The 113,046-nt window shown below is 48.5% G+C and overlaps 5 protein-coding genes and 1 long non-coding RNA gene across 11 annotated transcripts; 4 read left to right on the forward strand and 2 right to left on the reverse strand.

Annotated features, from left to right (window-relative positions):
* The first annotated feature begins 533 nt into the window (after positions 1-533).
* Positions 534-30,611, forward strand: PI4K2A (phosphatidylinositol 4-kinase type 2 alpha). Of its 2 annotated transcripts, none has more exons than XM_046027590.1 (9): positions 534-1,054; positions 8,194-8,394; positions 13,026-13,157; positions 13,515-13,668; positions 19,698-19,759; positions 21,228-21,327; positions 22,028-22,161; positions 22,668-22,727; positions 24,862-25,361. In XM_046027590.1, exons 1-9 carry the CDS (start codon positions 620-622, stop codon positions 24,874-24,876), a joined length of 1,293 nt encoding a protein of 430 aa, XP_045883546.1. In that variant the 5' UTR covers positions 534-619; the 3' UTR covers positions 24,877-25,361. The 2 variants fall into 2 exon arrangements, with proteins under 2 accessions (XP_045883546.1, XP_045883544.1); XM_046027588.1 differs by lacking the exon at positions 24,862-25,361 and adding an exon at positions 28,191-30,611 and having other exon boundaries at positions 536-1,054.
* A 1,039-nt stretch (positions 30,612-31,650) lies between these two features.
* Positions 31,651-39,581, reverse strand: AVPI1 (arginine vasopressin induced 1). Of its 2 annotated transcripts, none has more exons than XM_046028041.1 (3): positions 39,397-39,581; positions 33,185-33,481; positions 31,651-32,240 (listed from the first exon to the last, which is right to left on the reverse strand). In XM_046028041.1, exons 2-3 carry the CDS (start codon positions 33,469-33,471, stop codon positions 32,081-32,083), a joined length of 447 nt encoding a protein of 148 aa, XP_045883997.1. In that variant the 5' UTR covers positions 33,472-33,481; positions 39,397-39,581; the 3' UTR covers positions 31,651-32,080. The 2 variants fall into 2 exon arrangements, with proteins under 2 accessions (XP_045883997.1, XP_045883996.1); XM_046028040.1 differs by having other exon boundaries at positions 39,036-39,559.
* Positions 39,582-39,822: 241 nt separating this feature from the next.
* On the forward strand, positions 39,823-53,302 carry LOC123955469. Of its 2 annotated transcripts, none has more exons than XR_006821281.1 (4): positions 39,823-40,004; positions 41,901-42,082; positions 52,234-52,358; positions 52,694-53,302. It is a non-coding gene; the product is annotated as an uncharacterized LOC123955469 (long non-coding RNA). The 2 variants fall into 2 exon arrangements; XR_006821282.1 differs by having other exon boundaries at positions 41,901-42,077.
* A 2,214-nt stretch (positions 53,303-55,516) lies between these two features.
* On the forward strand, positions 55,517-59,870 carry MARVELD1 (MARVEL domain containing 1). The gene is made up of 2 exons (XM_046028028.1): positions 55,517-57,984; positions 58,970-59,870. The coding sequence occupies exon 1, from the start codon at positions 55,847-55,849 to the stop codon at positions 56,366-56,368; it is 522 nt and encodes a 173-aa protein (XP_045883984.1). The 5' UTR covers positions 55,517-55,846; the 3' UTR covers positions 56,369-57,984; positions 58,970-59,870.
* Positions 59,871-72,163: 12,293 nt separating this feature from the next.
* ZFYVE27 (zinc finger FYVE-type containing 27) lies at positions 72,164-94,008 on the forward strand. 3 transcript variants are annotated; one of them, XM_046026938.1, is made up of 13 exons: positions 72,164-72,356; positions 73,556-73,753; positions 77,579-77,649; positions 79,142-79,328; positions 82,120-82,215; positions 82,555-82,667; positions 83,411-83,550; positions 84,135-84,206; positions 85,592-85,612; positions 85,776-85,920; positions 90,978-91,024; positions 91,329-91,410; positions 92,396-94,008. In XM_046026938.1, exons 2-13 carry the CDS (start codon positions 73,557-73,559, stop codon positions 92,458-92,460), a joined length of 1,236 nt encoding a protein of 411 aa, XP_045882894.1. In that variant the 5' UTR covers positions 72,164-72,356; position 73,556; the 3' UTR covers positions 92,461-94,008. The 3 variants fall into 3 exon arrangements, with proteins under 3 accessions (XP_045882894.1, XP_045882895.1, XP_045882896.1); XM_046026939.1 differs by lacking the exon at positions 85,592-85,612; XM_046026940.1 differs by lacking the exons at positions 90,978-91,024; positions 91,329-91,410; positions 92,396-94,008 and adding an exon at positions 86,481-87,353.
* A 6,063-nt stretch (positions 94,009-100,071) lies between these two features.
* SFRP5 (secreted frizzled related protein 5) lies at positions 100,072-106,818 on the reverse strand. Its single transcript, XM_046026941.1, has 3 exons — positions 105,877-106,818; positions 103,702-103,779; positions 100,072-102,213 (listed from the first exon to the last, which is right to left on the reverse strand). Exons 1-3 carry the CDS (start codon positions 106,397-106,399, stop codon positions 101,867-101,869), a joined length of 948 nt encoding a protein of 315 aa, XP_045882897.1. The 5' UTR covers positions 106,400-106,818; the 3' UTR covers positions 100,072-101,866.
* Between the last annotated feature and the right edge of the window lie 6,228 nt (positions 106,819-113,046).

Here is a 113,046-nt window from a genome sequence, read left to right on the forward strand (position 1 = left end):
CCTATGCTGGGCTCGATACCTCCTGACTTGAGCCGAAGGCAGAGCCTTTAACCCACTGAGCCACCCAAGCACCCCAGATTAGGGATTTTTGTTTCTTTGCTTCAGTTTTGTCTCTCTAGAATTTAGGACATAGTAAGTGCTTGATAAGTATTTTATGAATGCACGATTGAATGAATGCAGATACAAAGATTAGATTTCTCTACTTTCATAGCAGGTTGGTTCATAGTACGCACTCAACAAATGACTGATAAAGTAGTCTACTTTACTGAAAACTCCAAAAGACAGGTCAGCAATTGAAGCTAGGGGAGGGGCTGGGCTGTAAGAGCAGGGGGCGTGTCTGACCCGGGTTTGGCTCCTGGAGCATGCGCAATCTCCACAGACGGTGACGGGCGAAAAATGCGGAGGGCGCGATTACGTAGACGCTGGTTCTGATTGGCTACCATTCGCGCGCGAGGGGTCGTGCCTACTCGTCGCCAAGTAAACAGGCTAGGTAAGGGCGGGGCCAACGAGGCGCCGCGACCTGGTTGGCCAGGCATGGGTTGGGGGTTTCGCGGATTGGTCCCGGCCGGGAGCTCAGCTGTGTGGAGCGCACCGGGACTCGGAGCCGGCGGCCTGAGGGATGGACGAAACGAGCCCACTGGTGTCCCCCGAGCGGGCCCAACCCCCGGAATACACCTTCCCATCCGGCTCGGGAGCTCACTTTCCGCAGGTGCCGGGGGGCGCGGTCCGAGTGGCAGCGGCTGCAGTCCCGGTCCCCTCTCCGCCGGGCTCGCCAGGCCACGACCGCGAGCGGCAGCCGCTGCTGGACCGGGCTCGGGGCGCGGCGGCCCAAGGCCAGACCCAAACCGTGGCGGCGCAGGCCCAAGCCCTGGCCGCCCAGGCGGCGGCGGCGGCCCACGCCGCGCAGGCCCACCGCGAGCGGAACGAGTTCCCGGAGGACCCCGAGTTCGAGGCGGTAGTGCGGCAGGCCGAGCTGGCCATCGAACGCTGCATCTTCCCCGAGCGCATCTACCAGGGCTCCAGCGGAAGCTACTTCGTCAAGGACCCTCAGGGGGTGAGAGCGGGGTGGGGGCCGCCGCCGCCGCCGCCTTCGGGGAGGGTGGGCCTGTCCCGGGGAGTTAGCAGCTTCGCACCGCGAGAGGGAGAAGGGGGGTTGAAAGGCTGCGAAAGGGAGAAACTTCACAGTGCAGAGCCCCTTGGCAAGATTTTGGAATGCCCCTGAGGACTGGAGATGGAGAAGCTCTGCGGACTGAAGAAATAAATCAGAACCTATTTGGTGGGGGAGGAGTGAGCGGAGAATGAAAAGAGGAAATTGACCAGATACAGGCGAGGGGCCTGGCGGTGTGGTGGGGCAATCGGCCTGTCGACAGAGACGCGCGGGGAGATGCTGCCTTCTAGTAGGTTCCTTAGCTTTAAACTACGGAGACTGCTATTCGGCCATTGTCCTACAGATTTGAGCTTTGGGCCCATTTTCTCTTTTTGGACCGAACCAGCGTTGTCGCTGTTCACTGGAGGACGGGTGATCCATCAAGGGATCTGAGGGTTCAGTTCCAGCCTTCTGTGTTGTGGGGATCTACCACCGTCCCAGGGCTCTTACTGGCAGACGTCAGTGATGGAGTGGGTGGACTTAAACCAGTTTCATCTGTCCTCGTTATTGCTCACTTCTGGGAAATTGTTCAAATTCTTTTTTATCGTTCTTCAGTAAAGAATGCGGAATTTTAGAAACACAGGACTGCCTGCTACATTTTACTTTTATTTCTCTCCCGGGACTATCAGCGGTTTGCTTTTTAGCTAAGGCAAAGTGTTTGCTGACCTTTATTTTGTCCCTTGCATGTGTATAAAGGGGGATGGGGATGAGATGGGTTGGGAAGGGACATGGGGTGACCAGGGCAGCTGAGAGGTGACTTTATTCTTTTGATAGCTGCAGAAGAATTTAAGGCATTTATATCAAACCAGAGGTATCATTGGAATATCAGTGGGTAAAAACATGTTTTTCCTGTCAGAGTTCTCAGATGGGCCGGAATGGTTTATTGGAAAAATATGCTATTGTTATACTTATTAAAATAATGGTTGTCAAATCCGCAAATTTTCACTGCGTCTCTCCCGTGTGAACTCTTTAGATGGGTGGTGTGCTGTTCTTGTAGGAGTGCTGAGTGGCCAGGATGGACTCTGACTTGTAGCCCTTGGTTGGGTTCATTGAATGGTCCGGTCATTTTCCCAGATGTTTTCCCTGAATTATCAAGAACCAGAAAGCAATTCTGCCATCAATGCAGTTAACATAAACTGAATTGGGGAAGTTGGGGAAAACTTTGAGAATAAGAGGTCTTTCCAAGTCCGTCAAGTAAGGGAGCAGTGCGTTAAATTGAAAGCTCAAAGGGGAACCATTACTGCTAAAAGAAAAGGAGAGTGGGTATCCTGAGGCCTAAATGTTAGCAATATACTTTTGTTTTTTATGTAAGTGTTTTTTATTTTTTATTTTATTTTCCTTTTTTTTAATCTTGTTGGCTGATGTAAGAAGGGGCTAATTATCTTTGATAGGTATAGGAACAGGAGGAAGGTTTTTATTTTTTCTTTCATGACACTATTACAGCTTTGTTGGAAGTGTGTCAGGTCAGCTGAGAAGTGATCTGGTGCTCTGGCAGGTGGGAGTAATAAGATCTGTCACTTCCACCTGGCAGGTAAAGCACTACCACCTCTGTGCATAGGCTACAGAGAATGACAGACTAGGGGTATGTTTCTTGGTGATTTGTAGGACCCCAGGGTCTAAAATTTCCTGGCCACTGCCCTTTCTTAGAGAGGAAATCAAAACACATATGCCCTGACAAAACTTACTGATACAACCATCTTGCTCACATTGAAGAAAATGTGGTTCAGAGCAGAGGACCACTTCCTAAATGCTGTGGTGAGTTTCAGTGAACCACAGACCCCCTATGGTTGGTTGTGTCATCTTTGGCCCTGCTCCAAATGTGTTTGTCTATTTTTTTAATTTAATAAAAATTTATTTATTTATTTAATAAAATAATTTATTATTTAATAAATACATAGATAGCACTTGCTATATGCTATGTAATGTTTTAAGTGCTTTACAAATAATAACTAACTTAGCACTTAGAGCAATACCCTTGGAGGTAGGTACTGTTATTATCCCCACAGATGATTACAATGATGACATCAGGGCACACAGTGTAACTAATATGCTTAGGGTCTTAACAGCTAGTAAGTGGGAGGCAGGATTCAGACCCAGGCCAACTGGATCCAGAATTCATGCTCCTAAGCACTATGCAGTGCCACCTTAAAGTTAGTCATCTGAATTTCTGCTTCCTCTTTTCATCTCCCATATTGGTTAAGATTATATTTGGCAGAAAATTTAATAATGACTCGAATAACGGTACATTTAACTCTCATAGATGAACTCTCTAGGCTGCCTAGGGCTGGCATGACAATATGAACAATGTGCATCCTTCCATCCAGCTGATGAGCCATCCCTAGCATGTGGGTTCCACTTCATGATCCAAGATGGCTGCTCAGACTGCAGACATCTTGTCTGTTTTTCAGCCAGTTGGATGAAGGAAAGGAGAGGGAGAGTATGCCCTCTTCCTTGAAGATATTTCCTAGAAGTTTCACCAGACTGTTTTTATATTCTGTTGTCCAGAACTTAACGGCAGTAGTGGTTGGCAACTGTAGTCTTTATTTTGCCTCACTAAAAATGTGGAGTCCCATGTCCAAGGAAGAAGAGGGAACAGAGATTGGGGGAACCAGCAGATTCTGCCAGAGCTGCTTTTGGAGCTAAAGAGGATGGAAGTTTCTTGAAGATAATAGCCCTGATTTCATTTTCCAATTTAGGATGGTTTCTCCCTCAGGGCAAGCAAGTGGGGACCTAGAGACAAGTAAGATAGAAAATGCTAGATCAGAAGGCATGGTAGAGAGTGCTCATATTACCCTCCTCACTTGCATTCTTGTGCTTTCTGGTCTTATGCTCAGTCACCTATGAAAATTATTTTTTGAGCATTTTCTGTTTTGTGAGGCTAGTAATACTATACGTTCATATTGCCAAGAATCATAGAATAGCATGTGATTCATTAATTGATTAAGAAGATTAAATGCGCTATCACACATGAAAGCCCCTTGGCATAGTTCCTGGTGCTTAGCAGGAGCTCAGGGTGTTTTGGTTTTTGTTAGGTTAATGCCCACTGACCTCTGGATTAGGCTTTCTTGGATACATGGCATTGAATAAAACAAAAGTAGTATAATTTCGAGATGATGATTTTATGAATGCTGAGAAGAGTAATTTAATAGATAATGCTAATTGGTATTTGCTTCATAATTTTACAGATACTGCTCATATGTTTTAGGAACTAGGACTTTGTATCAGTAATTTGCAGTCTTTTAAAAATACTTATCCATCAAGAGCTTGTCATGAAAATTGTACAGGTTTTTTTTTTCATTTTTCCAATATAAAATTATGTTAGTATGTAATACTGAGTGTACCTCTTTCAACTACCTGTGCCCTCCAAAGAAATTCTGATGTCCTTAAACATGGTTGGGAGCAACACTGATAGCCCAATAAAGAATGAAGGTCACAAAGAGAATAATTCTCTTAATTCTTATTAATTTATTTGAGAGAGAGAGAGTGAGAGAACGTGTGCAAGCACAGAGGGAAAGGGAAATGCATACTCCCCACGGAGCAGAGAGTTGGACTTGGGGCTCAATTACCGGGACCCTGAGATCATGACCTGAGCTGAAGGTAGATTCTTAACTGACTGAGTCACCCAGGCACCCCAAGAATAACTTTTTTTTTTTTTTTTTTTTTTACTAAAATGTTAAGAGGTAGTCAAGTTTGTATGTCATATTTAGATGTAGTTCCTGAGGTTTTTAAACATCATTACCGCCTATTTTAGGGACCTGTCCTAGGCCACCAGTTGTAATGGGTGAGACAGGTTGGGTTATTGACAGTGGATAGGAAAATAAATACAGGCTAAATCTCTCCTGTTGCATTTTATTTGGATCCCATCTTCTTTCAGGGTCTAATATATTTGGAGTAAACCATCCCTCTCTTTTCTAAGAGTTAACATGTAAGTAAGGCTTCTTTGCCTAAATAGGAGTCCTATTTCTATCCAACTGCTAATACAGAATATAGGAGTTCTCAGAGTGAGGCCGAAGGACCTGTAGGAATCCTTTTAGGGGTGCACAGTCAAAATTATTTTTCTAGCCGTTTTAAGACTGCCTGCCATTTTCATTCTCACTTCCTTATGAGTGTGTAGTAGAGATTTCCAGAGGCTACTTGATTTTTGATATTGAAACAGATTGAATATTAAAGAAGATGTGAAAATACAGTTGCCTTTTATTAAGCCAGACACTAGAGAGATTTGCAAAATTAGAAAACAGTGCCTGCCTTTTCATTAAAAATTGTTTTTGAAAATGGTTATTTTTCTTTTTTAATAATTTTTAATATATTTTTTATTTTTTAATAAACATATAATGTATTATTATACATTGTATATGTGTATACATATATACATACCAGGGTACAGGTCTGTGAATCGTCAGGTTTACACACTTCACAGCACATACCCTCCCCGAAAATGGTTATTTTTCATAAAAACATAACATCTATATTAACATATATTAGGTTTATTTTTATTAAGTGAATTAACAGTCTTAACATTTCAGTTTTAATTTGTAATACAGCAGATGTAGGTTTTACCCACATAAACAAAAGTTTTGTAGATCTTTAATAATTAAGAGTTTAAAGGAATCTTAAGACCAAAATGTTAGAGAATCATCAGCTTCATGTTTACCAAATTAAAAAAAAAAAACTTTTATTAGAAGTTATTTCTGGGTATTTCACTGTACAATATGACTGATGTGCTTGAACTATCTTAAATTTTAGCCTTGCATAATGCCCTCCTCCTTGGGGCTGCTAGATAGAGAAACCCTTTGTCTTTCTGGTCCCAGGATTTGGTTGTGGGTTCTGACCCCTGCCAGTGAGTAAGTGGCCTCTTGATTCCTGTGCAGTTCTCTTTGGATCCCCAGCTCCATTGCTGCTGCTGCTTAAGCTCCCTGTACCTCAGCCCCTTCGTTAAAGGAGGGTTAGTCAGTGGGTGGTAAGGAAAGGTGTTCAAAAAACATCGGCATCAAACAGAAGCTTACTCCAAACTAAATGTAAGAAAGGAATTGAAAGATAGTAGAGAGGAGAGTGAGAAAAATCAGGCAGTAGACATTTTCTTTCTCAACCAAATAATGGTGGGTGCTTTTCTGATTCGACTGGTTCTAGAATATTCTTAAGTATTCAGGAACACAGCTGAAAATGTGAAGTTCATATTAGCTTTGGAAATTAGGCCTGAGGCTGTGTCTTGTATCATCTAGCAAACCTGCGGTGCTCACGTACTGTCTTAACACAAATGATGTACTGAGCATGTTAGCAGAACTGAATTGAACTGAAGGCCATGCTTAGTCCCGAAGGGCACTTGTCTCGCTGTCTGCCTAATATCTTTCTGTTCCTCCAGCCTTCTCACTCTACTGTCCCTCCATTTGTCCAGTCCAGGCATTATTATTTAATGAACCCTGTGTGATATTGAGGTAGTGATGATCACTAATGCTTTCACAGTCCTCAGGATGCTTTCCAATTCTGTCAGAAGGAAATGGCAAAGTTTGAGAGGTGAGTCTGTAAATGAGGCTTTGGCTGTGATCTTGGCCTTCAGGTTCTGCTTTCTTTAATGGAGGTATTTAAGCCTCAGTTCTAGTATCTTTCAGCCTCGATAATAGAGTTGTCTTGGTCTTCCTCCCGCTGGGAACCGGCCTGCCGAACTCCACATTGTACCGCAGTTGAACCGACTCGAGTTGTGGCATGGGCCTCAAGCTGTCCGTGGTTTTATTGTCTAGTTCTAGAGCATTATCATGGACTCATCGGTCATTCTCTGAGTGACAGGAACCCTTGTTACTGCTGTTGTGTGATTTGGAGCGCAGGGTTCCTGGGGCAGAGACAGAAAGATTGCTAACTTGGGCCTTTTGCTAGACATTTTGGATAAAAAGGTAATTCTGAAGACCTAGGTTTTGAATTTATGCACTTGACTTTTCCCAGTGAATCAGTAAGGTTGTTTGTGTTTAAGAATAAATTAATTCCTTTGGAGGGAGGAGAGTTCTGTATTTTTCTTGTCTGCTCATGTTCTTGTAAGACTTCTTGAACTAGCCTCAAGAAGGACCAATTATTTTTTGGAGACATGCATCTAGCCAATTCCTAATATGAGCACATACTTAATGCAGGCAGATGGGCGTATGTTTTCTGCTGTGACCTGCCTGTCAGGAAGTGACACCCACAGGAAAATGTCTTATGACCCAGACTAGCTTGAGTTGGCTGTGGGGTGAGAGAGAGGGAGAGTCATATGATACAAAGATGAATCACTTGGATAGCATATTTGCTTTTCTTCCTTTGACAGTACCAGTTTGGGGACTAGAGGGAATGAGGCAAATGTGAAATAACCATGGAGGGCTGCCTGGCCTGGGGAGGATGACTCCAGAAGGGAGGCCCATTGTTTCAGGATTGCAGCAGCATCCGAATTTCTAAGGACCTCTGAGGGTTAAGGTCTCACCTGCAAGAGAAGATGGATTTTAGTCTTTGTGGCCTCTCATGTCCTAATTTCTTGCCTATCAGAGTTACTTAAAAGAACCCGATTCTAATCAGGTGACAGATTCTTTTTCCTGCTGTGAGTTTTCCCTTCCGTTGCTTTCTTAGTTTGTCATTCCTAAACTTTATATTTTTAAGATTTTGTTAACACCCAGGGAGTGGGATAGTAAGGCTGATAGAGGAAATCAAGCACTGAGGGAGTTAACCTCATTCCATAATACCTTACTAATTTCCTTTCAGTTGATACTTTTTTGAGCCTTTACCTAATTGTTGTAGAACAAGTTTGTATGATTTCACCTTGGAAGTTGGGGTTTGATGGTGTTAAAGTCTGTTTTACCATGTATACTAGGCATGGCATCTTCTTTGGCGACAGCCCTTTCTGGCAGTGGGACTGTTAGCTGCACACATGAGCCGTGTCTTCCCCTTACAAGCTGGGGAGAAGCCAGTGTCTGTCTTTAAGGATTGTCTTCCTATGCCTTCTCGTTTCTTTCTAGAGTCCTGCTGACCTGGTCTGTGACCCACTTTAATTAATTTGCCTTTAACATCCTATTTTTCTTTTCTCTCTGTAGAAGATCATTGCTGTCTTCAAACCCAAGAATGAAGAGCCATATGGGCACCTTAATCCTAAGTGGACCAAGTGGCTGCAGAAGCTATGCTGTCCCTGCTGCTTTGGCCGTGACTGCCTTGTCCTCAACCAGGGCTATCTCTCAGAGGCAGGGGCCAGTCTGGTGGACCAAAAACTGGAACTTAACATTGTACCCCGTACAAAGGTCAGTGACCTGTCTCCAGGGAGCCTTGGTCCCTATCCAGAGTTTTCCTGGGCCTAAGTCCTGCTACATGTTAACCGAGCTATTAGGTCCAAGGAGGACTATGTATGCCCTGAATCTAGGGCTCTCAGCCTTTTTGGAGGGAAGGTGGTAGGTTTAGGCTCATGATTTGATCATCTGATGGAAGCTATCCTGAGAAGGATACACATAAAAGTTTTGCATACAATTTCAGGAAATTCACTGACCCTCTGGTGCACATTTATGGGTTTTCCAGGTCTTTCAGTCCCAGGTAAACTGCAAGCTGGTTAGAAATCTGGCTACTTTTGTAGCTCATTGTCTTAGATTTCCAAGCTATTCCTTGATTTAGATATGTTCTAAAACGGACTAACTGATGTTAGCTTAGTCACTAAAGTAAAGTCTGGCAGGAAGGAGTCTAGGGTGGACTGAGGGTTAAAGTAAAGGTCTGGCTTGGATATGTATAGAGAACTGACCTGGAATTCTCATCAGTCTTTATGCTATGGGAGACTGGTACTTACCTGAACATAACAAAATTGGGGTCCCAGATCCAGGTAAATCCACACTTCGAATGAATTTACACACACCTTATATGTATGATAGACTCTGGCCAAAGAGATGGGTCAGCAGACAGGAGCTTCCCTTCAAACCTCTTTTTTCTGTTTTCCCAGGGTATTTTAGAAGAAATCGTGATTGTTTTGGTTGTTTAATTGTCTGCTCTTTTACTGCCAAACTCCAAACAATAAGCCAGCTGGTTTTTTGTGGATTTTTTTTTAGAGATTTTATTTATTTATTTGACAGGCAGAGATCACAAGTAGGCAGAGAGGCAGGCAGATAGAGAGAGGTGGAAGCAGGCTCCCTGCTGAGCAGAGAGCCCATGCGGGGCTCGATCCCAGGACCCTGGGATCATGACCCGAGCCGAAAGCAGAGGCTTTAACCCACTGAGCCACCCAGGTGCCCCAAAGCCAGCTGGTTTGTAAGTTCGTAGAAGTCAGGGACCATTTCTTGAAATTTCCTTTTATTCTCAACACCTAGCAAAGTACTGTGGTTTTTTGTTTGTTTCTTTGTTTTGAGAGAAAGAGTATGCACATGAGACAGAGGGTGGGGTGGGTTTGGGAAGCAGAGAGAGAGAGAGAGAGAGAGAATCTCAGGCAGGTTCCATGCTCAGTGCAATCCCACAATCCTGAGATCATGACTTGAGCCAAAATCAAGAGTGGGACATTAAACCGACTGAACTACCCAGGCGCCCCAAGCAGAGTACTGTTTTTATAGTAATTATTCCGGAAGTGCCAGCTGAATGACTGAGTGAATATCAAACCATGAGGGACAATCCTAGAGATCCCCCAACTCAGATCTATTGGGAGAGTGTTTGCTTATAGCTCCCACTGACATCTGGCCTTATGCAGCTCATTCTTCCCCTTATGCTTTTGTTCTGTCTGTACACAGAGTTAAATAGCTCACTTGAACGTCTTGCATGATAATTAATGCTCCAAAGATCTCCTGCCTAACCTGAATTCCTCCTACTTGGCCCTTCCAAGGCTCTAAACATTCTTTTAAATACTAGTGCTCATCGCTGTAATTGCCTTTCTATACTAGGTAAGTAGCAGTCCACATAGGACCCTGTGCCTGTCCTGCCTATGCTTCTGGAGTGTAGTGCCTAGGAATGAAGGCTGGAGTCCAAATTATGGCTCTGCCGCTTTTTATTGGGTGACCCTTGGCAAATCACTTAAGACAGTCTCACACACTTTGCCTGCTCAGTTCCTCACTATAAAAATAGGGTTATAAATAGTTCCTACTTTATGGGGCGGCTATTAAGATTACACAGGATAATCCATGTAAAACACGTTGCCTGGTGCCTTTGCACAATGTAAATGCTCCATATGTCTTAGCCTGTGGTACTTTTATGACCATTCTTATCATAACAGAATGTCACCTGCCAGGATCCTGTTCTTTCCCATCTCTGGTCTTCCTCTTTCCCTGTTAGAGAATCTTAATGTGGCTTGAGGATCTTTTGCATTAAAGCAACAACAAAATAGTCATCTTCCATGAGACTGAGATGAGACAGAACCTTGCAAATTTAACCTATAGCGGCTGGAGAATGGTGAGAGGAAGTCTCTCCCCTCCCAACCTCCCCACCTTTGTGACAGGAGTCTATACAGTTGATGAGAGCCAGCTGTCACTGCGGGAACAGGGCTCATGTTATGATGAAGCTTCAAATAGTAAGGCTCCAGGTCTCACTCCATAGCTTGTTTCTGCTCTCTGTTCCTATGAGGTTTCGGGGTATGATAGTTCATCAGTCATAGAGAAAAAAGTGGGTAGTTACAGAGAGTGATTGAAAATAAATCTGGGTAGGGGGGAATGGGTGGTTTATTGCTTGAGAGACTGAAGGTTTTCACTGTGGAAACTGGCAAGATAGTCTTAGGAAAGCCTTTTTTCTCCTTAATTCCTATGCATGTGTTTCCTGGGCACAGAGTGCCAACCTACTATACCTAGCACATCCATTGTAGACACTTGTGTTAACTTTGGTTGGACAGATGAACAGAGAGGAGGGAGGGAATGATTCTCTCCCCCTTTCTGAGTCATAGGCACAATAATAATTCATTCTTTGTAATGAACTTTGCAAGGCTTAAAAAAGAATTTTCTTTTAAATCTGATTTTAGTTATTTATATGCTGAGACTCACTTGTTGCTGTCTCTGAAAGAAGCTTGTAACTATTCATGCATTCACTTAATAAATATTTAATGAGCATGTGCCAGGCACTATGTTAGATACTGAGGATGCCAATATGCATAAAGTAAGATGTTCTCTTTTTCCCCAGATCTCTTTAGTCTTAAGAGAGAGGTTAGAGGGGTGCCTGGGTGGCTCAGTGGGTTGAAGCCTCTGCCTTCGGCTCAGGTCATGATCCCAGGGTCCTGGGATCGAGCCCCATGTCGGGCTCTCTGCTCCGGAGGGAGCCTGCTTCCTCCTCTCTCTCTGCCTGCCTCTCTGCCTAGTTGTGATTTCTCTCTGTCAAATATATAAAAACATATTAAAAAAAAGATTTTATTTATTTATTTGACAGAGAGAGACACCGCGCGAGAGAGAAAACACCAGCAGGGGGAGTGGGAGAGGGAGAAGCAGGCTTCCCTCCAAGCAGGGAGCCCGAATCAGGACTTGATTCCAGGACCCTGGGATCATGACTTGAGCCAAAGGCTAATGCTTAACAACTGAGCCACCCAAAAGCTATCTGCCTTTGGCTCAGGTCGTGATCCTGGGGTCCTGGGCGGGGAGCTGGGGGCCTGTTTCCACTTCTGCTTCTCCCTCTCCTTCTGCCCCTCTAACCTGCTCATGCTCACTCTCTCTCTCAAAAAAATTAATCTTTAAAAAAAATGTTCTTTTGAGTAGGCAATGCATGCATCTGGTGTGGAGATCAGAAGGCACAATAGGGTAAACGGAGAAGAGCAGTTCAGCCTCTCTCCCACCTCTGCCTTCCAGCCACTCCATTTCCTTCCTCAGAGGCAGCTTCCAGTACTAGTTTCTTGTGTAATATTCCAGATAGAGTCTGCATAGATTATTTATATATATAAAATCTGTATGTATGTTGCTATATACCTATATATAATCTATACAGACTATATATATATTATATATGATATATATTGCTATATGCATATCTATAATCTATGCAGACAATATATATTTTATATATATAGCTATATATATAGCAATTCAGTATATATATATATAGCATATTCAGTGAATATATATAGCAATTTAGTAAAGATTAAACCCATTTTAAAAAAAAACCCATTTTAATGTTTATCTTTTAATGTTTAATGTTTATTTTTAAAATGTGAATAAATTGGGGCATCTGGGTGGCTTGGTCATTAAGTGTCTGTCTTTGGCTCGGGTCATGATTCCAGGGTCTTGGGATCAAGACCCGAGTCAGGCTGCCTGCTCAGCGGGAAGCCTGCTTCACCATCTTACACTCCCCCTGCTTGTGTTCCTGCTCTCTCTGTCTTCTCTCTCTCTGTCAAATAAATAAATGAAATATTTTTTAAAATGTGAACAAATTGCACATAGTGCAGAATTCAAAAGAAATAAAAGGGTATAGAGTAAATTGCAGTTTGTTTTTATCTGGAGAGAAAATAGGCATTGGGTCCTCTTCTCCCAACCTAGGAGATGGCTTTATTAGTCACGGGAACTCATGCTAGCTGCTGTTAACAACTCCTGAATCTCGGTGGTTTAATTGATCTTGCTCACATCCTAGATTCGTGCCAGTCAGGCAGCTCTCCCTGATCTCTTGTCACTCCCTCTATGTAGTGACAAAAAATGTAAGATCTTTCCATGAGGTGGTTTTGCCATCTCAGAGCCCTTCATTTCCAGCTACACAGATTGGGGAGTGTGAACTAAGGATGATGGGAGATTTTAGGGACCAGCCCTGGAACTGATAGACATACATCGCTTTGTCGACATTGCATTGGCCTGAACTATTCATATTAGGAAGGCCGAGGAGTGCATTCTTTATGCATCCACTGGAAGAGGTACAGTGTTGGTGAGTATCCAGCTAGTCCGTGCGGTAGTGGTATGGTTCCTCATACTCAACTGTAACCTTGGTATCCGTTCTCTTTCCACTCTAGGTAGTGTACCTGGCCAGCGATACCTTCAACTATAGTGCCATTGACCGAGTGAAATCCAGGGGCAAGCGGCTTGCGCTGGAGAAAGTGCCAAAAGTTGGGCAGCGGTTTAATCGCATCGGGCTACCGCCGAAGGTATACCCAGCACCTATGTGGCTTAGGCAAGGTGATGATGTGTGTGGTGTGACTATCCCAGTGGTGAAACAAGGCACCTAGAGACTTGCCTATAGACATGAATATGTCTGAGGCTCCTGTCTCCCTCACTTCTGAGGGCCTAAGGTTTGGAGAATAATTCTCCAGAGAACAGAGCCCCTCACTTTCTCACTTTACTCCTCCAGCCCATTTAGATGGGCTTCTTGAATTTGTATGGGGACTCCCATGACCTTTTTCTGATCTAAACGCCACAGGGCATTATGTGCCACCTGGCTTACTCGTGGGCTCTCTGGACTTGAACAGTGGGGAGATACCTTTATTCCTCCTCTTTGGCTGCAGGTTGGTTCATTCCAGCTCTTTGTTGAAGGCTACAAAGATGCAGACTACTGGCTCCGGCGTTTCGAAGCAGAACCTCTCCCGGAGAACACTAACCGGCAGCTACTGCTGCAGTTCGAGCGGCTGGTGGTGCTGGACTATATCATCCGCAACACTGGTGAGCAGCGCTGGGCAGCCTGGGGCCCGTGCTGGACCACTGGGAGGTGCGCGGAGCCCTGGGGACTTGCCGAGCTCCACACCAGAGTGCCTTCTCGGATGATGCTTTCCTAAGTCAGAAGGGCCTTGAAAATACTTTCCCAAGACAAGCTTTGTTCAGGCACATCATGTGTGGTTACCAGAGGTGGTGAGCCCTGGAGCCAGCAGTTACTAATGTTTTATCTTAGCCTCTTTCCCTGTCCCAGATGGAAGACACATTGGCTTTCCCCAAGCAACATCAGGAGTACTTTTGTTCTTGATCCCTAGTCACTCATAGTAGCAAGACCTATCCCAGGACAGTTTTATCTTTAAGTACCTCATATCCATGCACTCATATGGTATTTGTCATTTTGTGACTGGCTTATTTTACTTAGCATATGCCCCTAAGCTTCATTCATATTGCAGCATATATCAGAATTCTTTCCTTTTTAAGGCTGGGTATACATTGTATGTATATACTGTATTTTGCTAATCCATCCATCAGTGGACAGTTGGGTTGCTTCCATGTTTTAGCTTTTGTGACCAATGCTGCTTGACATGGGTGTACAAATATCTTTGAACCACTACTTTCATTTCTTTTAAGTATATACCCAGAAGTGGAATTGCTGGAGAAAATGGTTGTTCTGTTTAATTTTTTAAAGTGAAATATGGTTGGGGCGCCTGGGTGGCTCAGTGGATCAAGCTGCTGCCTTCGGCTCAGGTCATGGTCTCAGGGTCCTGGGATTGAGCCCCACATCGAGCTCTCTGCTCCGCAGGGAGCCTGCTTCCTCCTCTCTCTCTGCCTGCCTCTCTGCCTACTTGTGATCTCTCTCCTGTCAAATAAATAAAATCTTTTAAAAAAAAATAAATAAAGTGAAATATGGTTGACCTATGTTTAATTTTTTGAGGAACTGCCATCCTGCTTTCCACAACGGCTGCACCGTTTTACATTCCCACCAGTGGCGCACAGGGGTTCCAGTTTCTCTACCTTTTCATTACCACTTGCTGTTTTCTGGGTTTTGTTTTGTTTTTCATTTGTAGCCAACCTGATAGGTATACTGTGGTCTCTCATTGTAATTTTGCATTTCCCTAATAATGATGATGTTGTGAACATCCCTTCATGTACTTTTTGTCCATTTGCATATCTTTGGAGAAATGTCTGTTCAACTTCTTTCCCATCTTTGAATCAGGTTGTTTTATTGTTGAGTTGTAGGAGTTCTTTATATACTCTGGATATTAATTCCTTATCAAATACATGATCTGCAAATATTTCCTCCTGTATTGTTGGGTGCCTTTTTATTTTGTTTATAGTATCTTTTGATGTAATTTTAAAATTTCATGAAGTCCAGTTTGTCTATTTTTTTAATTTATCTCTGTGACTTTGGTGTCATATGTAAAAAATTATTGCCAAATCTAATGCCATGAAGCTTTTGCCCTATGTTTTTATCTTTTTTTTTTTAAGATTTTATTTATTTATTTGACAGACAGAGATCACAAGTAGGCAGAGAGGCAGGCAGAGAGAGGAGGAAGCAGGCTCCATGCTGAGCAGAGAGCCTGATGCAGGGCTCGATCCCGGGACCCTGGAATCATGACCTGAGCTAAAGGCAGAGGCTTTAACTCACTGAGCCACCCAGTGCCCCCCTATGTTTTTATCTTAAGAGTTTTATAATTTTTGGTGTTAGAATTAGGTCATGGATCCATTTTGAGTCAATTTTTGTATATGGTGTGAGGTAAGGGCCCAGCCTCATTTTCTGTATGTGGATATCCAGTTTTCCCAGCACCATCTGTTGAAAGACTATCTTTTAATCATTGAAGGTTCTTGTCACCCTTGTCGAAAACCATTGGATCATATATGCAAAGGTTTATGTCTGTATGGTATTTCATTTGTCTGTGTCTGTCTTTATGCCAGTACCACACTATTTTGTTTGTTTGTTTTAAAGATTTTATTTATTTATTTGACAGAGAGAGATCACAAGTAGGCAGAGAGGCAGAGAGGCAGGGAAGCAGGCTCCCCGCTGAGAGGAGAGCCTGATGTGAGGCTTGATCCCAGGACCCTGGGATCATGACCTAGCGGAAGGCAGATGCTTTAACCCACTGAGCCACCCAGGCGCCCCGCTTATAATCCTTTTTTTAAAATTTTGATATAATTGGTAGTAATGACCTACTTTCATTTCTGATTTTAGCAATTTCAGTCTTCTTTTTTTATTGAACTAAATAGCTAAATGGTTATCAGTTCTATTCATCCAGTGAGACAACTGTTGTAGTTTAGTTTTAGGGCATTTAGTTTATTTATCTATAATGTACATACAGATATATTTGGATTTTCATCCACGATCTTATTATTTCCTTTCTATTTTGTGTTCTTGACTTTTTTCCCCTCCCCTTCTTCCTATGATCTCTTTTCTTTCTTGTTTTCTTTTAAATTATTTCATAATTAGGAGCACCTGGGTGGCTCATCTGGTTAAGCATCTAGCTCTCGATTTCATCTCAGGTCATGATCTCAAGGTCTTGAGAATGAGCCCCACATCAGACTCCATCCTCAGCAGAGTCAGCTTGAGATTCTTTCTTCCTCTCCCTCTCCCCCTCCCCCTGCTCACACATGCTCTCTAAATAAATAAATACCTTAATTTTTATTTATTTATTTATTATGTCTTAAATTATTTTGTAAATATTTCATTTCTCCCCTCTTTTAGCTCAGGAGTTTAGATGCTTTGTCTTTTCTCTTGATAGTTAGTCTAAAGATTACCATGTGAATCTTTGATTTCCCAAAATCTAATTGGTAGAAACCCTTAGCTTCATCTCAAGGCTTTTTTGTACTATTAGCATCATACATTTTAATTATATATGCATGTATGTATGTATATGTGTCTGTATGTTTGTACATATGTTAAACCACTTTTTTGTAAAACCATAAGGTGATATTATCATTATTACTGTTATTAATAATAATTATGGAGACGTTTGAGCATATATGAAACCTGTAGGCACTGGTCATTCCAGCCTTAACAACTATCAGTCCATGACTAATCCTATCCCATTCACACTTCTGTTTACTTATCTTATTATTATTTATCTTTTTAAATATTTTTATTTATTTGACAGACAGCAAGAGAGGGAACACAAGCAGAGGAATGAGAGAGGGAGAAACAGGCCTCCCCCTGAGCAGGCAGCCCGAGGTGGGACTTGATCCCAGGGTCCTAGGGTCATGACCTGAGCCGAAAGCAGATGCTTAGCAACTGCGCCACCCAGGCACCCTCTTCTTTTATTATTTTAAAGCAAATTACAGATCTAATTTTATTCATAATTATTTCAGTGTGTGTCTCTACAAGATAACTTAAAAAAAAACAACAACACTATCATACCACAACAAAGCTATTATTTATCTAGATATACTAATATATTTACTCATTTTATTGCTCTTTAAATTTTCCTATATGTCCAAGCTTCTGTTGGGGATAATTTTCCTTTGACTTAAAGAACATATATACATATTTTATTAAGATTTTATTTATTTATTTAAGAGAAAGAGAGCACAAGCAGGGGAAGAGGTAGAAGGAGAGTTTAGCAGACTTCTTACTGAGTGGGGAGTCTGAGGCAGGGCCAGATCCAAGGATCCTGGGATCATGACCTGAGTCAAAGTCAGGTATTCAATCAACTGAGCCACCCAAGTGTCCTGACTTAAAGTTTTTTTTTTTAAGATTTTATTTACTTATTTGACAGCACAAGCAGGCAGAGAGACAGGCAGAGAGAGAGAGGGAAGCAGGCTCCCCACTGAGCAGAAAGCCTGATGCGGGGCTCGATCCCAGGACCCTGGGACCATGACCTGAGCCGAAGGCAGAGGCTTTAATCCACCGAGCCACCCAGGTGCTCCAACCCTGACTTAAAAGTTTAATACTAGTCTGCTGATGATGAATTTTAGTTTTGTTTGTCTGAAAATGTCTTTATTTCACCTTCATTTTTGAAGGCTATGTATGCTGGGTGTAGAATTCGGAACTGGCAATTTAGTTAAATAAATCCATTCCATTGTCTTCTTGTTCCCATGATTTCTGTGAAGTTAGTTGTTCCTGTATTATTGTGGTTTCTTTGAAGGTAATCTCTTTTTCTGCAGCTACTTTGAGATTTTCCCTGTAGTTGGTTTTCAGAATTTTTACTGTAATATGCTTGGTGTAGTTTGCTTTGTATTTATCCTGTTAGGGATTCACAGTTTCCCTTGAATCAGTAGTTCGATACCCTTTGTCACTTTTGGAAGATTCTCAGCTATTCTCTCTTTATTTTATTTATTTATTTTTAAGTTTAAAAACACTTAACATGCACCTCTATACCCAGCATGGGGCTTGAGCTCATGGCCCCAAGATCCAGAGTCGCCTGCCCTTCTGACTGAGCCAGCCATGCGCCCCTGTTCTCTCTTTATTTTATTTTATTTTTATATATTTTATTTATTTGACAGAGAGAAATCACAACTAGGCAGAGAGGCAGGCAGAGAGAGAGGAGGAAGCAGGCTCCCTACGGAGCAGAGAGCCCGATGTGGGGCTTGATCCCAGGACCCTGAGATCATGACCTGAGCTGAAGGCAGAGAGGCTTAACCTAACACTGAGCCACCCAGGTGCCCCTGTTCTCTCTTTAAATGATTACTTCTGCCCATCTTTTACTCCATTCTCAGAAAAGAATCCAATCACATGTTGTTAGAAACACTTTTATTCCTGGGTGCTTTGTTCTGCTCTTTTTTTGTGACCTTTCAGATTATTACTTCTGTCTTTGGCAAAATCTACTGTTAAGTTCATCTGTCAGATTTCTCAACTTGGTAACTAAATTTTTCAGTTGTTGAATTTCTGCTTGATTCTTTTTTATGGATTCTTGTTTTCTGCTACTATTCTTAATCTTGCTTTTTATTTTCTTAAACATATCAAGGATTTTATCTTGAATATTTTAGAGTCTAGGTCTTCATTGTATGGAATCCCTATAGGTTTTTTAAAATTTTCTGTGTTCTTGTTTCTAGTTGTGTCACTATATCTCTTTATATGCCTGGTTATTTTTGATTGTCAGATGTTATATATCAAAAATGGTAGAATTATTTGGAAGCCTAGGATGCTGATATAAGTCCTGTGTAGAAGTTGTTTGCATGTGGCAAGCAGCTAGGGGTACCAGCAATCCAGAGTCACTTTAATTCCAGGTATTGAAGGGAAACTCTGCTTAGTTCCAAGGTGTAGTGGGTCAGGTTTCAACCCAAAGCATAGGTTATTTACCATGGTCTCCTCCTCTTATCAGTCACTGAACTAGGATTTTGTCTTCCCAGCTCCACAAGGCTGTTAGAACACTGCTGCACCTCTCATCCTCTTTCTCAGCAGGTGCTTTAAGAGAAAAGAAGCCACAAATAATGGACTTCCTGTCTGAATTGCCTTTCTCTCCCAGGTCTCAACACTTTAACTCTTAATGGTCTTGTTAAAGTCTCCAGTACCTTCAAGAGATTTAAAAATATTTTAGAGCACCTGGGTGGCTCAGTTGTTAAGCGTCTGCCTTCGGCTCAGGTCATGATCCCGGGGTCCTGGGATCTGAGCCCCGCATTGGGCTCTCTGTTCGCGGGAAGCCTGCTTCTCTCTCTTCCACTCCCTCTGCTTGTGTTCCTTCTCTTACTGTGTCTCTCTCTCTGTCAAATAAATAAATAAAATCTTAAAAAAAACTTTATCAGTTTTTGTTTTTAAAATATTTTATTTATTTATTTGACAGAGAGAGAGGTCACAAGTAGGCAGAGAGGCAGGCAGAGAGAGAGAGGGAAGCAGGCTCCCGGCTAAGCAGAGACCCCAATGCGGGGCTCGATCCCAGGACCCTGAGATCATGACCTCAGCTGAAGGCAGAGGCTTAACCCACTGAGCCACCCAGGTGCCCCAAAACTTTATCAGTTTTTTATAGTTTTCTCAGTAGAATAATTGGACTAAGTGCCCAAAATATGTAGTCCATCATGACTGAATGTGAAAGTCACCCCAGTTTTTTCTAACTTCATATTTCTGTTCACAGATCGAGGCAATGACAACTGGCTGATTAAATATGACTGTCCAATGGATAGTTCTAGCTCTCGGGTAAGAGGTTGATCTATGGTAGTGTGTATGCATAGTACAGAAATACATAACAATCAGAGATTAAGTCACATAGATTCAGAAGAATCAAGATAGCACATGTATTTAAAATTGATGGGTTAATATTTTATAAAGTTTTCCCTCCATCTGTTTTTTAAGTGGTATCTTATTGAATGATGTTCATAGATACAGAATGAAGAAGGGTTCAAATATATTTGGAACATGTTAAATAGTTTATGCCTTTCTTGGAGATTCACATTGCATAGGAGCATAGTAATGGTCTGAGAAGTAGTCCATTAAATGAACCTATTTAATTTTGTTTGGCCAGTAATTTCTAAACCTTTTTAGAATACTTTTCTCATAATAGACAATTCCACAGAACATCAGTTTAGAAAAAACTGCTTCCTGCAACTTTCCTTACTTTCTCATTGCTTTCATCCTCTACCATGCTTTTCTATTCCTGCTCAGTCTGCACAGTTTAAAGAATTAGTAGGAATGCTACCTAGAATAGGAGAGTAAGGTTGACTTTTATTCCTTATAATAATTGTTTTTTTGTCCAGCTTTATTTAAATAGAATTGATATATAACATTGTGCAGATTTAGGATGTGCAACATGGTGATTTAATGCATGTATATTTTGCAAAATGTTTACCACAATAAGGTTGGTTAACACATTCTCATAGTGTTTTTACTTCCTTCTCTAATAGTGGTTCTCATATTTAGTACATCAGAATCACCTGAAGAGTGGACTATAAATAGTACAAACTCTTTGGGCCTTTCCCCACTAGGTCTTGGGTAAAACCCAGGATTCCATACTTTTAATAAGATATCCTAGAGGATTCTGATGCAGGTATCCTCAACCCACATATCCTGTTTCTGTGATGGCACCTGTGAACCTGAAGTAGGGAGCCAAACAGACAGTCACGAGAGTGTCTGATGGGCTCTCATGGGTAGACTGCCCTTCTGCAATCAGCCTTGTCCTTTTCCCTTATCACTGAAATGGCAAGAGACTCTTGTGCAAGAGCGGCCAGCTGTTATCTTCCATGGTTCTGTTGTGTCACAGGAAAATGTGGTCACCAGTGAAGTAGCATCTGGTCAGGGTCTACACAAAAGGACCCTGGCTGGCTGATAATTTGCTTTTTCCTTTTTCTTTTCATAGTCTCGGGACTCTCACTGCCTTTCACTAGGAGGAAAGGCACAGAGTTATCTTTGTTATTGTCAGTTTCCTTCTTACCAAGGGCTGTGGCAGCTCCTGGGGAAATGCACCTTTCCTAAGATAAGGGACTCTGAGACCCTTGAATAGACCAAATCAGAGGTGCCATAAATGTCCTAAGACCACGAATTGTGGAAACTAGTCAGAAGTTGACCAAGGATTGGTGCCTGTGAGGGTTGAGGTGGGGTGCTCTGCTACTACTATAAAGGGCTTGAGGTAGCTGGGACCCTAAGTATTTGGTCTTTCCTTGCTTTTTAGGACACAGACTGGGTGGTGGTAAAGGAGCCTGTTATCAAGGTGGCTGCCATAGACAATGGGCTGGCTTTCCCCCTGAAGCATCCTGATTCCTGGAGGGCATGTAAGTCTAAGACCACTGTGGTCTGTCTCTTTTCCTGCTCAGTCTTAGTTTCTCATCTATGCAGTGAAGATAATAACACTTCTATGACAGGATTGTTTTAAGAATTGATGGAATAATGCAGCACATGCATTTAGCACAGTAGCTGACACATGGCAAGTACTGCAAAATACAAAGTATTATTGTCATTTTTACCTTACATTATTCCTATTAAAAGCGCACAGTTGAGTTTTCTCATCTGTGTTTTTTTTCTCGTTCTTTCTGAGGACTATCTTATTTATCCCATTTGTGTTTCTAAATATAAGCTATTGTCAGTGTTCTGTCTCCCTTGTTGACATCCTGGAAGTCAGCCTCTGTACTGTTAATAACGGAGAAACTCTTGGAAAGAGAGAGAGATACAAGTAGGAAGTCATTAGCCCCTTTGCAGTACAGTCTGTCTTCTCAGAAGGAGAATCTGAATGTCTTCAGTGGCAAGTCATGGGAAGGTCATGTAAGGTCTGGGAAAGAGCCCACCTCTGGGATTCTGCAGTCCTGGCTTTGAATCCTAATTCCTCTACTTACTCTACAGCCTTTAAGATTAACATCCCTTGTAATTCTCTTTCCTGTGGTATATCATGTAAGAGAGGCATTCTGCCTTCTGCAGTGCTCTGATAGGTGGAGGACATAGATGGACAGCTTTGCTTTGTGTTTTTCTTTTTTTCAGATCCCTTTTACTGGGCCTGGTTGCCCCAGGCAAAAGTCCCGTTCTCTCAGGAGATCAAAGATCTGATTCTTCCAAAGATATCGGACCCTAACTTCGTCAAGGACTTGGAGGAGGACCTGTATGAACTCTTCAAGGTTAGCCCTGGGAGCCTCAACCTTATAATTATATGGAAGAAGGAATTTCTAATGGCTTTTCTAATGGCTCCTGATACAAGCCAAGAGAGAATGGCTAACACTCTTCTGACCTCTGGTAGCCAGTGAAGAGCAAGCAAGATTCTAGCATGTGGAGAGTAAGACCTGGTTTGGGGCGATTTGGAAAAAAAAAAAATTGTGACAGCTGTGGTGAGTCACCGTGGGTTTATCCTGCGTGTCATGGGCTGCACCGTGTCTGCAGAGCTCTGCTTGGCAAATGGAGCACTAGAGCCTGGAGTTCTGTAGAGTCAGATAATAATGAGACTCAGGACAAGATATTTACTTGTTCTCTTTCCCCGTCTGTGAAACAGAATTCTTGGGGTGGTAGTTAATTTCACTAAGCCTCATAAGCTCCATGTAAGTTTTCTTTATTAGAAAGTTTCTGTTTAGGGGAAGAAAATGGGTTCTTCTGAGGGATTCATGCAGACTCTATCTCTGCCCTTTTGCAGAAAGATCCTGGTTTCGACAGGGGCCAGTTCCATAAGCAGATTGCTGTCATGCGGGGACAGGTAAGCCTAGGACTTCCTCCTGGTGTCATCCCTGGGATCTCTCTGGGAGGGTCATGTGCTCATGTTGAGTAAATGTGTAAAGCTTGTGTTTTACACCCTTGGAATCTATGCCTTACTTACTTATGACTCTGTCTTAGCACGTGGGAGAGGAAAGGGAGCTCTTGCAAATCTCCCACCTTTTCCATGGTATCCAGTGCTTGGTGAGGCACTATGTGCTCAGCTCTGTGCCAGTTGCTAGGTGGTTCATTGGTAAATTTACCCAGTGGCCTCTGTCCTCAAGTTGCTCAAGGCAGGCCATATGCCTTGGTGGTTAAGAGCTAGCCTCTGAAGTCAGACTTGTTCACTACTTACAAGCTCTGTGTCCTTGGTTAAGAGCCTCTGCTGCCTTGTTTATAAAATGTGACAGTAATAACACCTTGCAGAATTGGGCAGCGGATTACATAAGGTAATGCATATCAAGTGTTTAGTAAAGACAATTACCTAGCACATGGTTAGTACTCATATATTGGCTGTGGTTATAATTTTTGTTATCATGGTTACAAGTCATATTCTTTTTTTGGAGATTTTATTTACTTGACAGAGAGACACAGCAAGAGAGGAAACACAAGCAGGGGTAGTGGGACAGGGAGAAGCCAGCTTCCCACTGAACCCGGAGCCTGTTGCAGGGCTCAGTCCCAGGACCCTGGGATCATGATCTGAGCTGAAGGCAGATGCTTAATGACTGAGCCACCCAGGCACCACTACAAGTCATATTATTTCTTTTCTCTCCACTTCCCCTTCCAGGAGAGCTAAGGAAACTCCTTGGGCACTGTTGATCTTCCAAAATATAGTAAAGACTATGCCTGAAAAATTGTTTTAAAACTCGTAGGGCACTGACATTCTTACCACTTTAAAGAGATCTAGGATGGCCTAGTGGTTAAGGGGCATGCACTGATTTTGGTGCCTGTGTTTGGATTCTGGTTCTGTCATTTATTGGCTGTGAGGTCTTGGAGAAGTTTCTTAATCTCTCCTTCCTTTAACTTCTCCATTTGTGACCTGGGGTTAATAATAGCACCTACATCATAGGGTTATTATGAAATAAATTATTTGGAGTAGTGCGTGATGAATTGAAGTTCTCAATGTGCATTAGCTGTTTTATGATTTGGTGTATAGAAAAAGCAGCTTTCACATCCTTAAAGGATAGGAAGGTCTTTCTAGTTGTAATTAGGCATTTACCTCTTCCTTCCGTTTTGGTAAAGGGTTCTGGTGAGAGAAACTCTTGGGCTTACTGAGTCCGTGTTTCCTTGGAAATGGGACGTACAAAGGTTTTAAGAGCTGCGGTTGGGGGCGCCTGGGTGGCTCAGTGGGTTAAAGCCTCTGCCTTCAGCTCAGGTCATGATCCCAGGGTCCTGGGATCGAGCCCCGCATCGGGCTCTCTGCTCAGCGGGGAGCCTGCTTCCTCCTCTCTCTCTCTGCCTGCCTCTCTGCCTACTTGTAATCTCTGTCTGTCAAATAAATAAATAAAATCTTAAATAAATAAATAAATAAATAAATAAATAAATAAGAGCTGCGGTTGTTACAGCTGACTGCATACCAGTAACGTGGCCTTCCTACATTTCTCAAGTCATATAAGGGCCCGGTTAAGCTGGCAGGATTTTTGGAAACCTTAAAAACCACATGATGGGGCGCCTGGGTGGCTCAGTCGGTTGAGCGACCGCCTTTGGCTCAGGTCATGATCCCGGACTTCCAGGATCGAGTCCCGCATCAGGCTCCCAGCTCCTTGGGGAGCCTGCTTCTCCCTCTGACCTTCTCCTCATGCTCTCTCTCACTCATTCTCTCTCAAATAAATAAATAAATAAAATCTTAAAAAAAAAAAACAAAACCACATGATGTACTGTGATATTGTGGAACTCAGCATAAAGGAATGAACTTCTTCTCAAGTTTATGCAGGCTGTGCTTCTGTCCCTGTTGTACTATCTTCCCTAATCCCTTTGCATCTTATTCCCTTGCCAAAACCATAGTACCCCTCCTCTCTTATATCCAGTTAAGGATGTTATCTAGAGTGACAAAAGCGGGGTGGGAGAGTGTAATTTTATCTTTCTCTCCGTTTTATGCCCTTAATGTCCTCTGAGGGCCTTTTGGTCTCTTAACCTAGAGTGCCTGCCTCTGAAACACCAGAAGCTTCATGAGCATCCAGCTCCTTTTCAGCTTACCAGTCACACGCCGAGGCAGAACAAGCCTTTGCCTTCCAGACGCCTGACCTGCCACAGGGAAAGGAGGTCACAACCCTTTACCTATCCGAGCCTAACCACGGAGTGCCTGTATGAGGGCCCTGAGCCAGAGGGGAAGAGTCTGAACTCCCAGAGAGACAGAGTTGGGTGACAGAAGTTGTTACTCACGATAAAGATGTTAGGTTTTAGAAAGAGTGCCGAGTCTGAGGTAAAGCCTCTTTAAATGGCATATTCATAGACCATGTTTATCCTTTAGCATTCTATGCCTGCTATCAGTCTTTCATCAGCTTTTTAATTTGAAAGATTTCAAAGCTTCAGTAAAGAGTAGACTCTTTCCCTGGATTCACCAGTTGTTACACTTAGTCAACCACGCTTGCTTTACCTCTGTATCTACTTGCTCGTTTATCTGCCGATTATCTATCGGAGTAATATCCATCTCTATATATCCCTGTAATTTCTCTCTTTAATATACCTGTGTAACTTGTCTCTTCCTAGGTAGATTGAGATATATCTATATCTATATATCTATATATATCTATATCTATATATATTTTTTTAAGATTTTATTTATTTTATTTGACAGAGATCACAAGTAGGCAGGGGCAGGCAGAGAGAGAGGAGGAAGTAGGCTCCCTGCGGAGCAGAGAGCCCAATGCGGGGCGCTCCATCCCACCATCCACCCTGGGATCACATCCTGAGCCGAAGGCAGAGGCTTTAACCCACTGAGCCACCCAGGTGCCCCTGATTGATATATTTTTTTTGGCCAAATCTTTAGAAAGTAAGTTGTAAATAATTTGACATTTTACCCCTGCTACTTGAGCATGCATGAGAGGCAGCTTGTAACCCAAAGAATGAAAGGAAGCACAGGAAGAACCAGCCAGGACAGGTTTAACATCCTGTCTCTTAAGTTGGGTAGTCTCCTGCACAGTTCACTCCAATTCCATTTGAACCTCCTTTTCATTCTCTACCCTGAGTTTTGTGTTCAAGGGTTTTGAAGCAGTGGAGGATTCTAATAGATACCAAAACAATTAAGTAAACAAATAATTTACTGAGGGCGCCCGGGGGGCTCAGTAGATTAAAGCCTCTGCCTTCGGCTGAGGTCATGATCTCAGGGTCCTGGGATCCAGCCCCGCGTCCGGCTCTCTGCTCAGCAGGGAGCCTGCTTCCTCCTCTCTCTCTGCCTGCCTCTCTGCCAACTTGTGATCTCTGTCAAATAAATAAATAAAATATTTAAAAAAATAATAATTACTGGTAGGTTCCACTTCAGACCTCCTCCTTCTGTTTCAGGTGTATCTCTGCCTCTTTATGGGCAGCATTTGTAGACCAAGGATATTTGTGGCTTGAGGGCTATTTGTCTGTGTGATTTGGGGGTGCAGCCTTGCTTACCCTCCCGTGTCAGTGGCCTGGCTAGGAAAATCTTCAGTAGTTTAAAGAAGGCGCTCTTCAGGGCACCGGGCTGGCTCAGTTGGTAGAGCATGTGACTCTTGATCTTGGGTTTGTGAGTTTGAGCCTCATGTTGGGTTTAGAGATTATTTAAAAATAAAATCTTTGGGCGCCTGGGTGGCTCAGTGGGTTAAGCCTCTGCCTTCGGCTCAGGTCATGATCTCAGGGTCCTGGGATCGAGCCCCGCATCGGGCTCTCTGCTCTGCGGGGAGCCTGCTTCCTCCTCTCTCTCTGCCTGCCTCTCTGCCTACTTGTGATCTCTGTCTGTCAAATAGATAAATAAAATCTTAAAAAAAATAAAAATAAAAAAATAAAAATAGAATCTTAGAAAGAAAGAAAGAATGAAGGGAACTTTTAAAAAGCAAGCAAGCGTATAGGCTATCATAGGACAACTTCCATTTTTGTATTGTCCTATCAGAGAAGATAAGTGGTGATGATTCTAATTTTGACAAACGTTCCTGTGAAAATATATACACATATTTTTAAAAGATTTTATTTGTTTATTTATTTATTTGAGAGAGAGTGAGAGAGCACAAGTAGGGGAGAGGGAGAAGCAGACACCCTGCTGAGCAGGCAGCCCAATGCGGGACTCGATCCCAGGATCCTGGGGTCATGACCTGAGCCAAAGGTAGATACTTAATCCACTGAACCACCCAAGCACCCCTCCCATGAACACGTTTTTGAAATATCTGTAAAATATGGACAAAAGTTGGTAAAGAGCTAAATGCAATGTGGTTTCCTGAATGGGATCCTGAAATAGAAAAAGAACAGTCCTGGAAAATCTAATGAAATCCGAATTAAGTCTGAAGTTTGGTTAATAGTAATGTTTCAGTGTTAATTTCTTAGTTTTGGTAAATGGACTGCAGTTATGTGAAAATTTAAAATTAGGGGAAACTAAGTAAACTGTGTACAGGAACTCTCTATACTATCTTTTAACTTTTCCTTAAGTTTAAAAAACTGATAAAGAGACAGCATTTGAGAGAGAAGCCAAGTGAAATGCTGGCTTTTTTCAAAATACATGGTCTTTGTAGGAAAATCAGAGAATATAGGATAAACAACAATGAACAAATAAAAATCACCTATAATTTCTTGACCCAGAGATAATCATTGCCAACTTGCAGAATTTTTCTTCTCTGCAGATAGGTAGATTGGAAGATAGAATTTCAGAAAATGAAAGCGGAGTCACATTATAATACCGGCTCCTGTCTCCTTCCTTTTCTGTCTGTTGCCATCAGGATCAGCTTTCCATGCCAATAAAATAGATCTTTTAATTGCTGTTTCTTATTCCTTAGATTGTTAACTGATCCCATACTCCTGGGCGTTTACACCATTTTCACTGTTGTAAACAATACTGCACTCTATTCGTTGACACTGTCTGTGCATATCTATGATTGCTGCTTTAGTTTCTATAAATGGAATTGCTCACTCAGAGGGCCTGTTCACTTTTAAGCCTTTATCATCCACTTGGCTTTCTGAAGAACTAGCCCAGGGTCCAGCCCTATAGCCTGGCTCTGAACCCTCCTCAAATCTGAGGCCTTGTCTTCTTCTTCCGTATCCTTACTAATAAGAAGGGCAAAAAGTGGGAGGTTTTTATTTTAATTTGCATTTTTTAAGTGACCAGAGAGTTTTCCATTTTCTATATTTTGCCCCCTTATATTCTACTTTTGGAAACACCCTATTTGTATAATTTTCCATTAATGTGTTTAGTTTTGTATTGATTTATGGGAGCACTGTATCAGCAGGTCACCCTTCAGAGGCAGACCAGGATGCCTTGGTCTTTCCCTCACTGATCTTATTTTTCCTGCTGCAGATCCTAAATCTGACCCAGGCCCTGAAAGACAACAAGAGTCCCCTGCACCTTGTCCAGATGCCACCTGTGATTGTCGAGACGGCCCGTTCCCACCAGCGGTCTTCTAGCGAGTCCTACACACAGAGCTTTCAGAGTCGGAAGCCCTTCTTTTCGTGGTGGTAGCCCGAGAGGCAGACAAAGAAATGTTTGAGACTTGGGCTAGGAGGAAGCCTGGGGAGTGGGTTGTAGGAAAAGCCAGAGATGCTGGTGGAGAACAGTGCCCTTAAGAGCCCTTCTCTGCTCGCCAGCCCCTCAGGGCTTTCCCAAGCACAGGGAGAAGCACAATCGGAGGGACAGTGTGTGCTGTTGGGCCCTTCTGATTGCTAGGGAGGGCTGGAGCCTCCATGCAAGTGAATAGTCCAGAGGCCCCGGAAGGAGCATCTCCCAGCATCCCTTGGGGGCAAGCTGGGAAATCCCCTTCCCTCCCTGACACCCTGCTCTGTGGCAATTCTCATTATATTCTGCATCAGAAAACGAACACACAAATATGAATTTAAATATTAGTAGCAAAACCCAGGCAGAATCTCAGATCCTCTCAGGTCAGAAACCTGTGATCCAGACCTAAATTTGCATGGACCCAGACACTCAGGTGCCTCACAGTTTCTTATTCCCATGGACCAAGCCGGCTGGGTGATTCAGAGAGCCACTGGGTGACTCACCAGTTGGGACAGACACAAGCCACACCTTTCCTTTGTTTTTTTTGCCAGGTTTTTTTCCCCTTCTCCCACCAGTGGAATAGGCTGACTAAAAGCCTCCCAACCCAGTTCTCCTGGCCAGGATACTTTTGCTCCAGAACTCTCAGTGGTTCTGCATATGATCATAGAGATCGGCTCTGCTCTCTGCCCTCCCTAGTCCAGACTTGCAGTTTACCCGCCATTCAGGCAAAGGCAAAAGGGAGGAAGTGGCCCTCCCAGCATGCAGAAGCAATCCACTTGGCCTAAGTGCATGCTGGGAGCTGTAATTGTCCTGTAGGTAAACTTATCCCAGCCTTGCTTTCTGAATCGGGGTGATAAACTATCCCAGGTCCTCTAATTTGTTCTGTTAGATAATTTTTTTCTCAACACTTTTGACTTAGGGGTTCAGTTCTGGGTCTCAGTGAGTTGCATCTCAGCTCATAAGAGGACAAGATATTAGGTCCCTGGACTTCTTTTTATGCTACCACTGCTGCCTGGTGGGAGTAACTGGACTCATTCTCTTCCTAGTGGGCAGCTTCCCTTTGCTCCCGACTTCTTGTTCCTGGCCAGTGTTTCCTTGGCTTCTTGGGAAGGGCAGGGCCCAGAGGAGAAGGGTCTTCAGACTGCCTCCCAGTGCCTGCCCAGCTCGGTGTGCATCTTCATGCTTCCATGTCCTTCCCTCAGCTGGCCCCCTTGCCAGGTGTCCAAGCCCTTTCCACACCAAAGCAAAGAATGGCCTCTGGAGGGAGCAAAGAGGGTGCCATCTGTGGCTAAGGGGCAGTTCGCTACTGGACACTTCAAGATTCTGGCACCCTGCGATTGGTCAATCAGCCTTGGAAAGAAACTATCTTGACGGTTTGAAAAACAACCAAAGAAAGGGAGCAAGGTACTATGGCTGTGTGCCCTCTGTTTGCCCAGCTCCCGCTGCCCAGGAGGCAGAGCAGAGATGTGCAGTCCTCTTGTCACCTGGGCCAAGACGGTCCCTTTGCCTCCCAGCCCCCAGGAGCCAGTTTCTGGTGGGGTTCCCTCCAGCTACAGGAAGAGTTTCTGGGGGCTGGCTATGCATGCCCTGTGGACAAAGACATAGTTCTTAGCCCTGACAATCTCATTCGGCTGACCTGGAATCTGGCCTTGGGGATCATGGTGGCGACAGTGCCTGCGCCCAGATGACAGGAGCAGCAGAGCTCCTGGAGGCCAGAGGGGACCCAGGTGTGTTTAGCTCTCCAAAAACCTCTCTACACAGACCTGTTGGTAAAGCTTCCCACCTGGGCTTGAGAGAGTACAAGCAGTCTTAGAGGATGCTGGTTGCTTCCCCCAGCCAAGTAGATCTGCACATCGCTCTCATCTAGACCAGCTCTGTGATGAGAAGGAAATTGGGTCCAACGTACGAGGGGGCTGGTCCCAGTCTTGGCAAGAATGTGGGGTATCCTTTCTTGGCATGTCTCCATTCTCCTTGAAGTCTGTACTCAGGTTGCCTTGAATGTGGACTTGGGGAGAGCTGGGGGCCCAAAGTGCCAGGGGAGGCTTCTGGGTGGCACTCATGGGATAGCCCAGCCCTCTGCCAGCCCCAGGCCCTGTCCCCGTGTCAGGGAGGTGAGGCTGGGCTGGGAGAGTGCTGCTGCCTGTGTTGTTCTTCCAACGCGCTGTAGAACTTGTATGTAATGTATTTAAATCAATGCAAATGTATGAATAACAAGTCCAATTCTGACCTTTTTTGTTTAGTGTTCTTGGGTTAGAAGGAAGACAAAGTAGAATGCAATTTTAAGGACAAAGGACCATGTGTTTCCATGGAGTTGCTGAGATAATGGCTCCTGAGTTATACAGGTCCTCATTTCCGAAGTCCCAGTGTTTAATATTTTCATTAACTCATCTGACACCAAAACGTGACCTGAACCTACACTGGTTGAATTGAAGCTATTTGTAATCATCATATTTTTCTCTTAGTGTGTGTATATTTGTTGCAGAAATATTAATGTTTCGTTACAAGTTATTTCCCTACTAGGGATTAGGCACTATTTGCACTACTTCCTAAAAGCTGGAAAAATTCTGAGTAACAAAATCATCTAGCTCTAAGGGTTTGGGGTGAGGAAATGTGGACTCAGCTTCTCTTCTGGGCCACAAGAGGGCAGCCCTGTTCTGTGTGCACGTCGTAGCCTGCTTGAAGTACTTTGAACCCTGAGTCCTTTAAGTGATGGGTAATGGGACAGATAGGATTCCTTGGAGCAGAGCTGAATGCTAATGAGCACATAATATGGTATTGAGGCAAAGCTGGCAGAGTAATCAAAAATCCTCACCTTAAAGGTTTTTAGGCTAGGAAACCTCAGCTAATGCCGGAGGCTCAAGAACGATTGGTCCGGCTGTTGTCCCACCTCAGTAAGGATGGTTGGCCCATGGGGGTAAAGAAACCAGCTGAAAGGCTGGCAGCCAGCACATTGACTGCAGACTCACTGCTCACTATGCAAGGCCTACTGGAATAGCCCTTCCCCTTCTAGACCTGGCGGGAGTCCAGAAGCCACCTCTCTCCTGTGGATCAGGACTGCCTTACAGAAATGTTGCCATCTCCCAACCAGATAGCCTCTGGAAGAGAAGGCTCTGGCACAGGGGATTGGGGGAGATCGCAGGGAAAAGGAGGCCTATCCTGTTTTCTCCTTCCTGGGAACACCCCTTCCCTGCAGTGAGCACCACCTTTCATCCCATGGCTCCAGAGTATCCATTTGGGGATCCTCTTTTTGTGACAGACAAACTGCTGTTGTTATGAATGTTTTTATTTTGCCACTTAAACCACAGTTTCCTTGTGCTAGCCTGACAGGGGCGGGGTGTGGGCCGGCTGCTGGACCATGGGTTACAGGAGGAGCAAGAGGGTTAGTAGCAGGAGTGGTGAGATGCTCAGTCCGAGTGCCCATCACATGACCCTCAGGGGAATATCATGCAGCCCAGGTATACTGTAAGATGGGAAGAACTGAGGCGCTGTTTCTCATTCTGGTGAGGAATGGGTCCCACATAACCCAGAGCTCAGGGGACATTTCCAGCCCTCTTCTGAATGGGCCATGGTCTTTCATTTACCCCTGTGAGGGTGTCTGCCTCAATTCTCTCTTCCTTCTTCACCTCCTGGGCCCTTTGGCAAAAGTCCCTGTGATTCCTGGGGAAGATACTGCCGTTGCCAGCCCCTTCCCTGGATCAGTGTCTGATCTGATGGAGGTAGCTTGCAGGGCCTGGCTTCTTCCAGTTCCGGCGGATCCTGGCACTTGTCCTTCTGGAGTTCAGATACTGATCATCAGAAGCTGTCTCCGTGGTACCACTCTGTGGGTCGGCCAGTGGAGCGCAGGACTCGGGGATTCTGCGAGAACAAGTGTGTGATAGGCCCATGTCAATAGGAAGAGCAGAATGGGGCCTAAAGAGATTATAGTCATGAGGATCTATTAAATCACACTGTTTGGGGTAAAATAAGCCCAGGGCTTTGGCCCTCTGAGAGCTAAAGACCAGGCAAAGCTTTCAGATGTCTTTTACATAAAGAGAGCTGGACTAGATCAGGGTGTGTGGTACTCGGCATTTCTTCCTCATGCTGCACTCATGACAGCCATCAGTAGTCAGCCGTGATAGGAGACTGGAGAAACCAAGTAACCTCCTTAGCAAAGTGTTTTAAACAGGGATTGCAAGTCAGCTGGGGTTCATCTGAGAAAGGGCCCAATCTGCTTCCCCTGGACGTGCTGACTCAGAAGACCTGTTCAGGTCTAGTGCTCTGACTGGAGGCCCCGAGAAGGCAGCAGGAAGAATTAGAGCCCAGAGACTAACCCACGACGACTGGCAAGGCCATGTGTTTCAGCTTGACCTCCTGGGGCTCGCTGTACCCAGGCTGTCAGTGACCTAGGCAAAGGGGGATGACTAGGGAAAATTTAAAGTTCCTCAACACTTTTCAAACCTCAGTACCTCTATGGAACCCTCCTACACTATAGTCTATAATTCCACAGGTGAAATTTTAACCAGGCTTACTTGTGATTGTTACCTGTTCTACCACAAGGAAACAAATTATCTTCCTCCCAAACGATAGTCCCTCCCACCTGTCTGAGCATCATTGCAAATCAGGACCCAGGCCTGCCTTCCTGTGGAAGTTCACGGGGTCCAGTATGACTCCCATAGTAACAGAGATCATGGGCACGGAATAGACCTTGCCCCCGCCAAGGCCGGTACTCACAGTGAGGCCAAGTCAGTAGCGCCGGGTGGTGGTAGATGGGGCAGCCTTAGCACTCACCTTCCCTCCGCCCTCCAATTCCAGGAACCCACCTGAGTCGGCTGCAGTGGTGCAGTGAGTTGCCCAGGGGTTTTGGCCGGGGAGGCCTCTTCCTACGCAGCCTCCTCAAGGCCTCTGCCACACGGTGGTCTCCTGCACACTCCCAGATGATCTGGGCCCGCTCCTCGGCCAGCTGGTCTCCACTGCGCTCAAACAGACCCTGGATCTGCAGCAGCTCAGCGTCCTGGAAAATGTTGGCTGATGCCTGCTTGCGGCCCCGGGCCTCAGCCGGGGTCTGCCACGGGGGCGGCTCGCTCACCACAGAGGCTGGGGTGCCCATCCTGGGTGCTCTGGGGAAGGAAAGCATGGAGAGACATCAGCTTATGGGGCCCTTCCCAAACCTGGGGTCCTGGCGAATGCAAGCCTTCTGGCATTTCTATTCTCCAGGAACTAGCGTGCAGTAAGTCTTGACTTAGTCACTCTACCTTCCATTCCAGGGCACCTGAGGGAAATAATATCACTAATGATAGTCAAACTATTACAAAGTGCTTATGCGTGCAATGCACGTAGTATCTCACTGAGGAGTTCCAGCAGCCTGTGACGTCAGAATGGTTTATCCGGACCGTACGGATGAAGAAATGCAACTCAGCCTCAGTGATCCTTTGCAGCCACAAAGCCTTGCATAAGTGCGGAGCTAGGAGCAGAGCCCCGGTCTGTCTGGCTGTTAGCCCAGGCCGATCCCACGATACCTAGGTCCTAAGGACGGTGCTGGGAGTAGCCGCCGCGTGGTGTTGAGCACTTAGAGGTACCAGGCATGGCTCTAGGAGTTGTAGTCACGTGACCTCCGTGACACGTGAGCACAGCAGCCCTCTATGCTAAGGCCCAGGTTCTGTAGCACAGAAGAGGAGGGTTATGGGGTTGGGCTGACCACACTGGAATCCCACTTCCAGCCACCTCCACCACTGCCTGGCTCAGCTGGTTCCCACACCAATTCTGCTTCACAGAGTCGCAATGAGGACTGAGGGAGGACAGTGGTAGGAACAGTGCTCAAGGTTCTAATATTCTGCTTTCCCATTTATAACACGGAGAACAGTCATCCCACCTATTTTCAAGACCCTGGAGACAGTCCAAGTTCATATAGTTTAGCAAACACAATATGAAATAGACAATCAGATCTAACTGCAGTCCAAAGGCCATGGCGAGCAACACGGGCGAAGAGGCGGCTCCAGGATTAGAATATACAACCATGGGCAGAGCCTGAAATCTCTAAGAAAGTTCAATAAAAGGAAGGCTCATGTCAGTGCCCCCTCATAGGAAATGAAAATTCAATTAAATGATCATCCTCAGTTCTAGAGAGTTCAATTTGAATAATAAAGAATAATAAAAGTAGGCTTACTCACCCTACCCTTGTCTCCAGTACAGCCTGAAAACGCTATGAGATTGGGAAGCAGACTAGAGACAAGGAAGACCAAGGACCTCGGTTGCCACCTTCCTAGCGGTGACCCTAGGCAAGTTACTCAACCTCTCGGAGCCTCTTTGCTTAGCTGTAAACTGGGGCTCATAACCACTTCTCAGGATTGCTCTATGGACTGAGTACGCCTAGTGTGGTATAAGGTACAGGGTAAAAGCCAAATAAATGCAGATTCGTACCCCCATCCCCATGCCCCTTTTGGCCTTGACTTTTGTACTTGGGTCAGGGTATGATAGGGTCTCTTTTCTGCTCTTTGGGCCTGAGCCAGCAGAGGACTTGCCTGTGCTCCTTCCACCCCTCAGCCCCAGGCCTAATGGTGAAGGTCAGGTAGTTACACCAGACCTCACCTCATTCCAGAGAGCTACGGAGACACCTGTCACCCAGGAACTAGCCTAAAAAGGGAATAAAAATTAATACATTTCACTACAAAATGTCCATGCTCACTGTGACAAACAGAAAGGAAATCATGTAAAGCATTCCCAGCTTCTCTGCCCTTACTCTCACCTGCCTTTGTTCTGAGAGTTTGAGACCTCTCTCCATTGTGTTTAGACTCCTCAAATGTAACTGGCCCTTGCTCCTCACCTCAATAGCAGCCCTCTTTATTCCAGTAATTTCCACACTCACCCTGTCCCAGTGTCTAGGCCTTCTCTCATAAGAACCCAACTCTTGGGGCGCCTGGGTGGCTCAGTGGGTTAAGCCTCTGCCTTCGGCTCAAATCATGATCTCAGGGTTCTGGGATGGAGCCCTGCATCGGGCTCTCTACTTGGCAGGGAGCCTGCTTCCTCCTCTCTCTCTGCCTGCGTCTCCGCCTACTTGTGATCTCTGTCAAATAAATAAACAAAATCTTAAAAAAACCCCAAACAAACCACTCTTTTTTTTTAATAGGGATTTCATTTCATTTTTTTAAAGATTTTATTTATTTATCTGACAGAGACGCAGTGAGAGAGGGAACACAGCAGGGAGAGTGGGAGAAGAAGCAGGCTCTCCACTGAGCAAGGAGCCTGACGTGGGGCCCAATCCCAGGACCCCAAGATCATGACCTGAGCTGAAGGCAGATGCTTAACGACAGAGCCACCCAGGTGCCCCAAGAACCCCACTCTTCAAAGAGTTCAGTAACTAAAATAAACCTGCAGAAAACTTTCAGATGAATGAACTCCATAAAAATTGTGCTTTTATCTGGAAATGGGAATTTTAAAATCTACCTCTCCATAGGCACTATTACGGAATCCAGTTAAAAACCTAGTGTGTGTGGTAATGAACTCTCCTGAGCTGGATGATAAAAATGTACTGTGACCGGAAAACAACAGTCACCAGGGAACACTTTCAGGCTGATAAAAAAGCTGACTCTGGGTCATCTACTCTGCGTCAGGCGACACGACAATATGCATGATGCTTCATCCTCAACGTAATTCCAGGAATCGGGCACCATGACCCTCCTCCCAGCTCAGAGGAGCACAGGAAGCTGAGACACAGATTCAATGCCAGGGGCTCAGCCAAGGCCAGGACCTGGTGTGAAGGGCTGCAGTTGCAGCCGTGTCTGAAAACCTCAGCTGCCTTCACAATCAAGCTCCAAGCACCCTGCTGGCTCGTCATCTCTGTGAGGGATATTTCACTATTCTCACCAAAGTCACCAAGTGGGAAACCTGCCGGTGGAAAAGGAAGAACCATGGCCAGCCCACACATAAGGCAAGGGCGGGGCTGTAGAATTTATTTTAATCTTTTCATTAGCGTCAGAGCTGTTTACTGTGTGGCCCGCTGTTCTAGCCTTGAACCTGTGGCAGTCTGAAGAGGAAAATCCCCAGCTTCCATAAAACAAATCTGGAACTGCGACGCAGCCCAGCGCACACAGTGCTGGCTTCTGAGAGCCCTAGTCCTGCCACTCGCTGGCTGGGGGGTCCCCTCTGGCACATCGCCTCTGTGGGCCTCAGTTTCCCCCTTACATCTGTAAGAACAGGTTGATGCCTCTGGTCTCCAAGGGCGTGTGTGGTGTTAGGGATTCTATGATGAGGCTAGATCTGTACAGAAGTGGTGACTGGGTCTGCCTGGCTGCCAAGGCCTAGATGCAACATGTGTGGACAGGCCTGGTTAATAAGGTGCCAGGAAATTCCCCAACCAGTAGTTCTTCTTTTCTGCCCTCCTCAATCTTCCCTGGAGACAAGACACTGTTTTGCTGGTGGGATGTGGGGTTAAGGTCTGGGAGAAGATAGAGAACTCAGTGCTCTAAAGCACTCCAGGGACCTAGGCTGGCAACGGCCAAGCCTGGGACACACTCCTAGGCTGGTCTGGGTGGTGGGAGAAGAGGTGGTATCGTTTCTCTCAGATTCGGGCAATCTCACCCTCCCCTCAGAGAGAACGGCAACCAGCTTAAGTAGCAGTGCTGTCTCAGGGATGGCTTGGAGCCTGACTTCCCAGATATTCCCAGCCACCTGTGTGTGGCTACATACCCTCCATGCACCTTGGAGCAGGGGGCCTTGGCACCTCCAGATTTCAAGGATCCTCACTCTTAACTCTGCCTGCCACCCTGGGCTTGAGCCAGCAGTCAGACTGAGAATGAAAATCAGTGAAGTTTCCATAAGATTAGATGCAAACTTTGGAAAACGAGTCAGAACACTTTTATTATCAGAAGAGACTTTTTTTTTTAAAGGTTTTATTTTTAAGTAATCTCTACACTTAATATGGAGCTTGAATTTATAGACTAAGATCAAGAGTGGCATGCTCCGCCAACTGAGGCAGCCAGGCACCCCAGAAGAAACCTCTCTTACCTTATTCAATGTGTTCTTTCCCCCCCATTTTCTTGGGCAAGACCTGAATCTAGGAAAATCAGTGTATACTTGAACAATGGTACTTTTTTTAAACTGGAAAATGCCACCACAAGGATATTAAAAGATTACAAATGGATCTTTCATTCCAGAGCTGACAGCAAAGAATATAAACACGGGTCTGTGAGCAAATGAGTAAAAACTCACTGCAAAATACTTCAGTTTGACATAAACTAGCTTAAAAATGAACCCACAAAGTAAATACCAAATGTGGAAAATGACAAAGTTCAATTTGTTTTGAAATAGGCAATAATTGAACGAGAGAGCTCTAACGAAGAAGTATATTTAAAAAGTGACTCACCAAAAAGAAAAAAAAAAGTGACTCACCAGACAATGAATTTGTAATACATAAATAGGGTACACAATTGAGCATCCTTTGTAGTATGTAAAGCTCACTTTAGACAGCTATTCTGATTGTGGTCTCAGGGAGGCTCAGGTAACCACGAGAGGCAGAACACACTTACATGAGCTGGGCAGCAATTGCTTCCCCACTCAGCTCCCCTCCTTCAGATAACCCTGCTGATGGTAATAGTCTGTAATTGGAGGCAAAGGGCCTCTTGGATAAGGAACTGGAGGCTCTGGCCCAAGGCCCAAATCAACGCTTGTGGCCCTGGCCTGCTCCCCCGCCACTAGACAGGAGCCAAAATCTGTGGCTCTTCCACTGGGAGGCCCAGTCCACATGGCCATGTGAGCCCCCCAGGCCTCAGGGCCTAGCCTCCTCCAGGAGTGCCTGAGACAACTGCATATACGTAGGTCTCCAAACCTGATGTGGAAGCAGAGAAAGGAACTGGGCCCTACCCCTAGACCCATACTGAGATACGACTGGAAAATAAACTCTAGATGAAGGAACTCTTTTCAAGATTTCAAGAACCCTGAGTTCTGGCTGTGCTTCTGCAAACCGGGTGACATTGACAAGCCTGTTTCCCCCTGCCTCATTTTGCTCATCATCAAAATAGAATAGTGAGAATAAATAACCTGAAAGGGAATAAGGGAGATAAAAGTATGTGAAAACATCCATCCCAGTACACTGCATCATGAATGAGTGATGTAAGGGAAAGGCTGTTTAACAAGCAGGCCCTATAGAATCATTGTCATTTTCATGAAACTCCCTCAAAACGGACCTTCACTCTTGGGAAATGAGGGTAAGGGAGATGGATTCATCTGTGCACTTTTAAATCACAGCTGCCACTGACGCAGCTTGCTCCTGTCAAGCACAGAACATCGCTTTCAAATAGGTGATCTTTTTAATACTCACCCCATGAGGCGGCGCTATGGTTGTTATAGGTTATACCCATTTTACAGATGAGAAAGCTGAGCTCAGAAAGGTTAAGTAACTTGCCCAAAGTCAAACAGGAGGTAGGTGGTGAGGTTGGATATACCCAGGTAGCATGACCCCAGCGCCCAGCCCCTCAACCACTGTTATTTTTGTTCTGCCAGATGGGTGACGAGATCTTCAGGGGAAGGAACGACCCAGGAGGCTCTGAAACCTTTCCGAGCCTGCTATCTGCTTCTGCGGGTTTCGGAAGGCGCAGGGATCGAAAGTCAGGTCTCCCAAGCCAGCCTCGGCGCCCTCAGCGCTCCACGGCCCCGTGGGGAGTCAGAGCGATTACTCACCAAGCTGAAGGGCAGCGCCGACAGACCTCAAATCGGGATGGGGCAGGCTAAGATGTGCGCACTCCAACCCCTTCACCGCCTTCCGAAAGGGCGGGCGTAGCTCTACGCTTCCTGCTGCGAAGGTGCTCACAGGGACCAGGCGGCGTTCACCCACAGGACGAGAGCTTGGGGGGGAATATCCTGGCCCAGGTCGCTGGGCGACATCCCCAGCACAGGTCAGTCCCCGGGGCTCAGACGTGGCCACTTCGCACAACGCCGGGCCCTAAGTGGACCTGCGGGTTCGGGTAGCCGCGCCACCCGGGCTCTGATGGCCCGCCGCCCGCTCCCACCGCAGCGCGAGCCGGGCCTCGGACCTACGTACCTGGCCGCCCAAGGCGAGCCACCTAGGTCACAGCCGCGACTCCCGGGAGAAAGCGTTCCCCAGCCGGGGAAGAGCCAATCCACGGCCGAGCCTTGGTGAGAGCTCCGGAGGGAGCCTTCCAAAATCGAACGTGGAGACTCTGTGGGCCAATCATCAGCCACAGAGGGGAGAGGGGCGTGTCCAGGCTCCGCCCCCTTCCCTTCGCAGGCCTCGAAACCTGAATGCGAAGATTCCGCGGGCCCAATCAGCAGCGGAGCAGCGGCGAGGGGCGTGTCCGCCGGGGCCCCTTCCCTCCGCCCTCCGCCCTCGGCCGCCGTAGCGCGGCGGCCGAAGGCGCCCCCTTCATTGACGTCAGTGCCCTGGGAGAGCACGGTTTTGCTGGCGCGGGAGCGGGGCGGAGCCGCATTCCAGCCTCGGGGTGCGGCGGCGGCAGGCCCTGCAGGGTACACGTGACGCGTGCCCCCTCTCCTGGGCCGTAGGCCAGCGCGTACCGCGGCGTGCTCCCTGCAGCTTGTGGCCCTCTGCAAATAGACCCGCAGTTCGTTAAATTCACCACCCAGACGGACCACTTATCTTCTGGCTCCAGCTTTGAGGGAAAGGAAGGGATGGTGAGATTTTTGGGCTTCAAAGCTAGAATGACGTGGGTTCAAATCTTAAATCAGCTGTGCAACCTTGATCCAGTTATCTAAGTGAGCAATATTAGGAAGGTTTTAGAATTCATTGGACAATGGTCCATTAGGGTTCACCCTGTCCAAGTTTCTTAACAGGTAGTGAATAGGAGACGTCTATAAGCTTGTGTTCTGGGGGAATTTACAGCCTAATAAGCAAGGCAGACTTTAAAAAGCTTAAAACATTTAGTGGTGATTACAGTTGTGTTAAACATAACTATAAAGGGGTCTGGGGCGGGCTCAGTCACTAAGCGTTTGCCTTTGGCTCAGGTCATGATCTCAAAATCCTGGGATGGAGGCCCGCATGGGCTCCCTGCTTTGCGGGAAGCCTACTTCTCCCTCTTCCACTAGCCCTGCTTGTTTGTGTTCTCTCTCTCACTGTGTCTCTGTCAAATAGATTTGGAAAAAAATCTTTTAAAAGAAAAACATAAAATAAAAGGGTCAAATGGAGGAAACTCAACTCCCTGTAGGAGGTCCTGGGAGGCAGAAGAAGTAACATTTAAGGTAAAATAGGAAGGAGAAGTTGAAGTTGGTCAAATGAAGAGAAGTGGGTCTGGGAAGGTGTTTAAGGAAGAGAGAATGGCATGTGCAAAGTCTAGGAGGTAGCTCAACTCAGGAGGACTTGATATGAGACTTGGAGCGAGGCTAGGAAGGGGCAGAGTGGTGAGAAAGCAGAAGGCAGAGGCAGACCGTGAAAAAGTTTCCATTTGACTCTCTGAGGGGAATGGCATTATATATACTGTTTAACAGATATTTCATAGCATTTACCATGTGCCAGTAATGCCAGTTACAAACGGTTGCTCATTTCATCCTCATGAAAAATTTGTGTTTTTAGAAGGTCACTTTGCCCACAGCTTGGAACTTGTATTAGAGGTTTTGGGTCCAGTGGTTTTTTGTTTTTTTTTTTAAGGTTTATTTATTTATTTGGGGTGCATAGTGGACAGAAGTAGAGGGGAAGAGAGAGAATCTCAAGCAGACTGTCCGCAGAGCACAGAGCCCAATGCTGGGCTCCATCCCATGACCCTGAAATCATGACCTGAGTGGAAATCAATAGTTGGATGCTTAACTGACTGAACTGCCCAGGGTCCCTCAACAGGTTCTTGATAAACGTTTGTTTAGTTCTTTGGAAGGTGAATTGTTTGTGCACTGGTTCAAATATGGTCAGGAAGGTGCCTGGGAATAGGCAGCTAGGTCTCCCTGACTTCTTTTTCACTCCAGAGCTGACCTTCATGGTCATTTAAGTGTGATCTCTCCTCTGTAAAAGTTCTGAGGGGAAAGGAGTAAAAGCCAGCAAATAAGGATTTGTGGGTCCCTTTCTGCAAGATGGAAGGGATATTTGGGAGCTGTTCTTCCTCATCCCATGGTTTCCAGTTCCTCTTTCTGTCCTGCACAAAAACAACATCAGCAAGTGCTCTGCTGTAGTTAAAAGGGCTTTAACAACAGTTTCTCTTTGCTTTTCCTGAAGACCTAGGGAAATAGCAAAAAGAATAAAGAAGTCAGCAATGTTCGTCTCCAATAGAAGGTGCTCACTGCTGCAAAGCCTTTTCAGCTAACTGCTTCGCTAAAAAGAGGAGTGTGTGGAGTCCTGTACAGGGATGCCCTATTCCCCGGTCTCAGAAATAGGAAGGCCAAACTCTTGGCATCTCAGTGCTTGGAGAGCCTAGGATGTCTGACAACAGCAGCTCAGACGAGCATACCAGGGTGGGAATTGGGAACTTGTGGCTTCTGGGTCAGATGTGACTAAGGCTGGGTAGAGAACATCTGGTATCTCCCAACATTTTTGCAGGCATGTGACCATGCACTTATCACACAATGGAAACATTTCTATTGTTACAGCTTTACGCATCTGTATGTCTGATGAGAAGACAGGACACTTCCATCATGCAGGAATGGAAGATCTGGGATCCACCCCACAACAGGGATGGCCCTGTTTGGAAGAGAAGGTCAGCTGTGAGGAATGGAGCCCTGCTGTAATTCAGGCCAAGACCTGGTTTTACCAGTGATCAGATTAAGGTGAGGTGAGTGAGGAACATTCCTTGGGTGCAGTACTTGAGGGGACACCAAAACCAAACAACCAACCAACCAACCAGTAATCAAGATAAATATTTTAATATAATATTTTTTAAAATCAAAATTAATGTAAAACATCCACGGTGAACAAAATATCAACACTTAAAAGCAGACTGTTGTTTGTGTTATGACCTGGTGTCATTTTGCAACGGGAATAGTCATTTCTAATCAGCTCGTGGTTCCCACATGGGTCGCCCTTATGCTCCCTGCCAGTTAGCTTTATGAGAATTGAAAATAGTGTGTGAATCAATTGGGTGACACAAGACTTTATGTATGGTCCTATTTTTTGATTGTGGGGCTTTCATCAACTTTTTCCATTCAATTCAGAGACTATATCAATAGGTGTGTATAGGAATGCGTATATTCCTGTTGCCTTTGCTGCCAGTATGGCTCAGCAGAGTACTAGTTTCTAGGGGAGTAGAGTCTAGGAAGGGGGTTCCAGCTGTTCAACCTTAGGCAAATAACCTAACTTCTCTGCTTTCCTAGTTTCTCTTCTATAAAGTGGAACTAACCATCCCCACCTCTCTGTGAGGATGAAGTGAGGTGTGGTGGGCATAGGGCTCAATACAGACCTTGCTACAGCCGCTAAACCAGCATTTGACTCCTTCCCTCTCTGTCCTGCAGGGATCGTTCACACAGCTCTTGCGGATGGTTCCCTTCCAATGAGTTTGTTCTTGCTCTCTGTCCTATTCTGGGGAGACCAGAGAGAACGTCCACCCTCCGCTGACAAGCAGTAGTGTGACTCTTGAGTCCCCTCTCTTTCTGGATAAATGCTCTTGGTAACTGTAAACTCTTTAAGAAGCTCCTGTCTGCTTGGGACATTATACAAGACAACTTACTACAGCCCTCTTCTCTGAACTTAGCAGCTGAGAATAGCAAAGCCCTACAGGCAAACAGTACAGTATAGAAACACGACCACGAAACAAAACAAAACCTCGAAGGCAAAGCAAAACCCCCACACCTAATCTGACTCATGTACTTTAGAATTAAAGGTCAATTTTGTATTAATCTGCTTGGGTTGCCATAACAAAATAGCACAGGCTGGGTGGCTTAACGACAGAAATGTGTGCTCCTCGCAGCTGGGCAGGCAGGAAGTTCAAGATCTAGGTTCCGGCCCATCTGGTTTCTGGTGAGAGCCCTCTTCCCTGGTTGCACACGGCCGCCTCCTCACCGTGTCCTCATATGGTGAAGGAAGAGAGGGAGGATTCTGGTGGCTCTTCTTATAAATGTAGTAATCCTATTAGATTGGGGCTGCACTCTTACAGACCTCTCACTTAACCTTAATGACTTCCTTACTCCAAAGACAGTTATGTTGGAGGGTAGGGCTTCAACATGTGAATTTGTGGGGACACAATTCAATCCATAGCAAGTATGAACTCATGTCCTTTTTTTTTTAAAGAATTTTTATTCATTTATTTGACAGAGAGAGCAAGAGAGCACAAGCAGGGGGAACAATAGAGGGATAGGGTGAGGGAGAAGCAGGGTCCCTACTGAGCCAGGAGCCCGATGTGGGGCTCCATCCCAGGACACTGGGACCATGACCTGAGCCAAAGGCAGATGCTTAACCATCTGAGCCACCCAGGCGCCCCAGAACGCATGGTTTTTAATGTACAGATAAGTAGATATAGAAATAATTAAGTTGTAAATCTATGCATATGTTTAAATGTATATGTGTACGTATCTACATGTATGTATCCACACGAACACATGTAAACACACACGTTCTCCAGCTGTGTCTGCTGAGAGGGCCTAGAAGTGAGGATACCCCAATTTGAATAAGCACATTTACAACCCACATTCTGAGTTTTCAATACCATTCTCCACAAAAGGAACCATGACTTCTTGGAGAAATGATTGATTCAAACACTGGGGTTGAGAAAGTTCAGGATGATTCTAAAACATCGTGTCCTGGAAAGTAAGGAAGAACTCAAAGAGTGATGGAAACATCAAAAGGACTAGGAGTCCATTTATAAGGGCTCCCATTAGCAAAGGCAGAGCACCAAAATGAAGCATGACAGCAACAGATTGTAACCCAATGAGTGAAATAATACCCAAGTCCACAGTAATATGAAAAAGTGAATAAACAGGTAAACAGAAGAGAAGAAAAAGGCCTTCCTTATAGTAGAATATCAACTAGTAAGTGTATAAGGAACGAAACTACTAGAAAATCATTAACGGCTACTGAAACAGCCCTGTGGCCAATTATAAAAACAAAGCTTGTAGTAGCTTTGTGTATTTTCTCTGTTTGTTACATATACAGGGTGTTTTTGTACATATTAACCTTTTTCTTTTTCTCTCTCTTCACGTTTCATTTCATATGTAAGTTTCTTTTCTTTCTTTCTTTTTTAAAAAAGATTTTATTTATTTGACAGAAATCACAAGTAGGCAGAGAGGCAGGCGGGGGTGGGGGGAGGCAGGCTCCCCAATGAGCAGAGAGCCCGACATGGGGCTTGATCCCAGGACCCTGGGATGATGACCCAAGCCGAAGGCAGAGACTTTAACCCACTGAGCCACCCAGGCACCCCATATGTAAGTTTCTTTGTCAGTTGTTGGAAGTCAACATTACCATGTTAGTCTTTAGTTAACAGTGTATTTTTTTTTAAGATTTTATTTATTTATTTGACAGATAGAGATCACAAGTAGGCAGAGAGGCAGGCAGAGAGAGAGGAGGAAGCAGGCTCCCCGCTGAGCAGAGAGCCCGATGCGGGGCTTGATCCCAGGACCCTGAGATCATGACCTGAGCCGAAGGCCGAAGGCAGCAGCTTAATCCACTGAGCCACTCAGGCGCCCCAGTTAACAGTGTATTCTGAGGGACTGGCAAAATTTGAGAAGTGTTTCTGTTTTTTGTTTTTTCGTTTTTCTTTCTGAGCAGTATTTAATGCAGACGGTTAGGGCTGTGTATCTCCTTATTGCAGAGAGAGGGGGTGAGAAGTCACCTCCAAGAAAGACCCCTGTATCTCATTAGGTGGAAATACAGAGTTGTTTCATTGTTGCATGGAGGTCCAATTGTATATAGACGGTTGCATATGGAAGCTGAGTCTCCAAAGAGGTAGAAGGCACAGGTATCTCTGTGAGAGCCCAGTCCTGTAAATATTTCTCCTTTTCCACGGGGCACAATGCTTAGCTTTGTCAGTAGAGGGAGCCGGCAAGACGCCATGGGAGGGTTTTTCTCTCTCTGGTTCTGGAGTGTCCTCTCACTAAGCTCCTGCAGCTTGCCAGGCTTCTCCAGGGCCTGCTCCGGAAGCTCAGGTGTCTTCTCAGGCGCCTGGTCCCATGGTGTGTGGGGTCCCATGGTGTGTGGACTCCCGTGGTGTGGACTCTCGCAGTGTGGGCGGCTTGTTCAGCACCTGGGTCCTACAGCTCCGGGCAGCCAGTGACACACATGGGGTAGGAGCTTCCCTCATCTCCTTTGGTGGCTTTGCAGTCACGCTTTTTTTTTTTTTTTTTAAGATTTTAAAAGAGAATTTATTTATTTGAGAGAGAGTGAACCTGAGTGGGGGGGGGGCAGGACAGAGGGAGAGAATCTTCAAGCAGACTCCCCGCTGAGCTCGGAGCCCCATGCGGGGCCTGGATCCCATGATCCATCCATGAGATCGTGACCTGAGCCAAAACCAAGAGTCAGACATTTAACCGACTGAACCATCCAGGTGCCCCATTTTGCAATAACTTTTGATGTCCCTGCAGTTGCATCCCAGATGGCAAGTTCTATAAGGGCATCACCTCAGTGACTTCTTTGCCATCTACTGAGCCACAGCTATGTCCTCTCTAAGGAGATATGAATCTTGGCCCTGGGAGGTGGGAAAGGAGGAGAGCCCTTCTAAGGCCTGTCTCAGCCCTAGGAGTCGTAACTGTTGCATGTGTCTTCTTCTCCTGGTTTCTTCAGAGTGCTCTTTAATGCCCCAGCTCTCCATTAGAGTAAATGATAATTCCTTACGTTGAGTTTCCCCTATGCAAATTACTGTGGGGTTTCTGTCTCAAGATCGGACTCAGGCTGAATCAGTGGAGGATAGCGAGACCGGTAGTGTGATGAGAGTGAAGAATGTCAAGTGAACAAAACTCACGTGGGAGCAGGCTTCTGTCTTACAATCCAGTGACACCCTGAATCCAGTGAGCTGGGTGTCAAAGCTCTTTCAGAAAACAGTATTGATGATAAAGCTAACACTATGAGCTCTGGGCACTTTGCATCCCATTGAATCCCCACAACAGCCCAGTGATACGGAGCCGTTGCTGTTAATCTCCTTATGCCAATGCCAAAGCTGAGGTTAGAGACCTGCACGATAGCAACATGTCTTCCAGCTACACCTGTTGCCTAACAAATCACCCCAAAACTTAGTGGCATAAAATGACCATTTTTTAATGCTTATGGATTCTGTGGGTCAGGATGTTTTATTTATTTTTTAAGAGGCTTTATCTATTGGGGCGCCTGGGTGGCTCAGTTGTTGGGCGTCTGTGTTCAGCTCGGGTCATGATCCGAGGGTCCAGGGATCGGGCCCCACATCCAGCTCCCTGCTTGGCGGGAAGCCTGCTTCTCCCTCTCCCTCTCTCCCTGCTTGTGTTCCCTTTCTTGCTGTGTCTCTCTCTGTCAAATAAATAAATAAAATCTTTGTTTTTTTTAGATTTTATTTATTTATTTGACAGAGAGAGAGAGAGAGATCACAAGTAGGCAGAGAGACAGGCAGAGGGAGAGGGGGAAGCAGGCTCTCCGCTGAGCAGAGGGTGGGGGAGAAGAGGGAGAGGGACTCTAAGGTAGACTCCATATGGAGGACAGAGCAGGATGGTGGGACCTCAGGTCTCACGACCCTGAGATCATGACCTGAACTGAAATCAAGCATCAGAGTATTCACTGATTGAGCCAGACAGGGGCCCCAGGTCAGGATGTTTTAAAAATGTCCTCAGGGTTTTGGTTTTACTTAGGAATAGTGAGGCCAACAGATCAGGCGATGGCTGCCATTGAAAAGATAACTTCTGACTCACAGGTCCCCAGAGGAAGGGACAATCACACAGGGCCACGTGGGGAAGCCCCAGGGTTGGTCAGGAGGCAGAAGGAGCAAGGGAAAATCACAGACATGAGCTTTTATTGTAGTTTTTGTGGGAAGAAAAGGGTGAAACAAAGTAAGCAGCTAGGCGGGTTTAGGATTGGCTAGTTTGAATAATTCCCGCAGGCTCTCGGCGTAGGGAAGGTCTCCAGTTGCCCGACACCTTTCCCTGGGATGATTAGGGGAGAGGAATATTGATTGCCTCCTGGAGTACAAGAGCCCAAACAGAGGAGGTGGTTTTGGAGTGTGGGCTCAGGATTGGTTGGTTTGCATGGCAAAGACACACTCACAGTCACATTATTTGCTATCTTTAGGAACTAGCTAAATCTGGGAGGGGCAGTCCCTGCCTGGATCTGCAAGGTCCCAAGATGTCAAAACATCAGGAAACAGCAGAAAATAGAAGGCGTGAATGATACACAGGAACTGAGATAGCGGACAGTGGGCGTGGCTTGCCTCTGCCCTGTGATGTCAGGACTCCAGCTGGAAGTCCTGAATGTGAAGGTTGCCTTGACAGCTGGGGATTCGAATCATTTGAAAGCTCATTTCGTATGTCTGGGGCCTAGGCTGGGAGAACTGGAAGGCCCAGACTACTGACTGGAGGGCTTTGGTGGTTTCTCAGTATGACGGGGAACAGAGACTTCGTTCATGGTGGCTCAGGGCTACCTGAGCTCAGGGCCTTGTCTTTTGGACAGAACTTAGAAGTCATACAGTATGGTTCCTGCTGTCCTGCTCGTTATAACTGAGTCACAAGCTTACCCAGATTCAGGGGAAGGGCACATAGACGCAACCTCTTTTTTTTTTTTTTTTTAAGATTTTATTTATTTACTTGACAGACAGAGATCAGAAGTAGGCAGAGAGGCAGGCAGAGAAAGAGGAACGGAAGCAGGCTCCCTGCCAAGCAGAAAGCCCGATGCGGGGCTCGATCCCAGGACCCTGGGATCATGACCTGAGCCGAAGGCAGAGGCTTTAACCCACTGAGCCACCCAGGCGCCCCTAGACGCAACCTCTTGATGGACGAAGAATCAAAGAGTTTGTAGCCATGTTGTTTATAAACCGCCACAGAGTGGAACTAGGAATGAGACCCTAGCAGTCAGGATCTGAGTCCTACTTCCTTCATGCCAGGGCCATTATAAGAAACAGAAATCTGTTTAAGTTAGCTCAGGTGAAGAAGTGTGGGGGGTGTTGTTACTGGAAAGCCACAGTGAGTTCACAGAATGAAGTCTAGTGGGACAACCTGAAGCAACTAGTAGGCCCTTGTCCTCTCTCACCATCTCTTGTTCCTGCATAGCTGCCTGGGATAGTTAATTTTATGTGTCAATTTGACTGGGTCACAGAGTGCCCAGAGATTTGTTCAAATATTATTCTGGGTGTGTCTGTAAAGGTGGTTTGGGATGAGAGGAACATCGGAATTAGCAGACCAAGAAAAGCAGATTGCCCTTCCTCCTGGAGCTGGACCTTGTGCCATCAGTTGAAGGCCTGAACAGAATGAAAAAAAGGCTGACCCTCCCATGAGTAAGAAGGACCTCCTTTTTTTTTCTTCTCAAAGATTTTAATTTATTTGACAGAGAGACAGCGAGAGAGGGAACACAAGCAAGGGGAGTGGGAGAAGGAGAAGCGGGCTTCCTGCCGAGCAGAGAGCCTGATGCGGGGGTCAATCCCAGGACCCTGGGATCATGACCTGAGCTGAAGGCAGATGCTCAACGACTGAGCCACCCAGGTGCCCCAGAATGACCTCCTTTTGCCTGACTGTTTGAGTGGAGACATTGTTGTATTGTGGCTTTTTTTTTTTTTTGAGAGAACACGTGTGCGTTCATGCAGGTGGGGGTGGGGTGGGGAGGAGAGAGAATCTTAAGCAGGCTCCATGCTCAGCATAGAGCCTGATGTGGGGCTCAGTCTCACAACCCTGAGATCATGGCCTGAGCCAAAATCAAGAGTCAGAAGCTTAACCAACTGAGCCATCCAGGCACCCTGAGCCATTGGTTTATTTCTACACCCTCTTTGGACTCTAACTAAAATACTGCCTCTTCCTGGGTCTTGAGCCTGCAGCCTTTAGACTAAACTACGCTCTGGCTCTCCTGGGTCTCCACCTTGCCAACTGCACATTTTGGGACTTACCAAACCCCGTAATTCCACAAACCAATTTCCTATGATAACTCTATATGTATGTGTTATTTATCTATCCATCCTGTTCCTCTAATAACACACTGCCCTTTTCTCTGCAGATCAACTGCCTCTGCCAACTCAGGGTTTCTTCTCCCCCTAAATTTGCCTCATGCTCTGGCTTTGGTTACTCCAGCACTAGCTCCATTTAGGAATGACCATTTGGCCAAATTCCCAGTTCGGGTCAGAAGAGGAGATGGGAAAATAGCAACAGAGTTTTATGGTATAAATATTCCTTCTCTATCTAGAGCCACCACACCGACAGGGGCTACGGGTGTGAGGAGAAGGCTGCCACAGGGGCGGCAGGCTGGCCTGCCAAAGCATTTCCATGCCACTGCAGATTCTTGGGGCTTCTCTTGATCCTTGAATGCCATGATGTTAGCTATTCTGGCATCTTCCTGATGGGTCAGGACAAGGTCCTTCTTGGTCTCCAGTGGCTTCTGTGACCTTTGATCTCTTTCAGTCACGGCAGTCACGTCCCCTCTGCCTGTCTAGGTTGTGTGGCAGGGGGACTTTTTGGCAGCAGAGAGAAAAGCAGAGTTGGAGAAAATCTCCATGATTCGCCACATCTGAAAGAGTCCCCAGTGGTCATGGGAGTTGGAAACCAAGTGGTAGTGGAGGGGATAGCACGATTGCTTTTGCTCTGTGGTTTCAGTGAATAACATCTTATAGAGTCTGGTGAGACTAGACGTAAGGGGCAAGTTCATGGTTAAAGTAGACTCAGGGCATCTCAGACAGCTGTAGTGTTTCCAGCGATCCAGAAATTTAAATTTAGTTCCTAGCTTAATCTTTCTGAATCTCATTTTCCTCAGCTGTCAAGCGGAGATAATGAATTGCCTATCTCCCAAGGTTGTTGCGAGGGCCAAGGAGGAGGTGAACACCCCACACCAAGCATCCTCTGAGGGCAACCCTCGGCTCTGCCCAGTCCTTGGGCCTCATTCCTCTTGCTTTAAAGCTCCAGCCATGGGTAGGCTAGAGAGTTTGGGGGACAAATCCCCCTTTCCTGGAGACCCTTCATGCATCAGGGTAAGAAACAGAAACAGTATACACAGCCAGGCTCCCCAAGTGTAGGTCTTGGGGCCTGTGACAGCCACACCCACTCTCCCTGCCTGGGCCCGTACCTGAGGACCATCTGCAACATGGAGATCATTCTCTTTGTCACCATTTGGGGGCAGTCCTTTGATGTCTTGTGACCTCCAAGACCAAGGCTGAAGTCTGAGATATATGCACTGATTACAAGCCTGGATTTGGAGAGCGAGTATTTGAATTCTGTTCTCCATTAGATATGGGATATTAGATAAGTCACACAGCTCCCATGCCTCAGTTTCCTCATTTTAAAGTGGAGGCGGTTTTAATGGACCTACCTCAGAGAGCTGCTGTGGAAAGTACGCGAGACAAGACTGGCAAGCACCTGGGATCTGCCGCCTGGCATCTGGTAGATGCTTTGCAAATGGTGGGTGTTCCCACTGAGTCTCTGCCACTTTTACCCGAGGCTGACTGGTAGAATGGTGGTGACTGATTCAGTCCACCCTGGCCCAGAGTGTCTGTCCCTGCCCCAGGAATGTGGTCTGCTGGGGTCTGCCCACCCCACCATGGGTCCCAGTAGGAGTCATCTTCAGTAGCTCACAGGCAAGCCAATTAATGGTGAAGTCTCATGGGCGTCTCCCTTGGACACCATGGTTCCCTAGCCTTAAGGACCCGGCCTCACCAGCCAGTGTTCTGGGTGGCTTCACACAAAGACAAGCCTCAGAGGATACCTGTGGCTCCGGGTCTGGTCCTGGCCGGCTTCTCCTGGGGAGCGAGGGCTGAGCTTTGCCAGAGTCAAATGCCTTTACCACTTCATGCCCAGCCTGTGGCCCCTTGCCTCTGTCCGCCCAAAGGGGCCGAGAATCCAGGCCACTTCACCAGCCAAGGCCAGGTACTCCTTGGGGGCTGGAATAACAAATTCAGGAGCCCCCCTCCAAGTTCCTACCCAACTCCAACCCAGAGGGGACCCCACTCAGCCCACCCACCATTCCAGAGCTCCGTGTTCCCACAGCCTTAGGAACACGCCTGGAGGTATAAGCCACTTGGCGACCAAAAGAGTGTTCCACGAAGAGCTCCCTGCCCCGGGGGAGCCCAGGACAGTGAGTCAGGAGTCCTAAGTTCTAAACTTGGCACTCCCATCATCAACCAGATGTGGGAACTGGGGCTAGTCACTTACCTTCCCCAGGCCGTACCTACCCCTGCATAAAATGAGAAGCCAGGAACAAATGATCTTTAAGGCCTCTTCCAACTCAGGTATAGGATTGTGGCGTAATGCCAGGTACATACACAGCAGGTGTTCAGGAAATGTTGATTTAGTAACTTAACTCTAAGATTCCAGACAAGATTCTGCAGGTGCCAGCACCCACCTACTTCCTTGCTTTGAGTTCGGCCTCTGCTGTTAGCTAATTTATGTCGAGGGCCAACTCAGGGCCTGGCATGTAATAGGTATTAAACCAGTGTGAGTTGGGTCTATGAATGCAGTGATTTACAGTAGCCCAGAGGCTGAAGAAGGAACTGACTGACCAGCAGGAGCGGGTCATGGGAGGCCACGCTTCCCTCCTTGTTATCAGCTGCCTCCCCTTCTGGGCATAGTCAAAGTCATTGCTTTGGGGCATAAAACAATGTCCAGCAAACATCACTAATTCTTGTTGCCTGAGCAACGGAGGCCTTGCTTTTGCTCACACTCCTCCCTTTGCCTATAGCACCTGTCAGGGGCTGCGATTCAGCCCGCTTACAAGCTAATAAGGTAGCCTGCACTTGTTTCATAAATGCGGGCAGAAGATATGGTCTCCTGAGTCAGACTCGAAGGATTTACCACTCTTGGCACAGCAGGCCGTGCGAGCATCATCATTATGTCTCTTTCCCTCACTCCCTAGTTTGATGGGGACAACGCGGAGGGACCCGGGTGGATGTTACCCATACAAGAGCTTTATGTCACAGCTATGGAGCACTGAGCTTGGGGAGCCCACCCCTGTCCCCTCCTACCACCACCACTCTTACGGTAAGCAACAACCAAGCCTACTCTATGTCTGGGGGGTGGGTGTTCCTTTACCACAAACTTGCTGGCTGCAGAACACAGCAGCCAGAAATGGTTGGAAAGTGAATGGGTGACCATGGCTTTGCATTCTCAGCATGCTCAGTATTAAGAGCCACGGCTGCTTAGGCCCCAGGGGGACCGCCTTGCCCAACAATGCCTAGTCACCATCTCTGCTTGTTACAACTCTATCCACCCTCCAGAGATGTTCCATTCTGGAAGCTTTCCCAGTCCTCCCATCACACATACTCTCCCTTTTAGATTTCCTTGCATCTACCTTCTTTTCCCTTTTGTGTCCACAGCTGTCGCTGTACTACCGAGAAAGTGCAAACACAGTGAGGGCAGGAGCCGGTGCTCCTTGTTCTGCCATTCCACACCCAGATGGTTTGTATCCCACAGGTGCTTAGGCCATATTTGTGGAAATTTCCTTCCATGCTTATGCTTTTGCAGCGTCTCCTGGGACTGCCCCTTGGAATGTCTTCAGGATTCCAGAGGCTAAAAATATCTCCCCAAACCACCCCACTAGCTTCCTTGTAAGGAGCTGCGCTTAGCTTCGAGGCTGAAGATTTGTGCCCACCAGGCGGCGCACCACCCTTAAGTCTGCAGATGCCTTTCTTAGATGCCGGAGGACTCTTCTCTCCCTCTAAGTGTTTATTTGGTTAGGTCCCCTGCTCACAGATGTAGTTTATCATCAGCCCAGCACCCAGAGTCAGCCCGCAGGTGCCTGTCCTAACTCCAGCCATTTTCAAGACCAGCACCCTGAGGACACTGAGGATGTCCCAGGAAGGATTGATTGCTAAGGGAAGCTGAGAGAAAGACCCCAGAATTGGGATCAGAAGACCTAGGTTTGAGTCTCCACATGGACACTTGCTAGTTCTGTTTCTCCAGGCAAGTTATGTAACCTCTCTGGGCCCCTGTAACAGTAGCCAAGAATAAAATCTGAGAAAGTAACATATAAGCACTTTGTGGTTGTTTTGTTTTTGTTTTGTTTTGTTTTTTAAAGATTTTATTTATTTGACAGACAGATCACAAGTAGGCAGAGAAGCAGGCAGAGAGAGAGGAGGAAGCAGGTTCCCCGCTGAGCACGGAGCCCGATTCAGGGCTTGATCCCAGGACCTTGGGATCATGACCTGAGACGAAGGCAGAGGCTTTAACCCACTGAGCCACCCAGGCGCCCCAACATATAAGCACTTTGAACATGATCCTGGAGCCAGCCACACATGGGCTCTTGTTTAAACTGTCACCCGCCAGCTCTGTGAACATGGTCACCTTCCTTCACTCTCTGGGCCCTGGCTTCCCCATTTGCAAATTAGAGTTAACATTGCCTAGAATATAGGGGTGCCTGGCTAGCTCAGTTGGTAGAGCGTGTGATTCTTGACCTGGGGGTGAGTTCACACCCCACCTTGGGCATAGAGCTTACTTAAAAAACGACAAGAAACAGTGCCTAGAGCATAGTGAGCTTTCAGTGAATAATGATCACGTATGTATTATGGATCCCTAGACCCTCAAATGGTGCCCAGTGCCTAACAGGTGCTTAATATCCATTTGCTTAATGAAAGGATTTCACAGATGAGTAAACTGAGGCACAGAGTGGTTAAGTGTGAGGTCCCAGCACAAGGGAGTGGTGAATCCGTAATGCATAGCCAGCAGTCTGCCTCCATGGCTTGCACCCTTGTCTCAATACCATGCTATCTTACACGGTGACGGAGGTTACACATCACCTTTTACTCATTTAAAATAAGCGTTCACAGCTTTCCCAGGTCCCTGCAGGCGGGGCTGTGCAACAAGGCCTCAGCCCCCTGAGAAACCACATAGACTTTCTCCCATAAGGAATGCCAGGATGCTGCGAGAGGAGAGACCTGCTCAGCCAGGCCAGGGGGCCGATGGACACATTCCATGACCAGGAGATGAGGGACTAGTTCTGCACTTTGCTGACATTTATTGAGTATCTTATTTCCGGGCAAAGATAGAGGTGACAGCCAGCAGTTGCAAGCAATGTACCAGACTCAGGAGCACTGCATAACTTCTGGATGCTCCAAGAGAGGTCCTAAAGAGCCAGCAATCAACAACTTGGGAGTCTGGACCAAAGGGAGGAACATTTAAACTGGGCCTTGAAGGGTAAGTAGGAGTTTTCCAGCCAAGTGGGGTCTGGGAATGAAGGGCTTTTTGAGCTTATTTGGGGGGAATTTAAAAGGTTAGGTGGGGTTGGCATGCCCCATGGGGGCAGGGGTAAGGAAAGGAAGTGGAAAACAAGGAAAGTGAAAGTCAGTTGGAGCCACTTTGTGAAATATGCCCATAGAAGAGATAGAACTGTATCTTGTGGTCAGTGGAGGAAGCAACGCAATGCCAGGTCTGTGTTTTAGAGGGATGTCACAGTGAGCGAGGGTTGAATGGGATGGGGAGACAAGGGACACCATCTGCAGTTACCAGGTTAATGGGCTTAACTCCTCTAGACCTCATTTCTCCTCCTCAGTAAAAGGATGAAAAGAATTCTATCTCTGAGGCTGTTTTGAGGCTTAAATGGGCTTACGTGTAAATGTAGCATTAGCTTCCATTGGAGGCTGTTCTGCCTAGTGTCCTAGTTAAACACGGGGGCTTTGCTCTCTCTTACCCCAGGCTTGGTGCCCTGGCCATGTCGGGTAGCACATTTTTAATCTAGGAGACCCTGGATGGCAAGGAGGTTGGAAAAATGAGGATGGACTGATAGGACTTGGCATTGTGGTGTGTGGGAGGGGCAGGGGGGGGGTCTCTGATGGGGACCGTCCCTTTCTCTGATGTCTGAGAGCCCAGCTTTGGACGGGAGAAGAGTGAGGTGGGCACATTCCAGATGTCCAGGTGAGAACGGATGTCAGCTTCAGACCAGCGCCGCTCTCCTCCAGAGCCAGAAAAAGGCCAAGAGGCCCCGGTGGGCCCTAGGGCAGAAAAAAAGAAAGAAAGGGGCCCAGCGAGGGGCTCAAAGAACGCTCCAGAAGACAGCTTTTCCCCTCTGAGGCAGGGCAGGCAGGGTGGCCCCAGATGTGCCAAAACTTGGCCCGGGCGGCCAGAGCGGAAGGTCCGTGGGCAGCCGGGGGGTGCGAGTGCCCTCCGCCGCGCCCCGGGGAGAAAGGAATCCGAGCTGCGAGTCTGGCGCCGGCTGGAAAGGGGGGCCGGGATGGTGAGCGAGGCCCAAAAAGAGATGGCAGGAAGCCGGGAGGAGCGAGTGGGGGTGGAGACGGGAGGGGAAGCCAAAGGGCTGGTAGGAGTGGTGGAGACAGGGAGAAGAGAGGAGGGCTGGAGGGAGGAGAGAGTGGAGGAAGGGTGGGGAGAAGTGGAGAGGAAGCGCGAAGAGGACTCGGAGGGACGCGAGGAGGCCGCCGCGGGTGCAGCGGGCACGTCGGCCGGGCCACTCGCGCGAGCCCGGCGCCGCCATTCCGCTACTCGGGGCTCCGCCGCCGCCGCCACCGCGCCCGGGGGCCATGCTCCCACCGCCCCCGCGCCAGCCGCCGCCCCAGGCGCGCGCGGTGCGCGGGCCGGTGCGCCTGCAGAGGGCCTTCCTGCGCGGCCCGCTGGGCGTGCTGCGGCTGCTGCAGCTGCTGGCCGGCGCCGCCTTCTGGATCACCATCGCCACGAGCAGGTACCAGGGCCCAGTGCACTTCGCGCTCTTCGTGTCGGTGCTCTTCTGGCTGCTGACCCTGGGCCTCTACTTCCTCACGCTGCTGGGCAAGCACGAGCTGGTGCCCGTGCTGGGTTCGCGCTGGCTCGTGGTCAACGTGGCACACGACCTGCTGGCGGCCGCGCTCTACGGCGCCGCGACGGGCATCATGATCGCCCAGACGCAGAGCCACAGCTACTGCAACCTCAAGGATTACCAGATGGCCTGCGCCTACCATGCCTTCCTGGCGGCCGCCGTCTGCGGCGGCCTCTGCCTCGGCCTCTACCTGCTCTCGGCCCTCTACGGCTGCTGCCGCCGCTACCAGGGAGAGCAGGAGGTGGCGTGAGCCACCGCGCCGCGGGGCGGGGACCCTCCCGAGACCGGCGCCCCCGTCCTTCCTGCCGCCGCCGCCCCGCGCCCGTGCGCCCCGGCACCCACCCGTCTCCCCGCGCTCCCGCCCGCGCCCTGGCACCCTGGCCCGCAGTTCCCGTCCCACGGCAGAGCCGCCGCCTGGAGTACGGCCCGACGCGCCGCCCGCGCCGTTTCCTGGGACCCGGGCAGGGCCACATCCGAGCAGCGGGCCCCCACGCATCCTGGCTGTCTGAGGAGAAACCTCGCGCTTCCTCGCCCCCTTCCGTGCAGAGAGCGAGACGTGGACAGGCGCCGCGTAGATCCGGGGGAGTCTCCCAATTGGAATCAGCCTTCTGGCTGCGCCACTGCCCCCTCCCTCCTGGCCCGCTGTCGGAAGAGCACCCCCGTTCCCTGGTCCCTCTTCCAGCTTCGAGTGCTGTGAAGGGCAGGCTCGCAGTCGCGGACAGAGCCGAGGACAGGCCTCCACTGGTCTCAGGATGAGCGAAGAGTTTTGTTTCAGCTCGGGATTGTGCGCGCATCCTGCGCGATCCGTGCTCTGAGGTTGGGGTGGGGCGCGTCTGCAAAGGAGAGGATGGATTGGAAAGGACCGCGGGCTGCACTTTTCCAAGTTTGGAGTCTCCTCTCGCCTTTGCCTGTTCCGCCTTTGGCCTTGGGGTTCTTGGAGGCCAGGCCCAAACGCACACTGGTTTCCTTGGCCTCAGCTTCCCAGCGTTTCTCTCACGGGCTTCTGCTCCACCACCCCCACCTCCCAATGTCTTTTTGCATTAGGGATACTACAGGACCCTGAAGGAATGTCATGGTGAGCCTCGCCTCTTGCTCTTGGGAAAGCCAAAATAAGATTAGAACCCCGTTTCCAGACTCCCAGCCCAGCACTGTTTACATTAAAGCGGTGGGTGTTTCCAGGAACCCTGGCTCAGGAGCTACAGTCTAAAAGAGGGTTTCATTTTCAAATGGGTTTGTCAAGGTGCTATCTCTTGCCCACTTGAAGAGTCACGATGGTCATTAGCATATCAAAGGCTCTGAGAAGTCCCGCTATAAAAGAAGCCCAAGTAATTTAGTTTACAGTGTTAACTGCCTATGGACCTGGACCAATTAGATTTTGCCACCTAAGACTTCCAAACATCCCTGTGCTGTTTTGGCTGTCATTCATTCCTACCGGATCCAGCCCATTGGCTCTGGTGTGATTGAAGATCTGGGAGTGCTCCTTCTCCTTCCCAGGGTATTTCTCCAGCAGAGGGAGGGCTTGCCTCAATGGAGGATAAGATAGCTGTCCCTGCTAGGCACATGAGAGACCTGGGAATTGGCGGACCTGAACATTCCTCTACATTGTTTGGAAAATGAAGTTAAGGTTATCCAGAAGGTGTCCCTGCTAGGCACATGAGAGACCTGGGAATTGGCGGACCTGAACATTCCTCTACATTGTTTGGAAAATGAAGTTAAGTTTATCCAGATGGTGTGCCTGTCAAAAAGAACATTGCTTATAAAAGATGCTGGCACGGACCGTGAGCAGTTGGCAGGAGTGAGACTCACTCACTGAAGAGAGAAGAAAGCTCCGAAGTTGGGGTGAACAGCTGGCCCAGCCTCCATAAGGTAAGGTGCTTCCTGACTTTCCAGAGGGGTCGTAGGCCCTTGAATAAAAAATACAGAGCCCCCTTTGCCAAAAGGTGAGGGGTTTTTATTCAGGGAGCACGTTGGAGGGGTGACCACCACAATGCCCAAAGACTTGTACCAGTTCAGCCATTTTGCCACATTCCACAAAGGTCTGCTCTTGGAAAAAGCTCAGGCCTGTCTGGATTAGAAACTAGAACAGGGGAGACACAAATATGTTTTGGGGAGTGTGTTTTTGAAGCTTAGGTGGAGAGGGTGAGGCTCTTCTGTTGTAACTGCGAAGATCGGGAAGGGGCATGTTTCATGTAGAACATGAAAGCATTTATGCCGGGCTCTGCTTAAAGCACTTAGATATATTTCTTTCATTCTTTCGACCCTGTTGTGGTGAGCTGTGTTCTCATTCTCCTCTTCCCGAGGAGGCAGATGAGTCTACCTTGTCCAGAGTCTCCCAGCCGCTATGACGGGTGGAGCTAGGAGCAGGACTCTGGCAGTTTGGCCTCCTCAGGACAGGGCTGTACTCTCTAGAGAAGGGGATCAATACATGTTCGAGACTGTTCATGTGGCTACTTTAAAAAAATCGTGGTAAAATATACACGTAGCATGAAATTAACCATTCGACCATTTCAAAGTGTATGCTTTGGTATCCTTATGTAGGTTCCCAGATGGTTGTGCGACTATCACCACCATCCAGCTTCAGAACTTTTTTCACCTTGCAAGACCAAAACTCTGTCCCATTCAAATTGTGGCTGTTTTTGTTGTTGTTACTGTTGTTTTCTTTCCTTGGGGAACTCCCGGAACGCTGAGCCCTTTGCGGTCTCATTTAGGCTGGAGTGCTCCTGCCTTCCTCCAGGTGGCGCACCTGTTCTTTCAGCCCCCACCACTGGTGCTGGCCAGAGCCTGGGGCTGGCCTTTCCCGGGATACTTGGAGGTACCTTGGCTGGCCATGACTTTGGTTCTTCTTTTGCAGGTTTTCATGTTTCTAAGGCCATGGAGATTCCTGCAGCGGTCATGCCAACCTCTCCCAGGATTCGCTTCCCTGGCAGGGGGCACCATTCTGGGCTGGGCCAGCAGAGGGCTGCAGAGTGGCCAGCAGAAGGGAGAGTGGATGACCTCTGCCCAGCAGCTTCCCTTCAGCATTGTCCAAAGGAAGATCCAAGACACGTGAAGATTCATTTTGCCTTAACACAAGAGAATTCCGATTCTCCTTTGCTGTGACTTGGTTCCAAGATTCCAGACACCTGGAACGGAGCGGTGCACCTCTGTGCCCTAAACAATGGGTTTAAGCTCCAGCTTTTGTCCCTTTTCTCTTTTTCCAGATCACTGTTGAAGTTGCATCCTCAGCTCAGAACCAGCGCCCTGATCTCTTCCTAGCCCCCCAGCTCATGGTGCTCTGTCTGTGGTCGGGTGACCTTACTCAGGAGCAGACGTCTCCTTCGCCTTCAGGGTATCTTATCCAACCAGATGTGCCTGAAACATTCCAGAGCTCACTGGCTCTTCTAGATGTGCCTTCCTGCTTGGCCTCCAGCTGCTTCTCCAGATGCGAGAAGGAGGTGTAAAACAGCCCCCACACCCATCCCCTCCTCCCCCTGAGACCCTGTACCATAGGAATGGCCACCTGACCTGGCCCAGAATTTTTGAATACTGGAGGCAACCTCTTTGGCCTCCCTCATTCGACTCCAGGACTCAGTCCAGCTTGAGACCACTGTGGACTCCTACCAGTCCAAAAGTCTGGGACTACTTGAGGATCCAAGAGAGGAATTTTCTAGTATTCTACGAAGGCCAAAAGAGAAGGTGGGAGTGGGAGGGGTGTGGGCCAGTAGCGAGGGGGGATCGATGTGCCTCATTTAATAGTTTAGAGTTGATTACTAATTTGCTTTTCAGAATAAAGTTTGGTTTGTCTGATGTTGGTGTATAGGTCTTCTCTCCCCTGCAGTAAGCCTGTGTACTGGTTCTCCCAGCCTCCGTCCATCCTCTTCTTCTTTCCTTCTGGGAGGGGAAGAAAAATGAGTTCACAGGTTTTCAGTGCATTAAGGCAGGACACAGGAAGCAGAGGAAAGAAAACCGCCTGTGTCTGCCCCTGACAAAAGCTGGTGGGAATTCAAGAGGCTCCTAGCCCAGCTCTCAATGACCCCTCTGTTTTTGGAAGCTCCACTCCCTAACGGGCAGGCACAGAATGACTATGGTTAAGGAGCCAAAGAGTCCCCTGACTCCCTGACTTTGCAGAAAGGGAAATGAGCCACAGGGAGGAATGGTGCCTTGCCTAGTGTCACAGAGCTGAGAGGGGACTGAGTGAAGTCTTCTGGGGCTCAGGTTCTGATACGGACTATAGTCCTGCTCTGGTGTTGCCTCCCAGACACACCCCACCTGGTTTCCCCCAATTCCAGTCACAACCTGATGAATAAAGTGCTTTGGAAAGGGTAGGAAAGCAGAGTGAGCAGGCTTCCTTGCCAGCTTCTCCCTCCTGTGCCCTGAACCTCAAGTCTGCAGCCAGAACATAGGAGAACATAGGATTCTAGGGGCAGATCTCAGAACTCACTTAGAACAGCTCTAGGCAGAGATCGGATGCTGGGTGTGTTCCACACCCACTCTCTTCCAAAGCACCCTCCTCGGCACAATAAACACACACACACACACAGACACACACACACACACACACACACACATACAGACACACACTCACTCTGTCTTCTTCATGGTTTGGATTTCCAGGGTGGAAAAAAAATGCCAAGGACCCTCCCTTATTCCCCTCTTCCCTCTCTGTCTATTCATGAATTTTGCACGACATAAAATGTGGCCTCCCTTTATGCAAAGGCTGGTAAGCCCCCCACTCTACCGTAGCTTTGTGGAGAGTTTCGCAATGGAAAATATGCTTCTACTTCATGATCTTTTTTTTTTTTTAATATTTTATTTATTTGACAGAAAGAAATCACAACTAGGCAGAGAGGCAGGCAGAGAGGGAGGAGGAAGCAGGCTCCCCACAGAGCAGAGAGCCAGATGCGGGGCTCGACTGGGATCATGACCTGAGCCGAAGGCAGAGGCTTTAACCCACTGAGCCACTGAGGCGCCCCATACTTCATGATCTTTTTTGATCCAGTTAACAGTCTCAGTGGTTGGCGTTATCACCCCCATTTAATAGGGGAAATAGAGTCTCAGAGAGAAGGGCCTTGTTCATGGTCACACAGATGGCTAGTGGCAGACCTGGGACTGGAAGGCAGAGGTTCTTTCACTACCCCTCGCAGCTGGTAAATCCTTGTGGTCCTCCGGCAGGCTCTGAGGTTTCGATGGAGTTTGGTTTTCATTTCTGCAGATCAGGTGTTCAGGACTGGTCTAATCTGACATTTCCTGTTTAATGCTGGGGGCACTTTGAAATAAGACACAGCTCTTCAGGGACAAAATTGAGTCTGGGGAATCTGAGGGATTTGCTCATTTATGTCTACTATTTTTCCTGCTTTTCTAAGGATGGGTGTGAGGGGGCCAGTGGTAAGAAAGGAAAGCTAATAAACCCACATTTGCAGGGATAAAAGGAAAGAGGGATGTGAGAGAGAAAGGTCTGGTTAGCATTATTCATTCATGTTTGTATTGTTTTGTTTGTTATAGTAGTTATTTGTTAAAATACCAACATACATATCCATTAAAATATAATAGCAATATATACCCATCAAAAAATTAAACTGAAAAAAAAAATTAAACTGTACAGAAGGGTACAAACTAAAAAGAAGCCATTCAATCATCCTAATCTCAAATGCTAGATATAAACCATTGTAACTACTAACTCTCTTTTTTTTCCCCAAGGGTTTTATTTATCCATTTGAGAGAGAGAGAGAGAGCATGAGCTGGGGTTGGGGGAGAAGCAGAGGGAGAAGCAGACTCCCCCCTGAGCAGGGAACCAGATCCCAGGACTCGATCCCAGGACCTGGAGATCATGACTTGAACTGAAGGCAGAGGCTTAACCATCAGAGCCACCCAGGTGCCTCTTAACCTCTTTTTTTTTTTTTAATTTTTTATTTATTTGACAGAGAGAGACCACAAGCAGGCAGAGAGGCAGACAGAGAGATAGGAAGGGAAGCAGGCTCCCCGCTGAGCAGAGAGTCCGATGCGGGGCTCGATCCCAGGACGCTGGGATCATGACCTGAGCCGAAAGCAGAGGCCTCAACCCACTGAGCCACCCAGGCGCCCCACCTCTTAACCTCTTAAGGTGCCTTCTTTAATTTTTATAACGAACCAAACGTACATGGGATATGTGTGTGCACATGTACACAGTCAGACACACGTATACATTTGACTCTCTTACAACTTGCTTTTAACAATTAATGATAATATAGTTCTAACCCTTTCTAAATGTCCATGTATATAGCCAGGGACTGCAAGAACTTTGTGTACTTTCTGGAACGTTTATAACTTTCCCACATTGGTTAACTTTGTCACTCTCTTGGCTGCTTCCTGTGGAAATCTTAGTAAAACCCTTAAAAGGGGGTGGGTTCTTTTTTACACATGAGTAAATAGAGGTTTAGGAGGGGAAGTGAAGTGCCTCTCCAGGTCTGTGCCAAGAGTAGCAGGGAGCAGAGGGAGCACTGGCGTGGCTGAATTCCACTTCACCAGTCTTGGGGGAGAGGAACGTGCCACGGACCAGTGGAAGCAGCTGAAAAGAAGTGAGGAGGGCCTAAGGCTCTCTGGGCCCTTAGGCAAAGGGGAGGTATGCTGAGGTGGCCAGAACCCAAAGGAGAGCCCCTGACATAGCCAGCAGGAAGGTGTGGACCACCCACAGCAACTTCACCTGTGGAAATTCCAGTCAGGCTCCTAATTGGAAAGCCCTTTTGCCCTCCCTGTTCCATGACCCCATTCCTTTCAAACCGGATGGCTATTTGGGATCTCGCTGGCACCAGGGCTGTGACATTCTTTCCTCAGCACTGAGGTGAAGGCAAGCTCCCAGAGGCAGTTCTTGGCAGGTTCCTCTATCTCCCACAGGTGCAACACAGGCTCTCCTTACTGCCATCTCCAGGAGTCCTGAAGGGGGCGCTCCGACGTCCCAGTTGTAAAGCGCTTCAGAGTCAAGGTTGGCAAGAGGGGAGAAAGGGAACTCACTCTATGAAGTATGTGCAGTGAGTCAAGCTCAAGTCTGAGGATACCTTATATAACATCGCTTGTCATCCTCACAAGCCCAAGAAGTATTTAATTTCCCCATTTGCTGGACATGGAGACAGGCTCAGAAGGGTCAACTGATTTCCCCAGGCCACTCACGTGCCAGAAACAAGATTTGAAACTCTAGTGTGTGCCGCCATGCCTTGCTGTTTCAGCGGACTTCCCAGCAGACAGACTGTTTCTCCAGCCATCCAAAGACCCCACCGAGAGCTTCTGGGTTTTCTAATAGCTATGTTTTGAGCTAAGGCAGGGAGGAAAGACTGTAAGGAAAGTGGTATCATTCAAGTCTGAATAATGTCAGCTACTCCCTTCTCGGTTGACAGGGAAGTTAGGTTTAACCAGCTCACTGTGCTGAAGCCACTCTCCTGGTTCCTGGAGACCGCCTCTTTGTCTGCCTGATGTAGGAAGGACTCAGAGTGTCCCTCCACTTAGCCCTCCCTCCTCTTGAGACCTAGTGCCACAGGGATGGCCATGTGACCTAATCCCATACTTGGATATGGAACCCTGTGCCTTACGAAATCTTGTTCTGTACTCTGTGCTGGCTCCTTCTGTGTCCCCTAGGCGGTTAATATGACTGGCTCTAATTCTGAGGTGAACTCAGCCTGTGACGTCAGAAGTGAGGCCAATCTCTCCCTAGTTGTCTCTTCTTAGGCAATTTGCTAAGCTCTTCATCTGTTTCATCACTCCCTAAATGGGGTTAATGCTCGTAGCTGCCTCCCTGGTCCATGGGAAGAGCTTACCGAGACGAGGCACCCAGAGCAGTGAACCCGGCAGCTAGTCTCTCTGCAGGTCAGCTCTCAGCTGGTTAGTGTTGTTGGGAGGACTTCGGGTGATGTTTGCCAAGTGCAGACCTGAGCCACAGTACGTGCTCAGAAATCTTACTTCCCTTCTCCCCAATTCCACCCTGGCCCTCTTCCTGACTGAGAAATGAGAAATTGACTCCTCTACTGTTCTTTCTTGTGGTCCGATTTGAGCTGTCCTGAAAGATAGCACAGAACTGTTAAAAATCACTGTCATCTATGTGAAGGTCGGGATCCTCTTTTCTCCAGAGCCCAAGGTCCTTCTTTGCCTTCCTTTTGATTCCCTGGACCCCGTTCTGTGCTCCTAGCAGTACCTCCCTCTGCCTCCTCTCATCCTGGAAGGAGGATGCCCTCTTCTCATCTTGTTTCTTGAGGGTCCAGGCGGTCTACAGAGGGATGAACTGACCATGGATTCTCGGGTGTCGGGAGTGAGATGTTCACAGACTCCCCTCATTATGTGTTTGCAGGCTCCTCCATGACTGCCCTCAAATCAAAATTTGTCCAGGCACCAGGGCGGGGGTGGGCGGGGTGGGCCGTGTTTCTAAGTGCTTGGCTTCCCTCGATGTTTTGTATCTGGGCATTTCACTACACGTCTTTCCTCACTTCCCTGGTAAACTGTAAACTCTGTTGTATTTATCAGCTTGTCATCTTGTCCTCCCAGCCATCCCTAGGAACTGGTGAACTTGCAGGGTTTGTTTTTTAAGTTAAAATGATGAACTACCAGGGTGCCTGGCTGGCGCAGTCGGTAGAGCATGTGACTCTTGATCTTGGGGTTGTGAGTTCAAGCTCCATGTTGGATGTAGAGATCACTTAAAAATAAAAATTTTATCAAAAAATGAATTACTGGGGGGCGCCTGGGTGGCTCAGTGGATTAAGCCGCTGCCTTCGGCTCAGGTCATGATCTCAGGGTCCTGGGATCGAGCCCCGCATCGGGCACTCTGCTCCGCAGGGAGCCTGCTTCCTCCTCTCTCTCTGCCTGCCTCTCTGCCTACTTGTGATCTCTCTCTCTGTCAAATAAATAAATAAAATCTTTAAAAAAAGTGATCTTAAAAAAAAATGAATTACTGGGATGTGTGAGTGGCTCAGTTGGTTGAGCAACTGCCTTTGGCTCAGGTCATGATCCTGGAGTCCCAGGATCGAGTCCCACATTGGGCTCCCTGCTCAGCGGGGAGTCTGCTTCTCCTGCTGACCTCTCTCCTTTCATGCTCTCTCTCGAATAAATAAATAAAATCTTAAAAAAAAAATGAATTACCTCCGTGATTTTTTTTAACCTCAGTGATCTTCGCACAGGTGCCAGAAGGTGGATGGAGGCTTTTTGCAGTGATCATGATGGTGATCATATCAACATGTCAACATATCAACAATAAGATTATTGTAGATAATGGCATTAACAGTAATAAAGATTACTCAATGTCCCTGTATTCTTGTATTCACAATTTGCAAAATATTTTTACGTCTATTTCATCCCATCCTTATATGAACTGGTAAACAGTTCAGATAACACCTGCATTTTGTAGATGATGCTCAGAAGGGGGAAGTCTTTACCTCGGTGTTTGTTTTTAGAGAGAGTGAGAGAGAGAGAGTGCACGTGCTCACGAAGTGGGGGAGAAGGGCAGAGAGAGAATCTTAATCAGGCTCATTGTCCAGTGTGAAGCCCAATGTGGGGCTCTATCTCATGACCCTGATATCATGACCTGGGTTGAAATCAAGAGTCGGATGCTTAACCGACTGAGATACCCAGGCGCCCCTAGATATTTCTTTTTTGAAACAGATTTATTAGATGTACATAATGTACATTAAACTTCATATAGGTTAAATGTACACTTTGGCAAGTTTTGACATATGTGTACACTCATGAAACTGTCACCACAATTAAGACAATAGACATATCCATACTAGCCCCAAAGCTCCCTTGTGCCCCTTGGTAATTCCTTTTTATTTCCCCCACCGCCAAGCAACCATTGATCTGCTTTCTGTGACTAGAGATTAGTTTATAATTATAACATGTATGTATGCTACGTACCTTTTTTTTTCTGGGGTAAGGGGAGGTATTTGGCTTCTTTTATTTATTTATTTATTTATTTTTAAAATTTTTAAAAAATATTTTATTTATCTGACAGAGAGAAATCACAACTAGGCAGGCAGAGAGAGAGGAGGAAGCAGGCTCCCCACGGAGCAGAGAGCCCAATGTGGGGCTCGATCCCAGGACCCTGGGATCATGACCTAAGCCGAAGGCAGAGGCTTTAACCTCACCTAATAATCTTTAACCCAGGCGCCCCTGGCTTCTTTTATTTAATGATTTTGAGATTCATTCATGCTACTGTGGTAATAATAGTTTGTTCATTACTATCACGTGTATTGTCCTGTTATAAATTGTTTATCCATTCACCTCTTGACAGGCATTTGTATTGCTATAAGTTTTTGGTTATTGCAGATTAAGCTGTTGTGAACATTTAGGTACAAATCTTTGTGTGGACATATGCTTTCATTCCTCTTGCATAAATAGCTAGCAGTAGAAGGATTCAGTTGTATTCTTAGTATTTTTAAATTGGCTCTATTCCAGATGATATTTGGTGTGTGTGTGTGCACATGCTATTCCCTGGCACTTGTATCAGTGATGGTAATTCTGGACTCACAGAATAATTTGGGAAGTTTGCCATCTTGTTTTGTTTAGAATAATGTAACAAATCATTTTATTGATGGGTTTGATAAAAATTGACTACAAAAGAATATGGGCTTGATGCCATTGAGGAAGTTTGCGAATTCTCTCAATTTTTTTAATGGTAATTGGTCTATTAAGATTTTTTTTGGTGGGTCACCTCCAACAGTCCACTGGTGGCATATTTATTCTAGTAGTCTTCCATCGAATTCTCCAATTTAGGATGAGTTTTTAAAAAAAAAATTTTATTTTTAAAGTGATGTCTACATCCAGTCAGGCGCTCAAACTCATAACTCCAGATCGAGAGTCACATGTTCTACTGACTGAGCCAGCCAAGTGCTCCTAGAATTAGAACATCTTGAGGAAAGAATTCTAGGCTATTCCTTTCTGTATTCCCCTGAAAGCCACATAATAATTAGTCATTCAGTGAAATAAACAAATATTGATGTTTCTAGCTGCTATAACAGATACTCTCCAACAATTTGGTAGCCTAATTTAATAAAAAATCTCTTTGTTAGTCACATACAAATCTATTTCTTCTTTATATAACTGTCCATTGTGGCTATCCCAGGTCAGTGGACGCCTTTCCACTATGATGATTCAGGGACTAGGGCTCTGTCCACCTTGTGGCCTGGCCATTCCCTCTGCATTGAGCTGGCGCTGGGGAGAAGAGAGGAAGGGGGAGGTTTTGGATTTTTAAATGCCTTGGTCTGGAAGTGATACTCATCGCTTCCACTCGTTTCCTTTGCTGAGTCACATGACCCACTCTATATGCAAGGGGCTGGGAATGTAGTTCCTAGCTGGGCAGTGCCCAGCTGCAACTCTATACCAAGAAGGGGCGGACGAGACTTTTTGGTGGACAGTTAACTGTCTCTTTCACAGGAGGCCACAAGGTTTTATTGCTGAGATTTTCACTGCTTTGCTCTGTGAGGTTTTTTTGGTGCCTGTGTTTGATGAATGGTTGTTTTCACGGCTGCCAAGAGCTATTGAGTCAGAATGTTAACTGCAGACATCCATTTCCTTGCTGTGTTTGTCTGGCAACTCACTGCCTCACAGCTGGGAATCTCATTACTCAAGAGCACTTCTTTCCCAGGTACAAGAACATAAAAATGTATTTATTGAACTCTTTTCAGAGCAATGGTGGTGAGCTATTAATCAAAAAGTATGCTCAAATATTAAGGGTAAACACTAGAGAAAATGCAAATATTAAAGACAGTCTAAAAATACATATCAGTCAAATATTTATTCATTCACTTTTTAAAAAAGATTTTATCTATTCATTTGACAGAGAGAGATCACAAGTAGGCAGAGAGACAGGCAGAGAGAGAGGGGGAAGCAGGCTCAATCCCAAGACCATGACCCGAGCCGAAAGCAGAGGCTTTAACCCACTGAGCCACCCAGGCGCCCCTCATTCACTTTTTAAAAAAAATTCTCATTTATTTATTTGGCAGACTGAGAGACAGCAAGAGAGGGAACACAAGCAGGGGGCGTGGGAGAGGGAGAAGCAGACTCCCCTCTGGGCTAGAGCCCAGGACCCTGGGACCATGACCTGAGCTGAAGGCAGATGCTAAACGCCAGAGCCATCCAGGCACCCCTACTCATTCACTTTTTAATGGAAACATAATTCATGGCACTTAAAATTTCACACAATGTAACAAAAAGCCTCAGTTTTAAAGTGTACAAATCAGTGGTTTTAGTATATTCACAAAGTTGTGTAACCATCACCACTATCCAATTCCAGAATATTTCCATCATTCCAAAAAGAAACCCTGTACTTGCTGAAAGTCGCTCCCAATTCCTGCCCTTCCCCTGTGCCGCCCTCCTCTCCCACCCCTTGGCCCCCAGTGCCTGGCAAACACTGATCTACTTCCTGTTTCTACAGGTTTGTCTATTCTGGACATTTCAAATAAATAGATTCATACAGCATGTGGCCTTTTTGGTTTCTTTCATGTGATATATTGTTTTCAGTTTCATCGATGCAGTAGCATGTGTGAACACTTAATTCCTTTTTAGGGCTTATTAATATTTCCCTGAATGGATATATTACACTTTGTTCATCCATCATTCTTTCATTAAAAAATTTCTAATTGTGGCAAAATACACATAACACCAAGTTTACCATCTTGACCATTTTTTAAGTGTACAGTTCAGTGGCATTAAAGTATGTTCACATTGTTGCACAACTATCTCTCCTCATTTTGCAAAATTGACAGTCTGTTTCCACTAAACAATAACCCCCCCCCCCCACTCTTCTCTGCCTCCAGCCCCTGGCGTCAGCTATTCCACTTTCCGTCTCTACTAATTTGACTACTCTAGGTACCTCATTGAAGTGGAATGGTACAGTACTTGTCATTTTGTGAGTGGCTTATTTCACTCAGCATTCATGTCCTTAGGGTTATTCATGTTGTAGCACATGTCAGAAATTTCCTACTTTTTAAGGCTGGATAGTTTATTGTATGTATGTACCACATTTTATTTATCCATTCATTCATTAATGAAAACGTGGGTTGCTTCCACATTTATGGCTACTGTGAGTAATTCTGCTATAAACACGGATGCATAAATAACTCTTCAAGACCCTGCTTTCAGGGATGCCTTGGTAGCTCAGTTGGTTAAGCATCTGTCTTTGGCTCAGGTCATGATCCCAGGGTCCTGGAATTGAGTCCCACATCAGGCTATTTGTTCTGAAGGGAGCCTGCTTCTCCCTCTGCCTCCTGATTCCCCTCATTGTGCTCTCTCTTTCTGACAGATAAATAAAATCTAAAAAAAAAAAAAAAAAAAAAGACCCTGCTTTCAGTTCTTTCGGGTATATACCCAGGAGTGGCATTGCTGGATCATAAAATAATCCTGTATTTAATTTTTTTAGGACATGACATACTGTTTCCCTTAAAGGACACACTATTTACATTCCCAACAACGGTGCACAAGGGGTCCAGTTCCTCCACGTCCTCACCAACTCTTGCTATTTTCTGTTTTATTTATTTATTTTAAACGAAGCATTCATTGAATATTTACTATGCCAAAGCCCTATACTTGGCAGAAACTGGGGCTGCCAAGATTGTTAAATTGTAGTCTCCCTGCTCTCAGGAACAAAAGGAGATTCTAGAGATAGGTTGAAATGCAAAGTAATAGGTGCTTAGGGGCGCCTGGGTGGCTCAGTGGATTAAACCTCTGCCTTCTGCTCAAGTCAGGATCTCAGGTCCTGCAATCCAGCCCCCCCACCCATTGGGCTCTCTGCTCAGCAGGGAGCCTGTGTCCCCCTCTCGCTCTGCCTGCCTCTCCGCCCACTTTTGATCTCTCTCTCTCTCTGTCAAACAAACAAAAGTAATAGGTGCTTAATAGGATCAGAGTTTTGTGTAAACACAAAGGAGGAAACGAGGAATTATTTGGGGAAAGCTTCACAAAAGACTTGACATTCAAGCTGGGTGTTGAAAGGTGTGTGGGAGGAGGTCAGGTGGAGGAGGAAGGGTATTCTAAGCCTGCAGAGCAGCACCACTAGCTAGCCTTCAAGCTGGCCTCCAAGTTGGCCCCAGTGACTATCCCCTGGTAGTCACGCTCTTGTATAAGCCTCCCACTGTACTTTGGGACATTGAATGGTTCTGACCTGTAAAACCAGTAGGATATTGTGCAAATGATGGTGTGTGACTTCCGAGGATATATCATAGAAGATCTTGTGGTTCCCTCTTGGATTTCTGGTTCTGAAGGAAGTCAGCCACCATGTCAAGAGGGCACTCAAGATGCCTTCTGAAGAGTGCCAAGTGAAGAGGAACTGAAACTTCCTCCCAGCCTAATAGCATAAGAATGCCAGCATCGGATTTGTCTGCTGTGTGAGGAAGCCACTGTGGAAGTCAATCCTCCAGCCCCATTAAACTTTCAGATGATGGCAGCTGTGGCCAACACCTGACTGCAATCTCATGAAAGTTGGAGCCAAAGCTGCCCATGAAGCTGCTCTCCATTTCCTGACCAAACCACCCAAAAGCCAAAACTCAATGTGAGAAAATATAAATTTATTATTGTTTTAATACAGTAAGTTTTAAAATAATTTGTTACACAGAAAGCTATAATGAATACAGCTTGAAGCGTGATGAAATCTGGTATGTGGTAGAAATGGTGGCCGGAGAGACCACAGACAGAAACTCCAAGTTGAAAGGCGACTCGCCCAAGGTTTGAGTAAGAGTGGGTGAGGGAGCCATCTGGTGGAGGTGGATGTGCTTAGACAGTCTCTTCTCTTCCCACACTTTTTTGTTTTTCTTTCTTTCATTTTTTTTTTAAAAGATTTTATTTATTTATTTGAGAGAGAGGGTGAAAGAGAGCATGAGAGGGGAGAAGGTCAGAGGGAGAAGTGGACACCCCATGGAGCTGGGATCCTGATGTGGGACTCGATCCCAAAACTCCAGGATCATGACCTGAGCCAAAGGCAGCCGCTTACCCAACTAAGCCACCCAGGCCCTCCCTACTCCTTTTCCCCAACTTCTTCCACCCAGCATTTCCCACAAGTGTTTCTCCAAGGGCCACAGTGAGGTTTATGAGTCAATCATGTGGGCCATACACACCCTTGCTTAGAGATGTAAAGACTAATCTTTAGGAAAATGTCAAGTTATTAGCTATCCTCTTTTACTATTTTATTTTCTCCTTCAGTCTCTTTCACTTACCAGGGACGCTAGGATTTGAGGTGAAGAATGAAGACTCAGAATGCTGGAGAAGGGAAAGAAGGAACTGGGAGAACTTTATTATACAAAATTCAGAGTTAGACTCCCCAAAGCAGAGTCTAGCTGACTAGGATGTAGTTACTAGGGGGAGCCTTTGTTTATTGATATTGGCCATAACTGTTGACCCTCTCTGGTCTTTAGAGCCTTCTTATATCCTCCAGAGTTCCCCCCAGATAATGTCTAATTCTTGAATAATATCTCTCAATTGTAGAGCTGCCAGAAGAAAGAAACAGTAATACTACTGACCCCAGCCAGCGTGAGGCCAGTGGTCCAGGCCCACCCAACAAGGAATTGCAAAGAAACCAAAATTTGCCTTTGGAGTAAATTACTGATTTACTTAACTACCTGGGAAATTTCAGGTAGCTAAGATATTAAAGAAAAAAAAAATCTTTCTATACTTCTAGACTCATCCTGAAGGAGGAGAGGCTGAATCCAAGCAGACAAGCCTGGACCAGCAACAAGGCCAGGCCCATCTAAGAAGTAGGAGGACTTCCGACTATAGTAGTCGGTGTGGGGATTCAGATCGGTCTTCATTCCAGCTGTTTGGAGGGGTAAGTGATAACTCCCAGATGGGTCAATCAGAGAAGGGGTACTGACATTCGACGCCTGCTTAGACGAATGTGTTGGATTTGAACCAAAGTCGTGATATGCACGGTCGTAAACTTCTTGTTCCGCAATCCTTCGCGAATCGCAATCACTCAGGAACTCTGTTGAATCTGGGCGGGGTAAGCGAGGAAAGACGCGCAGGCGCAGTGCTGAAGAGGGCGCTCACCTGCGCTGAGCGGGCGGAGCTAAACGCTGGAGCGGGAGGTGGGGCGGGCGTGATGACGTCATGGACACGCCGCCGCAGAGCAATTCGCGTCCCGGAAGCGGCGGCGGCGGCGGCGGGAGAGGTAGAGGAGGCTCTCGGATTTGCTACTTCGGAGAGGCCCTTGGAAGAGGCGCGTCCTAGGGGTGGGGCGGGCCTGAGGAAACGCTCCGGGGCCTAGTGGCCTTTCCAGTGGTCCCTGGCCGTCCCCGCCCCTCCCCCACCAACCCTGAGACCGGGTAGGTGAAGTGCCACCCCTCCCGCCCTATCTCCGGGTCTCTGCGGAATTGGGCGCCTGGACGTCGCTGGGGCCGCCACCTGCTGGCCCAGCGATTTTGGGCGTGGCCTTCCCGGTCTGGGCCGCAGGGCCGGAGCCGGCTCCGTGGCCTGCAGAGGTGGTGGTAGTCCTGGCCTCTGCCAGCGCTGACCAGCTTCACCCCCTCCAGGACTTTTTACCTTGCACCCTCCCTGGATCCTTTAAGTTCCAGCTCCGCCTGCGGGTATTTGGGCTCCCAGTGGCCCCTTGGTCACATCCCCACCCCCAGTCCCCGTCAGGTCTCAGTCCACTGCGAGGAACTAGCTTATGCTGCTGTGCGTCAAGGTTCCGTGCGTCCGTCCCCATCCCCTCCTTTTCTTTTTAGGTTTTGGGATAGGACTTTGAAATTAGGAAGAGGGTGAGGGTCTCCCCATCGGAGTGGGGAGGTGGAAACAGGACCTTACGGAAGGAGGTGACTACCCTGTGGGATTCGAGGGAAAAGGGAGGGTAATGGGCCGGAATGGTCCAGGAAGTTGTTGGGAACAGAAAGGAGAAGGAAGCTCTAGAAGATGTGGTGGGGCAGGAGAAAGCATGGGAGTCCTAGAGGATGGACAGTGAGCATTAATTAATCTTCCACTGTGTGCAGAAGCAGTGGTAAATGGAAGATAGTTTTTGACCTGGTGGAGCTCCGAGTTAAGCGCAGACCGGCAAGAAAGCCGAAATTTTACTTTGGTGGGATAAATGCTGTTAGGGCAAGTGCATGATTGGGATTATTGGGGAGGGTCTCCCATTCCAGACTGGGGTGGTTGCCAAGATCCTCTCAGATCAAGGAAGCAATGTCTCAGCAGTTACCTGAAGGGTGGGTAGGAATTAAGCAGGTCAAGAGTAGGTGAAAATATTCCAGGTCATCTTTTCTTTTTAGACATCAGACTGCCTCTTCCCAGCAGCCATGTATACTCTGTCTTTATGGTTTAGACTCTTGATGGATCTCTGGGGAAAAGAACAGGATTTTTATATCTGGGCAATTCACTTTATCCTGCTGAATGTGTCTTCTGTCTGTGAAATGGGTAGTTCACCTGTAACCCTTCCTACCTCACAGGTTTATTATAGGCACCACATGTACTAATGTAAGTAGAAGGGTGGTGGGTACAGTGCAAATGTCAGGAATTATTATGGTTGCAGGATGCAGACATCAGAGCGTGAGGGGAGTGGGCCAGAGGTGAGCCCCAGCGTGATGCCCGAGGCTCCCCTGGAGTCTCCAATTGCCCCTACCAAGTCCCCGGCGTTTGATCTTTTCAACTTGGTCCTGTCCTACAAGAGGCTGGAGATCTACCTGGAACCCCTGAAGGATGCAGGTGACGGTGTCCGGTACTTGCTCAGGTAACAGACATCGCAGAGTTACTCTGACTGTCTAGACCTTCTGCTTTCCTGCTCCATAGTTGTGCTGAGCATTTAGACAGTTGCTGGGCTATCCTTTCTGCCCTAGAGAGGAGTGGTTCTGGGAAGTCCATTGGTTCCCTGGGTTGATTTCAGACCCACCTCGGGAGAGGCAGGGCCCTGGGATCCATATGGTCTTTCACCAGAGTTTCTGCTTTGTCGTTCAGTAAGCTCATACCTCAGGACTGCTAACTAGCCTTGAACATCAAGCCTTCTAAATCTTAAAGGAGGCTTTTTTTCTCCTTCTCTCTCAGTACTAGCATAGTTAATGTTAAAATTAGGATGTAATTTTGAACATACTAAATACAAATACCTGTGAATAAGCAGGTACCCCTTTCGCTAATTTAGGATTGTGGAGCTCCAAATTTTTTGTTCTTATTTTGCTTTGATTTTCATCCTCTACGATTTCTTTTTTCTCTTTTCAGCTCACTCTATTTCTTATCTTAAATAATTTTAATTACAGACACATGCTATTCCACTCCGTAAATACTTCAGTTTATTTCTAAATAATAAGGATTGTTTTTAATGAGAAAAAACAATATCACACCAAATAAAGTTAACAGTAATTTCTTGATAGCATATTATACCCAGTTCTGATTTCCTCAGTTGTCCCAAGAATGTCATGTTTTGGCCAAATCAGATTCCAATCCAGGACTGCGTTCTATGTGGTTATTATGTCCCTTAAGTCTTTTTCAATCTAAAATGGTTTCCTTTTCATGATACTGACTTGCTGGAGACGGAGTTGACGGTCCTGGAGAGTTTCCTACTTTGATTTGTCTGGTAGCTTCCTCATGGTGCAAATTATATGTTAGATTTAAAGGTTGGATCATATTCAAGTGAAACTCCCTCCTCCACAAAAGTCATGTGTTCCTAATATAGGGAGCCATGTAAAACCTGGTTGTCCTGCAGAGCAGCCCTTCATAACTTAGAACCTGTGAGTGGGGCTTTAGGGCTCACTGAACCTCCTGAAACTACATGTAAAACTTGGTATGTGCACACATGTTTATTTCTAAGGGAGAAGCTTCTAGTTTTCATCAAGCTCTCCAGTCCTCTGAGAGAGGTAAGAGATAGGGTGAGTGGAGTGGGGTTAACCCCTAAGAGTACTATTGAATATCATTCTTACCTCAGTCTGGAAATAGTGGGAGGTTTATTTTTTAATTCTCTGAACAAGGCCTTACATTTTTCTTGTTTCCTTCAGAACCCCTTTTATTTTATTTTATTTTTCTTTTTTAAAAAATATTTTATTTATTTATTTGACAGAGATCACAAGTTGGCAGAGAGGCAGGCAGAGAGAAGAGGAAGCAGGCTCCCTACTGAGGAGAGAGCCTGATTCGGGGCTCGATCCCAGGACCCTGGGATCATGACCCAAGGCGGAGGCTTTAACCCACTGAGCCACCCAGGCGCCCCCAGAACCCCTTTTATTTATGGCATTAGGCCTAGAGGTGAGCTAGTTTGTATTCCATAGCAGTATTCTCTACCATTAGATCACTGTCTCCTTGGTGCAAGGGATAGGGCACATGATGGTATGAGAGGCTTGATTTATAATCCCACCATGACTATCCAGCTGAAATGAATTTTAGTCTTCCTTAGTGGAGGGGATGGGCCCTGGGGTTTTCTGCTGTGCACACACGCAGGTGTATGTACATGTATGTGTATTTTACTCTTTTGTGGCAAAGCACAGAAGTTAAATACAGCCTGCCCCTTCACCTTTTCTACCACTGGTCTCTTAGTGCTTCTTGGCACTCATATGTTCAGGTTTTTCCGTTTTATGAAATTAGAAATCTGAGGGTGTTGTGTGATTCATTAAAGCTGGATGGAGGGGGAACAGCATTTGGCCTAAAGAGCCCCCAGGAGCTTGTGGTTCTGTGCCACTGGGAGACAGAGCACTGGTCTGTGAAAATGGCTGTCAGATTAGTTTGTGCTTTTGATTGTTCTTTTCTTAGTAAAGAGGATTTGACTTTCAAGAGGGACCTAATCTTGAGCTTTGTCTGATAGTCTGAAGCCTAGAGCTGTAGTAGATTTTTAAAAGACTCCTCAGTTCTGGGATCAGCTACTCTAGTAGGTGGATCTCTGTGACTAAAGTGTCAGTAAAGACATGAGAAAGGATGGGAGAGACTTTATAGTGTAAGTGACTTGAGTGGCTGTATGATGCTTTTTTTCTGAAATGGGGTTGGCTTTAGACCAGATTTTTAATTTGCTCTTACGCTTATACCTGCCACTAGCTGGTTCTGAGGCCTGATTAGGGTGGCATAGTGGGGGATACTGGGTTTCCAGAGGAAGGCAGACAGGTCATTTCATTCCTTTACTCATAACTTTTATGAAAAGATAAAATGGGCACCTGGATGGCTCAGCTAGCTGGTTAAGTGTCTGACTCTTGATTTCGGCTCAGGTCATGATCTCAGGGTCGTGAGATCAAGCCCCCTGTCAGCTCAGTCCATGCCCAGCGGGGTGTCTGCTTGAGAGGGAGAGGGAAAGATGCCTTTCCCTCTCCCTCTGCTCTTCCATGCCCCCCTTCCCCCACAAAAAATAAAAGCACATAAATCAGTGAACCTCATTTAGCAACTGAAATACCTCAATCACAGCAAAAGAAAATACATTGAAATTCTGAATACATTGCTTGCCAGCAACAAACCTGTTTATTTTCTCTTTGACTCTCCCTCAGTTGGCTGACCTTATAAATGCTACACTGCTGTTTATTTATTTATTTATTTTAAGGTTTTATTTATTTGACAGACAGCGAGAGAGGCAACACAAGCAGGGGGAGTGGGAGAGGGAGAAGCAGGCTTCCTTCTGAGGAGGGAGCCCGATGTGGGGCTCCATGCAGGGCTCGATCCCAGGACCCTGGGATTGTGACCTGGGCCAAAGGCAGATGCTTGACAACTGAGCCACCCAGGCGCCGCTACACTGCTGTTTAGAATTTAGGCATCCATGCTTTCATTGTTACATCTTGGCTCCTTTTCCCCTATTAAATGTCCTTTATCAGGGACGAAGCCAGCAAAATTTGCTTGTCCTCAGCAACTCAAGTCTCTGGTCTCCTTCCTTTCCTCTTTGGGGGCTTCTGCACTGCTGTTTGGTGGTGGGGGGGGGGGACTGGGTCTGCATGTGCTTCCAGCTGTTCCAGTTCACTTAGGGCATGTCTGCTGAAAGAATGCTATACCCCGGCTTCAGTTTCTTTTCTGATCTATTAAAACAAAATCTTCATTATCTTTTCTCCTTTTGGATTGCCATGTTAAGCTCTCAAAATTTCAGAAGTAAGTGAAAGTCACAGATGCGGTCACATAAATCCTTCACGTTCTGTTCTTTTGATTTCTGTATTAGATGAATCTTGCACAGTGAGTATATATATGTTCCTGCGAAGTTGTACAAAGAATAAGTGAAAATTTTCAAGAAGAAAGTTCATCATTGTCACCTCTTAAAGAGACCAGAACATTACAAAATGCAGTTAAACAGTATTAACTGGGTTTCTTAACAGGTATTTTATAAATTCTTCTCCTTTTGGGAGAAAGTTCCACAGGTCTTCTAGTTCTGAGAGGACACCTTTTCTTATCCTGGGGCCTAATGGGTGACCTTAACTCCTCTCCTAGTTCCCTGTCCTTTTTTTTTGAGTGGACACTTTTCATTTCTCCTTGACACTTAGAGCTCCAGGCTCCCTCCTCTCACTCCTCCTTTTGATGACCCACCCGTGATGGCCGTCTCCTCCTCCCACCGTCTCACCCCCAAATTGGAGGAGTGGCCATCTTTAGTGACCACGACTTTCTTGTGTTGTAGGTGGCAGATGCCTTTGTGTTCCTTGCTGACCTGTCTGGGCCTCAACGTCTTGTTCCTCACTTTGAATGAGGGTAAGAACTGATTACAGGGGCAGGAGATTTCTGTGAATGAACGTGGGAAGGAATTCCAAGAAGTGGCCCCTTGTCTTGCCATGGAGTTGGCCTCCCTCTCTTGTCTGCTTGATGTCAGAAAACCGGCTCTGGAGCGACACACTCTGGGCTAGAATCCTGGCTGGATTGTTGAGGTGGCAGCTTCTTTAATCTGTTTGGCAAGGCCTAATTTTCCTCATCTCTAAAGGGAGGATAATAATAGTGCTCTCCTCAGAGAGTAGTTGTGAGGAACGAGGTAGCCTGTATATTACGTTTAGCACGGCGCCTGACACAGAGTAAGGAGCTGGTGTGTTGTAGCTATTATTATTGTTTCCTTCTTGACCAAATGCTGGTGTTTTAACCTTTTTCCATTTTGATTTCCAAGCTGATTCCGTGGTCAGTGAAGGCATGACATGGGGTGAAGGTGCCAGGAAGGTGAATGGTTAAGAGATTTTTGCCACATCCATTGATTCCCTCTGGCTCAGCTGGTGAGCCTGGAGGGGGCTGCTGGGCAGTCACCAGCTCTGAGGGGTCTGTGGCATGAAGGCTTTGAGGTAGATGTGTGGACAGGTGGGTGGCTCTAGAGATCTTGAGTAGTGATGTCTCCTGGGGACCGTTTGTGACAAGATATACCAGGACCCAAGCCTTTTCCTGTTTGAACTGACAAGTGGCTGCAGAAAAAGCTAAACCCCTGGGGGGAGATGTGTGAAAGGCCTGAGACAGAGTGTTCTGAGGAACTGGGTCCTTTATTCATGTTTTCATTCTTCTATCAAACTTGCATTTCTCAAGTGTTTGCTTTGTTTCCTATGGAGATACAGATTCAGTGGGTTGAAAATAAACCCAGTTTTCACATAAGACTCATTTTCTGTTTGTCCAGTGATAGATTTTAACTAGCATTTACTTTGTGCCCAGTGCTCTGTTAGCTTGCTTTGGGGGTACCATGCTACATGGAAGAAGGTCTTTCTTTGGATTTTCTCTCAGCCTCCCCATTTCTCAGTCCACAGTGGTCTGTCTGTGGTATTCTAAAAGCCAAACGAAAGGCTTCCGATCTGCCCCGGTGGCCCAGAAGGTCAGAATGTCAGTCACAGGGATCTCTTAGCGGCCAGACTCCAGGCAGAAGCCACCTACTGTGTGCTCGTGTAGATTTGTTAATGTTAAAAAACAAAAAGAAAATGAGTCTGAGGCTATCGTAGTGACCAAATGGACGGAGTCCCAGCCTTCAAGATCCTGTTTGTGGAGGAGAAAGCAACTATGCCTATAATCAGTCATGTGGTGAAAAATTTTGTGAGGGAAAATAAAGCTGGGTTAAAGGGTTGGACAGTGAGCAGGGGAGACACTCTTTCACCTGAGGTGATCAGGGAAGGCCTCTTGGACAGAGCGCTGGAGGAGGTGAGGGAGCGAGTGTGTGGGCCTCTTGTGGGCAGAGGCCCCTGGTCCTTGCTCCTCATTTACCTGCAGTGTTATTGATCCGTAGGCGCATGGTACTCCGTGGGTGCCCTAATGATTTCAGTGCCTGCCCTTCTGGGCTACCTTCAGGAGGTTTGCCGGGCACGGCTGCCTGAGTCAGAGTTGATGCGGAGGAAGTATCACAGCGTGAGGCAGGAGGACCTCCAGAAAGTTCGCCTGTCTCGCCCTGAGGCTGTGGCCGAGGTGAAGAGCTTGTGAGTATGGAAGGGGCTGGGGGGGGGGGTGGTGGTGGGAGATGGTCACAGTGGCAGGGGACACCACAGAGTGCTTGCATTGTATGAGGCGTTCTTTCCTGTCATCTATCGGGTTCTTTCCTCTCATCTTTTGAACATCTCTGGGAGGTGGCTACTGTTAGTATCCTCCATTTATGGATGAAGAAAAAGGCTTACATGGTGAAAAGGGGGCCAAGCTGGGATGAGAATCCAGATCTAGCTGATTTCACAGCAACCTGTGTTCTTTCCACTAGAGAGATAGATAGTTCAGGGTCTTAACGGAGCGCATGCATGCATGAGCCTCGGCCAGGGTTCAAATCCCAGCCCTCCATTTACCGGCTGTGTGGCAACCTGTGGCATCTCTGTGCCTCGGGTTCCTCACTGTTAAATGGCTAATAGTAGGCTTGCCTCATAGGTGGTTGGGGAGACTGAATGAGTGTCCGATACCCAGGAAGTGTCCAATAAGGGTTAGTCACCATCACTACACTGTCAGGAAGCTTCCTAAATGTGACAGAGCTGGTACTTCCGAAGAGCCACGTTAAGACTGTTGAACAACATTAACCCTAGCAACTGCAAAGCTTCAAAAAAAAGTTAAAAACAAACAGAGGCCTGGGCCTGGCCCCCATCTGGGTCCATTTTCTGGAGTGTGGTCTGGGTCTTTGTGGTTTTTAACACCCCCCACCCCCCCTTTTTTTTTTAATAAATGACTTTAAACTCAAATGGGAGTTGCAAGAATAATACAGAGGAACTCCCAGATGCCCTGTACCCAGCTAGAACAGTGATTACATTTGCCACATTGGCTTCCTCTGTTGCTTTTCTCTTGCATGTTACTTTTTTTCCTTCTGAACCATTGAAAGTAAGTGCAGACATCATGCCTGTTTACTCCAAATACTTCTCTCCTAAGGACAAGGACTTTCTCTTACGTATTTATAATTATATAATTAAAATCAGGAAATTTTACATGGTTAACATCAGCATTCTTGCAATTATCTAATATGTAGTTCATAATCAGATTTTACCAATGGTATTAATAAGGTTTTTTTTTTTTTTTAAAGATTTTATTTATTTATCTGACAGAGAGATCACAAGTAGGCAGAGAGGCAGGCAGAGAGAGAGGAGGAAGCAGGCTCCCTGTGGAGCAGAGAGCCCGATGTGGGGCTCGATCCCAGGACCCTGAGACCATGACCTGAGCCGAAGGCAGCGGCTAATCCACTGAGCCACCCAGGTGCCCCAATTAATAAGGTTTTTTATATACATTTCCTCTCATCCAGAATCCAGTCCCAAGTCCTACATTACATTTAGTTTTTATGTCTTCTTAGTCTTCTGTAATCTGGAATAGTTTCCTTAGTCTTTGTTTCTCATGACCTTGACTCTTTTAGATAGGATGAGCTTATTATTGTGTAGAATTTCCCTGAATTTGGGGTTGTTTGGCTCCTTATGATTAGATGGAGGTTTTGCCTTTTTTCAGGAATATGACAAGCAGTGTGTTGTCAGTGTATTGTATCAGGAGGCGTATGATGTCAGTCTGTCCCGTTAAGGGAGATGCTGAATTTGGTCGCTTGGTTAAGGTTTCTCTGCTGTAAAATGGCCATTGTTGGGTCTTGTCTTTAACACTTTATTACCGTAATTGTTGTGAAGGTGATTTTCTAATTGGCGTTGTTAGCCAGTATCGGCTCTAAGAAAGAGCTCTTCCATCTTATCAGTATGAACTTGAGATTCTTAATTTTATTTAATGGGTTGTAATCCATTACTGTCATTATTTTGATCTCAGATTGTCTTAGGTTTGGGAGTAGGAGCTCTTTTGAACTGGCTTCTGTGTTCTTTTGATATTTCCCATCCTTTTTTTTTTTTTTTAAAGATGTATTTATTTATTAGAGAGTGTGGGAGCACATGCGCATGGGGGTGGGAAGGTGGGGGTGGAGGAGCAGAGGGAGAGAGAATCTTCTTTTTTTTTTTTAATTTGTTTATTTCACAGAGATCACAAGTAGCCAGAGAGGCAGGCAGAGAGAGGGAAGCAAGCTCTCTGCTGAGCAGAGAGCCCGATGCAGGGCTCGATCCCAGGACCCTGAGATCATAACCCGAGCTGAAGGCAGAGGCTTAACCCACTGAGCCACCCAGGCAGCCTGGAGAGAGAAAATCTTAAGCAGATGTCCTGCTGAGCACAGAGCTTGATGCGGGGCTTGATCCCATAACCCTGAGATCATGACCTGAGCCAAAATCAAGAGTTGGGTGCTCAACCAACAGAGCCACCCCTCATTTCTGAGTGCATATGATATTCAGAGTCATCTTACACTTGCGCTGCCCCCACTCTGGAACGAGCCATTTCTCCACGGGGCCTTTCAGAAACCAAGATCTGGGTGCAGCATGCATTCATTGCTTCTGGGGGTGGATCCATTTAAAAAAACCTCTTCTAGTGAGTCTGCCTTATAGCCCAGGTGGAGACACAGTGCTCTCTCTCCTGCCATTTATCCTACAGCTGTAGCGTGTCTGTCTGTGAGGGGGGTTCCCTGCTCCTCATTGTCTCTCAGCCCCGGAGAAGTTAAGCAGCTGGCCTGACCCCAGCAGCTAGGAAAAGACCCAAGCGGGAACAGTTGTCCTGTTTGCATCTCTGTAAGGGTTCCAAAAGGGGGCCTGAAACATACACAGTTTCTTCTGAGCTCTCCGCCCCTCCTTTGGGTTCAAAGAGACCAGCTGTCCCTGGCTAGCTATGCCCATGAAGTCCTAGCTCCTGTGGCTTCAAGCTCTGGCTCACGGCAGTGCCCTGTGCCCACAGCCTGATCCAGCTGGAGGCCTTCCTGAGCCGCCTGTGCCGCACCTGCGAGGCTGCCTACCGTGTGCTGCACTGGGAGAACCCCACCGCGTCCTCACAGTGAGTGGCCGCCGCTCCCCGACACTGCTGCCCTGCAGGGATTTGCCACAGGAGCTCCTACTCCCCTCGCTCAGGGCAGGAGAGCCTCTGAGGCTCTTGTGTGTAGGCCTGCCCATGAGCTTGTGGGCTGGGATGTACTGCTTTTGTTTAATCACCTTTTAGGTGTGGTAAAAATACTTTGGGAGTAGAAAGGTAACTCACCATGTAATCTTACCCACTCATTTGATTAGCAGATGTCATGTTTATGAATTGTGCCCGTTGCCGAGTGGCTGTGTTCCAAAGTGATTTCCTTCTGATCTTAGGAGTTTCTGACGCTGTGGTTCCGCTCTTTCGTTGCAGGTTCTATGGGGCTCTTCTGGGCACAGTTTGCATGCTTTATCTGCTGCCCCTGTGCTGGGTCCTTGCCCTTTTAAACAGCATGCTCTTTCTGGGGAATGTGGAGTTCTTCCGAGGTAAGCCTTGGACATCTTGGACAGCTCCGCAGAGGCTCAGGCTCTGGGAGCTAGGTTAGGCTCCCGGGTTTGTTGGGCCCTCCAGCTAATCATCCGTTTGCTGTGCCTTCCACAAGGGGGCAGCACCACACCAGAGTAGTTTCTGGGAGGGCTCCTGGGCTCTGCATCTGAGATGTCCGGGGGATCTAGGGGAGGCTGCTACTGTGGGGGGGGGGTCCCTCTCCCTTCCCAAGACCGGTGAATCCCTGCTTATGTGATGTGGTGGCATCTGGGAGATGAGGGAGGGATGCTTTCCCAGTGTTGCCACCTGCATCCTGGGATGCAGCCACCTGGTGTGGCTACTTCGAGTGATCCCGGAGTTCTAGTCTGCCGTCTAGCTTCTAAAGCAGGGAGGCGGTCTGGAGAGGCCCTGAGCCACAGAAGCCCGGGTTTCCACATGTGTTTGGTTGATTGCTGTATTTGTTTTCCTCCCCGTAGTTAGGTGATTAGTTACCAAAGCTGTAATTCATCCAACACAGTGCATTTAATCACCCTGTAGCTGTCAAATGGGGTGGGTGGGGGTAGCCCTGTTCTGCTTATGAGGCTCAGGTTAGGTGATCTGTTCAGAGTTAGGAGGGTGACTTTCTTGCAGCTGAGAGCAGGCTGCTGGTGCAAGAGGCCAGCTACCTGTAGAAGGGGGGACCCCCAGAGCACCACTCATTCCATCCTGTTTATGCCCCCCACTCTGTTCTTGCCCTGGGCAGTGGTGTCTGAGTACAGGGCACGTCTGCAGCAGCGGCTGAACCCCAAGCAGAAAGACAGCGTCTTTGAGAGCCCGGCACTGCTGGAGGCTGGGGAAAAGTGTGCTGTGCGGGACTGCACGCCTGCACCCACGCCCACAGAGGTGAGTGCCCCCCCACCAGAGGGCAGAACCTCCTGCAGGCGGTGGGTGGGGCTTTCTGGTTCCCAGCTTGTTCATGCACCGGAGCTCCTGGTCTCTTTACAGTTCCTGCTGCTTCCCTGGCCTCCTCTTCTCAGAAATGTTTAATAATGATAAGCGTAATGATAACAGCTACTGCTTGCTTTGTTGAATGCTTACTCCGCTGATGTAAGGACTTTAGAAGTATTAACTGGGTGAGGTGTAGGTTGCTTCCGAGAATGAGAGGGTTTGCCGATACATGGGAGAAGGCTGAGGCCCAGAGTGCTTGTGCCAGTGTTGGGGGGGGGCACGACTCAGACCAGGCCCTGTGGTTCTAGCACCTGAGCTGTGCAGCCACCGTGGGGCTATCTGTGGTCTTGGGCCCATGTCCCTGTCCCTCTAGGTCAGAGAGGGCCCTCCTTCTCATGACTTCTTTCTCGCATGTGTGCCATCTCCTCTGGGGCAGGAATGGATGTTTTAGGGAACCTGGGTGTTGGCTCCAGGGAGCTGGTGGCCTCTGCCTTGGGGGCATGGCTCCCCTCTCCTTCTGTAATAGTCTCTCTTCCCAGGACCTCACGCCCGGCAGTGTGGAGGAGGCCGAGGAGGCTGAGCCCGATGAGGAGTTCAAAGATGCGATTGAGGTGGGTGGCCCTTCCCTACCACCCTCTACTGATCAGGCACGAAGCCAACTGGTCTGGAGCTGGGTGGCTTCTCACATCCCAAGTCCAGGTGTTTCAGTTCTCTTTATCCAGATGAGAAGCCAGAACTTGTGAGCTAGAGCTCACTGGATGAAAGGGTGCCAGTTGCCTCTGAGCTTCCTTGGGTCCTCTGACTGACCAACTCCTCTGTCATGTGTGCTTAGGGCAAGGATGGCTCTGGAAGCCTCTGGGAAGTGCCCTGTGGTGGGGGCTGGATCATTTACCAGCTAAGCTGGAGACTCTGGGCTTGGTGCCTTAGTTGTGGGGAAGGCAGACTTGGGGAGGGCACTGGCTCAGGTCTCTCACTCCTCTTGTGCAGAATGAGGTTCGAAAGATGTCTCTTTGGCGGGGTAGAGAGGGGAAGCTGGAGAAAGTGGTTGCAGGCCAAGGGCTAGGTCAGAATCTTCCTGATTTTAAGACAGTGATTCAAACTGGTAGTTTGCAGAAGCATTTTATTTGGCATCCAAGATTTAAAAACGTTTACAAATGGAGAGATTTCAGTGACGAGTCTGGATTTTCGGTTTCTCTGAACAGTCAGCAGCTCTGGTAGTCCCGAGTGCGCAGTGGTCAGTGTGGCTGAGGAGTGACTGTCCGCTTTAGAAAAGCCCCTGCCCGCACCCTCCTTGTCCCCGGTCACTGAGTGCTTGTGTGGTTGCTGTTGTCACAGCTGTGCTGTTGCATTTCCATAGAGCAGGATGTCATTTCTCCATCTCTCTGTAAAGGGGGAAATTGCAGTATTGAGAAAAGGGGTCTTGTGCATTGCCCTGGGCCTGTGATTTACCTTAGCCCACTTCCCTCTCACCTCAGCCTCACCCACATCCGCATTTACATTTTCAGCTGCTTAACGATTTCTCCCAGACTTGAGTATGCCACTGTAGACTGTGCATCTCGGTGCGGTGGTGGAGGGAGTGAGGACAGCCAGGGCCTTCGGGCTCTTTTGTTCCTGACCCACAGTAGCGAACACATTTTACATCTTGGCCTAGTTCACACTTATGTCTGCAGAATGTGTAAAACTTAAATGGAGCAAAAGTTTTCTGAAAATACATTCTAAGGGATATTTTCTGTTCTATTGAAATCATGAGCTATTTTTAGTGAATTATGTCACCCAGTTTGAGAAACTGTAGTACCCAGCTTCTCTCAAGCTGATGTGATGCTGGGCTCCTCCTCCGGGGGCCTCTGTGGACGTCAGCCTCTGTGGCGCGCTCAGACAGAACTCAGAGTGGTGCTTCTGTGTTTCCCTCGGCCTGTGGTTCCCCCTCCTGGCGGCGTCCTTCTTCTTGCTATCTCTCTCTGTTTTCTCTCCTTCTCCCGCACACCTTGGGAGGCAGGAGACACACTTGGTGGTGCTGGTAAGTAGGAGCCTTGGTGAGTCGGGTGGGGACCGGTCAGGGGGAGGCTGGCTGAGCCAGCTGGCCTCGTGCCTCGTGGGGTCTGCTGTGCTGGGGGCCTCTGCACGTGGCTCCCGGAGCCCTGCTCTGAGGTGGGCAGGACTGGAAGCAGCTGTTCCCACAGGAGGATGACGAAGGTGCCCCGTGTCCAGCGGAAGACGAGCTGGTCCTGCAGGACAATGGGTTTCTGAGCAAGAATGAGGTACTGCGCAGCAAGGTGTCCCGGCTCACGGAGCGGCTCCGCAAACGCTGCCCTTCCAACAACTTCGGTATGGCCAGGCCTGAGGAAGGGGGCTGCATGGGTGCCGTGGGGCCAGATTTTGGGAACTGTGGGTACTGGTTTGTGATGAGAGCAAGGAGTAACGCTATATGCCCAGGCCCCGGGGAGGGTAGCAGACAAACAGTGGCTCTGCCAAGGGAGTGAGTCTGCATTCCTTCTGGTTCCTCTGTCCTCCTTGAATGTTAACTTGGGAAGTGGGAAGTTGAGGCGCTCTGTTCCAGAAACACCACTCTAGGATTGGAGAGCGGTGTCATCCTGAGGCAGAGGCCCAAAAGGCAGTGCGGCAGGGTGGTTGAGAACAAGATGTAATGTCTGACTGCCTGGAGTGAATCCCAGCTCTTCTGGGTGTCCTTGAGCAAACGATGTAACCTCTCTGTGCCTCAGGTTCCTGTTCTAAGAAACGGCAGTAATAACAGTTCTTACCTCACGGGGTTCTTGGAGGTCTCTAATTTGGTGATGCTTATTAAGTGGTAGCACAGTGCTGGCTGAGTTATAGTAAGTTGCTTAATGGGGGGTTGTGAACATATGGGGTCCTGGTCCGTCCTGCAGGTGCCTAGCAGTTTGTCTGGATCTTTCCTGTCCGGCTTGAAACAAGCTGAAGCAAAAAGTATCTTCCTCGGGGCGCCTGGGTGGCTCAGTGGGTTAAAACCTCTGCCTTTCGCTCAGGTCATGATCCCAGGGTCCGGGATCGAGCCCCGCATCGGGCTCCTTGGCGGGGAGCCTGCTTCCTCCTCTCTCTCTCTCTGCCTGCCTCTCTACTTGTGATCTCTATCTGTCAAAATAAAATAAATAAAATCTTTAAAAAAAAAAAAAGTATCTTCCTCTGCACATGATAGAACCCCGAGGTCCCTTCTCCTCAGCCAAGTTTGTGGACCGACCAGTCCTTATTTTACTGGGGGTTCGGGGTGGCTCAAGGAAGGCAGCTTTGGAGAAGGGTAATGACTGTTAACACGGTGGGAAACCTGGTTCAGACTGGGAGAGCAGTTGCTGAGCCAGAGAAAGTTCTGGCTGAAGAGAGCAGGTGACTTGGGAGTCATGCTGGTCTGGAGGAAGAGCCTTGCTTGTGCTTGGTGTCGGCCTCCAGGAGGATGGGGGTGGCTATGCTGTTTATTCCGGTGGCAGTGAGTTCTAGGGTCTGCACCCTGGGAGAAGCCCTGGGATTCGTTTGAGGAATTTGGCCCAGGGCATCCAGGGGCCTGCCTTCCTGCCCCTGTGGCACCAGGGCCCTTGTTCTCCAGGATTAGAGGTCCTGGACAGGCTATTTCTGCTCCGTGAGTGCGCCCCAGTCATTTCCAGTTCCCTTTTGTTTGTGGTGATCACAGACTTCTCTGGGGCCCTGTGTTCAGTGCACTTGCACATACCCGGTCTCATCTAGTCCAGATGATAGACGCAATAGGGACAGGCAGTTCTTCAGGGCTTAGGAGCAGCTGGGTTCCAGAAGTTCCAAGTGACACTACGCAAGAATTTGTATTCTTTAGCATGTGATTCATCCATGTGTATGAATTTTAGGTAAAGGCCTTTAGACGTTCTCATTTGCAGGTGAGTAACCTCAGGTGAGAAAAAGTGATTTGCTTTATGTCTTCAGCCAGTTAATGGTCGAGCTATGACTCAAATCCAAGCTATCTGATCTGGCTCCTGTGTTCTTGTGTTTTTTTCTCACTCATCATGCTCCCTTTGCCTTAGTGTCTGAAGTCCTCTGGTTTTATGTCTTATTTCAATACTTGGTTTTTGGTTCAGGTAATCCCAGCTGTGTTGGGTGAAGGCCTTTCAGGTTCACATGAGGCTGGCAAGGGCAGAAAATGCTGCTTTTTTTTGTAAGCCTCTCCTAATTCCTATTTTTTAAGACTCCTCGCTGTCCTCTCCCTGAGATGTTCTCAGACTTATTGCTGTGAGGGCAGGTACAGCAGCTCTGCTCCTGGGTCTGGCTCCCATAGGCCAGGGGGAGGTGAGCCACATTCAGGGCCATTCCATTCTGGCTGCCCGTGGAGGGCGGGGACAGGGACAGATGAGGACAGGCTGTTCAGGGGCTTCTTCGTGTCCCTGCTCTGTCCCAGAGGCTCTTTGACCATTACCCTGGCAGGGCCCACGAAGTCTTAGGCTCCTTCCTATTCCCGTGGCATCATTACATGGTGAGGTAGGCCCTTTGCTGAGGGTGGGGGCAGGGGGAGTCAGTAGATGTTGGAAGGGAACAGGGCTGCTCTCCTCTGTATACCTGTTTTGAGCTGGTGTCAGCATCCTAAGCCCTCCTTAGCTCAGGCTTGTGCAGTGAGTACATGTTGATTTCACTAGACCACATGGCTGCCCTGGGATGCTTGGCCCTGATGTTCCATCCTGGACTTGGGCCTGAGTGTCAGTCTTTGAGTGGCTCCAGTCTCCTGCCCCATGCCCTTGTCCCCTTGCTTAGGAGAAGCAGAGATGGGTTGCTTTTTTTTTTTTTTTTTTTTTTTTTTTAAGATTTATTTACCTGGGCACCTGGTGGCTCAGTTGATTAAGTGTCTCAGTTGATTAAGTGCTGGTTATGATCTCAGAGTCTTGGGATCGAGCCATGCAATGGGGTCCCTGCTTGGTAGGGAGTCTGCTTCTCCCTCTCCCTCTGCCTACCCCATCCCCACTTATGTTCTCTCTCAAATAAATAAACAAAACCTAAAATAGAAAAGATTTATTTATTTTTAAAAGATTTTATTTATTTGGCAGAGAGAAACTGAGAGCAGGAATACAAGCAGGGGGAGTGGGAGAGGGAAAGCAGGCTTTCCGTCGAGCAGGGAGTCCGATAGGGGTGGTGGGGGGGTGCGTGGGAAAGGTGCTCAATCCCAGGAACCTGGGATCATGATCTGAGCTGAAGGCAGATGCTTAATGACTGAGCCACGCAGGTGCCCTGATTTTTTTTTATTTATTTGAGAGAGGGAGAGGCTTGATCTCATGACCCATGAGATCACGACCTGAGCCTAAACCAAGAGTCAGACACTTACCTGCTTGAGTCGCCTGGGTGCCCCAAGGTGGGTTGCTTTGCCCACGTACTTTGTGTGGGGGACAGAGTCTTGGAGTAGCCTGATTGCTGGCTTGGCATCAGGGCAGCAGCCCCTGCTATGCTCTCCAGAGACCAGGAGCTAACTGGCAGCGATGGCATTCGCCTTACATGCCTTGGCCTCAGGCTTCTTCTTGCTTTAGCTTGGGAGGGCCCGTCTTTCCTTAAACACAGTGAGTGTCCTCTAGCAAGGGCTGCAGGGGGTTCTGGTGGGACAGAGGAAGGGACACCACATGTAGCTGTCACTATACCTCTGGGCCTTTGCTTGAAGGTGAGGCGCCGGGCTCCATACCTGGCCACAAAGGTGGTTCAAGAGGCCTAGCGGTGCTTCCAGAAGCTCTTAATTGCTCTGGCCAGGTCCCAGGAGGCCTTTGGGCCTCAGGTTGTAGACACGTACTCCAGTAGCCTTATTATCCACTCCCAAGTGTTTTTAGGACCCAACTCAGCTTCCTTCTGGGCCCACAGTCCCGGGGCTGGGCTCGTAGCCCCTTTTGGGAGCATCTTCATGCCCACCATGGACCCCCCCAGGCTTTCTTCCCTGCCTCAGTGCCCCCTGCTTGCATGGAGATTTTTGCCTCAGACCATAGCCTGGGTTCCTGGGGTTAGCCCTTGGAACCTTTCTTGTTCTCTTCAGGGTTTGCTTTTGTTCCTGGAACTTGGTGAAGCCATCAGGCACAATGTGGCCTTTCCTCTCCTCAGGCCTCGTTTGCCTCTGCCTTTTGGTTCCCTTCATTCACTGGCACATGCCCCCTTCTGTAGACTGTGTCTTTTCTGCAGGCCACCTTTTCCGTCTGTAATTTTCCTGGGAGCACGGGTAGGTGGTGAGCACAGCGGCCTCTGAAAGAACCGTTGGTTGGTTCCCTCTGTCCCTGTCCTTCATCTCTTTTTGCACCCCTCGCCGCCTCCCATGCTTGCTAAGCTGTTGTTCACTCTTCCGGCATGGTCGGGAAACTTGAGCATCTTGTGGGTGGTGGTTTGGGTGGAGTCTCTTGCGTCCCTGCCCTGCTCCGTCCTGCCCACCACTCACAGTGTCTGTGCCCCTGTCCTGCACGTCATCTAGGAAGGTGCCTGGTTTTGAGCTCCTCTCCTGGAATCTTCAGATGACAGGAAGCAGGAGTCTGGGGTACTAGGCATTTCTGCATTACCTCTGGGCAGACTATTTGTAAGAACACTTAGGAAAGGGTCGTGTCAGGCAAGTTTCATCTGAGCTCACTGGATCTGCCTTCTCTGAAGGATACCTGTCATGTCCCCCCTAGCTTGGTGTGATTTCCAGGGAGCAGATTCTGCGGGATGCTTTTTGATTTTGGTGGGACCTGCAGGTGGGGCCTCTGAGTCCTGGGAGGGCACATGAACCGGCAGCTGTGTATAGTCTGGAGACATGGATTCTCAGGGACCATGGGAATTTTCCTTCTGTTTTCATTTTCTTTTTTTTTTTTTTTTAAGATTTTATTTATTTATTTGAGAGAGAGTGAAAGCAAGAGAGATCACAGAGTGAGAGGGAGAAGCAGACTTGCCACTGAGTGGAGAGCCTGATGTGGGACTTGATCCCAGCACCCTGAGATCACGACCTAAGCCAAAGGCAGACACTTAACCAACTGAGCTACCCAGGCACCCTGGGAATTTCCTTCTTAGTTTGAGTCCCCTTCTGTCTCCGGATCTGGACTTTGCTCGCTTTTTTTTAAAATAGAAGATTTTATTTATTTATTTTAGAGAGCGAGAGAGCATGAGAGAGATCACAAGTGGGAGGAAGGGGTAGAGGGAGAAGCAGACTCCCCACAGAGCAAGGAGACCGATGTGGGACTCCATCCCAGGACTGTGGGATCATGACCTGAGCTGAAGGCAGATGCTTAACTGACTGAGCTCCCAGGTGCCCTGGACTTTGCTCCCTTGCTTACTGCTCCCAGCCATGGTGTCTGGGCTGGGCTGCCATCCTGAGTGGTCCCATTTAGAAGAGCCAGGAGCAGGTGAGAGTTGAGAGCCCTGGGCTGGGTCAAGGCTGAGCTGCTGCCTCTGTTTGTCAGGGAACTGCACAGGCTGCTCGGCCACCTTCTCAGTGCTGAAGAAGAGGGTGAGTCTCCCTGAGGGTATGTGTGTGGGGACTTGGGATGAGACGCAGGGGAGTAGTGGGGAGTCATTGGGCCACATTGGGCCTGGGGTCTGAGGTTTGCTCAGGTGAGCGGGGATCTGCTGTCCCTGTGCCCACACCTTCACCAGTCTTCCCATTGGATGTCATGTTTGCTCTATCCTGCCCCACTTGGGCACCTCCCCATTCCTATGGTAGTCCCAGGTTCCTTGGGTGAGATCAGTTGATGAGAGGGAGGGGGACTCTGGATGTGGGTGACACACCTGATACTGACATTGGCTCTTTGCAGCGGAGCTGCAGTAACTGTGGAAATAGCTTCTGCTCTCGGTGCTGCTCCTTCAAGGTGCCCAAGTCCTCCATGGGGGCCACAGGTGAGTGGTGCAGGCAGCCAGGGGTCAGGGCATTGGGAGGGCTTGGCTGATTCCTGCATCCTCCAAGGGCTGCTGCAGTGTGGGAAGGGAGCAAGGGGCCAGTGAGAAGGCAGGGGGACTCGGGATCCTGTCTGCCCTGGAGAAACATCTCCACTGTCCTTTAACAAACAAAACACCGAAGTATTTTATGCGTGCAAAAGAATATATTTAATGTATCCGAATTATGAGACATAATACTGAATATCTGTGGCTGCTTCGCTGAAGTTAAAAAACAGAGCAGTAGCCGCCCCCCACCCAGGCTCCCCAGCACTGCCCTGCCTTCCCCAGAGGAAACCACGGTGCTGAATTTTGTTCTTTTTCTCATGAACTCGGTAATACTTCTAACAAAATGAAAAAGCTGTACGTACTCACTGTAAGCAAAAGATAAAGGTAAAGGAAGGGATTCATGTGCACGAGGGTAAATGCGGACACATGCAGGTTCTACAAGTAGTAGGAGCATGTTCTGCACACTGCCTCTAACGTGCTGTAATCTGAAATTGAGGCTTTTCTGGTTTTCTCTCTGGTCATGCAAGCAGCATAAGCTCATTCTAGACGATTTGGAGATTATCATACAGAAGAAGAAGGAAGAAAAAAGTAATCTGTAATCTTACTACCTAGGGATAACCACCGATAAAACACATTGGAAAATTTTCTTTTGGTATTTTATTTAAAGAACTTTTTAGTGGTGTTTTGTTGGTGCCAAAATCATTTCTAATGCAGGGCACCTGGGGGAGAGGCCTGCTGTTGCTGTGGTCACTCCTGAAGTCCCCAGTCCCCATGGAAAGTGGAGTCTGAGGGCAGGCTCGGGAGCTGGGTTAGCGAGGATGTGGGCTGGGTGGTGGGTGGCTTATGTGGGGCATTGGGGGTCGGGAAATGGTAGTAGTATTGGGGGTCATGAACCAAAGGACATGAGGAAGCGTCTCACCAAGTTCTTCCTCCTTTTCAGCCCCCGAAGCCCAGAGAGAGACTGTGTTTGTGTGTGCCTCGTGTAACCAGACCTTGAGCAAGTGAGAAGAGGGCTGGGGTCTAAAGTGGGCGTCGGTCCCTGGGACCAGCAGCAGACCTCACTCTCCTATCCCTAGCCCCATGTGGTGTGTGCTGGGCAAATGTGGCCTGAACGCTAGGTAGGCTTCCCTTTCCTCTCCTCGCTGTCTCCAGCTGGGTTCTGGAACTGCTCCCTCCTCTTGCGGACGGCTAGTAAATGGCAGTTCTCAAATCCCAGAGGTTAGAGGAGCCCCTGGAGGGCCTGGCGTGTTTGCCCTCTGTCCTGTGCTGAATTAGTAGACTCAGAGCTGGGTGGGAAATATAAACTAGAGGGCAGTAGTGAGCTAGGCCTGGTCTCTCTAGGGGTCTCTGAGCATCAGGGCGTCTCTCCACACCTCACAATTCTAGGAAACCGCAGATCAGAGATGGGGAGAAGAGATTCTTCTGTTGTTCCTGGGCCAGCCCCTTGGCCTCTGAGAGCCTGCAGAAGGGCTTGGGCATGGCGTGGCCCAACTCTGCTGTTTGAATGTCCCTTCAGGCATCAGCATCTCATTGTTTCTCCGCCAGAGGGTGTGTGGCCAGAGCTAATAAGACCAAAAGTCCGAGAAACAGGGTTGAAGTTTCCATGTTCTCCCAGAGGAGGCCGTGTCTAGGAGGGCCTGTCAGAATCCTTTAGTATTAAGTGGAGCAAAACATAGGGAGCACCAGCAGCTCAAAGGACATCAGACTTACCTTGCAGAAACCTTGACTTGCAGAGTCTCAGCCCACATATTACCCTGGTGACACTCCACGGGTAGATGCCAGGTGTTCAGATCACTCTTACTTCTCCTGCTCAGAGCCTCAGGCACCCCTCCTCTGGCCCAGAGCTACGTTTTACCTCCCTGGCCCCTTGTCCCATGGAGTGTGAGACAGGCAGGGAGAGCAGAGGTCCTGAAGCCCTTGACCCTTGGGGGCCTGGGAAGTGTAGGATCCCTCCGAGCTGGGTCCTCCATTCTGATGCTATTCCTCAGCAGGACAGTCTCACTTAGGGGTGAAGGCCACTTGAGGTCCTCATCCTCTCTTCAATAATTCTGTGTTCACTTCTGGACTGTTAGGGCACCAGCATCTCTCCCTAAGCCTTGAGCAGGCTCGGGCATCCTTCCTGTCCCCTGGAGCTGCTCTGCCTTTTTGAAGTATTTATTTATTTATTGCATGGTTTCTGGGAACATGTGCCCCAAGGAATGGGATGGAGAGGAGGGGGTGCTTCTGTCCCAGGATGCCTCCCTGGAGTCAGGGGCTGCTGGGGACCCAGGACCCATAGGAGGTTGAGCAGGTGTCCGAGGAGGCAGGCTGGGGAGACAAGACCACCCCAGACTAGCTTTCTGGGGCTACTTAGGGCTGGGCAGCTAGGGTCCTGTGACAGACCAGGGAGGTGCAAGTCCCTGGGGAACCAGGCAGGCCTTGGTGTCCCCCCTTCCTTGGGCTCCTTTGTTAACAGATGAGAGTTAAATACTCTGTGCTTTATTTACACTGGAGAGGAACAAGAAGGATCTCTGTGTATATGGAGAATTGTCAATAAAACGGCCCTCAAGCTTCTGACGTCTTTGTCCTGGTCCTTGCGCTAACCCTCTCTGTGAAACTAGAGAGCCAGACTTGCCCTGGGCTGAGTTTGCAGGCCTGCGCTCTGCCTGCGGGACACGGCTGGAGGGGGTGTGGAGGCTGCCGTCCGGGGGTCTGCAGAGGGGGTGGGGGGAGGAATGCTGTGCCTCATGCAGGTGGGACTCAGCACGTGTTTGTCGGATTGACTTGAGTCTCTGTCTTGTGACCAGATTGTGAGCACTTGGGGGTTAGGACCAGGACTAGTCAAACACTAAGCGGTGCTGGCTTTAGAACAGAAGGATTTTAGCTAATCCTTCTTAGAAAGCAAAAAGGGATCTGCGCTCTGGAGGCTGAGAGCCAGCCAGAAGAGGATTGGCTGTGAGATAGGACAGATAAGCGGTTCTCTGAAAGCAGAGTTTGTGGGGTGTGTACTGGGTACCAGGCACAGTGGTGAGTGCTTTATACACATCATTTTACTTATGCCTAATGATGGTCCTATGAGGTAGGCACTGTTCACCCCCATTTTATAGATAAGGGCACTGAGGCCAAGGGAAGCTGAGTAGGGGCAGTGAACTTTGGCATGGTACTTTGCAGACTAGAGCTGGCTATGAGCCACGTCTTCCAGACGGAGGGCTGGGGCAGCGAAGAGGGCAGGAGAGACCTTGCATCAGAGCTGAGGTTAGGTCACAGCCGCGTTCTCATGGCCCCGTGCCCGCACAGCTCGCAGAGGCGGTGGCCTGGTCCAGATGGGATTCTGCCTAGCTCAGGAACTTCCCCTAGTATGGGGGAGCCCCAGCAGCTCCGAGGGGCCTCGAGAGACAGGGAAGCAGGCAGGACCTTTTCCTGACAGTTTTTACAGAAAACTGTGTTCTCTTGAAAAAGTATCAAAGTGGCCTCAGCAGCCTGGGTCCAGAGGAACAGTAAAGACATTGGAGGAAGGCAAAGTGGGGCATTGGAACCAAAGGACAGCAACGATGGTGCAGGCCCAAGGGAGATGCAGCCGGGGCTGTGCTGGTGCTTTTGTGCATGGCACATGTCCTGGGTGGCTCAGCTGGAAGGCTGCTCAGAGGTCATCCAGGCCAGCTCCTCACTTCGGGAAGGACAGCACATCCATTTGAAGAGGCATCTTCCCCACGGTGTCAGAGGGAGGGCCTTCTTCAGAGCAGGAGCAGCCTGTGTTAGCCAGGCCCAGTCTGTTGGCTGTCAGAAGTAGGCACTGCTGTGGCCAGTCTCGCACTTGGCCTTCCTCTGCCATCAGTGGCAGCCACACTGGAGTGAATTGCCACAGGGGCATTGCCCCCAGGCCTTTCTGTGCTACTTTCCTCTGTAAAGTGCATGATATTGATCTGTACCTGACAGGGCTGCTTTGAGGAGTTCCTGAGACCATCCACTCCAGGCGTGGAGCACGGGGCCTGGGGCACAGGAAGTGATTTTCAAAGGCCAGCCTGTTCCTGCCATTCTGGCAATCTGACTGTCCCAGATGGCCTAGAACAATTTTTGGTTTATGTGTTTTTAAACCAGAGACTAATCTTAGATTATTATTCAGGAAAGAATCTGAGGCCAGAGCGTAGTTTGAAAAAGCAGAGACAATACTATTTTATTTTGGGGAAAAACAACACCGATGCGTAATGTTGGTGAAGTAGTCTGTGGCACGAGTAGCCTTTGGGACACGGGCTACCAGGGCTCGGGAAGCACGGGTTTTATCGTGGGGTCTTGGGTGGGTCTTCCCACCGAAGGGAAGCCAGAGGCCCACCTCTTTGTCCCTTTACAGTGTGTGTGAGGGCCTCAGTGACAGCAGGCTGGGGAGCGACAACTTGCAGGTGCAGGTACCACCGGGAAAATGAAGCCATGGAGGTTGGATTGTGTCTTGCAGCTGGCAGGGGTCCACGGTGTGGAGAGGACTGGACGTGTGGTGGCTGGGAGGGCAGACTGTTCATAATAGAATTGGATGCCTGATTTAAAAGATGCCTCCAATTTGTTCTTTGGCACCCATTGGGAGGAATAGTAGCTGGGTTGTGCTCCAGCTCTGGTACCCATTGGGACAGACTTGGGACACAGCCAGCACCCACAGCCTGGCTTAAGTTGATGGGTCTATTGATCTTTTTGTGGTTTGGTAGGGATGGGGGGCAATCTGTGGTGAGCTCTGGCAGGCTTTGAATTGGTTTCTGGGGTCTTCAGGATTTGTAGTCGTCGATCTCCTGGCCCTCAGGGCTAAAGCCAAACGAAGCTCCATTTTCATGCCCTTGTCTTCATGGAACCTTCCAGGCACCACTTTTGAGAGGCCCTGGCTCCAGCATCTATCTTGTAGCTGGTGGCAGGTTCTGAGATCATGATAACACCTACTTTTCTTTTCTTTTCTTTTATGTATCTTGGATGTTCTTTATTAATTTCTGGAAAAAGTTTTATTTATTTTGTCAGAGAGCGAGAGACAAAGAACAGGAGCAGGGAGAGCTGCAGGCAGAGGGAGAAGCAGGACCCACGCTCAGCAAGGACCCCAATGCAGGACTTGATCCCAGGACCCTGGGATCATGACCTGAGCTGAAGTCAGATGCTTAACCGACTGAACAACCCAGGCATCCCAACACCTACATTTATTGAGTACTGTGCCAGCAACATGCTGAGCTTGTCATTCTTTTTTAAACCTCAAGACATTCCCAAAAGCTAGGTTCTGTTACTAAGTCTTTTTCACAGATGAGTAAAACAAAGGCCTGGAGAGGTTAAATTACCTGCCCAAGGTCATATAGCTAGTAAGCCATGGAACTGGGGTGTGAATTGTGCCACAGGCGCTTGAAGAGGCATTATCAGAGAAACTTTGGGTGAACATACAATCCTGGCTCACTCCCCTCTGTTCTGCCTTGCCCCCACCAGCTCCAGGATCTTCTGAGCCACTGAGCTAACAGGAGTGGCCTGCCCATCCCAAGCCCTAGCAAAGTGGGCTCAGCGTCCAGAGGAACAGAGGCAGCCTTGTGGCAGGACCTCCCCCGCCCCAGCACCACCCCCCTTGGTTGGGTCCGTTTCAACACCCCAGAGCAGCACATTCCATTCTCTGGCACAGCTGGGGGTTGGGGATTCCGGATTCCCCTGGCTGCTTGCTCTCTTCAGGGCCCCAGCAGAGCTTGCTGTCTGGGCTGGGATACTGGGTCCCAGCCACATACATTCCAGCAGCAACCACCCCCCACGTTGGATTTCCCAAAGAGTGAACTTTAGCCAGGATTACAGCCAACTAAACAGTTGTGGGTTGTGAGCTTCCTTTGTGGGCCTCAAGAGCCTGGATGCGGATAGGGTGGAGGGGTGGTGGGGTCAGGGGTGGGCTGCTTTGGGTCAGGAGCAAAGCTGCAATCAGAGGCTGGCTCCTCTGTTGCTGTCGGGGCCCTTGGAGTGGGACCTGAGCAGGGCTCCCAGAAATCTTCCTGTGAGGCAGGGTGGCCGAGGCTTTGCTGTCTGTCCTCCCCGCATGCCTCTGGGCTTCGCCCCCTGCAGGCGGTAGTATAGTGGTTGAGAACCTGGGGTCAAGTCCTAGTACCACTACATGGACCACTACTGTGTACTCTGAAGTGTGTCCTTCAGTAAGCTCACGAACCTCTCTGGTCCTTAGCCTCCTCCTCCTTAAAACGGGGATAGTAATGCTTACCTCTGAGGGCTGTTGGTAGGCTTAAATTAGCCAGAGTGAGGGGCACCTGGGTAGCTCATTGGTTGAGCGTCCAGCTCTTGATTTCAGCTCAGGTCAATGTGATCTCAGGGTCGTGAGACTGAGCCCCGTGTTGGGCTGTGTGCTCAGCATACAATCTGCTTGAGGATTCTCTCTCTCTCTCCTTCTGCCCCTCCCCTCTCATAGGGGTGCGCTTGCTTGCTCTATCTTCCCTATCTCCCCCCACGCCCGCCCCGGTAAAATAAATAAAATCTTTAAAAAGAAAAAAATAAGAATCCCAGAGTGCTTGGAATAGTGCCTGCCACCCAGCATGGGCTTGGAATTTGTTATGTCTTCTCCCTGCTGTTGGCTTACATACCCCTTGGGGAGGGGTGAATTTTCTTTCTTTCTTTTTTTTTTTAAGATTTTTATTTATTTATTTGACAGACAGAGATCACAAATAGGCAGAGAGAGGCAGGGGGGAAGCAGGCTCCCTGCTGAGCAGCGAGCCCAATGTGGGGCTCGATCCCAGGACCCCGAGATCATGACCTGAGCCTAAGGCAGAGGCTTTAACCCACTGAGCCACCCAGGCGCTCCGAGGGGTGTATTTTTTGAAGTAAAAGGCCAAGTGTAGGCTCTGTCCTGAAAGTAACAACTCTGGGTTTTAGATGAGATGTTCCTACCTCTTCCCTGCCTTCCTGCCAGTACGTTTCTTAGTTAATAAATCAGTTAGGAATGTACTGTTATGTATGGGCACCGTGCTAGCCAGGTCAAGGCTTTTGGTTAATAAAAATACCAATTACCACTTAATGAATAGCTTCTAAATGCTGGGCACTGATTTGAGGAACTTGTCATATGTTATCCCCACTTAACACTCAGCCAGCCTGCGAAATAGACATTATTCCTTCATTTAGTGGTTGGGCAGTGTTCCCAATGTCACATGGTCACCAAGTCACAGGATTAGAACCCAAAACTGGGCTCTACTACCTCTTTTCACCTGACCCAGGGTACTGCTGCTTCTTTTTTTAAAAAAAATTTAAGATTTATTTATTTTTTAGAGTGGGGAGAGGGGCAGAGACAGAAGCAGACTCCCAGCTGAGTGTGGAGCCCTATGCGTGGCTCCATCTCATGACCATGAGATCATGACCTGAGCTGAAATGACAAGTCGGATGCTTAACTGACTGAGCCATGTAGGCACCCCAGATCCTGAGTATTTAGCAGCCTGCCCCAAATCCTTCCTGTTCTTTATCAGAACTCTGATTTTGTACCCAACTGAAACGCCTGACTTCCTCTGCTTCCTCGCACCTGGGGGTGGCCATGTGACTTAGTTCTGGCCGGTGAGCTAAAAGTGGAAATCTACCAGGTGGGATTTGTTGGGAAATTACTGTTTTCCTGATCAAAAGGGCCAGAGGCAGCTGACATGCTGTTTTTGCTCCCCTTCTCTGCCTTGCTGCCTGGCATGTGGTTAGAAGTGGGGAGGAGGAGGCACTGTTTGTAACCAAGAGAACAGAAGCTGTCTCCTGGCAGAGCAGGAAGACAGAATGAGCCTGGGACACGGACCTCACACCTGTCTGTCTCCAGCCCTCTGGTGTGGAGAAGCCCTGCTGTTTCTTGGGGTTTCTGTCAGATGAAGTCATTTGCTGACACACAGCCCAGATGCTTGCTGGGCAGCAGCAGCTGTCTGTTTCCAGACCAGCCAGGAGGGAGCATGTTGTGGCTGAAGGAAATGAAGGGTGGGCTCAGGCCTTGTGGGGCTTCCCCTCCTTTTGGGGAGGATTCTTCTTGGTCCCAGGAAGAGATTGCTGGGGGGTCTACAGCAGATGTTGGGGACAGAGCTGATGTTCAGAGCAGAGCCTGACTCCTGTGTTGGGGGTGGCTGAGGATTGTCTTATTGGGGCTTCCCGGGATGGGCAAGGGGAGCCCCTCCCCTACCTGCTCCATCTCGCTGGCTGCCAGCACCTGACAGAGGTCAGTATTGTGCTCCCGCCAGAAGTAGCTGGAGTCCTGTCTGTTCAGTGGAAAAATAATTCCTGGTCCTGGTTGACCATAGAAGCGTCCGTAAATATTTGGTCGGGGTAGGAGGCTGGGAGACAAGGGGCAGATTCAGGGAGCTGTGGGCTGGGCAGGCTTGGGGTGAGGGTGGGTGGCGGTGGCTTCCTCAGAGTTGAGGAGAAACAAGCAGGCCTCTGCTGCTCCTGACCTGTGGCGAGGCCACCTGACTGCCCAGGGAGGAGATTTATGGGCAGGCTGTCAGACCACCTGTTAGCTCACCCTGGCCCCACAGCAGAATGGGGCCCTTTGGCCTTCCTCGTTTCTCTGTGGCATCGTGCTTCTCTGAGAGCCCTAGAAGCCAAGTCCTCGCAAGAGAACGTGACTGCGCTGTGTTGGAGGAGCAGGAAGCCCTGCCTGGGCTGGGCAGCTGGACCCTCACTGGTGAGGAAAGCGGCTCTGGGGGCATCCCAGCCCCCTGCCCTGGGTACGTCTGCCCTGTCCCTCAGCATCTGCTGACAAAGCCCCAGGGTCCCTTTGCAAAGGCTGGACGTTTGAGTGGCAGGAGCCTGTTGCCTCCATTTTAGGCCTTCTGCCCTCCCTGCCCCATTCAACTCCAGGCGCAGCAGCATCTGCTCCGAGTTCGCTGAAGAAGCCCTCAGTTGTGACAGGCACTGCTTCCCTGCATGTAGGACCGAGACCCAGCCTGAGGTCCCCTCACCTCCTCCCCCTCTGCCTGCCTCAGCAATTGGCTCATCTAGATCGAGGTCTTCAACCCAGGCTGCATACCACCCCAGGGAGCACCTAGAGATTCAGATTTCTGAGTGCCCTCCAGAGATTCCAGTTTAGTCGTTGCAGAGTGGGGCCCCCTATTTGGCAAGAGCTCTCTAGATGATTTGAAGATTTATGTGTTAAAATGTGGATTCGGATACAGTAGGTGTGGAGTGGGGCCCGAGCTTTTATGTGTTTTCTCCCCGGCTCCCAGGGGCTCCTGCCCCTCTGGTTCCTGTGGCACAGGTCTACACCGTTATCCCCGCAGGTCAGGACTGGTGCCCAGGGGCAGTCTGAGTGCCGAAGGGGTAGGAGGTGACACCTCTAGGCCCTTGGCTCTTCAGAGTAGTTCCCTGTGCTGCAGCCTTCTTGGGATCTGAGGAGTAGGCAAGGTCAGGGACATGCTGTGGGACTGTGGGAGCCCTTTGACTGTGGGAGAAGGCTGGGATCTTGGTGTCTCTCTTCCTCTTCAGGAACAAGAGGACGGTCATTTCCATTTGTCACAGTGATGGGGATGAGAAGGGTGATCATCACTCTGTGCTCTCAGGGGATCTTACGAGAACAGGGGCATTGTTCTTTGGCAAGTATGTCTGTGTGGATGGGCCATGGGGTGTGACAAGGAATCTTTCTAAAAGTCCCTTCTGAACCTTCCTCTCCCCACCTTTGGGGACCAGCTGACAAAGAAATAACCTAGTCAAAACCAACTTGGGTTTTTTTTTTTTTTTTTAATTTAATTAAAAACTTAAAAAAAGTAGAAACTGAACCTTGCCTGCATCAGATCTAGTGCCTGTGGCCTTGCAGCGGTGGCGATAATTTAATCATCAGGGTAATAGGGACATGTGGAGGCTGAGGAACAAACCCTAAAAAGTGGCCTCTGGGAGGGAGTCCGGGCTGGGCCTGTCTTCAGTCTAGCAGGGAGAGAAAGGGGACGAGGTGGGGAAGGTGGGGAGCTGTGTGGCTGGAGGGCACTGTGACCCTAATGCCTCTCCTTTGGGGGACTTTGATGACACGAGTGGGCAGTGGGGGTAGGGGGCTGTCCCACAGATAGCTCAGCCTAGTACTGAGACTTTCCTCTTCAAGGCAAGGCCTCATCACCAGCAGAGGGGAGCTGACACCAGGGTCTGCTCAGGAAACTGTCTCCTTGGGCTGCTCAGAGCCCCTCAGAGCTTCCCTCACTTTCTCTTCCACTCTTTCTGAAACGCTGGGGTTCCTTCCCAAATGAGAAAGCCCTGCTCCTAAGAGAAGAAGTCCCCAGGGGCCCCAGAACCCCTCAGTCACCAACAGCTCAGGCTCCATGCCCATTCCTTAGGGCCTGTGCTGGTAATGACTCTGCATGAAACCACTCAGGCAGGGTCTGGGTCAGCCTGGGAATAGGGGTGAGGCCAAGTGGGCAGGAAGGGAATGTGCCCCCCGGGGTGGGGAGAGGGCAAGGCACAGCTGGCTGGGTGGGGCAGGGAGCAGCGGCCTTCAGTGGGGTTCAGCGGCCCCGTAGAAGAAGGGGTAGTAGAGGGAGCAGGGGTAGGAGAACATGAATTTGACTGCGAACTTCATCTCCTTATTCTTCTTGTCCCAGCGGTATACGGCCATGAGCAGCAGCTGCCCGTCCACCTTACGGCCCATGACCAGGAAGCTGCCTGCCAGGCTGTCCAGCTGCGGGCAGGGGCAGCTGGCACCATTCTTCATGTGCAGCACCAGCCGCTTGGTGTCCTTACGCTTCAGGGGGCCTGGCTTGAGTAGCTTCTTCTTTTTCTGGGCTCCAATCAGCTTCCGGTCCCCATTCTCTATCTTGATCTCCTTGATGCGCATTTTAACCACTGTGCGTGTGCAGAGGGGGTAGAAGGAGGGGCAGGGTGAGGACAGGTGGGTTCGCTCAGGCTGCTCTCAGGCCCCCAGTGGGTGCCTGTGCCTGAAGTTTCAAGCCTGGGCCTCGGAGAGGTGGACTTCATGATCCCTGGGCTTACTTCCAGATGGGATTTCTGGCTCTGTGTGTGTATGTGTGTGTGTGTGTGTGTGTGTATGTAGCCGTGGTGGGTGGGCTGGTAAATGTTTGACAGCTGGCCCTGGGGAGGGGTCCTGCTCTGTAGCATGGGCTGGTTTCCATGAGGTCCGTGCCCCGCCACTGGGGCCCACTGCATCACTGGGCGCTGGATTGAGCAGCGTGCACACGACCAGCTCTTGCTGGTGTGAACACACCACTGTGACCTTTGTGAGACTGTATAGTACGGGTGGGAGTGTGGTGTCTGGGGCTGCGTGTCTGATATTGGACAGTATGTCTGTGGTGTGTCTGCAGGGTGGGGGTGGGGGAGGGGGGATGCTTGAAGGCAAGAGGGTGGTCGGGGTGACCATCCAGGGTACACGCGGTGGCTGTAGAGAGCCTAACACTGTTAGGGGTTGGGAGTCTGGAACTTGGGCAGGTCACTTAGGCTCATCTCCCACTTCTTCACGCCCCTGGACCCCCATCTCTGTGAGCAGCCAGGGAGATGCCCGAGAATGACTCTGTTCACCCGGGGAAGGAAACTGTTGTAAAATCTCTTTCACTCTTTCTCTTTCTTTCCTTAACCACTCTCTTGTTCTCTCTTGGACACACACACACACACACACTCAATAGGAGTATCGCAATAGAAGTATTGCAATACTCCTTGCAATAGGAGTATTCTCTTTCCAAATGGACTAAGGACCTAAAAGACTGAAGTAAGGATTTCATTGCTATCTCTTTTTTACAGACAGGGAGGCTAAGACACAAAACAGCAGCCAACTTGGCAAAGGCCACATGCTGGGTCGTGTGGTCCTGACTAGACTTGGCTCACTATCCCAGGAACGGAGAGGCTCCAGGATGAAGGCGTGGGACAAGTGACCACAGCTCCCCTGGCCAGAGGTGCATCCGGTACCACGCAGAGGCGCCCAGGGCAAGGGTGCTTCACTTCCATCCTGGGGCCCAGCTCTTTCCCTGCTGCCCCCAGCCATCTCCATGCTTAGCTTGCTTTTCCTAAAGAGAATCCAGCCCTGGAGGGCCCTCCGTGGGCAGATGCCAACAGAGCGCTTCAGGAGCCTTGGCCAGGGGTGGTTTTGGGGCCCTGGACCATGGCCTTGAGGGGCTTCTGAAGCCTCTGGGATGACCTGCAAAATGAGGTGCATTTCTTTGACCAGACAGTTCATGGTCTTGATCAGATTCTAAAAGGGACTCAGGATGCAAAAACTGTTAGTATTCACTATGATGGTTATGGACATGGGTGTTCGTGTGTGGGTGTGTGTGTCAAGGAGGAAAAGAATTGGGGCAGTGGCCACGTGGGCTCCACACTCACCAAAATCGCTGGAACACATCTGCTCCATGAGGCCGTCGGCACTGTGCTCCATCTCACACTGGGCACAGATCTTGGTCACTGAAGAGAGAAGCAGGGTTGGGGTCGAGGGAGGCTGATGAGGGGATCAGAGCCCAAAAGCCACTTGCCACCTGAGGAGCCACCGCCCCCTGCCAAGCCTCCACTCTCATCAGGAAATGGGACGATGGTAAGGGTGTTCACTGGGTAGTTGTGAGGTTCAAAAGAGACAGGATTGCTGGAGGACAAAACTGCCCCCATGGGCATAATTGCTCCATGACCCTGGCATCTGCCACCACGATGTGCATTGTCTTCTTCTAAACTTTGTTTCATTTAATCCTCAGCTTTTGAAGTATTCCTATTAAAGAAAAGAAAACTGAGGTCCAGAGTGGGTACCCAAGTCTGCAGTACTATTGCGAACTGAGTTTATAACTCAGGATGGGGGGTGTCTACAGGGTCTTCCTAGGAACACAGCGTCTGGGCAGGTGGGGAAACAAGTGACACTGGCAGGACAGGGACTGTGGTAAACTGAGGAGCATCACCCTCTAAGGTGGGCACCTTAACATTGCCAGGACTTCTGGGGTCTCAAAGGAAGCCCAAGCTCTTAATTTTTATATGAAATAGTTTCAGTTTTATTGTGGGCCACACAAACCCTTCAGGCTGCCTCTGGTTCTCAGGTCCACATGGCACCTGCCCTCTGTCCTATATCTCTGACTCCAACTGGGCGCCCCATCACAGGGGAAGGCAGGCTTCAGAGAGGGCAGGGCCCGGTAGGATTCTGAGCCTGAGCCCAGGACTTCCCTGCCTTCCAGGCTGTTAATGCATGGCTTCCAAGAAAGCCAGAAAAGGAACCACACCGGGATCCCTGTAGGGACTGTGCTATCCCTGCTTGAGCTGGCTCGCTCTCCTCTGCTTCCTGGTTCCATTTCCAACCCAAGAATAGGGGTTTTCCCGTCTCTCAACACTCCCCAGTTATGGGACCCCTACCCAGCTGTGACTCTCAGGAGGGACATGGGGGTGTAGGACCAAGGGCTATGTGGATGAAGTTAGCCCTGGTGGCGGGGGAGCGGGGGATAGGGTGTGGTGGAGTCCAGTTGCCTTTTGTTGCATCAGATAAGAAGATGGGAGGGCAGTACTGCCCTTTGGGGGAGTCCCAGCATCAAGGGCTCCTTAGGCTCTCGTCAACTGCCCAGTCTTCTGTCTTCTGCTCAGTGCCACTGCTGGTTCTCCTGTCTGGTGCCCAACCCAGCCTTACTCTGCTTGCAAGGAGTTTGGGGGTGGAGGTGCACAGTGAAGGGAGGCTGAGACTAGGGAGGAATTAGGGGTAATTAGGGGCTTGGGGTGGGTGGGCGGTGGCACTTAGGAGCGCACAGTTTTTGGAACTTGAGCTCACTTCCTCTATTACTTATGGAAAAACTGAGGCTCAAAGTTTAGGCAACTCCCAAGGGCTCCGTGTTAGTGGCAGAGTCTGGCAATCTGCTCGCTCTTCTGCACTGAGTTTTACCCCAAGGTCTCCTAGCCTGGGGGATTAGGGAAGAGAGTGGGAGAATTTAGGGTTCCCAGGCATGGAAAGTGGTGTGTGTGGGGGTAGGTATAGCAGGGAAATGCGCTTAGCCCACAGTTTCCCCCCATAACCTTTCCCTCAGCCCTCCTCCCCTCTCAGGTCCCCAACATGGGGAGGGGTTGGTGAGTCTTGTTTTGGTGTCTTGGGGTCCAGAGCTGTGTTGGAGGTGAACGGGCCTGGGCATTGTTTAGCGACTCTAGGCATTCTTAGGCTGAGAGAGGCCCTAAGACATTTATGGGGACGCCTCTGGATAGGGGGACGGCACTGGGGCTACGCAGGGATTCCAGCGTCTTTGGAAGGTGAGCCTTGGGAGGGATGCCAGAGGCGTGCCTCTTCAGGAACGGAATCGGAATGGGGAGAACCAGTGAGCATGGCCAGAGCTGCGGGGAGGCACTACCCTGGGAGTCTGTGAAGGCTGCAAGTCTGGCGGGGTGGGGGGTGGGAGGGGGCGGAGGTGCAATTCCTGGGGCATGCAGGGCTGAGAGAAGGCGGTGTGTGTGTGTGTGTGTGTGTGTGTGTAAGGGGGTGGCCCCTCTGGGGGACTCGCGGGCCCCCGGGGCCGTCGGAGCGCGCGGGGGTGGTGGCGGCGGCGCTACCTGGAGGCGCGGTGGCAGGCAGGTGTCCGAACTGCATAGTGATGCAGAGGTCGTTGTCCAGGGGAAACTTGTGGCAGTGCAGCATCTCGGGCCAGGGGAAGCCGTAGGCCTCCATGAGCGGCGCGCAGCCGGCGCGCACGGCCTCGCACAGCGAGCGGCACGGGTAGATGGGCCGGTCGAGGCAGACGGGCGCGAAGAGAGAGCAGAGGAAGACCTGCGTGTCCGAGTGGCAGCGCTTGGCCAGCAGCGGCAGCCAGCTGCTCGCCTGCTGCTTCACCTCGGCCAGGCTCTCGTGCTCCAACAGGTTAGGCAGCCGCATGCGCTTGTAGCCCACGGTGTGGCAGAGCGGGAGGTCGGCGGGGATGTCGAGGCACTGCGGTGGCTTGGAGTACGAGCGCCCGTGCAGCGGCTCCGCCTGCCAGCCGTAGTAGTCGTACTCCTGGGCGCGCACCGGCGCTCCGTGCAGCGCCCCCAGCAGCAGCGCCAGAGCAGCCGCCCGCGCGCCCCCCGCCGCCGCCCGCATCGTGCGCGGCGTCCCCAGCTGTCCCGGAGTGCACCCGCTGCCTCGCTGCTCCCCTGCAGCCGCCGCCACCGCCGAGGTGGCCCGAGTGGTGGCAGCCTCCGCTCCGCTCCCGGGCGCACCGAGTGATCCAGGAACCTCCCACCTCGGGGCACCGGGCGCCCCAGCCAATCTCCGGCCGCCCGGCCCCCAGGCCCAGGCGGGGAGGCAAGGTGGAGCCCCCACGGCCCCTCCCGCCGGCTCCCGCGAGTCCCGCCCCGCGGCGGCTCAAGCGCCCCTCTCCCGCGCACCGGCTCCCCTACCAGCGCGGGGCTCGCCTTGCGCCGCTCCGGGGGGCTCCCTCACCTCCCTGGGCATTTCCTCGCAGATCGCGTTCTCCATCCTTCCTCCTTATCTCCCTCCGCCACAGCCTCTCCTGTTCCTTTTCTCACTCACTTCCCTTGCTTATCTACCCGGCTCGGCCTTTCCCCGTCCGCTCTGCTTTCTCTTCCCTGACACCTCGGTTCTCCCTTCTCCTGGCAGGAGGCTCCTGGCTGCCCACACCCTCCTGTTCCAGGAGGGCAGTTCTTCACCCGTCTGCCCTCAAGCCTGTGTTTGAACTCCTGCCTGGTGCCGGGCACTGTGCTGCTGGCTGCCGGGGAATCAGAGATGGATCTGATCCAGGATCCCCGCCTCCAGGGACACTGTAGCCTAGTGGGGGCAAAGGTAATCGTAACTGCCATTCAGTGAGCTCTAGGCGCTGCGGACACTGCGCAGCCCTTCACAGCCTTATCGCCCACTATTTCTAGTGATAGCTAATACTTCTTGGGTACTTAGAGTGTCTGTTCGAAGCACATTGCATAAGTTACCCCGTTTAATTCTCACAGTAATGCTCTAATAAGGCGAGTGGGTACTGTTATTATCTTCACTTTGCAGATAAAGGTACCCAGGCAAAGAAAAGTGAAGTGAGGATAGGGGCCAGGACTTGACCGACCCCTGGTGGTCTGCTTCCAGAGTCAGAACCCGGCTAACCCCGGGGAAGTCTGGATTCTGAATCTGCAGGTTGGCTGGTTTTGAGGGCCTTCAGGTGATGTCACTGGCCCTTAGTCACACAGCTAAGGGGTGAGGGAGTCAGGATTTGAATCCAGGTTTGGGCTCCAAACGCCAGGGATTAACTGCATTGCCAGAAGATAAATTCCAGCCCAGGCCAGGAAAGGCTGTGGAAGGAGGAAGGAATTGAGACTGTCCAGGGAGGCACTGGAGAGGAGGTATTCAGGAACCCCATGTTTGGGGTCTTTTCCTCCTGTCTGAGCCTGCCTTCCGTTGGCTTTCCTGTGGGAGGAGCTTTGGAGGAATACTTGAGGGTAGGGGAGCTTCTTGTTGAGAGCCTGACCTGAGACCTGACCTCCCCAGTCTTTGGTGGGGGGGGGGGGGGTCCTCTGGGAAGGCGTCTTGCAGGAGGGCTTGGGGCACTCTGGGAGCTGGGTCTGCCCCCACTCCACTTCTGTTCTTACACCTCCTACCCCCATCCTCCTGAATGTTTCCAGGGCTCCTGCCTTCCATGGATCTGTCCTTGCAGTGGTAACGAGGGAGGTGAGGGGGCACTCTTCTTAATATTCAGCAGACACACACGAAGCACCTACTGTGTGCAGGTCTGGAGGTGTGATGTATACACCACAGGTAGGGATCCAGCAATGCAGAAGTCTGCTTCGTCTGCTTTAGCGTGAGAAAAAGACAAAAGGCAGGGCAAAGGACACAGAAGGACATCCAGCAGACAGAGCCCAGGGTGGGTTCAGGCAAAAGAGCACGAAGAGGTTCTTTGGATGACCTGCCAGAAGGTAAAGGACCCCTCCCTGTGGGCACAGGCAGCAGAGTGTAGTGGTGGTGCAAGAGCCTGGACTTTGCAGACCAGGTTGAAGTCCAAGTGGGTATTCCCTGAGTGACCTTGGGCAAGTACTTTGCTATTCTGACCATCCATTTGCTCAAAAGTTATTGTGAGGGGCAAACAAAATGATTCATGGAAAGAAAGCCCCCCTCACAGTGCCAGCACATAGTAGGCACCTAGGAATGGAAGATCGCCAAGGGATGTATGCCTTGGGAGTGAAAATGTTATGTGTGTTCTGTAGGCTCCCTGGGATACCTTGGTCCTGACTCTGGTTTGGGACCCTGAGCAGTAATTCTGTTCCCTGTGCTCCAGCTGACCCTTATCCTTGCTTCAGGCTTGGCAGGGCTTCTGCACCCCTCAGGGGAACGTGTGGTCTTGGGCACTGGCAGGGGGTGTTGGCACTTCCCAGGTGACAGGCAAGGTGATGGCTCCCTAGGCAGCTGGTACACCTCCGCTGGTCTTGGCGGCGCAGTGCCTGGCCGGGACAGCAGGAGGCGTTGTTCCTGCTGCTGGTGATGTAAGAACCGCACAGGGGAAGAGCCAGGCGAGTTGTACCTGGCAGCTCTGGGGGCTCCTAAGGGCAGAGGTGCTAGGCTGGAAGCCTTGGGGAAAAGGAGGCTGGGCCATCTTTGCCTGACAACTCCCTGACACGGTGAGATTAAGGAGGGAAGGCCTTCACGGGAATGCAGCCCAGGTGGGAGCTGTGCCATGGGGCACTCATTCGGGGAAGATCTCCCGCTGCGACCTAGCCAGTGGATGACCTTGGCTCTGCGCTCTGATGTGATGCCTCTTCTTGATGAGGCTGTTCTAGGGCCTGGGCAGCTGTGTGGAGCACCTGGCAAGCTGGGCATCTCTCCATTGTGGAACTTTTGCGGTCTGTCCAGGTGCACATTGCCCGCAGGTGATGGAAGGGACAGTCTGTTAAAAAAAAAAAAAGTGTATTTGTGGTTTGTTGTGAGCAAAGTTTTACATAAATACCTCTTAGGTCAACTTACTAATTATGTAATCCAGTCTTACATTTTTCTGCCTTTTTATTGCCTGCTTTAGTGATTCTCCAAATGTGGTCAGGGTTCTCCAGAGGGTCCCCAAGTTCTTTTCAGGGAGTCTACAAGGTCACAATTGTATGCAGTTCAAAGATTCACTCTAAGTACAACATAGATCAATGAATCTTAAGGTAACAGAGTAAGAAAAGTTTATGGGTACAGATTCAGGTTCTACATCACAACCAACATTTAAGGAATGGCCACATGGCAGTTTTTTAGTAGTATCAAAGAAGAATGTCTACAGTGTCTGAAAAGGCTGTTAAAATATTCTCTTTTGCAGCTTTGTGTGAGGCCAAATTTTCTTCATATATTGCGACCAAAACAACATGCAGCGACAGATCAAGTGCATAAGGAGGTATGAAATTCTGAGTCTATTAAGCCAGATGTGAAAGAGATTTGCAAAAATCAAGACAATGCCACTCTTTTCACTATTTTTTTGTTTTGTGAAATATGCTTATTTTTCACAGAATTTGATATTTATCTTCACATATAATGGGTTTATTTTTGTTATTTTAAAGGAATTAATAAATAAAATTTTGCTCAGTTTTAATTTAAAACATGGTAGGTGTAAAAACACCTAAATGAAAGGTCTGTAATTTAATCTAAAAACTTCAATCTTGGGGCACCTGGGTGGCTCAGTGGATTAAAGCCTCTGCCTTCGGCTCAGGTCATGATCCCAGGGTCCTGGGATCGAGCCCCACATCGGGCTCTCTGCTCTGCGGGGATCCTGCTTCCTCCTCTCTCTCTGCCTGCCTCTCTGCCTAGTTGTGATTTCTCTCTGTCAAATAAATAAAATAAAATTAAAAAAAAAAAAACTTCAATCTTTTTTTAAAAGATTTTATTTATTAGAGAGAGAGAGAGACAGAGAGAAAATGGCAGTGAGAGAGTTAATACAAACAGGGGTACTAGGAGAGGGAGAAGCAGGCTTCCCACTGAGCAGGGAGCCCAATGTGGGATCCTCGGATCATGACCTGAACTGAAGGCAGACACTTAGTGACTGAGCCACCCAGATGCCCCAAAACCTCACTCATTTTTAAGAGTGTAAATGGTTCCTGAGACCAGAAAGTTTAAGAACTGCTGGTTTACTTATTGTGTTCATTTCTTTTCTTTATTTCTTTTTTTTTTTAAGTAATCCCTATACCCAGCATGGGGCTGAAACTCACAACCATGAGATCAAGAGTCGGATACTGCACCGACTGAGCCAGCCAGGTGCCCCTATTCTAGTCATTTCCGATAGAGGTGTATAAAATCTACTTTGATTGTGGGTTTACTATTTTTTCCTCTTTTTGAATCAGTTTTGCTCTATATACTCTGAAGCTATGTTGTTATGAGCATAAGGGTTCATGACCAGTATCTGTTCTGGTTGGATTATAATTTCTATCTGTATGAAATAGCTTTCTTTGTTCCTTTCAATGCTTTGTCTTGGGAATAATCACTCCGTGCATGAACATTTAACTAGAGCCTGCTGCGGGCCAGGCATATGCATGAAACAGTCTTGGTTCCCATCCCTGTGGACGACATGGACACACAAAGGCAATGTGGTGTGGCAGGAAGAGTCTGGGCTTTGCGTCAGACTGACTGGTGGTGAATTCTGGGCACTTGCTAGCTGTGCATCCTTGGACATTTGTCTTTTGAACTTTGAACCTTGTTTTCTTTATGGGTAGACTGAGGTGAAGAACATTTTTTTACTGGCTGTTAGTTGAGACTTAAGGAAGCAAGGGAAGAGAGGAGCACCCAGCAGAGTGCCTGGCATATGGGAGCATTGTGATTAGCATGGTAATGGAGCCATGAGTGGGAGATCCGCCCCATTCATGCCTCCCAAGGCCCCACCAGGAGGGGCAGTGCATGGCAGTGGGGAGTGTACCAAGCTTGGACTCAGAAGATCTCAGTTGTGTGTTTTCAACTTAATAGCAAGTCCTCCTAGCCCCACCCGCTGAGTATCAGTTTCCTCATCAGTGAGATGGGGAGGACCACCTCTGCCTCACATTCTCCATGGGGCCATCTTGAGGAACAAATGAAATAAGGAAGAAGGAGGAGGTGGAGTTGGTGATGGAGGTGAGGCTGACTTTGTTGCCTGGCCAAGGTGGGGCCTCTTCCGTCCCAGCCTGTGAGCAAGGTCCGCCAGCCCAGGTTCACCTGCCTCCCAGGAGGGCTGCGATGCTCAAGGTGATGAGACAGAATCTTGTCCTTATTTCAGAGTCTTCGGGAATTATCTGCCTTTTATGATCTTAGTGCTTCCCCTTGGGATACCTGTCTTCACAGCAGGGGCTCCTGAGTGCTCAGCATAAAGCCCAGCCTCAGTGGCCTGTGTAATTAGGAGAACTCATAGAGCGAGTAGGGCCCCATTGCTATTGCCCTTCAGCGTCCCCCATCCCCGACCATTGTCTGTAAGAGGAAACTAGAACTTGGCCTTCCTGACTCTCAGTCCAGTCCTCTTACTACAGCACTGTTTCGCTTTCCATCATTTAGGTTTGTTGATTGTAGAGTCAGCATCTGTCCCAGAGGTCCCCAGCCCTACAGAGCCTTCTTGCTGCTCAGACTGTGCTCTGGGAAGCAGTTTGGGGGCCATGCTTCAAGGATCTCTGGGTGCCTTGTAGCTGTGGGGGTCCTGCTCATAGAGAGGCTGGAGCTGGGCTCACTGTCATTGAATTAAGTGGCCAGGGAGGCAAGTCACTGTCCTCTCTTCTATGACCCTAGACACTGGCAGGCACACTCACCGGATGTCATCGGTGAGTCTCACTGAAACCAAAGCAGAGGCAAGCTTGTCTTGGACTGGGGCATATCTAGCTTAAGGATGCGTATCTGAGGTGCATCAGGAGGGGTGTGGGTGGGCACTGCTGGTATTCTCTGGCCAGGGCTGGGGATGGAGAGGAGGCTTTTGCCCTGGGTCTCCAGCACACCTGGGGCTTCCAGGGTCTGGCTAGTAGGCGACCCCAGCTTAGAAGCACATCAGAGAGGCAGCCAAATGTTTTGGCTAAGGCCAAGAACTCTGAAGTAGGACTGAATTCTAATTTCAGCAATGCTACTTGACCTTGGGCAGGTTATTGAACCTCTCTGTGCTTCAGCTTTCTCATCTGTAAAATGAGGATAATAATGGTAATTCCTTTTAGGATTATTTAGAGGATTAGAGTTCATTTAACAATTGCTTACGGCAGTGCAGACGGGAAAAGCTATCTACACAGTTGCTAGTTAATACTGTTGAGCACTGGCTGACAATGGTCTTTAGACACTCACCAAATTCCATTGCTCCTTGCTCCTAAGTTTCTCTTAAATCTACCTGTGCTCTCCCTCCTCCCACTTGTCCTTCTTCACTGCTCAGGGCTGCTCTCTGGTCTCATCATTTTCTGCCCTGCAGGAGGGAACCAACCGGTCACTTCACACTGCTGACCTGCTAGCCTCTCCCTTCAGCTCTGGTCCCTCAGATGCTCTGATTTCTTGTAGTGTCAAGTTCTTCCCAAGACTCTGGAAGGCTAGACCTCCTCACTGGGCTTGCTCATGGAACCCGAACTCCCCTTTGTGGCCTCCTCATATTGGTCATCATGGCATTGGGTCTCTTGTCTTAATTTCTGGCATCCCTGTAGACAGAGAGCTCCACAAGGGCAAGAGCTCCATTTCTCTTGCTCCTAGCACACTGCCAGGCACATAGCAGGTGCTCAATAAATGTTGTATGAATGAATGACTGAATGGGTGGACAACTGTTTGGTGGGAGGAAGTGTCAGAAGAAAGGAGACTTTGGAGCGAGC

This window comes from Meles meles, chromosome 13 (assembly GCF_922984935.1).
Source record: "Meles meles chromosome 13, mMelMel3.1 paternal haplotype, whole genome shotgun sequence".
Lineage (NCBI taxonomy): Eukaryota > Metazoa > Chordata > Mammalia > Carnivora > Mustelidae > Meles > Meles meles.

Excerpts from the sequence above, each read along its gene's own strand:
- MARVELD1 (XM_046028028.1), top strand. The coding sequence starts at position 55,847 with ATGCTCCCACCGCCCCCGCGCCAGCCGCCGCCCCAGGCGCGCGCGGTG.
- AVPI1 (XM_046028041.1), bottom strand. The coding sequence starts at position 33,471 with ATGGGCACCCCAGCCTCTGTGGTGAGCGAGCCGCCCCCGTGGCAGACC. Across the intron at positions 32,241-33,184 it reads CACCACTGCAGCCGACTCAG|AATCCCCGAGTCCTGCGCTC; the intron begins GTGGGTTCCTGG and ends TTGTTCTCGCAG.
- ZFYVE27 (XM_046026938.1), top strand. The coding sequence starts at position 73,557 with ATGCAGACATCAGAGCGTGAGGGGAGTGGGCCAGAGGTGAGCCCCAGC. Across the intron at positions 77,650-79,141 it reads GTTCCTCACTTTGAATGAGG|GCGCATGGTACTCCGTGGGT; the intron begins GTAAGAACTGAT and ends ATTGATCCGTAG. Across the intron at positions 83,551-84,134 it reads CTGCACCCACGCCCACAGAG|GACCTCACGCCCGGCAGTGT; the intron begins GTGAGTGCCCCC and ends CTCTCTTCCCAG.
- PI4K2A (XM_046027588.1), top strand. The coding sequence starts at position 620 with ATGGACGAAACGAGCCCACTGGTGTCCCCCGAGCGGGCCCAACCCCCG. Across the intron at positions 21,328-22,027 it reads TCCTGATTCCTGGAGGGCAT|ATCCCTTTTACTGGGCCTGG; the intron begins GTAAGTCTAAGA and ends TCTTTTTTTCAG. Across the intron at positions 22,162-22,667 it reads ACCTGTATGAACTCTTCAAG|AAAGATCCTGGTTTCGACAG; the intron begins GTTAGCCCTGGG and ends GCCCTTTTGCAG.
- SFRP5 (XM_046026941.1), bottom strand. The coding sequence starts at position 106,399 with ATGCGGGCGGCGGCGGGGGGCGCGCGGGCGGCTGCTCTGGCGCTGCTG. Across the intron at positions 103,780-105,876 it reads GCCTGCCACCGCGCCTCCAG|TGACCAAGATCTGTGCCCAG; the intron begins GTAGCGCCGCCG and ends TTCTCTCTTCAG. Across the intron at positions 102,214-103,701 it reads GATGTGTTCCAGCGATTTTG|TGGTTAAAATGCGCATCAAG; the intron begins GTGAGTGTGGAG and ends GCACACGCACAG.